At 41.6% G+C, this 144179-nt stretch overlaps 3 protein-coding genes across 3 annotated transcripts in view; all 3 read right to left on the minus strand.

Annotated features, from left to right (window-relative positions):
* The window catches only part of cilp2 (cartilage intermediate layer protein 2), a 34811-nt gene extending 6051 nt beyond the window's left edge, over positions 1-28760 (minus strand). Inside the window, exons 1-8 of the mRNA XM_039766669.1 lie at positions 28577-28760; positions 20132-20218; positions 17738-18007; positions 17363-17548; positions 7018-7176; positions 6619-6933; positions 4878-4986; positions 4321-4478 (exon numbers count right to left, since the gene is read on the minus strand). Of these exons, the coding sequence (XP_039622603.1) occupies positions 4321-4478; positions 4878-4986; positions 6619-6933; positions 7018-7176; positions 17363-17548; positions 17738-18007; positions 20132-20218; positions 28577-28628 (1336 nt within the window). The 5' untranslated portion in view covers positions 28629-28760. The remainder of the gene's footprint in view (positions 1-4320; positions 4479-4877; positions 4987-6618; positions 6934-7017; positions 7177-17362; positions 17549-17737; positions 18008-20131; positions 20219-28576) is intronic.
* A 21193-nt stretch (positions 28761-49953) lies between these two features.
* On the minus strand, positions 49954-110037 carry yjefn3 (YjeF N-terminal domain containing 3). Its single transcript, XM_039766670.1, has 6 exons — positions 109882-110037; positions 65815-65923; positions 65095-65205; positions 51582-51695; positions 51355-51505; positions 49954-51250 (listed from the first exon to the last, which is right to left on the minus strand). Exons 1-6 carry the CDS (start codon positions 109941-109943, stop codon positions 51054-51056), a joined length of 744 nt encoding a protein of 247 aa, XP_039622604.1. The 5' UTR covers positions 109944-110037; the 3' UTR covers positions 49954-51053.
* A 26097-nt stretch (positions 110038-136134) lies between these two features.
* Positions 136135-144179, minus strand: part of ndufa13 (NADH:ubiquinone oxidoreductase subunit A13) — a 13118-nt gene continuing 5073 nt past the window's right edge. Inside the window, exons 2-5 of the mRNA XM_039766671.1 lie at positions 140155-140233; positions 137495-137566; positions 136699-136768; positions 136135-136359 (exon numbers count right to left, since the gene is read on the minus strand). Coding sequence (XP_039622605.1) covers positions 136240-136359; positions 136699-136768; positions 137495-137566; positions 140155-140233 — 341 coding nt within the window. The 3' untranslated portion in view covers positions 136135-136239. The remainder of the gene's footprint in view (positions 136360-136698; positions 136769-137494; positions 137567-140154; positions 140234-144179) is intronic.

Raw genomic sequence — 144179 nt, forward strand, 5'->3', positions numbered from 1 at the left:
TAAGATGAGCTTGTGCAATTTCGTATTCTTCCAGGTGCACTAAAAAAAGAAAATTTGTCTAAGCTACCACATGGTGAGTTTCCAGGAAAATATTTGTCGAACAAGGTCACATGTGAAGACAGAATACTCGTTGTGAAAAATGCTTTGGCAAATTTCACCAATCAGCACTACTGATTGGGTGAATTTGCAACTTCAAACTGACCCTAAATGTGTGCGTCTGCGTGGGTGGGCCCTGCAATAATCTGGTGCCCCAGCCACAACCTTTTCCTGTATTACCAAACCCTCGTCCCACCAACACTTACAGGTTAGGGTCCAGCCAACCACAACCCTAAAAAAATTTTCAAATTCTGCTTCATCATCTATAAATTCTACTAATTGTTCTACTGCATCTTCTCCAACTCTCCCTCATCTTACAATACTTCCTCCTTTCACAGTTTCACCTTGCGGGCTTTTTCAGAGGAAGAGGTTCTGGATGAATTGCTCAGGCTGGACTCCAGTAAATCTGCTGGGTCTGATGAGGTGGATCCTGTCTTTTTTAAATTGGCCGCTTCCATTATCGTTGCTCCCATCACAGATATATTCAACTTATCTATATGTACAGGGCAAATTCCTCGTGCTTGGAAGTCAGCATTAGTGTTCCCTCTCTTTAAGGGTGGTGACCGGTCAGATCCCAACTGTTACAGGCCTATTTCTGTCTTGCCATGTATCTCTAAGGTTTTGGAAAAACTCTTAAATGGTCAACTCACTGATTATTTGGAAGCACACAACATCTTATCACCTGTTCAATCAGGATTTAGAACTGGGTTTGGGTGTATAACAGCTACTCTTAAAGTCTTAAATGATATCTATTCTGCTTTGGATTCTAAATTGTACTGTGCTGCTATTTTCATTGACCTGGCCAAGGCCTTTGACTCTGTCAATCATAAGCGTCTTATTGATAGGCTTCATGACACAGGTATCTCCGACAAATCCTTGTCTTGGTTTTCCAATTATCTTACTGATAGAGTGCAGTCCGTGAAATCTGAACTACTCCTTTCCCAGCCTCTACCAGTCACCAATGGTGTCCCGCAGGGATCAATACTTGGACCTACACTTTTTTCTATTTATATTAATACTGTCGCTAATTCGGTCACAGATTCATCTATCCATCTTTACGCTGATGACACAATTCTTTACTCTATAGGTTCTTCCCCTGCTACAGTCTTGCAACAACTTCAACTTAGTTTTAATAGTTTGCAACTGACTCTTTCTAATTTGCACCTCCAGTTAAATATTTCCAAAACTAAACTTATGTGGTTCGGTAAAAAAGGTCATATTCCATCAAGCTCTCCAGGTATTTGTTCCCTTGACGGGACACCACTGGACCAGATTACTGAATATAAATATCTGGGAATTTGGCTGGATAATACTCTGTCTTTCTCAAAACACTTTGACAATCTGAAGTCTAGGATCAAATTAAAACTTTGGTTCCTTTATAGAATGCGTTCTGCATTTACATCATCTGCTAGGAAAACTTTGGTTCAAATGACAATCCTTCCCATGTTTGGCTATGGTGATGTTATTTACAGATCAGCATCCAAAGGCCTGCTTCAGAAGCTCGACGTTCGTTATCACTCTGCCATCCGGTTTATAACAAATGCTCCTTTCAAAACCCATCATTGTACCCTGTATTCTTCTCTCAACTGGTCTTCATTGTACACCCGCTGTAAAGTCCATTGGCTTATGATTATTTACAAAACTCTCCTTGGTTTTTCCCCTCCTTACTTACAGGAATTGTTACACTTTTCTTCTTCTGTGTATAATACTCGTTCTGCTAATCTGATTCTGCTGACAGTTCCTAAGGCTACTTCTGTACTTGGCCTGTCGTCTTTTCAGAACGCTGCTGCTAGAGACTGGAATGACCTGCAGAAAATGTTAAAACTGAATAATTTCATTCCTAAATCAGTTTTCCAATCACGGATTTCAGCTTATTATAAAGATGTGTGTCGCTGTTACTTAGGCTAGCTGCTCCAATTCACTGCTGCTCTACTCATTGTTGCTTCAATGTTCTTATTGTTTATATAATATTTTTATGACATTTTTGTAATTTCGTTTATATTGTATATATGTATCTTTCTTAATATGTTTCATTTTTTCTTACCCCTCCCCCCGAACCCCCACCACCAATTTCTCTCTTAAGGCTTTGCCCTTTCCAGGCCACAGTTGTAAATAAGAAACATGTGCTTAATCTGATTTGCCTCGTTAAATAAAAGTAAATAAAAATAAAAATAAAAAAAATAAAATTTGGATCGAGCAGGTTTGAGAAAGTTATAGTATGTTTAAAGATAGTGGCATGGTGGCCAAGTGAGTGCCACTGGCTGCATCATGGATGTCTCATCCTGATTTGTATTCATCAACTCTGACTATCTATATGGAGGTTACATATTCTACATGTGTCTGCTTGGGTTTTTCTCAAGTTATTCTCACAAATACCCAAAAATGAGCTATCATGATTAATTGGTAACTCTAAAAAATGTCAGTAGATGTATTGGGAGAGCATAGGGAGTCATGAGGTCACTGGAAAGAGGTTTGTGTGATCCTGATATCTTTGCAAAAGGATGAAAGTCCAAGTCTTTAGAGTCCTGGTGCTTATATGGTTGTGAGACATAGACATTATCCAGCGACCAGAGATGAAGACTGTACTTCTTTGGTAGTGTGTCTCTTCAGAGAATCCTTGGGTACCACTGGTTTGACTTTGTGTCGAATGAAAGGTTGCTCATGGACTCCTGAATGAGGCACATTACCTGCATTGTGCTGGAGCATCAGTTATGGCCATGTGGTGCGATTCCCAGAGGGTGATCCGGCTCACAGGATCCTTATTGTTGAGGACCTGAGCTGCTGGACCAGACTAAGGGGATGCCCAGATAACACCTGGCTGTGGCATTTAGATGGTCATTTTCAAAGGATGGGACTGGAACGCGTGTCCGCCTGGGGGGTTGCCAAGCGGGAGTCTGAACTGTTTCGTTGTGTAGTGGGTGCGTCAACATGCTGTAACAGTGAGTGTTAAATTGCTTTCATTGTGTGAGTGTATGTGCCCTGTGATAACTGTGACTGTTTCCATCGTGTTTTTTTTTATTTTGTACCTGGTACTGCCCCTCATGTGACCAAAAATTGAATTAGGTAGGTTTCAGAATATATGAATGTCTGTTTGACTACACTGGCTACCTGTGTCATTCAGGATTGACTTTAAAATACTGCTTATGGTTTATAAAGCCTTAAATAATCTCACTCCATCTTATATATCAGAATGCCTGACACGTTATATTCCAAATTGTAACCTTAGATCTTCAAATGAGTGTCTCCTTATAATTCCAAAAGCTAAACTTAAAAGAAGTGGTGAGGCGGCCTTCTGCTGTTATGCACCCAAAATCTGGAATAGCCTGCCAATAGGAATTCGCCAGGCAAATACAGTAGAGCACTTTAAAACACTGCTGAAAACACATTACTTTAACATGGCCTTTTTATAACTTCACTTTAACTTAATCCTGATACTCTACATGTTCAATTCATCATAATAACTACTCATGGTGGCTCTAAAATCCGTACTGACCCCTACTCTCTCTTCTGTTTCTTTTTCCGGTTTCTTTGTGGTGGCAGCCTGCACCACCACCACCTACTCAAAGCACCATGATGCACCAACATTGATGGACTGAAAGCCAGAAGTCTACGTGACCATCATCTTCAAGTCCTTCGATGAAAACGCTAAATACAAAGAGGACTGTTTGATTTATGTTAGGTAGATTGCCCAGAGGGGACTGGGCGGTCTCTTGGTCTCGAACCCCTACAGATTTTATTTTTTTCTCCAGCCTTTGGAGTTTTTTTTTGTTTTTTCTGTCCACCCTGGCCAGCGGACCTTACTCTTATTCTATGTTAATTAATGTTGACTTATGTTTATCTTTTATTGTGTCTTCTATTTCTCTATTCATTTTGTAAAGCACTTTGAGCTACATTTTTTTGTATGAATATGTGCTATATAAATAAATGTTGATTGATTGATTGATTGATATGTAGCATTTAAGAAAATGTTACTTTGGGGTTGAGTAATTCAGTTGTCAACTGGGATGACCTTTGTGCTAATGTTAAATCCATTTTTCTTCAACTACTACTTATGATACAGTTCAGTTTATGTGGAGTAATGGGAGTGGATATGCCAACCCAATAAAATTGTATATATTGTATATACTGTATAATTGTATATGTCTTTCCACCATCTCAAAACACACAATAGCATGCTGGACCCCAGCATCTTGCATCAGCAGACACCCCAAGTCAAATGCTCACCTACAACCAAGAGGAGGGCTGGAATGGACTTGATCACACCCATCTCGTTACTGGATTTGCAGTGGTACTGCCCAGCCTGCCAGGGCTTCAGGTCTCTCAGGATTAGGATGTCATCGTATTTGTACACACGTCGGTCTAGCAGGGTCCCATTGTGATACCTGAAGGACAAACACCTCCAAAAGTTCAGCAAAAAAAGGACTGCAAGAAAAATTTTGTTATTTAAATTAAATACGTTTTATTATAATGAAGCATTTGTCTGACACTTTCATCTAAAGTGATTAAGAGATAAGCATAGACAGTTAAGTGGCTCAGGGTCACACAATAAGTGAGGAATCTACCAGAAATCTTGGGATTTAAATTCCAATGGCTGAGCCACTAGGCCACACTTCCTTAGCCCATCCACTACGCAATGGGGAGGATTGCCACTCCATCAAGAAACATGCACTTTCTGGTATGTAATTCAAAATGCTACTAAAACCACATAAAAATATTCCAATGACAATTTTGTCACATACAAAATCCAAAAAGACACTAAAATCAAGCAACTTGTAGCTCACCAGTAATATTTCTCCGGCATGGGTGCTCCATTGGCTTTGCAGCAGAACGCTACTCGCTCACCTTCAAATCGCATTTTGGACTCTGGGTGCTTCACTATGTATGGCTGCTCTGAGGGAAGATTTATTGGTTTAATTGGTTTGCCTTTAGGCAGGGTGTTTTTATACCATTCCTTACATATGCATTGCCAAGGCCCATGTGGAAGAATAGAAATGCAATAACATTTTAATGTTTTCAGCCATTATTTTTTACTGGTGCACGAGAGAGAAAGGACTACCAGAGAATTATGTGAAGATTGTCCAGGATATGTATAAGGCAGTGAGGACTCCACTTAAAAACGCTGTTTGAGTAACAGACAAGATCCCAGTTTGAGTAGGTCCATATCAGGGATCATCTTTAAGTCTTTTTTTCTTTGATCTGGTTATGGATGTGTTGACTTGTGGGATAAATGGCTAATTGAAGTAGTGTATTCTTTTTGTGATGAAATTGTGATGCGTAGCACCAGAAAGAAGGAAGAAGACAAGTTGTTGCAAGAATGGAGAAGGGCTTTAGAAGATAGAGAACTGAGGATAAATAAGAAGAATGCTTTTCTTTAAGGTTTAATTATGATTTGGATTGAGAAGTTAGACGGCAGGGAGAGTTGTTTAAAGGAGTGGAAAAGTTTAAATGTTTGAATCAGTAGTAGCCCAAGAGAGAACTGAATGCAGAGATAACTCATGAGGCACTAACAAGAGAAGATATCAGGAATATTGTGTGATCCTAGAATTAAGACAGATTTGAAAGATAAGGTTATTAAGACAGCATTAAGACCAGCGATGATGTATAAAGTTGAGACATGGGCAGTAAAGGGAGCACAGGAGAAGAAGCTGGATGTGACAGTAATGAGAATGTTGTGATGGATGTGTGGAGTTACTAAAAAGGACAGAATGAGAAATGAGACAATCAGAGGTACAACAGTGACAGAGATAGTTAAGAAAGTACAGGAAAGTGGGTTGAAGTGGTATGGACATGTGATGAGGACAGACAAATAATATATGAGCAGAAGACTGATGGGAATAGAAGTACAGGGGAAGAGAAAGTGAGGAGGCCAAAGTGGAGGTGGATGGAAACAGTAAAAGAAGATCTGAAGGAAAAGGGCTTGACTAGGGTGGAGATCCGAGACAAAGCTATATGATGAGGTTTAATCAAACACGTTGACTCCACATAGAAGAAGAAGATAACACATTTATTGGGTGTCTTTGGAAACAAGAAGTCTCTAAATCCTGGATCTTTCCACCAGATTCATGAGGAGATGATGGTGTTTGGTTTATCAAGACTGTGACTTTGGAAAAATAAAAACTGGAGTAACACTTCATATAAGCTTGGCTACCTTCCTGCTTCATCTGATGTGCTCACCGTACAGTAGTACATTCCCTTCCTCTTTTGCCTACTTCTTATTCCATTCATAGTGTTTCAGGAAGCCAAAGCCAATCACTTCCAAATCATGTCCATGGCAGGAACCTAGACAGGACATTATTCCATCACAGGGCACATTCTAATATGACACCAAACAATTTAAGCAACTTGTTTTTGGATGAACATGGAGGAAATCAGAAAAAACTCCTCACTGATATTGGCAAGCAATGACCATGCTGGGATCTGAACCCTGGATTGAAGGTTTGTGAGGCAGCAAAAGTAACCACAACATCTGTGGGCCACTTTCCAAAATTTATTTGCTTAGATAGATTTTGTTACTACAATTACCTGCTCTTTGGAGTGTAGCCATCACCCATGATGTCCCAGTGGCATTGGTGAAAGTGGGTAAAGTGACTGGAGCAAATTTTTCCTTCTTGATTGTGATGAAGGTCTGGTTGGAGGCACAGACCCCTTGGATTCGGAAGGTGCCCTTCTCATCAGTCCTGACCCGGATGACTCGTGGCCGTTCACGAAGGAAGATCCGCGCACCTGTGATTGGTGCCCCCTGCAAGGTGCGCACCTCCCCAGACAGAAAGTGACCGTGGCAAACACATTCGCTGCAGTCGTTGTTCACTCTGCCCTCAGAACAAATGCGCTGGCATGCTAAAATGGGAGTAACAGTTATGTTTCATAGAGGAAAAAGTGAAAAATATATTAAAGAGGAAGACAATTTTTAAGAAGGATTACCAGGGCAGGGAGATCTGTTGCATTTTCTGGTCTCGGCAGGGCGCCCAAAACAATGCTGATTGCCTGACACATTTATACACGTCCTCTTCCTGCTCTGATGCCCCCCACCACAGGTCACTGTACACAGGGTCCATGAACTCCATGAGCTCCACTTGGAATCTGTTGTGCAAGCAAGATAAGTGCTACTGAAATTATTAAGGCTCTGTTAGATCCACATCGTCGCCTTTACACTTGCTTAGCTTCTCTTCAGTTCTAATTGTTTGTATTCTCGGCTTCACTTTCTGCTAAACACCTTCTACATCTTTGCATTTCAACTACCTACCATACCAACATTTCACTCCTCATCTGCAGCCCATTATCTCAATCCCACTGTCTGCATCCTCCGTGTTTTCTTTTTCTTTTGTTTCCCTCTCATCTGTCATGCAGTGGCCATAGTTCAACGATAATGTTAGAGGACACATCTGCTTTGTCCTCCGGTGTGCTTAAGCAAATCAGTGTCTTTATGTGTATGCATTATGTAATTAGTGATTTGCAGAGTTTGTATTTGCATTTTACCTGTGAACTTGTCACACTGCCCTGTGCTTTCACTCAGTGAAAAGCGCTTTATCAAAATAAACTGAATTGAACTTCCTGTATGTGCTCAATGCCACAGCAACTCGATTTGCTCATTTCCCTTCCCTAGAAAGCTATGAAGTTCATGAATCGAACAAATTAAGCAAATTCTTTCATTCAAAAATATGTAGAAGAACAAAATTGACACCAGCTTGAATTGGGAGCCATGCGATTTAAAAAAATGTAAATAATGAAAAAATTGTGATTTGTAGGATAAAAATAAAGTATGAAATCTAGAAAAATTTACATACATTAAAACGTGAGTGGTAAAATAATGCATATGATTTTTTAAATATTAATATTACAATATACAGATAAATGGACCAAAGTGTGAGCTTTATAATAAAATAGATGAACTATAATTTAAGACATTTACATTTTTAAAGGTAAGTAAAATTGAACAAAGTTTGTGTTGTAAAATAGTATAAAAAATGTTTGAATCGATATTTTAACAGTACTAGGGGGCTTTGCCCCCTGCTTGCTTCGCCCCCAGCTTGCTTCTCTTGCCAACCCCTTGGCCTGCACTATGCCCCAGTCACTTCACATCTCTGTCACTCGCGTATGTGGATTTTACTTTCACCAAACAACAAATCTTTCAATTCTTGCGGATATGCCCCTTCATTGGGAAGAAACACTTTTTTTCCCTGATGGCAACATGAATTAGATAATTTCTACAAGTCTCCGACTTAAAGTTTAAATCTGAACAATATATTCGATCTCTTTTCACTGTTTCGTTATTTCACAGAGTAATAATTTCCGTTTGTTTGCGCTAATGCAATCTTTACTATCAGTTTTTTTAAACTTTTGAATTTTCCCACTTCCATTATCTCTAACCTGCTCTGAATATGTATCGCACAAAAGTTTTTGAATTCTTTACGACGTTCTACTTTATCTTTTTCTGGCCCCAAATTTTTAAGAGATGAGAGCACAGGAAGTGTGTCTGCCAAAAGCATTCCAACAACGGAGAGGTTAGATGACGGGACTTGTTTCCAAAGGTTGTAAGTAAGACATGACTTGACCGTCTCGCAGGGCATGAAAGTGTCTCTCTTCAAAAGATCACATCTCGTCGCAAGAAAAAAACTCTCATCTCATCCCAAGATTTGTTTTTATAATAGAGAGATGTAGCATAACTCAAATGGTGATGCTCAGTTTACTATAAAGGTGGCTAACTAAAATGCAGATGACACAGTGATGCAGAATTCTGAGTTCAAATTCCCCAGGTATTTGTGTCTCTGAGGAGTTTGAATGGAGTGCTTTTGTCCAGGCACACATCTCACAAATGTGTGTTAGTTTGTCTGGCATTTATAAATTGTGTGACTGGCTCTGCAGTTACCCGCTGCTCCCTCCAGGAATGATTCCTGCCTTGCAGCTGATGCCTCCTCTGTGACTCTAAACTGAATTAGTCAGGCTTTTGTTATGTAACGTGCTATCTAATGGGCAGGATGCCTACCCAGGGTGGTCTTGCATCTGATGCTTCAGGGATACGTTTTGTACTCTTAAGCAGTAATCTGGAATAAGCAGATGTGATAATGGATGGATATTTAAAGTGCTGTCTGTAATGTTGTACATTTACCTGATCATATCCTGCACATTAAATTACCAAGTGATCTTTGAGTTATTTAAGATATGACTTTTCCTTGTAGAAAATATTGTTAAAAATAAGCTGTTTTTAAAAGCACAGAACAAATGTCAATGTGTAAAAAAAGGTGAGTCAATAATAATGAAAAGGTTGAATTACTAATAATATTATTCCTATTTTTTAAACTCCAGAGGCCTCATGCACAACGGCGTGCGTAGAATTCACACTATAACATGGCATAAACACAAAAGCGAAAATGTGCTTACGCACAAAAATATCCAGATGCATAAATCTGTGCGAACGCCAACTTCCATGTTCTTCTACTACATAAACCCCAGTCAGCGTGAAAAGTAACGCACGTGCACGCGCCTGCTGCCCTGCCCAAACACCTCCCAGAATTATGACTCTTTCAATGTGAAAATCAATATAAATAGCCCTTAAGCTCAGCATTCTGTGAAAAGGCAATGGCAAAAGCACAAGGGAAAATAGAAGAATTTCAGCGAATACCAAGTGGAGGCAAAGAAAAACGTACTATTTGTTGGTTTAAACAGTGGTTTAAACAACAAAAGGAAGTTGATCGAGTGACATAGCATGTTAGAGAAACTTGAAAGCTCAAGTTCACAAAGTCGCACACTGCCTGAAATAAAAAAGAAGTTGTCAGATATCAAAGTCGCAGTTAAAAGGCGAGTTGCAGCCCATTGTCTGAGTGTCATATGAAAGCTTATTAGGGTACAGAGAAAAAAAATAGACACACAGTGGGAAAAAAGCATGAAATGTCAACTTTAATCTTGAAATTTCCACTTTAGTCACATAGTTTATTTTGTCATTAAAGTAGATTATCATAAACTTCATCTTAAAATCGTTTAATTTACTAGTTTCTCAAATCCCATGGTAAATAAAGTAGCACGTTAAATGCTTTGTTTTGTATTTGATCTTCTATGTACTCTATGTGTGTGAATGACTACGTGCTTCCATTCTTTCTCTTCCTCTGACAGGACACAGAATCCATTACATTCGTAATATTACAGATCTCTGAATAATTTAAATACTGAGATGTATACTTGATGTTATTTTCATGATGACAGGAGTTAAAGCATGTTATTAAACATGGGAAATAATTTATTGCAGCAGTACTGTCTCTTTCAAACGTACTAACCCCCGATTCCTGTCCTTACTTGTCTTTCTCCAAATACCCAATCGCCACACAATCAGCTCTGTAATAGACGTTAAGCCATCTGTAAGCTTACAACGACGATTCTTCAAAACTTTTAAGGAACACTGAAATATCTTCATAGTATGTGTTTAATTATTCTATCCGTCTATCCTTCCAGTGTTGCGCCAGTCCCAGCAAGCATACAGCGCGAGGCAGGAACAATCTGTGAACGGAGCTCCAGATCCTTGCTAGCGCAGTGACACAGTGTCCTCACATGTTTAATTATTTATAATATAGATTATTTAAATTAAGTTAAAGTTTTATCTGTATAATATAATAAACATATGTTGCTGCATTTCATCTTAAAATACACTCACCTAAAGGATTATTAGGAACACCTGTTTAATTTCTCATTAATGCAATTATCTAATCAACCAATCACATGGCAGTTGCTTCAATGCATTTAGGGGTGTGGTCCTGGTCAAGACAATCTCCTGAACTCCAAACTGAATGTCAGAATGGGAAAGAAAGGTGATTTAAGCAATTTTAAGCGTGGCATTGTTGTTGGTGCCAGACGGGCCGGTCTGAGTATTTCACAATCTGCTCAGTTACTGGGATTTTCACGCACAACCATTTCTAGGGTTTACAAAGAATGGTGTGAAAAGGGAAAAACATCCAGTATGCGGCAGTCCTGTGGGCGAAAATGCCTTGTTGATGCTAGAGGTCAGAGTAGAATGGGCCGACTGATTCAAGCTGATAGAAGAGCAACTTTGACTAAAATAACCACTCGTTAAAAAAGAGGTATGCAGCAAAGCATTTGTGAAGCCACAACACGCACAACCTTGAGGTGGATGGGCTACAACAGCAGTAGACCCCACCGGGTACCACTCATCTCCACTACGAATAGGAAAAAAAGGCTACAGTTTGCACGAGCTCGCCAAAATTGGACAGTTGAAGACTGGAAAAATGTTGCCTGGTCTAATGAGTCTCGATTTCTGTTGAGACATTCAAATGGTAGAGTCAGAATTTGGTGTAAACAGAATGAGAACATGGATCCATCATGCCTTGTTACCACTGTGCAGGCTGGTGGTGGTGGTGTAATGGTGTGGGGGATGTTTTCTTGGCACACTTTAGACCCCTTAGTGCCAATTGGGCATCGTTTAAATGCCACAGGCTACCTGAGCATTGTTTCTGACCATGTCCATCCCTTCATGACCACCATTATCCAGCAGGATAATGCACCATGTCACAAAGCTCGAATCATTTCAAATTGGTTTCTTGAACATGACAATGAGTTCACTGTACTAAAATGGCCCCCATAGTCACCAGATCTCAACCCAATAGAGCATCTTTGGGATGTGGTGGAACGGGAGCTTCGTGCCCTGGATGTGCATCCCACAAATCTCCATCAACTGCAAGATGCTATCCTATCAATATGGGCCAACATTTCTAAAGAATGCTTTCAGCACCTTGTTGAATCAATGCCACGCAGAATTAAAGCAGTTCTGAAGGCGAAAGGGGGTCAAACACCGTATTAGTATGGTGTTCCTAATAATCCTTTAGGTGAGTGTAAGTATCTTAAATATGTGCTTTGTAAAGTAGCCCAGGTTGTGCAGTATTATAACTGTAGTGCAAGTTCACAGTGAGGTGATTGTACTAATAAGTACAAACAGTTCTACAAGGAGCACTTGATGGACTGATTAAGTGTGTTTATAGTTCTTGGGATGAAACTGTTTCTGAACCGCAAGGTTTTGAAGCGTTTGCCGTGTGAGAGCAGTTCAATAGACAGCATGGCTGAGGCAGCGTGTGCTTGATTCTATATACCGATAATTCTCTTTCCGATCAGCTGCTCTGAGTGGTGCAGTGAGAGTAATATTGAAAAAGATGATCTGCTGTGGCAACCCCTAACGCAGTGGTTCTCAAACTGTGGGCAGGCCCCCCTAAGCGGGGCGCGAAGATGTGAAAAAAAGAAAACAAGAATCGAAAATATGAAAAATACATCTATTGAAACCAAAACAAATTAACTTAAACTACATTCTGATACTAGAAAAATAATAGAGTTAGATAAATGTAGATAAAAGTTAAGTAGGTATAATAAATGCATCTATGATATATCATTAATTAAAAAAGAACAAATTAGTATTAGTGGGCTCCTTTCAAAAAAACGTTAGGGGGGCACAATTAAAACTGTTATGAAAACTTGGGTCGCAAATACTTAAAGGTTGAGAAACGCTGCCCTAACGGGAGCAGCTGAAAGAAGAAAAAGAAGGTGCAGTGAGGGTAACAACGCTAAAGCAGCTATGGTATTTGGAATAGTTTGGCCATTCTGTGGAACATTATATTGTTACAGGTTAATTACAATCAGATGCATCTATCCATCCATCCATCCATAATCCAACCCGCTATATCCTAACTACAGGGTTTCACAGGGATCTGCTGGAGCCAATCCCAGCCAACACCAGGGTATGAGCTACCGTGGAATTGTGCGTGGCTTTATGGCAAGTTTAGTTTTTATACATCATGATTTGAACGTGGAAAAAGGCTTACGCAACATTTTTGTGTGTATGCACCGTTTATACATGAGGCCTGAGGTGTGTAATCTGTAGATGATGAATGTATGCGGCTAAAGAGCGAGCTCTTTCTTTAGTCAAGAAACATCCTGACTCCATCAGCCAAGAAACAAGTGAGAATCTACGGAGTGTGTGACAACCCCTTACATTATACGTGGCCTACACATGTGCAACAACCACAGCTTGTCAGCGCTGGCCAATCTAAGGCTTTACAACTAAAACAGTGGCTAATATAATCTTCAACTATTTACATCAAGTCGAGATTTGACGCTCCCTAAAGTCCTGATCTCCATCACTCTATTTGGTAATTTATTGCATCTGACTATGGTTCTTTGCATGAAGAAAATCTTTCTAACATCTGTGTGAAATCAGCCCTGAGCAAGTTTCCAACTGTACTGGGGTGAAAAATAGTGCTTTTTTTTACAGTTTGTTAAATAAGACTTGTAATATTTAGTTTGTGTTCATACAGGATTATTTAGATAAGATTCATTTTTTTATGTTAATGGAAAAGAATACAAAAGTAGATGTTATAGGAGAAAACTAACAAAGTCAACATAGCTGGGATGAGTAAATATTATACAGGAAAAAGCAGTTTGAGGGCTGATGGGATATATGCAAAGAGAATGATAATCAGGCTGATGTGATATATGCAATTACCAAAAAGCATCCTCAAGTATCCATGTATAAAGTGCTGTGATTAATAGATTGTTGGAGCTTTAAGCTTAAGATAAAGTAATGTGTATAAGTTTGTAAGAACATATGAGGTAAGTACTTGGAACCTTTAGTTAACATGTTATTGTATTTAGCAAAATGGTAATGGTTAGAGTATCTCCACTGGCAAGTAACAAGTCCATTACCAAATGAGGACTTTTCCACATAGAATTACATCATAAGGGGCACGGCATAAAAGAAAGGCTTGATACGAACGAGGAAGAGCATAGGTGGTACAGTATGTGCAGAGTTAGAAGACATGGGGGAGAGACAGTTTTTAAGATGAAAGGAAACATCATGGAGCCAGGGGACGAAAGTAACAGTATTTGATTAGCTTGAAACCTACAAAATGAAAGTGCATCCCAACAGATAACAACATTAAGTATTAAGTATTGAATGTGCACGGAAATCTTCATTGATTTAAGAAAAGAATGTTCAAAGTGGGCCACCTGATGGAAAGCTTTCTGTATGGCCTTTGACTTAAATTGTTCAGGTTTCGTGCTTTGAAATGTCTGGTTAATCGGAAAATAAACATTTCTAAAAGTTTGTTTTTATACCACTGAAACAACCTTGTTGTTTACTGGCCCCAGCAATCACTGAGTGGTTAGGAGATGTTCCTGTCTAACCCAAGTGCTGCAGGATACCAGAGTGATGTCCATTTTAGTCCTCACAGTGGCGGAGAACTGGAAGCAGACTTCCAGCTGCAGTCCCAGCAACGTGTAGCCTGTCATTATTAAGTTGTCCAGGGTGAGTATTAACAATGTTAATAAGCTCAGGTATAGTATAGGGGCATTTCTTCTTGTTTAACAATAAAAATGCCTTTCATGGATAGTTTTATATATATAGCTAAAACACCAATCATGTCCTTGTGTTCTTAGTGAACACATTTTAAAGTAGCAACTGAGATTCACTGTACAGATTCATTTTATAATTTTAAATACTTTAATCATGGCATCTCTTGATTTCTATTTGCATAACCTGAAAAGGTTCAACTCCTTTAATTTCCTTCACAGTTCAAACCTCTCACTCCTGTATTCAGCTACTACTCTTACATATACTGCTTCTAAAATGGCACTTTATTGGGTTGTGTGATTCCTCTTAGAACCGTTGGTTGATGAAGAACCATTTTATTCTGTGATTTGTTCCTTTCATATAGAGAAAAGCCAAACAAAATTACACCTTTTATTGGCTAACTAAAAAGATTACAATATGCAAGCTTTCAAGGCAATTCAGGCCCCTTCTTCAGGCAAGATGTAATGTTTCATATAAAACTGTTTTTTAGGTCTTGAAAAGGTTACTTGCACATGGCCAAAATAGAAATTTTTAATTATAGTGGATTGTGTAGTGAGCCACCGGCAGATTAAGGAAACCTGAACTTTGCCTGTGTTTATTATATGTAGCATGAGTCCTTTTAGAATCAGAAACTCACTGGTACTTCACAAATTGATCTTCGGCTACCCATGTTTGTTTATGGAGCCTGTCATGGACTTAAATAAATAACTGTTCTTTCTGTTACCTTAGTATAGATGGTTCTTTTGGAACCAAAAATGGTTCCAGCTTGGCATTGCTCTGAAGCACCATTGTGGGACCTTTTATTTATAATAGTATAGAGTCACTCTTCTCTAGACGTTCTACAATGCTGCTATGTCTTTTTTTTATGTACTATGAAAACCAAATCTGCACATGGTACTCCAGCTGAGGCCTCATTAGCGTGCTTTATAACTTAGGCTTAACCTCTCTTGAAATGTTCTCCACATAACATAACATAATTATACATAACCTAACATCTTATAAGCCTTAATCTCTCTGCATGCTGTTTTAATGTAGACAGTGACATGTCCACTGTGACTCTCAGGTCCTTCCCATGAAGGGTCCTTTCAATTTTTAGACCTCCTATTGTATATTCAAATCTAACATTTCTACTTCCTACATGCAATTACTTCCATTAAGTTTCATCTGCCACAAATGTGACCAGGCCTGACTGCTGTCCAAGTTCCTCTGTAGCTCTTCAGCTGATTCCACATTATCTGCCATTCCACCAAGTTTGGTATTACTGTATCTGCAAACCTAACTAGCTTAATGATTATATTTGTGTCCAGATCATTTATACAGGGTGTCCATAAAGTCCATGTGCACTTTAAAATAGTTGTAACTTTGTAAGTATATGTGATAGAAAGAATCTGTAAAAAGGATTAGAAAGAAGAAACACTTACATTTTTTGTTGTTCTTGTTAATTTTCAACATGTCTACCATCATTACTAATTCAAAGGATAATATGATTCTATAGTTCTCAGAAAACATTTTCAAGCTGATTCTCAGTAATGCCAGCAATCACATCAGTTATCCTCGCTTGCAAGTCTTCTAAAGATCGAGGTTTGGTTGAATAAACATTCATTTTCACATATCCTCATAAAAAGAAATCCAATGGAGTCAAATCTGGTGAACATGGAGGCCAAGAAAATGGTTCACCTCTTCCAATCTATCTGTTAGGCAATTTCTCATGTAGAAACTGTCTAACATGCAAAGCAAAGTGACAAGGAGCACCATCCTGTTGAAACACTGCATTCTCTATCAGTCCTAATTGTTCAAGTTGAGGAATAAAGTAATTTTGCAGCATTTCTAAATAGCTATCACCATTAACAGCACGCCCTTCAAAAAAGAATGGCCCTAGGACTTGATTTTTTCCCAAAGCACACCACACATTAACTTTGGGAGAATCTCTTTCATGTTCAACAGACTCATGTGGATTTTCAGTTCCCCAAATATGCCAAAAATAGAACTTCTAAAGAAAACAATAAACTAGATACATCAAGCTTTCTAATCCTTTTTACGGATTCTTTCTATCACATATACTTACAAAGCTACAACTATTTTAAATTGCACATGGACTTTATGGACACCCTGTATATATTAAAAAGAGTGGCAGCCTCAGCACTGATCCCTGGGGTACACCACTTTTAACATCACCTAATTCTGAAAGTTCACCTCAACATAATTCTTTGACTCTTGTGTTTTTGCCAGTTTTGTACCCACCTACAGATTGCGCCGTGAACTCCCACTTCTTTTAGTTTAATCACCAACCTTTCATGTGGTAGCTTATCAGAAGCTTTCTAAAAATCTAGATATAGTAAATAATATCATGTACACCCTTCTTATCATTTACTCCTGACATATCTATGCACTGGTCATGTAAATAAGAGACGAAAGGGCAGTCCAATGCCTTAGCTAGTAGGCTACATCACACATGTCTGCTCAGCTTACTTAAATGGTGATTTTTCATCTCAAAAGGGACTATTTGAAACAGAAGCTGCTTTATGGAACATTGGTATCTGACCCCCCAGCCATGTTCCTTTATATCATCTCAGCAAGCTTTTTTCCTGTTAACAGCGTCTCCAGTGACTGGGGCTTTGATCACCACAGAGTTGGGTTAGTAAATACACTGTAACTTCACATTGCTTGTGGATCTCTTAAAAATGCTATTTGTTTTTTTTCTCTCACTCCTCTCTCTCTTTCTCTCTCTCGAGGCCCTTGCCATCTTCAAATCTTTACTGCAGAACATCATCCTGCTGAGCAGCAATTTTCTCTGTGCCAGTTACAATGTTACATCATCCCAGCAGGGAGCGACACAGCTGAAACATCAGTAATTGGCCACTTGGGTGGCAGATTGTCTGGTATTTTGCAGGAGCTGAAAGACGCAGACTGCTCATTAGGACTGTGTACCTGGGCAGGGCAGGGTGGCGCATTCTCTCCTCTGAATTGGCTGGCCCTCACACACCGGGGTCTGAAGTGAAGCATGTGGCTTGGTGCTGAGGCACTTCCTCCTGCGAGACTGAATACCTGCATCGCTGCAGGCTGAAGCTGAACAGGAGCTCCAAGATGACCAGAACGTCCAGTACGACTGCATAGCTAGATGTTTAAGAAAGGAAAAGAACTCACTATCCCCAAGTTTGTCTGTTTGTTTGTATTTCTGCTGGAGCTAACCCTTAGAAAGTAGGCCATGATCTCTGTAGTCAGACCCTACCTTCTATTTGACTACTGAGGCCCACTCCTAGAGAATAGCTCCATTTTGGAAAGCAAAGCAAATCAGAAAGATACCTGAGGGACACTGGAAGCGTACATGGTAGTTGGAGCAGGATATGCCTCCTGCTTGCTCCTTATTGATGCACCAGAAACCTTTTTCCGGGGTGAAATGCACAACCTCTCCTGTTTCCTCTGCCAGCACCCAGTCTGTGGTCCGAGCCTCTATGGCCAGCGGGCGGGTACATAAACGAGCTGGATAATAAAAGCGGATTGCTTCAAGGAGCTCATAGTCGCCATTTCCTCCAGGATGATCAATATTGAACCAGGATGTCCATTCAGAATTTCCTAGGAGAAGCATGCCATAATCAGTTTTGGTAGCTGAATAAACTTACAAACTCATATCAACATTGACCTGAAGCTAGTACCATCAATTTGGGACATGTCACTCATCTTACTGAAGAAGCCAAAGTTCACAGCAAAAAAACACCCACGCTTCATAAATGCTAAGCCCTTTTATTTATATATAATGACACCATCGATTGTCCAAGGCAGTAAGTCTACCATTAATCTGTAAAGGGAGCACTAGGAGAAACATCAACAGTATCCAAAAGTCCCAGGACACCCATCATAGGATGTACCCCATGATTCACTGTAAGCTCAATATTCTGAAAGCCTGAAACTTAATATAAAATCTTCAGACTTAATGCTTTAAAATTCATGCCCAGAAATAATTTATAGTAGAAGTTATGGCCAATTCTCCTTGAGCCAAATTACCCACTAAGGACAAACAAAGTTCTATCTATCTATCTATCTATCTATCTATCTATCTATCTATCTATCTATCTATCTATCTATCTATCTATCTATAACCCAAAAATCCTTACAGACCTTTTGAATAGGGACCAACAAGTGATGAGCAAAACATGCAAGTTTCAATCTGCATAACAGACACTAAAAATTCATTTGACAGGCAATGTCGTAAATGTGAAATGCCACACTCACTAAATCTTTTTTTGTGGGGGTTTAAAGGTTTTGTTGAATGGAAAACAGGGAATATTGCTCCCTAAAGTTTAATTCACGCTAATGTGTTTAACTGTGGCTGCGTAAATCCAGTAATTCGTATACCACATCAATAAAATCGATTCTATTTATGCTTCTTGCTCACATCTCCACAATGGAGTTCAGTACATTTTTTTTAAAATGTGACGTAGTGAATGTTTTCCATATGAACACACACAAGCACATATTGCCGTGCACATTACTGTGTTCGCTCCACAGGAAACTTCAACACATAAAAAGTCAACCAACGTGAACACCATTTTCTGGTAACAGCCTTATCCTAGTTGAGGATACGCACACTTCAGTGGGTTTTGTTTCACTAGAGAACTTTATTTAAGTACTAAATGACAGGCAGACACCGTCAGAATTAATGGTAGAAATACTTCCAGATGGAAACTAAATGCTCTCTTTCTTGCGTGACGGAATTGAATTTAGCTGGAAGGGAACTGCAATTTATTTCACTTCAAATTCACTTTTGCATGAATCATTTCATTCTTCACTAGCACCAAGTCATAGCATCGGCTTAAGGATCACAATATATTTTGACTATGGTATGTCGCAATACTCTTTGTTTGTCTTGACATAAGAACATGTGATCTGACATAGAGGGACTCAGGAGTAGCCGACAAGCTCATGGTGTTTAATTTATTGTCCTGCTTAACATGGCCACAGCATGACTCAGGACGTTTGATTATGATGACGCGCACACAGTGGCCTTGGACCTGATATGTACTTACCAGCTCATAACCTGACAGCCATTATGCTATCATGAATGGACCTGCTCATGGACTGAATGCTAGTGTCCCTATATCAACTGACCAGGTCATGCTTTGAGACTCAGTTTTCAGGTATCGTATGGCTATCATAAGACCTGACACCCCGTGTCCTTGTATTACCTGAACAATTTATGGTCCGAGAGGTGATGCCCCAATACAAAAATAGGCTTGCAGGGCTAATCTTAACACATTTACAGAGGGCACAAATAACTGTCTTATGACTAGAGCCTTGAGTTCCTTTTTAATATATGGTGTGAGACTCTTTAACCCTGCCGAATGGCTCAACACTCAAGCCAGACTCTCCCATTATAAACATCCCACTTAATAGCCTTAGGCAGTGTTTCATAAAGGCAGATATTGCTTGCCAGAATAAATTGGACATATTTTAGCCCAATTTATGATCCAAGACCCAGTACGGTGGCCATGTTTTTTTCATAAGATAACCAGACTTTCAGAGCTGAAGCCCAGTAATTTATTAAAAACTGAGCTGCTCATGGTTCAGGATCCATGCTCTTTATGTGAAACTGTTGGCTGCAGATCCAGTGTCTCAGTATAAACTGACCTGCAGAAGGTCCGAGCCCAGAGATTTTTATGTTTTCATTCCATTCCAGAAATCCCACCAAGGCCTATTCACCTGATTCCTGAAGTCCACGGTAGTTCACCATCCGGCTTTGATCACTTCTGCCCCAATTCAGAAATGAGGATTCATTCCAGACAGCATCTGAAAGGCAAACACAGAAGAAGAAGAAGAAGAAGAAGAAGAAGGTGGATTTTACTGTGACCTCACGCTGTTTTTATTAAGCGCTTCTGTTGGTTTTGTCACACAGATGTGCACTTCATGCTACAAAAAAGAAAAGAAAGAAAAAAAGATCCTGAGAGGAATGGATTTTCCAAACAATTAATTCCTTCTTCTCATCACATTCTCTGCTTTTCGTGTTACCTGTGTGCTCTACCGGGTGACATTTGCAGACCTGCTGATAATGCCATTTGGAGGTGTCCCCAAGTGATGAGTGCCAGCCCATTAGTTGATTCCTGAAAGTGTTGCTCTGCAGGAGGCTTTTCAAGTATAAAAGTATCTCTTGGTGACATCTTTCCTGCTGACAGCGAGCTGGGCAGTCATCTTCCTGCATTATCACGGCTTGGCAGACCCATCGGAATAAGCTTCTTGGCACTCAGTTTCCCTCCGTTATTCTAAAGATCGATTACCAGAAACCTGAACATGTCGTACGTCATGTTGGGACACTTTGGAATTATCAGTAAATAAGAGTGGACGTTCAGGTGGTATTCACAGTTGAAGTAAGATACAAACACCTTGATATGGCTGTCTAAACTTAGACTGACTCAACCATCTGTTACTGAACCCACTTCATTCACGTCACAACTGTGGGTGACTAAATCCTGTGCCAACAGCAAGCAGGAAGGAGTCCAATCTGTTAGAAAACCACCAATCCACCAACTCGATTAAGAACCATGAATTAGTATACACATCATCGGGACACGGGGAGAAAATCCTAGAACTGGAATTTGAACCCAGAGTACTGGATTATCGAGACGGGTCTGCACAAAATGACAAGCATTGGATTTGTCACTCAAGTTTAAATCAATCCAGTAATGATAGTTTGTTTGCTATTATCGTCACCTTGATAGTCCTAACTGGTGAAAACCTCGAATTTACTTCCCATGGAATTGAAAACCGACACACTCGAGTTTATTTACATATTCACCATGGAGCAAAGCGTTATTATAGACGACTGAATATTTTCACAGTTCAAGGCCTAGTCAGAGGTGGTAGGGCTCAGCTGGCATGTCTCCTATGGAGAGTCTGCATTTTCTCTTTGTTTGTGTGGATTTTCTGCTGGTTTCTTTCCAAGTCCATGCTGTTTGATTTTTTATTTAAATTGGAGGAGTGCGGGCGATGGGGCTTTCGGTTAAACTGGAATCCCCTGCCACCTTTACTGTTGGCCCCAACTCCAGGGGATCACGCCCTCCAGGAGATCACAGCCTCATTTTAGTCCTCTATTTTTAACATCGATTTCCACTAACTTTGCAATCTGACGAATTCATCCAGTCTGTGACCACGTGGGAGTTTGGTTTGGAGGGCTGGTTTGATTCATTTCAGAGCATAGAAAGATCAACTTGAGAAGACATGACACTGGAAAGCGTTTCTTGATGACTTGACTGGTTCAAAATGACTTTGTTCACTACCTCAGTTTGATGTTTATTATGTTTTAAATTAATACCATTTTTGTTTAAAAATTTATAAAGGACTTCTTTCTTTATTTTTATGCCAATTGTTTTGTTTAAACAATTATAATTATCGTTTTGATTTACAGTATGTTCTGTGTATTATACATTAGGGTTAAGCAAAGTGCATTTAGGCCTACAATGGCAGCATCCTCATTTCATGACAGTTACTGTAATGGTGCTGCCTCACAACAAGGAGACAGGGGTTCAGGTCCCATGATGCTCCATGTTTCTCTTACATATGGCTTTCCTCGGAGAGTCCAAAGACATGCATGTTAGGTGGATTGGTGATTCTAACTTGGCCTGTGTGTGTGTGTGTGTGTGTTCACCCTGAGATGTGGCTGCCATTGGCTCCTGCTGCCCAGTGACGCTGCTCTGAATAGGCAGTTTTGGAAGATGGATGCCTTGTAGCTTTTCACTCCAAACCCAGGTGTAGCCTGTTCTAATCTACCCTATAACATTATTTGGTCAACAGGTGGCCTAAATGTGATAATATAACATATGGTTGATTGACTACACTGGTCAAGAAAGATTTTGTTATACATCACAGTTTAAAATAGGTCATTATGCCGATTTCAGAAATGCACTTAGAATTTTTCTGTCACCCATAGTTTTTGAGTTATGTCTTTGTTTAGGCTTCATATTTACCATATGAACCCTTATTAAGATGTATGGCATTTTTAAAGTCAGGTTTTGGGATAAAAATGTTTTATTGCTGTTTGCTACCATTTTATAACTTTCCAGAAGGGAGGCCTGTTGTGCCAGAGTTTGCAGGCTGCTGCACATTTGGACCCGAGGCACCTGCTCCCTGTCTGAGGTGCACAGCTCCACGCCAGCTGGTGATCAGACGTCAAAGTGGCAACATTTTTGTGTCTTTCTCAGATTATCAGCTTGAGTTTTTCTCTGGAAATCTCAGACAGATCAGCGAAGACTGTGGTGAAGGGTTTTATCGGGATGGAAAAACAACATGAAGGAGTCCCAGGGTGCTTGCTGACTACTGCTGGACCCTCAAGACGGACTGCTGAGGTCAGTACAACAGGAAACTGCACACTTCACCGTTTTAGGTGAGATGTTCCCAGCATGTATATAAAGTGTAAATATTGTACCTTTTAATTGTGTGTCACTTCAAATCCTTTCAGTCTGATCGACATTTGAATTCATTACCAAAAATACTGTAAAGAATCCCCATACCGCAGGGCACTAACAGATTAAGAAAATATGGACTGTTACAGTTAAAAATATAGTAGTGGCTCTTCAGAGCGATGCCATAGACAAACCAACAGATCCATCCACATGAAGGCTCCAGAAAGAATTTTCTTTATTTAGCTCCCTAACAGGCTCCATACATTCAATAACCACGACTTGATGGTAACAAATTTGTGAAACCCCACTCGGTTCCATGTTTTTAAAGGACTCTTGCTGCATACAGTACACAGTCAATGTCCAAATTATTTTAATTTGTCAGTGTCTTGCTATAGTTTACCATATATTAAAAATGGTTTTTTTTCTAAATATTAGGATGATTTTTCAATGCACAAAGAACCAACACTTCACATGCAAAGAACCTTCATAGAATGAAATGGTGCCTGGTCAATCCATAGTTCTATAGGAAACCCAGTAAAGAGCCATAAAATACCATTAAAGAACCAAAATGGTTAAGAGTGTATTATGAGCTATTGGTATTTCATCAATCTGTTACCATCTATTCATGGTAATTTACAGTATGGCGCCTGTTACAGATCTAAATGAATAAAGGATCTTCATGAAACCATCAAATGGATGCGTCTTCAAAGAATCAGAAATGGATCCCGTATGGCATGTTCTGAAGAACCATTCCGGCAACCTTATTTTTGGCGGAATTAAAACACTAACAAGACATGTGAATTAATAAGGTCTGTTATGAACAAGAATTGATTTCTAATTAAGTATAAACCCTGCAGCCACCGTGGCCTTCCTGGACTGCTTTAGAGGATAATAAAGCCGCAGCGGTCCGTTTGTTTTTTGTTTATAACGACTTCACATGCCATCAGTTATCCCAGACAATTAGAATTCGTGCACGCTAAAACATTAAAAGAAATGATGGACTAATATTCGTTAAACTGTGATTTCATCGTTCAAATGCAGCATTCAGGATACTGCAAGGGGAGCCGAGATGTGTCCGGGCGCAAGACCGAAGTCGTGTCCGAGACCCGAATCGCAGAATACTCTCACGTACAAAGCGACACACACCGTTACTCAACTTAGATTTCAAGAGAAGCCAAATGAAGTGCACTTGGACTAATTAAAGGAAACCGATAGAAATGGGAGACTGGGGGGTCGGGGCGGCTTTAAAGCGCAGTAAGCCCTGGTGACATCGATCGTTTTATTTTTTATTAATTTTACTTGCTGTTTTCTGATACACAGCAGCACCGTTTGCTCTTCTTAAAGCGAGTGACGTCTTGTGCTAGTTATCGAGAAAGTGTATAGAAATAAACAACTGAAAATCGATGGCTGTTTTAAGAAATGTATACTATATCGCATTTAAATACTTTTTAGGATTCGTTTGCTCAGTCCGAAAATATTCACTGACTCTTAGATGTCAGCCCAGCAATATGTCTGGTAGCCTTTATCTGCACTTCCTCGAACTCCGCGGCATTTCCTGCCTGTGATAAGACGATTGAGCACTGAAAGGCATCTTCATGTGCTTAGGACATCGGGTGGCTCGAACAGAATGTGCACAATGGCAGGCAGGAGGCACATTCCTGACGTGCGCCTTTTCTGTCAAAAACAACTTAACACAGAAAGAAAGAAAGATTTCAATGAGTTCAGTTTGACTTGACGCTTGGCGGAGGCAATAACTGCACCGCAAAATATATTTATTTGTTAAAGTAGTCCGTAAAAGAAAAGGCAATACAGTATATATAAATAGCTTCCATATGTAAACTGCAAGTGTTCATTTAACACTGGCATTTTTGTTATGGGTATACATTGTCCATAATTGAAGAGGAGTGCTTCATAAATGCACTCACACTGTCAGGCAGGTTATAACAGTAAAAGCACAATGGCTGGCGCTGCTGTCTCGAGGCTGCAGTGCTTCGTAATGGGGGTTCCGCGTGTGAAGTCTGCATGTTCTCTCCGTGTTTGATTACTTTTTCTCCAGACACCCCCAAAGCTGGGTCGGAAATTGTAATCTGGACACTTTGTGCATGTGCGCGTGTGTGTGAGTGGGCTAGGCGACGGACTAGCGAGACCCTTAATTGGATTTGATAATGTTACTTACATCCTTATAACCTACTGTGTTTTTTTCCGATTTTTTTCAGTATGTGTTAAATGTTTTTCTGTGTTGATAGCAGTGTTATCGTTGTAGGTTGATTTGTACTTTTTTTGAACACCTCAGTTTGTAAAATATGTTTATTTAGGGGAAAACCCTAAAGGTTTCGTCACGCATGGCGGAATAATTTCTTTCAATTCATCTAACGTCTGCGAGTTGTTTTTGCACATGATTGCCGATTTATTTGCCACGGGAGAGTTTGGGTATGCATTCTTCAATTCCAGCTGGTAAAATAACCAGGTGTCAGGTAACCTGAGATTTCCTTTGATTTTATATGCTGGGGAAATGGGAAGGAAAAGTGTGATAATATAATACAGTCCTGCACTGAAGCAGAAGGCATTTGCTGGGATATGGCGATTAACTGGCGTGGCGTGACGTGTCATTACTTGTGCTAGGAACTAGGAACTTTATTTTGAAAAGTGCTGGAGATATTTACCTGTGTCAAGCAATGATCGACAAGCAATGTGTGTTGTATTTTTGAGAAAGAGAATCAATCAAACACACCCGATGGGATGGAGGTTACCATCTACAATGCTCAGTGTCAGTTACTCCGATATATGTGCTAAAATGGACAGCATTAGAATTACACAAAAATGTGACCTTGGCATTACAGAATCTATTATACAGGGTGGTCCAGATCTAATTATGCAATTATGAAAAGGCGAACACATCGCACCCGCTGTTCGACTGACAATCGTCTCCCCGCCATTTTGGAATGCAAGGCAGGTGCTGCCATCTATCGGCAACAAAAATAATTTGTTGTGAATTCTCTATCTAATATACGTACTGTAATAAGTAATAGCGTGATGAAAATTGCATAATTAGATCTGGACCAGCCTATACTCTAGTAATCGCGACTGAAGCGGAAACCTGTAAGTAACAATAGCATTAGCTCTAACCCCCGCGATCATGAACTGCATTAAGTGAGTCTGGTATGGAATTAATACAAGCAAAATTATGTATGTATGTATATATATATATATATATATATATATATATATATATATATATATATGAGTCACATTTTCACACGATACTGATGCTTTTACGGTGTACCTGCGGCACAGAAAATACAGCTAAAATGTGAACGGGGTAGACACTCGCCCAAAGGGTTTAGTGAATCAGTTTTGATTTTAAAAAGGAAAGCAAATTGAACCAAAATAAATAAGTCAATAAAAGGCTTTAAATGCGCTTTATTAGACTGCGGGTCTTCATAAAATGACGTTGGGTTCTACAAAACCTGTGCAATTTATTTCGTATTTGTTCGATCGGAGAACCCTACAGTACTCTGTACTTTAAGATAGATAGATAGATAGATAGATACCACTTTTGTTGTTCCTAGATGAAGAATTGGGTTTTTACAGAAGACCTATAAATAAACAATTAAATTAATTAACATTATTGTATTATGACAAACGACAAGTTTCTCGTTAAACACACACCAAAAATGACTAGAAAGCAGCAAAAGAAAGCTTCTTACTTGGCTAACGCTAAAAAGCGCCATCACTTTCACAGTTAAGCAATATAAAGGAGTATCGCCGTAGCTATGAAGGAGCCCCAGCTGCGTTTCTTCACACACTTCTGATAAATTGGCCGAAAGAACCCAATTCTTTTCTAGTGTGTCATAGACAGGATATGCAGGGTCGCGGGGAAGCTGAATCTACAGCAATCTCAGCAGTTGCTTTTATAAATCTTAATTTCTGCATTTCTGTATTCATAATTCCTTAATGTCTTGGAACTCTTAGGAGTAGCACATTTTAAATGCCTAGGAAAAATACTAATTATATTCAAACATTTTGTTAATGTCCATACTAAAACGGACAGGCAGCTCGTTCTTGAGTCTCCGCCAGTGCGGGTGGGCTGCAGGTGTCTAACACCTCGTCCGTGCAGGTGTGCGTTATAAACTGTACATCATGAAACGAATAAAATAACAATTTGGTGCTATTCGGCCTGAATAAAGTGTACTAGTAATTATACAAATAATATATTTAAAACACAAGCTTTCATTTTCATCGTTTTCCTTCTTTTAGCACTAAAGATTCTTAATGCATTTGTTCTTTCGTTATTATTTTACACAAAGTGTCGTTATGAGCTTTTTGGATTCGTGATCTTAGTGGCCCTCAGACTCGGCCGAACACGCCTTTTGAATTAAATCAATCCGAGCTTTGCAAGTGTAGAAACAGACCAAAGAGCAAGTGCCTGTTATGGCTCAGTAACTCGACAACAAATAGCGCTCCCGGGGGATAAACGATCGACCTCCTTGAAATAAGAAAGAGCACGCGAGCCCATAATAATGCCGAGCGGGCTGGAGGTGCGTGTCCCGCAGTGCTGAGAGCGGCGCTGCAGTCCGAGAGTTCCGTGCAAGTCTATTTATCCAATTTCCTCACCAACTAGTGAATCTACAAGAACCTTGTGGATCCTTCACCAGCGCACGATGCCCTGCTGTCTGAATTTTCTTTTTGGTTTTTCGCTTTGTTAAAAACATTCCGGCGCTTCTTTTTGAACCACGTGTGACAGCCGCGATTTGCCTCTGCGCGAACTTCATTCATTTGAAACTACGCCTACACAGACTGAGGTAATCTGACACACATTTTATAGTGTATTACACACTGGACCAGTTAGTTTTTATTATTTATTATTCTCATTTAGCTGACGACTTACAGCATTACCGAAACAATTGACTTTTTTTTTTTTCAATTATAAACACAGGCAAGTGAAGTGACGTCCTCGTGGTCACACCATGTCTGTAGCGGGATTTAAATCCAACAACCTCAGCGTTTGAAATCTTAAGCCTCAACCATTACACTGCTCTGTCTGCAAAACCCAGGTGCTCATTAATTTTAGTATCAGGGCCTTGGCATTGTGGGACAAGGAAATCACACCAGACAATTGAACATTGCACGAACAGTTATCGTTAACCCACTTGCCAGGAAGCACCTGCTTAGCATTGGTGTGCCTGCCCGCCATCGTGGAATTACCAGCCCTATTATAGCTGCAAACAAGTGCAAGCCTCACCACACCACCACTCTGCACTTTCAACAGAAAATGAAAGCAGCATAACATTTTCAGACCCATTTAGTGTAAATTAGGGTCTCAGACGGCTGGAGCCTTTTCCAGCAGCATTGACCAGAAGGCAGAAACAAGCTCTGTAAGGGATGCCAGTTTACCACAGGGCAATCTGAATCACCGACTAACCTAACATGCACACCCATCTAGAGGACCTGAAGAAAATCCCACACAGAACATGCAAACTCCACCCAGCTTACTCTGATCTGTGTGCAGACAAGCTAACAACTGTGCCACCCTGCTACACTACGTTCAGCACCAATCAGTAAGCAATGCGCTCTCTACATGACTTGAGATATGGGATCCTCGAACCCTGCATGATTGTTCCACATGCCAATGTGCCCTTGGTCCCACTAATAAATTATACTTTTGAAAGCAGCTGAATCATATGCTCCCTGTTTGGAATCACAGGAGGCTTCATGATGCCCCACACTGTGGCGTCCAGGTGAATTTGCTTACCTTGCGCCAAAGCGCTGATCAGAACATAGAACAGGCAGACAAGTGGTCTCATGTCTCTGTCTCCTTCCTCACTGCCCTCCTCTTCATAGACTCACAAACATGAAGACACACCGCTGCAACATCTAAAGTACAAGAGCTTGGCCAATCCCACTGGTCTGTCATTGGTCTGTTTTCCTCTTTTTTCCTTCCTAATTTTTTTCCTTTTTTTTTTTTTTTTTTTACTTTACTTTTTATTTTGGACAAAGTATGTCTAAACAGAAGCCAACAGGGAGTCTGCTATTTCCATTTGATCCCCGTCTGGCTGGGTTTGACACTGAACCTCTCGGGCACCTGTGGCCGGCTTATTTAACTACTTACAGCATCAGAGAATGCGGCTGTGGTTGGCAAGCGTCACTCTCTTGCTGTCTCTCTCTCTCACTCTCAGGCTGGGAACTGTGCCAGCCATTCGATGAGTTCACTGCGAGGAGTGAAGTGGGAAACGCAGCACCCTGAATGCTTCAGACTATGGTGATCACAGTAGACAGACAGGCCAGGATCATGTTAACATGCTGCTCTTCATCGTACTGCTCATTGAGCACTGATATTCCCGCAGACCATCCCCACAACCACACCCAAGCAGAGAGATGAGCATTGTCTTGCTTTGTGATGGAGTCACATTGAGCCTCTTGATAGGCTACTTGATGTCCATCTTTACGGAGTGTTCTGCTTTGATGTCTCCAAAATTTTGACCAAAACAGTGAATCATTCTGAGCTTCAGACTTGACATGATTACTCAGCAGTAGAAAACCCATGGAAAGGAAAGTCCTCATGCCTAAGATGATACCTTTATGACATGAAAGCTTAGAATGAGATATTTCAGATGTTGGTTGGGGCTTGGGTTTTATCACTTTGACATAAGGTTCTGAAGTGATGAAGAGTTCCTTTAAGTTCCCGTCTTTCACATTTTGAGATAGAAAAAAAAATTTCTCTAGGAGCGCCTGTCCATCATACAAGGACAATAAAGCTATGGAGGCCTGGAAGATGACTAAAGGCCATGGCACATAATGCGACTTTTCCTTCATTTAGGTAATCTTAGCAATTTGGAGGCTCATTTACATAATCTTAGCATGCTCAGTTGTAGCCTTCATTTACATAACCTCAGCAATTAGGAGGCAGTCAGTGGCACAGTCTCATAATGTGACATACCCAAAGACTCATTCTAACGAGTCCACGACTCTCTTCAACGAAAGTGTTAATTGTGTCTTTAGTCATAGGGGTGGGCCGTATGTGTGCATGAGAGCTGACAACCAATGCATCCAGAAGTACAATGCAGATAATGCAGCGACCAGCAATATGGTAGACACATGTTTTGGATCTCACAAACAGAAGACAGAATGTAATACAAACCACAACAGAATGGGAAATAGAAAAATAAAATGCCAAGATTATGTCTGAACTCTCTGTACGTTTTAACTCTTTGTACAGCTTCAGCTCCATCAGGCAGCACATTATTGGCTGTCAGAAAAAGGGGTGGTATGGTCGCACTCACTCATTAGCTTCGACATGTCCAGTGAGTCTCAGTCATGTAAATTAACATCGTCCAGCAACAAGATCATCAACTTTGGTTGATGATCATCAAAACACAGCAACGAGAAGTCACACAATGTGACACTGGCATAAGAGTCCTGACAGAGAGCAGCAAGTGACTGTAGGTTTGGAAAGCGGCGATTGATTTGCCCTTCTAGATGGTGAGACATTGAGAGGATGGCCCTGGACATGTTAAGGAACTGGGGGCTCAGGGGTGACACAAGTAGCCTCCAGAGGGATTTCTAGTCTGGTGTCCCTTCTGCCAAAGTTTGACCCCTGAAGTAGTTTTGGGCTGGGCCATAAGCGACCCCAGGACCATTAGAAGCTGCCCTGATCACACAGGCTAACTCAGAATAGAACCCAGAGGTGAGGCAAGGTTAGACTGGAGTGAGTTTTTGTGATATTTTGATGGGAAGGACCATTTAATACGTGTTTCAATACCTGTTTATGTTGGGTCTAAGAGGCTGCAGGATGTATTAATATCTGCTCTGTTTTTATTTTTTTTATTAACCTATTTCTGTATATTTTGGCCTCATTGACAATAGGCTGAGTAGCGTCACTAGAAGAGCATCCCTATCGTCTACTACAGATAAATGTGTTGGTATCCCTTCATGAAAAAGATGAACCTACAATTTTCTCCAAACTAACTTGGAACTGACAAAAGCAATTGGCGCCCATCATCATTTATTTCATATTTAACAAAAATCAGACTTTGCTTTAGAGTTTGGATTCAACACAATATTTCAAATGATAACTCAATTGAAAATGGCCATGACAAAAATGATGGGACCCTTAGTCTAACATTTTGTCAAATGAAACCAAAGAAGCCATTCCTGGAGCTCTCGGTGAGTCTTCTGCACTTGTCCACAGGTAGTTTGGCCCACTGAACCAGCTGTGTCAGGTTTGAGGGGGTCTTGTCCACACTGCGTGTTTCAGTTCTTTCCATAGAAACTTTCAAATCAGGGCTCATAGAAGCCCACTTCAGAATTCTCCAATGTTCTGTTCTTAGCCATTCTTAGGTGAGTTTTAGTTGTGTGTTTTGGCTCCTTATCCTGTTGGAGGATCCATGACCTGCGGCTCAGACAGAACCTTCTGACACTCGACCGTATGTTTCTCTCCAGAATGTCCTGATAATCTTGAGATGTTATTGTTCCCTGCACAGACTCAAGGCACCACATGCAGCAAAGTGGCCCCAAAACATAACTGAGCCTCCTCCATGTCTCCTTGTAGGTATGGTGTGCTTTTCTCTGAAAGCTTCATAGAACTGATGTGACTTACCAAAGAGCTCCAGCTTTGTCTCATCTGTCCAAAGGACCTTCTCCCAGAAGCCTTGTGGCTTGTCAATATGCATTTTAGCAAATTTCAGTCTGACTTTTTATGCTTTTCTTTCAGTGGAGTCCTCCTGGGTCTTCTTCCATTGAACCCACTGTCACCCGAAAAGTGATGGACGGCACAATCAGACACTGGTGGACCTTGACCATGGAGTTCAGCTTGTATCTCTTTGTAGTTGTTCTTGGCTTTTTCTCTACCATTCTAACTTTGCTTCTGCCTATTCTGGGATTGATTTTCTTCTTGTGGCTGCATCCAGGGATGTTAACTGCAGTCCCATGGACCATCAAATTCTTAATAATATTTGCAACTGTTGTCACAAGAACATCAGTCTACTTGGATGGTGGTCTTCTAGCCTTTGTCTTTACCATGTGTCTTTCTGATCTCCTCAGACAACTCTCTCATTTGCTTTCTCTGCTCCATGTCAGCATGGGACACAAACTATGACACCAAACATCAGAGTGATGATTTCTCTCCATTTAAATTGGCTGAATGAGTGATTGTACAATTGTAGATGTGTGTGATATGAATTCAGGAAAACAGCTAGTTTAAAAAATCATTCAAATCCAGTTATTTATGATCTTTTCTTTGGGTACCGACAGATGTGTCCAGGCCATTTTAGAATATCTTTGTAGAATAAGCAATGCTTGATCTCTTGTCACACTTGCTTTGCTTTACTCGATGACATTTCAAAGGCAGGCAGGTACACAGGTGACAATTGCTTTTCATTTCATCACATTTCAGGAGGCATGCAGCACGTCTTCAGTGAGCTGCTAGGAGACCAACAGATTTGTATAGTACACATATGGCATATAAATGCATAACGTACAGTATGTACAGTACTTTAAGGGCTTATATATCAAAATCTCTTTAGCCCCCAGGATCACAGCACATTTCAGACACATTTCGTGTATTAAATCTTGAAAATTCTGTAAAGGAGGACTACACTGTAATGGACATGGCAAGAATGAGGCATTCCAAGAGACAGAGTACTTTATAAGCAATTGGTTTCTTCTAATAGCACATTCTCTGGATCATGTATCGAAGCACACTTGTCAAATGGTTGTCTCAGTCAGCTCCTTGATGTTAGAAAAATCATTTTATTGTGTCACGCTGATGTGCCTGCTAAGCTGCCACGTTGCAGGATTTGCTGAAAGGGCCTTTTCAGTGCGCCCCACTACAGCGCAGCTCTGCACTTCACACTTTGAACCACATAAAGTGAGCGCCTGACTAAGTTCCAAAGTTTGTGCGCCGTTGCTCGTTTATTACGCTTTTAATGAAAAGTAATCACATTGCGGTCCTAGTTCTAAATCATTTTTCTGTACTTATTGCTCATTACCTGTTTTTTTAATATTACAAGTGATTTTTGCCTGTTTCTTTTTTTTTCTGTCTGGAAGTTCGCTGGCATGTTGGAACAACCTAATTCCCAATTCACAAGCTGGAAAAGTGGTTAAAAAATTATAAAAATTCACAGACCGGGTGTAAAGTATATGTTTTGACTTCCTACCGCGCTCATGCTGTCCATTCTAAGTTGGTCTGAAGCCCTGTTGTGTTTGGATGAGTTCTTCGGCAAGATCTTAATGTCCTGCCTGAGGTTTGGACGCCTCCATCTTCTATAAATCAGCTCTCCTGGACAGTTTTTTTTTGCCACTTGATACGTTTTGAAGCAGCCTCTCTGGCAATGGGGCATTCATCTCAGCAAAGTTCGGAAAAAGGAGGGAAATCTGTGAAAACATATTGCATCAGGCACGTGTGTTCAGTAGGCAGTCCAACTATATCCCCTCATGTCTCTATGCTTATGATTTGGAGACAGTGGCTATACAGCTGGACGGCGGACACTTAAGAAGTGTTTTAGCAATGCACAGCCACGTGGTTTTTTATTTTCAAAGTTGAGTTTCTTGTCTAAGGGAAATAAAAGGGAAGGAGAAATCAGTGGAGAGAGAGAGATCTGAAATGTCAAAGACAGCCAGAGCAAATGGACGAGGGTATTAATTGTCCAAATAATTATGAAGGACATCAAAAATCTCCAGGGGGGAATGGCAACAGTAACGTTAGCAAAGATCAATAGTTGATGAACAATACCAGCAGTAGACTCTAAAAGCTGAAAACAGCAATTGAAATGTAGAATATGGACAATAAGAGCATTGTAACCTAATGTTACCATCGGTTAGATGATAAATATGCGTTTCCAAGCTGGAACTTCCACAGAAACGCCTACGAAGTTGGAGCTGCAAGTCAAACAATTTGGAGAAAAGAATGTTACCTGAATTCCGAATTTACGTAACACTGACCTGTCACCTTAGCACATTTGTAGAAAATGAAAAGGGCAGAAATGCTATTTTTGTGGTCAAATTGCATTCAGAGTGAAGTGATACTCAATTAATATGTTTAGTTTGCTCTTTATTTTCATAAAAAAACTTGGGGGCTTCACCCCCTGCTTGCTTCGCTCGCCAACCCTTTCCCCACCCACCAGCATTATGCAGCGTTGTGAAAAGGGGAACTGAACGCACCCCAAGGAGACGCGTCCACTCCTCCAAAGCCCCTCTTAAATGGTAATACAATGGGAAACAAATAACATCTGCTTTTTTACCTCCTCTTTGCTCAATCAGCTGCTGGATAAAAGGCTTTACTTTAACATGGCCTTTTATAACTTCATTTTAATCTTAATTTAACTTAATCCTGATACTCTATATGTTCAATTTCCTCAAAATAACTTTATGGTGGCTCTAAAATCGCTTCTGACCCCTACTCTCTTTTCTGTTTCTTTTTCCGGTCTCTTTGTGGTGGTGGCCTGCGCCACCTCCACCTACTCAAAGCTTCATGATGCTCCAACAATGATGGACGGATTAAATGGCAGAAGTCTACGTGACCATCATCATCATCAAGCCCTTCCGTGAGAATCCTAAATCCAAAGAGGACTGTTTCATTTATGTTAGGTAGAATGCCCAGAGGGGACTGGGCGGTCTCATGGTCTGGAATCCCTACAGATTTTATTTTTTCTCCAGCCGTCTGCCGTTTTTTTGTTTTTTCTGTCCCCCCTGGCCATTGAACCTTACTCTTATTCGATGTTAATGTTGATTTATTTTGTTTTATAATTGTGTCTTTCATTTTTCTATTCTTTAATATGTAAAGCACTTTGAGCTACTGTTTGTATGAAAATGTGCTATATAAATAAATGTTGTTGTTGTTGCTGCTGCCATGCCACGTGATCTGCATTTTCTGCGGTGCTTTGAACGTTAAAAACCTGTACAGCAGCTGTCCTTTTGTCTCAATGCCTTGTCTCTCTTCTCCCTCAGACATCCTCAAAACTATGCAATGTCTTTTTGCTGTTCCGTTATTTTACTGAGTAATATTTTCCATTTGTTTGCGCTAATGTAATCTTTACTCTCATTTTTTTGAGACTTTTGAATTTTCCTACCATTATCTCTAACCTGCTCTGCATTTGTATCACAGGACTTGCTTCCAAAGATTGTAAGTATGATGTGACTTGACCTTCTCGCGGTACATGAAATTGTCTCTCTGTCTCTCTGTTTCTCTTCAAAAGATCACGTCTCGATACAGGAAAAAAGTCTTGTATCGTCGCAAGCCTTTTTTTTATAATAGAGAGATGGTTGTATCTTCATTTGCCTTTTTTAAAAACCATGTAACAAATCAAGAGAGACTTTGTGCTTCTTCAAATAGTCTGACTGCAATGTCACAACTTGAAGCCCTGAACAGCATATGAACACAGCATATGATCTGCTAAGAATGAGCCTAAAAAGGAAGTGAAAGAAAGATCTTCACTGGATTAATAATAGCAGGAGTGAAGCTAAATATCTCTAGAATATGAACGATAACAGAAATTAAACCAAACTTCTTCAAAAGATGAATGATAACAATGATGGAACTAAGGATCTCTAGAAGTTGGGCAATATAATTAGATATATGGAGAAACAAAGACTTCAAAGAAGATAAAGGACAAAGATAAGGGTAGAAAATATCTCCAATATGTGTATAATAACAACTAAAGATCATACATTAATTACTAGATACATTAATTATTGTGTTTTGTTGTCTCAAACATGGCAATAAGGGTACGAGGCCTCCTAAAATCCCATAAAACAGACCAGAGCTCTTACCAGCCTGTGTAGATATGGTCTCACCCTAGGCTGCCCACCCCCAAGTACAAACTGCAGGCTTTGGCCTATTAATGGAGAGCTTGCTTTGAAAGTTCAAGTTGCAATAAAAGTCCAAAATTGTCTTACAAGAGAGTGAAAAATGTAAAAGTCTGGCTTATAGAGATAATCCAAACAGGAATTTTAATAAACTGAAGATTAATTAGCAAAAAATAAGTAGAATGAGACAAAAGACTCAAAAGGGCAAAAATAAATAGTATTTCAAAAAGCAATCCAAAGGTAAACAAATCCCAAAACACAATCTAATGAGCACAAACTAAGAATACCAGTAAATAATCCAGGAATCAGAAATAACAAATGAATAGCAATAGTTACAAAACTCTCAATGATCTACTGCTGGTGTTCTCACTCCGACCTCAATATAAAAGCAGAGGGAGGAGCCAGCAGCGGTAATGTCAGGGTGGCCCCACCTCCTGGGGAATCCCATCCACAAAACACAAGAAATTGCAGCATGTTTATGAAAGATACAGAACACTAATAAAAAATGGCAAGTAAATACAACAGAAATGATACAAAAATGTGGAATAAAGTAATTGAAAAATAACAAACAATTATAAAACAGAAAATAAATACATTGTGGGAATAAAAAACATACCATCTCTCTATATATAAAATCCAGCGTCTGTCTGTCTGTATGTCTGTTCGCTTTTCACTAGAGATTTACTAAACTGATTTAGATCTGGTTTGTTTCTAAAATTTGCTTGAACATTCCGGTTGATTTTTTGACTTCTCTCATTGCGGTAAGTATCATAGTTCAGCTGCGGCACCAATTTATTTGCACGAATCCAAGAGACGAGCTGCTGGCTGAGGGGAGGGGAGGCGGGACCTCAGGAGTAAGGAGCCAGTTGGGGCCAACCTCAATCACGCACCAGCCTCCATTTGAGTTGCTCTGCCTCTCGCCACATGTCGGAGCATACCTTGGCTCCACTTTGCTAGCGATACCTGTTTGTTCAGCAGACATTATCATCTACAGACTGTTAAAGAGTAACACTTGACGTTTTGAGAGAGATCTCAGCTATGTATTTTAGAGGGTAGCTACTCATTTGCAATGATATCACATGCTCTCCTCCCCAAGCGGGGAACACTCTCCTATCAGAGCGGAACACTATCAGATACAGTGCCAACGTTTGACATTGCAGGTACCTACCTACCTTCCGCTTGACCAAAGATACCTTGCCAACGTTTTACATTTTTGGCAAAGAGATCACAACTACATTTTTGCCCAATAGTAAAACCAAAAATATTGTATATCAAAAGACCCTCTGATATGAAAGCTATCAATATAAATTCTTCCCAATACAAATGTTTACATTTTTTTATTGATTTTTAAAGTTTGTCCAGTTTCACTATTATGCGGGCAGAGCCGTGGGGGAAAGCTAGTTAATAATATACAGTAAATATTGGAAGCTAAGACGTCCAACAAATAAACAATAGCAGAAGCAAGATGAAAGATCTCCGCCATAAAGACAATAGTACCAGCGCCTGAGAGCTCCAACTGATTATCAGTAGGACTGAGGAAACCAACACTTGTGGAAAGGAGCAGTGAGAGAGGCAGACTCAATGGCGTGTGCTCCTCACAGAGGCCTATGGGTCAAGCTGGATTGTGAGATGGCGCATTTGTGTTTTTCAAGGATACTTCTTGGGCTCTCATCACAAGGAGAGCTGTCACAACCTGGCAACATCTTAGAGAATGTTTTTTTAATAGTAGTGTGTGTGTGTATGAAAATTTACAGGGCAGGTGTATTTGGGTTGCTTTAACCCATTCGGCTGACAGATTTCAGGTAAAATGCATTAGTCTCAGACAAAAGAAGTGCAGTTTATTCTGGGAAAGCTGGAATGCAAACTGGACCCTGGAATGTTTTCTGTAGTAAGTTTTGTTTGCAGACCTCAAGTAGCTTTTGATTCTTCAAGGGATCAACCTTGTGTTTTGTGATAATGACTTTCAATCTGTCTGCTCTTCTAGCAGAGAAAAGCTGGCTGTGTGCATTTAATTTGGATGAGAATTGGTGGAGACAGAGGTTACCTTTTATTAGACATTTCACAAAGAATTCTCTTGGGTTTTAATTTAGTTCAATTGCGCTTTGTTTCAAAAATTGAGCATTCAGTTGCGTTTCTGACTTTTGAAAAGAGCTCAGCTTAGCTACAAATGTGGACTTTTAAATGGAACTTGCAATTGTTATATTTCAGTTGGGGTGTTTCTCCTGGCTGGGGTTCAGATCCTTGTACTTTTTGTTAATTTTTGACTCATTTATTTAGTTTAATATTATCTTTGTTAATTATTTGCTTTTTTTCTCAGTGTATGCGTGATCCACAGACCCTTGTAGTTCATTCAAATGCATTTGTGAGTTGGTGAGTGTTGTGATTATGTTCTTGTGCTTTGTGGTTTCTTGGATTTTTGGCCTTTTTGCTCTGTTTTTGGCCTCTCTTTGGATTTCACATTGGGATATTGTTTGCCTTGGTTTGCTTTTGCTGGCAACTCTTTTTCTGCTCCATAGAGCTTTCTATTATTTATTTCTTATAAAGATTCTGTGTTTGCTCTTTATTACTAGCCAGTGTATTATGGTAATATGCCCTTCTACTGGACTTTGTGCTGGTAAACTCTCGAGAATCATAATAGCTAACTGCTTAGCTGCAGGACACTTTCATAGGAGGTCTCTCTCTCCCTCTCTAGTCATTTTCAATTGGGATATTTAACATTTAACTAAGAAGCTTGACCATCTGGGACTGAATGAAGATTACATGAACCCACCAGGTTTTATAATCCTATATATTTAATATTTTGTCTGCCTTAGGTTATTGGTAAATTTTTGAGTGAAAGCTTGATGCCAGTCTCTTTTCAATTATTGCTTTTAGCTGATGATTCCTTGTCAAGTTGCAATCTCTTAAGGGTACAAAGGACAATTTGTAAAATCCTCTGTTGAAGGCAAACTGGGATGAGGTAAAGGAGTGAAAATAAAAGACAGGCCCAGTCAGCAAACAGACTGCCATTAGAGGTCCCAAGTGTTGAATAATGTGGAGTACAATATGGACACTGAGACAGGTAAGAAGTTACAGGTAACATATATATATATATATATATATATATATATATATATATATATATATATATATATATATATATATATATATATATATATATATATATATATATATATATGAATTTCAGCGAATACCAAGTGGAGGCAAAGAAAAACGTACTATATGTTGGTTTAAACAGTTGTATTAACAACAAAAGGAAGTTGATCGAGTGGCATAGCATGTCAGAAAAACTCGAAAGCTCAAGTTCACAAAGTCGCACATGTTGTCAGATTTCAAAGTCGTCATGAAAAGGCGAGTTGTAGCCCACCGTCTGAGTGTCATATGAAAGCTTATTAGGGTACAGAGAAAAAAATATAGGCACACAGTGGAAAAAGCATGAAATGTCAACTTTAATCTTGAAATTTCCACTTTAATCACATAATTTATTTTGTCATGAAAATAGAACATCATAATCTTCATCTTAAAATCGTTTAATCTACTAGTTTCTCAAATCCCATCGTAAATAAAGTAGCACGTTAAATGCTTTGTTTTGTATTTGATCTTCTATGTGCTCTATGTGTGTGAATCACTACGTGCTTCCATTCTTTCTCTTCCTCTGACAGGACCAGAATTCATTACATTCGTGATATTACAGCTCTCTGAATAATTAAAATACTGAGATGTATACTTGATGTCATTTTCATGATGATAGGAGTTAAAGCATGTTATTAAACATGGGAACACGGTGGCACAGTGATTGTGCGCGACCTTCGATGAAATAATTTATTGCAGCAGTCCTGTCTCTTTCAAACGTACTAACCCCCAATTCCTGTCCAAATACCCAATACCCAAGCTCTGTGATAGACGTTAAGCCATCTGTAAGCTTACAACAAAGATTCTTCAAAACTTTTAAGGAACATTGAAATATCTTCATAGTACATGTTTAATTATTCTATCCATCTATCCTTCCAGTGTCGTGTCAGTCCCAGCAAGCATACAGCGCGAGGCAGGAACAATCTGTGAACGGAGCGCCAGATTCTTGCTAGCGCAGTGACACGGTGTCCTCACATGTTTAATTATTTACAATATAGATTATTTAAATTAAGTTAAAGTTTTATCTGTATAATATAATAAACACATTTTTCTGCATTTCATCTTAAAAATGGTATCGTCATCATATGTAAATATGTGCTTAATAAAGTAGCTCAGGTTGTGCGATATTATAAATGTAGTGCAAGTTCACAGTGAGGTGATTGTACTAATAAGTACAAACAGTTCTACAAGGAGCACTTGATGGACTGATTAAGTGTATTTATAGTTCTTGGGATGAAACTGTTTCTGAACCACAAGGTCAGTACAGGAAGAGAGCAGTTCAATAGACAGCATGGCTGAGGCAGCGTGTGCTTGATTCTATATACCGATAGTTCTCTTTCCGATCAGCTGCTCTGAGTGGTGCAGTGAGAGTAATATCGAAAAAGATGATCTGCTGTGGCAACCCCTAACGCAGTGGTTCTCAAACTGTGGGGCAGGCCCCCCTAGGGGGCCACGAAGATGTGAAAAAAAGAAAACAAGAATCGAAAATATGAAAAATACATCTATTGAAACCAAAACAAATTAACTTAAACTACATTCTGATACTAGAAAAATAATAGAGTTAGATAAATGTAGATAAAAGTTAAGTAGGAATAATAAAATATGCATCTATGATATATCATTAATTAAAAAAGAACAAATTAGTATTAGTGGGCTCCTTTCAAAAAAACGTTAGGGGGGCACAATTAAAACTGTTATGAAAACTTGGGTCGCAAATACTTAAAGGTTGAGAAACGCTGCCCTAACGGGAGCAGCTGAAAGAAGAAAAAGAAGGTGCAGTGAGGGTAACAACGCTAAAGCAGCTATGGTATTTGGAATAGTTTGGCCATTCTGTGGAACATTATATTGTTACAGGTTAATTACAATCAGATGCATCCATCCATTATCCAACCCGCTATATCCTAACCACAGGGTCACGGGGATCTGCTGGAGCCAATCCCAGCCAGCCCACCGCAGGGCACACACACACACACACACCAAGCACACACTAGGAACAATGTAGAATCGCCAATGCACCTAACCTGCATGTCTTTGGACTGTGGGAGGAAACCGGAGTACTCAGAGGAAACCCACGCAGACACAGGGAGAACATGCAAACTCCACGCAGGGAGGACCTGGGAAGCAAACCCGGGTCTCCTAACTGCAAGGCAACTGTGCCACCGTGCTGCCCACTATACATCTATACTAATAAAAGGCAAAGCCCTCACTCACTCACTCACTCACTCACTCGCTCACTCACTCACTCACTGACTCACTCACTGACTCATCACTAATTCTCCAACTTCCCGTGTAGGTAGAAGGCTGAAATTTGGCAGGCTCATTCCTTACAGCTTACTTACAAAAGTTGGGCAGGTTTCATTTCGAAATTCTACGCCTAATGGTCATAACTGGAAGGTATTTTTCTCCATTAACTGTAATGGAGTTGAGCTGGAATGACGTGGGGGGTGGAGTTTCGTGTGACATCATCACGCCTCCCACGTAATCACGTGAACTGATTGTCAACGCAGTGCGTAGAAAACCAGGAAGACCTCCAAAAAGCGCTTAAGAAAACATGCATTATATAATTCAGAAGGCAGCAAAAAACAATAAGAAGCGAGCGAGTGACAGATACTACCATATTCATGAGTGTTGCTGCCTCGGAAAGAAAGCAAGGTGTAAACCTAAACTTTAAATTAAGTTCATAGACAGGCTACCGGCGTTTCACATGCCCACAGGTAATGCGGGATACAAGTTTAATGAGAGGACGCAGGATATAAACGAGAGTTTTGATCACTTTGTAACTAAGTTAAAATTGTAGGTGAAGGGGTGTGCTTATGCAAATTCCGAGACTGTGTTTGTGGGGGATTGACAGTTAAGGCGGGTGGGGGAGTCACGTCATCATCTCCCCTCCCATTCATCTCATTTCGGTCTGAGCTGAGCTCTGTGGCTAATGCCGTCTTTCGAAGCAACTTCGTCAGACTGCCACCAAATACTCACAGAAAAATCCAGAAGTTAATACACACGCTGTCTCTAGAGTTTCAACACACTGAATCCTCCAGGCACTACTTACAAAAGGTCACATTGACAATCGTGTTACGTTATTTTTAAAATCTTTCCTTTTCTTAGCACAAGCACAGCTGAGAAGCTTCGATGCATGTGCTCCATAACGTTAAAAAATAATGCATTTAATCACACTTTGCATTACAAGCAAAGGGGAGCTTTTGTCAATGCATGATTTCCTGGTACACCGATTACATTGATCAGTGCATCCCGATTCATTTTACCCTCGCACCACCTTAGTTTGAGAAGAAGTCTGAAAAAATATGAGGTTAACACAGAAAAACATCACCAATTCAAGCTTTATGAATAATCGATTCGCCATCAATAATTGTTTTGGTAAAGCCATCCTCCTTCCATTTTATAATTTTTCCGCCAATAGCCATGATTAAATGAACGGTAAAAAAGTAAGAGCAAAGCGAGGGTGACTTATTTAGGCAGGCATATATATGACAGCAACACTGTCATGCCATGTGTCAACAGTCCATGCTGGTGATGGCAGTGTAATGGTGTGTGGAATGTTTTCTTAGCACACTTTGGGCCCATTGAAATCAATCAGTCATCACTTGAATGCCACGGCTTATTTGAGTACTGCTGATAATTTGCATCTCTTCATTGTGTTCAATTTGATTTATCTTCACATGGTTACTTCCAGCATGAAAATTTAAAGTAAAAGTCATCTTCAATTGGTTTCATGAACATGACAAGGAGTTCAGTGTTCTTTGGTGGAATTCTCAGTCACTGGAACTGAATCCAACAGAATACCTTTGGGATGAGGCAGAATGGAAGATTCACAACACGAATGTACAGCTGCACTTTATTGCCAAAAGTATTGGGACCCCCTCCAAATCATTGAATTCAGGTATTCCAATCACTTCCATGGCCACTGATGTATAAACTCGAGCACCTCATGCCTGTCTTTACACTCACTGAACTTTAATGACATCTCATTCTTAATACATAGGCTTTAATTTGGTGTTAGCCCACTTTTTGCAGCTGTAACTGTGAGCTTCAACTCATCTGGGAAGGCTTTCCACAAGGTGCAGGAGTGTGTTTATGGGAATTTCTGACCATTCTTCCAGGAGAGCATTTATGAAGTCAGGCACTGATGTTGGATGAGAAGGTCTGGCTCGCTCACAGTTCCTGCTCTAATTCATCCCAAAAGTGTTCTATCAGGTTGAGGTCAGGGCTCTGTGCAGGCCAGTCAAGTTCCTCCACACCAAACTCGCTCATCCATTTCTTTATAGACCTTGCTTTGTGCACTGGTTTGTGCACAGTCATGTTGCCATCTCCAAACCATTCCTACAAAGATGGGAGCATGAAATTGTCCATAATGGCTTTGTATTCTGAAGCATTAAGAGTTCCTTTCACTGGAACAAAGGGGCCAAGCCCAACCCAAGAAAAACAACCCCACACCATAATCTCCCCTCCACCAAACTTTACACTTGGCACAATGCAGTCAGGCAAGTACCGCTCTCTTGGCAAATGCCAAACCCAGACTCGTCCATCGCATTGTCAGATTCATCACTCCAGAGGACACATCTGCACTGCTCTAGAGTCCAGTGACGGGCGGTGGGCTTTCTTCCACTACATCCGACACTTTGCATTGCACTTGGTGATGTAAGGCTTGGATGCAGTTGCTCGGCCATGGAGACCCATTCCATGGAGCTCTCACTATGCTGCACTGCTCTTGAGCTTTTGGAGGTCTGTAGCTATTGACTCTGCAGAAAGTTGGCGACTTCCGTACACCTCAGCATGTGCTGTCCCCACTCTGTGATTTTATGTGGCCAACCACTTTGTGGCTGAGTTGCTTCCACTTTGTTATAATACCTCTAACAGCTGACCGTTTAATATTTAGTGGCAAGGAAGTGTCACAAATGGACTTATTGCACAGGTGGCATCCTATCACAGTGCCAAGCTTGAATTCACAGAGCTCCTGAGAGTGACCCATGCTTTCAGTCTGCATGCCCAGGTGCTTGAATTTATACACCTGTGGCCATGGTTTGGAGGGGGGGGTCCCAATACCTTTGACAATATAGTCTATGTGCAGAAACTGCGTGAGACAATCACATCAGCATGGACCAGGATCTTAAAGGAATGTTTCTAACATCTTGTGGAATCAATGCCATGAAGAACGGAAGCTGTTTTGAGAGCTAAAAGAGTCCTAACCCAGTATGAGTGCAGTGTTTGCTCAGTGAGTGCACACATTATATCAAATCACAGACATATCCTCTTGAACAACGTGAAGACATTGATCAAGGCTGAGAATATAAGTAAAAACTGGTGATGCTGGGAAATGAAACAGGCATAAGAGTCTCCACAGGACAACCGCAAACTCACAAAGACAAGTGTGGAGAAAATGCTGTAACTTAACACAAGTAATGTGAGAAATTGAATTTGCAGAGAAACTCAGTGTTTCAATTTGCAAAACAAAGTTTGCAGACTACATTGTGTTTAGTTCCAGAGAAATGCATGCATTGAAACAAGAAAAAAAATCTTTTATTTCCTGTCTGGAAGTGTTTTTATGCACTAATTACACATACGTATGCCTGTTACATAGTGAACTACAAATACTCAGCTGGTATATGGCAGGTGGTACGTAACAGACAGGGAATGGCAGAGGTGGCCTTCAGTGAGTCTTTCTGAGGAGAACACATAAAATGTGCATGATAGTTTGTTTTTGTGTCTTATGGAGCTAAGCATGTTCAGGCCCAGCCAATACTTGGATGGAAGACCACCTTGGAAAAGCTTGGGTTGCCGCTAGAAGAGGTGTTGGTGAGACCAGCAGGGGGCACTGACCCAGTGGTCTGAATCTGAATCCTAATGCCCCAGTGCAGTGACAGGGAGACTGTGCTATAAAAATGGCAACCTTCCTTTAGGAGAGACATAAAACCGAGGTCTTGACTCTCTGTGGTCATAAAAGATCCCTGGGCATCCTCCATAAAGAGCAGGGTGCTTCCCAAAGTCCTGGCTTAAGTGCCCACCACAGCTTAGTCATTTTGGCCAGCTAATCGTCTCCTGTCGCTAACTGTCCATCTCTTTCTCAACACTTCACTAACTGAAAGCTAACGTGTGGTGAGCCCATTGGCGCAAAAAATGGCTGCTGTCACATCATCCAGGAGGTGGCGGTTGAAGTGGCTCCCCACTCACCAAAGTGCTTTGAATAGCAACAAAAGTGCTACATAAATGTAAAGATTATTATTATCTTTCTATTATAAAAAATAAAATCTTGGTGGAAGGGAGATCAGGGAGACAAGACGTGATCTTCTCGGAAGACACTTTAAAGACCCGCGAGATGAAAGAGATTGGCCACGGAGTGTTTTGCGGGGACCTTAAACATGAGACTTGGTGCCAAGAGATTGCAATTTGACGTCCCGTGAGAGACACTTTAACGTCACACGAGACAAGGCACTGAGAAAACATTTAAAGCAAGTTCACTGACATCTAACCTAGCATTTGTTGGAATGCTTTTGGCAGACAGACATCATGTGCTCCCAACTCTTAAAACAACAACAAGCGACAGGCAGAATACACAGCTTGGCAGCAGCAACAGCAGGAAGCCAGCAGATGATCCGACCGCTTCTGTTTAGCGTGTGTTCAGCCCCTCGTCCTTCCCCCTACCTCCTCCACTCACAATGCAAGCGGCAGAGATGCAAAGTGGCAAAATGTCAGCTGCTGTACAGGCTTTGAAATGATCAATCCGTAGCGTGACAAGGAGAAAATGCAGCTCGCCAGCAGATGATCCGACTGCAACTCCTTAGCGTGTGTTCAGCCCCCCTTCACAACGCGAGCAGCGTTGCAGTATATGTCCTGCGAGAAAGAGATTTAACCACGCCTGTGGCCGGAAATAAAGGACAAAAGTTTTAAAGTAAAAGTGAAAGTAATGCATATGTAACAATTCCCATGAAAATAACAATCTCTTTAAATTGTATATCTGGTAAACCAAACCCGGGGGTGGGCGACGAAGCAGGCAGGGGGCGGAGCACCTTAGTTTATTATTATAATTAAGTGTAAAAGCCAATAGATGAAGGGGCGATAGGCACCCTGTGTTTGAGACTGGCATGAAAAGTGAAAAGGCAAATTTCCTGAATAATTCTGTTAAAGGTTATTGGTGATAACTGACTGCAAGGCGTAGATATTTACTTGTCTTGCAAATGACTCACCTGCTTTGAAGATCAAAATGCTTTGACTGGTAACTCATCAACATTCTGTCATGTTTCAGCCAGCACTTCTCCCTGGCTGGGATTCAAATTTGTTGTTCCTTTGTAAAAGTGTCAATGACAATAAAGATCTATCTATCTATCTATCTATCTATCTATCTATCTATCTATCTATCTATCTATCTATCTATCTATCTATCTATCTATCTATCTCTATATATGATTTTTATATTAATGTTTCTTTTGTTTATTATGTACATTATTCTTTGTGTATATTTGATTATATCCAATGTGTTTTGTGGGTTGTCTTTAAGGGGTGTGGTCACCTGCCAATCACCACCAGGAACCGCCCACCACCCTTTATATTGGGAGGCAATTCTGTAGTTCCTGACGGTTCATTTTGAACGCACTAGAGAGTGGAGGGTTATTTGTGTTTTACTGGATCTTATTGCTTTTCATCATTTTCTGGATTTTCTAACCTGTGCTCTGTTTTTGACTTCACCTTTGGATTCTGTATTTGGACTTTGGTTGCTGTGGATTGTCTTGCCTTCTCAGGCAATTCCTTTGTGCATTAAGGAGGTTCTCGGCATAAAGAGTGTCTTTGTTTATAAATATATAAAGATTATTCAAGGTCCTTTGTGATTCTAGTCAGTGTTTTGATGGTATTCTCCTCCTAGAGGGCAACTTTTGAAAGTATTTTTGGGATTTCTTTCCTTGTGGGACACCCAAGTCACAACACATAGAGCACTGAGATAATGAAAATGTCCGTTTCATTAGAAAATGTTTGTATTTGCTTGGTTTGAAGATAACATGCTCTGGGGCCATTGGTCTCTTATCAGCATACAGTGGTATAGTATACAGTACATACTTCTTGATATTTAGCAACAATACTATTGTTTAACCAATGAAAATGTGTCTACGTTATTGTTGAGCAAATTTAATTGTCATGTAGCATTGTGTAACTGATCGTCATGTTGATGTAGGCAGAGACTGAAGCAGTTACACACCTCTGGCCAAATTAGAATAAAATGAAGTAAGGTCAGGACTGCTGCTTGCTCCTTTAGTGCTCTTGGCCGGCACCTTACCGCTGTGGCTGCACCCTGTAACAACAGCGAGGCCGGTCACACATGCTTGACACAGCTGCAGAAAAAACACGAAGTGTGTACAAGGCCTTAGGAAGCAATATTTCCTTGTTTTCCACCACCTAACATCCCTTTAAAGCTCCCAACTACTCTTTCTCAGTAAGTTTCAAATTTTGCAATAGCAAACCTGTCTACAAAATTAAACTTTATGTCAATGGAAACTTACCCGTTCCACTCATCATTACATAGCAAAGTAGCTGTGTCTCACGGAGACTGGACACGGACACCGGCAGTAGTGCAGATTCAATTACAAAATATTCAGAGTTGTAGAATGACTGAATGTATCAAATATTTGTTATGTTCCTCTTTAATTTATTTGTAGCATTTGGGGAGGGAGGGGACATTCCCAGTAACATTTTAGGCTTTCCTTTGTGCTTCTTCCTTCAAGAATTCGAGTTTCAAATCACACTCTGAAGCCAAGTTGTTAGGAGAATTGACATCTCTGAGTTAGGATAAGAGTTAATTTGCATGTAGGCCAACATGTCCTCCAGTCAGGGCCAGTGCCACCATTAAGGTGAATTACGCAGATCATAAAGGGAGGGGGAAGGCAGTCGCATGGGTTAGCTACCAAACAGTTGGTTGGCGCACTAATAAGCTTGGCCTAGGGTGCAAAAATATCCAAGCACTGGCACTGCCCCAAATAGACTACTCGTGTATCCAGTGCTGACTGCTTCATTACTGCTGTTCCTGCGACCGTACAGTAAAAGTGGAAAAAGTAAGAATGGAAAATGGTTCTCTTGTTTTGGAAAATAGTATTTTTCTTCTGCTCATGCTCTTTTTTGGTCTGTAAAATGCTTGAAATACCTACTGTATTAGATGACGCAAAACAGGATGATTGTAAATCATGGCCTGAAAAATGATCAAAATCTCATTCTTGCAAATAATATAAATGAATCACACCTTCCATTGCGTGACACTTTTTACCATTCTATTATAACGCTGAGATTTTGATACTTGGCAGCTACTCGCTATAACCTAATAAGAAGAGAGTGCCAGAGAGAAATGTTCATTACAAGGTCTTTTGTTAAGGAATGATTGCTGGAAATGAATTGTATTTATTATTTGTATCAATCTTTGCCCATCTCATTCCCTTCCGTCATATCCATCGCACTACATACACGCTCGCCATCGCAGCTAATTAAGGTAAACAAACTTAAAGTCTTCAGATCTCCAGGCCTTCAGTATTGTGGCTTTACAGGGCACACAAAATGACTCATTGCATTTTTATCCTACTGAGAGAACCTTGTGGTGTGTCAGGGTTGAAACATTTCATAATTAAATTTTAATGCCACCATAAAAAGCACGTCCAGTAGACTTTGTTGGTTGTGACGTCTTTATAGAGATTCGGCGGTTAGGTGAGCGGTCTGCTAGATGGGCAAAGTTTAATAAGCTTTCCTTAAAATAGCAGCTTCCATCTCCTTTTATACTTCTTGTGGTCTCGAGAAGGAATTGTATCAGCCGCTATGCTATTTACAGACGCTTTCCTTTGGGTTTTGGAAAGGTGACGCAAGTCATAGACCTGCTCAAACAGCATAAAGTCAAGGTCGGGAATAAGTAATATATTTATAAGACATCTGTTCGTCGTCATCCCATGTGCCTTGTTACTTTCACTCGATCCCTTTGTCTTTGCTATGCTCTCTTCTGTTTTCTTGGCTCCTCAGCTTTCGTTCCTTTGCATTTTCTCCAGTGCTGCTTCTTCATTTTGTTTGAATTTACTTCTTGCTCTCCCCAGTATCTCATGTATTTTAATCTTCTATCTTAAGAATTTATTTAAATTCATTCTGGGTTCTTAACCTTTTTTCTTTTTGCAAGATTCTCTCTTACATGGTGCATTTAGTGATTTAGTGGGATGCTCTTCGGTGCAACACTGTTCAGAGCGCTGGGCATTAATGCTGATAGTTAATACAAAGTTACTCAGAATATGCGTGATAAGTGGTCCATGCTGCTGTGCGGATTTTAAACAAATAATCTCGCTCAGAATGGGAGCAGGTCTGTGCAAGATTGCGCCACTCCAGGACTGATTACAGTAGCTTGGCCAATCGTGTGTGCAAAAGCGATCAGATCAGTCAGGTGCCACATTCACACCACGGTGTGGGCGAAGGTTCGCATCTGTACCCAATCAAATAAGGTAAAAGGATCGTGCATGGGACAAGAAGGGAGAGACAAAGACAGGAAAGAGAGAGAAACAGATTGGAGGTTAAAGTAAGAAGGGCAGGAGCGAGAGAGCGAGACGGTGTAACTGGGCAGAAGTAGGCAGACAGGAATGTGAGCCCAGGGGATGGAGTGTGTGGCCGGCTCTCAAGACGGGGCCGAGAGCAGCTCCTCCTGAACAGCCAGGGAGCAGGAGCGGCCAAATATATTCCAGGAGGACTCCCACTCAGGGCCAGGGATGGCAGCAGGAGTCGGAGGGAATTGGGCTCAGAGGCGCCCAGCGGAATGTCAGGGGACTGGCGACAGGGGGCACAGACCAGGATCAAAGGGCTGAGTAGGCCAGGCAGATGTCGTGATGCACCAGGACTCATAAGATTTTAGATGATTGTTTCCTGCTGGATTTTAACCTGCTTTTAATGGAATATTTTTGTACTGGATATATTTCACCTCCCACAGTTCACCGATTTTATGGATTATTTATGTATGGAAGATTCATTTCATGTACTGCACTTTTTGAACACTATTTGATTTTTTTTTCATTGCTTTGGCTGGATGTTTGTGTTCTCATTTGCCCGGCTCATCTTGATCTATAACTATCAAGGTGTTCACGTCGAAAACCTCCCTGATGGAGCCAACCCGCACCATCACAATAGGATAAAAAAAGCAAAGTAGTTATAAAAAGATGTGAATAAAGAAAGCAAAACAGATAAACATAAAGAAATGTCTATTTTTCACAAAGCCCAAACACTGTAATTGGAAAACACATTCATTACAAAGAGAATAAAATTAACAAGTAAAGAGAATGTATCTGCATGCTGCTGCTGAGCTGCACCCCAGCAAGTGTCACCATGGTTAAATTATAGCTAAATGAGGGGATATGCCTAACATGCTTGAGAACTTGACAAGAATAATATTTTTTTTCTGTCCCAAATGAAGGTTTCTCTTCACACCTACAATGGCCGCTAGGGCACATATCTTTCTCCACCCTGGGATACCTGTATGTGTTTATGACCCAAAAAAAGGATTATACGCATGTTGGAAGTGACTCTGACAAAGCTTTCTCTGAAATTAGGAACTTAGCTCCTAAGTCAAATCCTGTAATGTTCTCCACAGATACAGGAACATCATGACCTTCTGAACATCTGCACTTGATGGTGAATGATGGGTGATAGTTTCATGTGTGTGTGTGCCGGGGTTCTACTGACTTTTTTGAAGCTTCTCACGGATGTGTATGGTAGCATCAAACTCAACGCTCCAACACGAACTCGAGTGGAAGCTTAGAATGCATTTCTCTCACACGTTTGGTAGAACGAAGTACCTGAGGAAAACAAGCTATAGCTTTATGAGCTCTTCCCCACCCCACTCCCTCCCTCCTTTCTCGCTGAATGTAACTATCTGTTTTAATTTTATGCTCACATCTGATCAGCAGAAAATAATCTTTTCTACCCTCTCAATATCCCTCCTTATTTTTAAAATACCCATTTAACTTGTTAAAGGGAATGCCATTCGAAACTTCAGGCCAAATGCCAAGCTGGCAGAAATTAAAAGGAGAAATGCTTCAGCGGGCCTATTTTGCCCTGCATTGGCCCCAAACTGCCAAAGGAAGATTTTCCTCCCCACTTTATCTGCTGCTGTTCAGCCGCACCTTGCAGACCAGGAAGAAGCTAGGAATCCAACTCACTTGGGCAAACTTCACTCAAAGCCTAAAATGCTACAGCTGCTACAAAATGTAAACAACACAAGAGCCTGGCTCTCGTCTAAAGGTAATCTTAACCAGAGGTCCATCTGTGCGCATCTGTTGCCTTCCTCAGAGCTGCAGTAGGTGCTCTGTTCCCGGGAAATCGGGCAAGTTGAGCTCAAACTTTTTTTGGATGTCATATGGTAGAAATCTACCAGCCAGGTAGTGTTTTCCAGCAAAGTTTGCGGCGCATTTTTTGGGTGCCATTAAAGAGATTAACACATCTGGACTTATCCCATCCTGGTTGCCGCTTTCAGGATCCCAACCTGCACATGAATGATAAAAAGATGAGAAGAAAAGCAGTTACTGGGGGAGCTCCCTGCTACTTTGACATGCCAGAGTCATTTGTAGATTTGCTCATACTGTCTACCTGATGGTACATCAATGCTGGCAATGGGGATTTTGACCTGCTTCAGTGTGGCCAGTATGCTCGCATAAGGTTCTTTACCATCCCCTTGGACTCCATCCATACCCAAGACAGCATCGATAACTGCGTTGTAGGCATCGTTAATGAGCTGCACCTATGAGAGCACACAGAAAGGGTTACGACAATAAAGTTGCCATTCAGTGCAGCAGATGCGACAAGGTGACACTCACCTCAGTGGGCAGGTAGGACAAAAAGGGAATGTCCATCTTCTCACACTGCGTTGTGAAGTCTTGATAAAGCATGTTCTGGCTGCGCTTGGGGTAGAATATAGTGGGCTCATACTCCTATTGGAGACAAAATGTACACGATGACTTAAAGATCCATAACTATCAGTTTGCATAAGACCTTTTGAACATTCAGCCACTTCTTGGTCCAAAACATGCTGAGTTTGATGACATTTTGCAGACTTTGATTTTTGCAAATAGTATGGCTTTCCAATTAACATAAAAGTGTACACCATTTTTAGAACATTACCAATCCAGCTGTCAGCCATACGCGTTATCACTTTTGGGGTGGCGTTAATCACTTACTTTACTGTTCATTGCTCACTCCATTTCTGTGTCATTTTCACCCATCCTTTGCTCACATTAAAGTGTTGCCAGGCATGTAACATTCTCCATTTCCTGGCAGTAAGTGATTGCCACAGGGATTAAGATGCTGGATAAATTAAAAGTTACAACAGAGAAACAGCAACATAAGGAATATAAGATTCATAACTCCATCGCTAACTGTATGAGAGTGATGGTTAAAAAGCATATTAGAAAAACTAAAAGGCAGATCGAGAGAAATATTGTGGAAAAAAATGAAAGATGACCCAAAGAGATTCTTTCAATATTTTAGTAGTAAAAAACAGTTTAAGGAGGAGACGAAGAGTATTAGGAACAGTAAAGGTGAGTAGGACAGACAGTGAAATCACAAATGCTCTGATCTGACACCTTATTGAAGTTTATATATTTTTAAACACGTGCGCGTGGGAAGCCATCAATGGGATACGGAAGGAAATCCTGCCTGACTTCACACCCTGCTCCAGTTTTTGACCTCACTCCTGACTCCACCCCTCAAAACACGCCTCCTGACTACCGTATATAAAGCCACCACATTTTGCATTTCACAAGTTCAGTTGTGGACTCAGTCTGCTAAGATTACTCTGTTGCTCAAAAATGAGAACCTTTTTATTCAAGTATATGAGGTGGCTACCCCAACCATTTTCCTTGGTCTTTGTCTCTCGTTTACAATATGTAATGTCGATAACCTCCTAAAAGTAACGAGGATTACTAAGGGGGTATTCAGGGATTTGGAATTTGTAGGGAGCAAAGTGCTTCTTGGATTAAATAGGCTGAGATATAACAGATTACCAAGACCAGATAACATTTATCCTTGAGTGATTAAAGATGAGCATAAATATAAATCTTTGTCATGTATTTTTAAAAGGTTACTTCAAATAAAACCAAATATTATACCGTTAGAAAAAAAGTTATCGGGCTGATCCAAGTAACTATAGGCCAGTAAGCTTAATGCGCATCACAGGCAAATTAATGGAAGGAATTATTAAGGTAAAGATCAGCAGTCTTGAACAGGACTGTTAGTGAGCAACCAACACGGGTTCAGACGAGGAAGGCGGTGATTTACCTTAACTTAGATTTATATGAGAAAGCAACAAAATCATATCAATGTTCTTTAATTTTTACTGGAATTATACTGCTGGGTAAAATTATACATATATACACACACACACACACACACATATATATATATATATATATACTATATATATATATATATATATATATATATATATATATATATATATATATATATATATATATATATATATATATATATATATATATACACAAAGACTAAATAACCTGAGTTAGTGCAACAACCTGCTGAATGCCATCTCGATCTTCTCCACCTACTTTGTCTGGCTTGTCTGACTCCTTTTCTACAATCTGGTGCTGCTTCTACAATTAATTAATGGACAGATATTGTTGTTTTTGTCATTTATATTAATTGGCTCCTGCTTTGTTTTTGACGTATTTAAACAAGTCAGTATCCTCATATGTGATACTTCTGTACTTAGTGATTGGTATCGTCTATTCTTGCATTTTGCCTTGCAGTTTCTACTGTTGTGTTGTATTCCTGAGTTGGATTCCGATTTGTTCAGAGTCCTGCAGACCTCGGCCAACAAGCTGCCTCCCCCCTTCTGGCCATTTCACAACTGAGTTGGTGCTGGGCCGTCCAGTCTTATGAAAGGACCCGTCTACCCGATGATTCCAGCACTCCTCCATCAGAGATGACTTTTCCTTAGGCAGACAAACAACTTGGCAATAGGGCAGTGGCAGCAAGTGCCACATTTGAGTACCGCGAAGAGAAACAGAATAGGTGAGGGTTAATAACAAATTATTATTATCATTTTAATTATGTGTTAGTGTTAATGACTAACAACAGAGATTCTGTATGTACAGCTAATCGGCAGCTCTAGTCAGGGTATGCTAAACTGAAGTTGTGAGTTTACAAGCTGAGACTGAAAGGGCATCTCTTATAGTAACAGGAATGTCATTCTACAGCTTTGGGGCCCTCCCACTGTTATTTTGTTAATTCTTGGAATTATAAGCAGACTTGCATCTTGAGATTTTAATGCACGCTGTGATTTATAAGAAATGATAAGTTCAGATAAGTAAGCCAGACCTTGGCCATTTAAGTCTTTATATGTTAAAAGGAGGATTTTGAAATCAGCCCTAAATCTAATCGGGAGCCAGTGTAAGGATTTAAGAACTGGAGTTATGTTTCATATTTTCTTGTTCTTGTATTAATTCTTGCAGCAGCATTTTGGATTATGTGAAAAATGTATTCAGAACTTTATGAACATCCAGTGAACACCACATTGCAGTAGTCAATCCTACTAGAAACAAATACATAAATTAATTTCTCAGTATCCCACATATTTAGAAAAAGAAATATATTCTGGACAATGTTGTAATGTACGCTTTAAATGATATGATAACTCCTAGATTGTGGGCTGATTTAGCAAAACTAATGCTGATTCCAGCTGAGTTAAATGATGACAAAATATTGCTGCAATCAACGTCATTCCCTCCATTAATAAGCATCTCTGTTTTAATCGGTGGTTAAAGACAAGTAGTTCTCATCCGTCTACTCCGTTAATTCACTAACATGTCTAATTAAGTAAAACATCGGAGAAATGTCAATTGGTCTAAAAGAAAGGTATAACTGGGTGTCATCTGCATAGGAGTGAACATTAACATGATGTTTTCTAATGGTAGATCCCAGCGGAAGCATGTAAAGTGAAAACAGTAAAGGTCCCAGCACTGAGCCTTGTGGGACACCATATCTCTCTTCTGTGTATAATGATGGAGTACTGTCAGAACATTTCTGTATGTACTGGAATTGATAAATAAGAATTAAACCAGGCAAGAACATTACCTATGAGCCCAATGGTATTTTCCAGTTTGTGTAGTAAAATAGAATAGTCAAGGGTGTCAAATGATGCGCTTAAGTCTAACAACATAATTACAGTGGAATTTCCTTCATCAGAGGATACTAGAATGATGTTTACAACAAGCGCTAGTGCCATTTCTATTCAATGACCAGAAATTTCTCAAATAAATTGTGACATGTAAGGTGTGTCTGAAGCTGATTGGCGACTACTTTTTCAAGTTTTTTCAAGCTGCCAGGCAAGAGGAAAAGAGGAAGGCCTAAGAGGAATGTTTTATCTTGGTAGAGTAATATATATTGCTCTACTTTCCCCTATTGTATTATTAATATGTAGCCTTAGAATGCCTAATCTCACAGACTTACCACTGTATATAACTTATCCCCACCTTCCCTTCTATATCTATAACCTCAGGCAATTAGATGTAGTAAAAAGACAAGCAGGAGTTAAGTTACACATAAAATAATGTATTACTGATAATATTCATAAATAATAACAAAATGCAAAGTACATTTGAATATTGGCAACCATACAACCTGATCAAATGGTGATGTGTAATTCAGGTGGCACACAGACTTGCAGTTACTTAAAATGTCTCTAGTTAAGGCATCGTTGGTGCTCAGCTTTCAGCCACATGTCTGTTCAATATGGCTGCTGAGCTGTGCTCTTCATTGTGTTGTCTTCATCATCACAGGTTAGCAAGAGAGATGCTTCTATCATCATATGTTGGTTAGAGAGAGAGATGCTTCTTCATCATATGTGGGTCAGTCAGAGAGAATGTGGTTGAGCAAGCAAATTTATAAGTTCTCTCCAATTCCTAGAACCAATAGGACATCATGGTACTTGAAGGCCTCTGAGACAAGCCAATTCCAAACTGCCATACCTTAGACCAATGGGTGAAATAGAACATCTTATTTCCTGCCCCCCCAAGACCATATATTACACTAATCTGGCTTTGTGTGGGGGATGGGGGAAAAGACTTTAGCAAAGAAATGCTCATCAAACTGGTTTAAGACACATCCCCCAAATCCTGTCATAAAATTACAAAGAAAAGTCGTAAACATGGGGGGGATAAACAAGAATGCCTCTCACCAAGGTACCACTAAATTACATTGGTTTGCCTAAATTATAAATAAAGACATACAAAACATTTATCAAGTTATATGCAAAATCTCACATCACAACAAGGAGGTTAATGGATGTACTGAGAGAGGAAATGCAGGCGATGGGTATAACAGAGCAAGATGCAGAAGACAATTCAATATGGAAGAAGATGATTCGCTGTGGCGACCCCTAACGGGAGCAGCTGAAAGAAGAAGAAGAAGAAGAAGAGTACATTTTATATGGGTCTATAATTATTAAGTATGCGTGGGTCTAGGTCTGACTTTTTAAGTAAAGATTTGATGACTGACTTTTAGTGCATCAGGTACTGCGCTCTGCAGAAATGAGTTGTTGATAATGCTAACAATAGGTGTTACAAGAACATCCATTGCACTTTTTTACTAGTTTTGTTGGCACCAGATCTAGGGAAAAAGTAGCAGGTTTCATTTTAGTTAGATATGGTCATTTTTACATTACAGAAAGATTACACACAGTATCGTGAACTCAGTATTCATGCCCAAAATGCCAGTGTGCATGTGGCTTTTTGCACGAGTACCCTGTAATATTGGGCTACTGCCATGCCCCCTTTGTTTCTGGGGTCAAATTGGACTCCTTATCTTTCAGATTTGGATGAGAAGAGTAGAAACTAAATGAACAGATAATGGAAAGTCATTCACAGAGTGTTGAATTGCTCTGCAGTCAATAAATCAAAGCATTATAAAGAGTAGCCTCCACCTTTTATTACATTAACCATTGCAGATAGGAAGCTTTTAGCACTTTATGTAATGCAGAAAACAGCTTCAAAACCTGCGAGCACATCCTTTAATGACTAGACATCCATCATTCTCATTATCTGATACTTTTCTGTGATAGTTGTGTCCATTTCCCTGACTGTAATTCTGTATTAAATACATTCTGCACATTAAACAAGTGGGATTATAGCTAATTTTTTTTCAGAAATGAATAATTCAGTACTTTAATGAGGGTTGTTGAAATTCACTGTTCCCCATGTGATGCTTGCATAGAGCAAAGTTTAATTATCTGTAATAAGTGACGACTGCGTGACAAAGCAGATTTAGCTTATCCTTTGAAAACAAGCTGAGGTAAACTGAGGGGTACATGCTGGAAACATCCATCCATCCTTTTTCTAAACACACATATCCTGATCATAACTCAGGGGATGCTGAAGCCTATCCCAGAAAGGACTGGGCACAGTGATGTACTTTATCCATCCATCCATCCATTATCCATCCCGCTATATCCTAACTACAGGGTCATGGGGTGATGTACTTTATATTCATATTAATAAAATACACAGGCGGAGTGGTGGCTCTGAGGCTAGGGATCTGCACTGGCAATCGGCAGGTTGCTCGTTCGAATCCCGTAAATGCTAAAAAGGACTCTGCTCTGTTGGGCCCTTGAGTAAGGCCCTTAACCTGCAATTGCTAAGTGCTTTAAGTAATGAGAAAAGTGCTATATAAATGCAAAGAATTATTATTATTAGAAAAGGCCATGCCAATGAGTGCTTTGGAGACAACCTGGTAGCCCTGCCATAGAGAAACTAAGGTAGAGAACAAAAATATGTTGCCAGACCAAAAAGCTGCAGAACAGCTGGGATGAAGCATAGACAAAGCCCCTTTGCTTTTTAAAATCCAGACTTCTGAAGATGGGAAGCAGGGATCAGAAGATGGACCAAAACCTTAAAATGTAACCCAAGTCAAAACCAGGGGCCTCATGTATAAACGGTGCGTACGCACAGAAATGTTGCGTAAGAACTTTTCCACGTTCAAATCGCGATGTATAAAACTTACACTTGGCGTAAAGCCACGCACTTTTCCACGGTACCTCATGCCTTGTCGTACGCAAGTTCTCCGCTCGGTTTTGCAGACTGGCGGCACCCAGCGTCAAAGCAGTGCTACTGTTCCTGTGTGGTTACACCTTATCTTCCTGACGCGGCTTTATAAATACACCGAAACTAACTGCATATTGTTTATTAGTGTAATGCATCTGATTGTAATTAACTTGTCACAATATAATAGTCCAGGGAACAGCCATAGTATTCCAAATACCATAACTGCTTTAGCGTTGTTACTCTCACTTCTTTTTCTTCTTCTTCTTCTTCTTCTTTCAGCTCCTCCCGTTAGGAGTTGCCACAGCGGATCATCTTTTTCCATATCACTCTCACTGCACCACTCAGAGTATTTATATCACTGTATCTGAGTGTGAATCACAGCAGCAGCTGATCGGAAAGAGAATTATCGGTATACAGCTTCAAGGACACGCTGTCTCAGCCACGGCAAAACGTTTTAAAGCCTTTCCTGTACGGACCTCGCGGTTCAGAAACAGAAACGATATCATTTATAAGGTGAAATTCAGTAAAATATGTTTATTAAATTATACAGATAAAATTTTAACTTCATTTAAATAATCTATATTCTTCACTGGGAGTGTCGTTAAGGATAGAATAATTAAACATGTACTACGAAGATATTTCAATGTTCTTTAAACGTTTTGAAGAATCGGCGCTAAGCTTACAGATGGCTTAACTTCTATTACAGAGCTGATTGTGTGGCGATCGGTTACTTGGGGAAAGAAAAGCACTGACTGCAGTGACGGCTACGCCAATATATATTGAATATAAAACAGAAAGAGAAAATAACAACACAGCTAAAAACGCAGCGACAAATTTCGGCAAAAGTTAAATGCTTGTGTCATTAGCACGAGGCGGCTATGCAGCCATCCACCGTGCATAAGCTGCCTTACTGACGGGCGGGTGAAGGAGCCACCGATTCTTCCTCTGCCCAGTGCCACCACAAGCCTAGAGCCGCCCCCGAGTACTGCTGCAATCAATTATTTCATCGAAGTGAAACACATGTTTAGTAATGTACTTTAACTCCTATCATCATGAAAAATACATCTCAGTATTTTAGTTATTCAGAGAGCTGTAATATCACAAATGTAATGGACTCTGTGTCCAGTTGGAGGAAGAGAGCCGGTTTAAGAAGCAAGTAGTGATTCACACACATAGATCACATACGAGTAGAAGATCAAATACAAAACAAAGCATTTAACGTGCTACTTTAATTACGATGTGATTTGAGAAACTGGTTAATTAAACGATTTTAAGATGACGTTTATGATGTTCTACTTTAATGACAAAATAAACTACGTGATTAAAGTGGAAAATTCGAGATTAAAGTTGACATTTCGTGCTTTTTCCCACTGTGTGCCTATTTTTTTTTTCTCTGTACCCTAATAAGCTTTCATATGACACTCAGACAGTGGGCTTACAACTCTTCTTTTCACGGCAACTTTGATATGTGACTTCTTTTTATTTCCGGCACTGTGCGATTTTGTGAATGTGAGCTTTCAAGTTTCTCCAACACGCTATGTCACTCGATCAACTTCATTTTGTTGATTATACCACGGTTTATTTGAACAAATAGTATGTTTTTCCTTTGCCTCCACTTGGTATTCGCTGAAATTCTTATATTTTCCCCGTGCTTTTCCCATTGTCTTTTCACAGAAGGCTGCGCTTAAGGGCGATTTATATTGATTTGCATATTCAAATAGGCGTAATTCGGGGAGGAGTTGGGCGTTACATAATGCGCGTGCACGAGCGTTAGTTTTAACGCTGATCGGGATTTATGTAGCGGAAGAACGTGGAAGTTGGCACAGATTCCTGCATCTGGATTTTTCTGTGCGTAAGCACATTTCGGCTTTTGTGCTTACGCCATGTTATAGTGCGAGTTCTACGCACGGCGTTATACATGAGGCCCCAGGAGATCAGGAAAATCAGACACAGAGACCAAAATGCTAGGCCAAGATGAAGTCAAAGTGTAGGAGTTTGGAGCACATAGCAGACAGAAATGACATTTGTACTAACAATAAGCTGCTGTTTGTACCCAAGAGTGACGGAGTTCCCTTTATCTTGCGAGAACTTTTTTACTTCAGGAAAAAAGATGGACTTTTCTTCCCAAGATCGCAGCTGTTGAAAGTCTTCCAGCAGTCGCCCAGATGAACATTCAACCAATTTTATATCTTAATAGTTTACTGGAATAAATGTAAGAATTTGGTGGCATGTGTGATACCTTCATAGGCATGTTTGGTCTTACATGAATGCTAATTTTGTGGTGAATCTGCTGGTGTTATTTTCAGAAGGATGTGTTTCTGTTGTTATTTCTTTGTAAAATCTTTCCATAATTATACATGTTAATGAAGCAGACCCCAAGTATTCTTTCTTGGGGTAAAGCTGTAGGTTTAATCACATGCAAAGTGTTGGTTGGTTACCTCACCTCTTTGTATTTCTCAAGGAGCAAACGGAAGTGGTGTTAACTTTTTGGAAGATTTGATACACAAGTGATGTTCCATTTCAATGAGCCTTCATTCTGACTTGTTTTAGGTACTCAGAATATAAAAGGATAGGTTTGGATGTTGTGACGTATGTTTAATATGTCACTGTCTTCTGTACAAAAATATTTGATAAATCTACTTTTCTTTCTACTCACATGCTCTGAGAACACAGGTTTAGCACAGGGGCTCATCATTTAGAACTGCTAGGCAAGCATTTTAAGACAAGTAAGGGACAACTGCGAAATGGGGACTCAGACTGAGGACCATTGTATACTATTTCTGTGTGTCAAACTCAGCATGAAACTGTATCCTCTTTGCCTTGTTTGGAATGACATGATTCACCTAAGTGGGGGCCTGCATGTGAAGAAAGAGGATAAAGCCTTAGAACATTGCCCGACACACACAGTCTTCTTGAATGCATTTCTGCAGTACTATTCTTCATTTTACAAGTTTTTTAAATTTATTTGATTGTGTTATTGAAAACAAATTTTGAGTTTGCTTTAAATTATCAATTACTGTACTAATTATTTGCCTGCTATCTGGTATCCTCAATGGCTGCCAGTGTTTATTTCCATTGTTAGGTCAGCTTCCAGTGTTGCTGGGGGTGTGGCCTCTGAGGTCGGGACCTATGCATGATCGAGTCGACGGGATAAAGGGATGGCTGTGATTGCAACTCCTTATCCAATCTGCGGACACCAAATCTCTGAAGAGTTCAGAGTTTATCATTGTAGTCGTTTCTCGTGTGAACTTATTGCTCAAAGGTATATCTGCCACTTCATCAACAGAACATTATCATTGCAATTAATGCTGCAACAGTATAACCCGTCTTCTCTGTGTACACTTGCTGGAGCTCAGCCGCTGAGGTTCACAGTCTGAGTATTCATAATTGGTGAGTATTCTTTAATAGTTAGGCTTTGAATTATATATAACACACATTAAGTTGGGCTGCCTAGCCTTTGCAGATTTGTTCTTAAACATATGCTAAGGAATGGTGCTTAGCCTTTCACGTTGCATATGAAATATTATTTATGTAACACACATTAAGAAAGCTCCTTAGCCCCTGAATTATAATTAATTTAATGCACATGACAGATAAACAGCACTTAACCTGTGAGGTTAAGTATGAAAAGCACCTATTACTCATCGTTGTATTGCTTTCTAGGGCTATTTACAATTACCTAAAACTTTTTGAAAAATAGTAAATCAAGCTAACTCAGATTTCACAATAGCTTATAGGTAATTCATCCCATAAAGACAAAATTGGTCTTTTAGACTAAAAGTAATATTTTGGAGTCCGATTAATGCTCCACTCTCCTATTCCACCATTGATTAGGAGATGAGAAGCTGGGTGAGTTAAGCTGAGCATCTGTTCTAAACTGAAGACCAGGTAAAAGTGGCTACACTTGCAATTATTGCAAATGATAAATCACTAAGAAAAGTCCAACATCCTGAATGATAACGCACAGCAAAGGAGCCACACTGGTGAGTATGAGGGTCTGCGGTTCTTCCCAACTCTATTAATAAGCAAACTTAGCTCTCTTGCCCATTAAGGTGCTAATATGGATGCCCAGGTTGCTTCTGGCAACAAAAGAACGTTGGCAAGGCTATAAAACTTGGGTTCCTCACCCACTACATTGTCATCACAATTCAGTAGTGAAGTAGAAGCTATGGTCACCAGAAGCACTGCAGGCTTTGACCGTATGGAAAAGCGTCTGACTCTGAAATGCCTCCAAGACTGTTTTTGAAGTACACCCCAGACTGGTCTCAGGTCTGTTAGATAGCAGAGAGTACAAATGGCTGAACACTCCAGGTTGGCAGAACAGAGAGCTTGGCTAGCTGCCCTTTTGTATGGGTTCAGCATCAGCCAACACCTGTAGGAAATGGGTCCTTATGTGCACTGGTGGCATTCACTGTGGGTTTACTTTTGTGTTATAGGAGTGAGAGCAGGCTGGACCAAGCTGGCTGTGGGACAAAAGAGCTGTCCACCAGTATGATTAATGACTTCAGTTGCCCACTAATCCCAGTGCTCAAAACTATTAACAGCTGTTGGCTGAGAATGTAAATCTTGGGGCCTGACCAACTCACAGCAGGCCGAATCATGGCAGAAGAACGGCCAAGGAGATCGCTCAGTGAAGAAGGGGCAAACACGCTAACTCAAAACACTTGCTGGAGGAGACCACTACACCCCAGCAAACCCCCCCCAAAAAATCCCTTCTTATGTCATTAACTTCCAGGCTAGCTTGCATGATGGCTCCTCACAACTAAACGATTTGGGCTCCACACTAAAATCTGCTTCCTTCCTTTCTGTGCTCACCTGCCATTTCAAGGCATCATATTTTGTATTAATTTGTATTTATAAGTTTATTCCCAATTGAGGCCTTTCTTAGATTGTCCTCCAAATAAATGATCTTACAGAGCAATCAGAGATCTCTCCTCCTCAAGCACCTGAAAAGAAGACGATGGCCTAAAACTAAATACGTAACTATGAAATGAACACCGTCCCGTGGCTGAGCTGCATTTTCTGTGCTATGCCTCAGTAGCACCAAGGGATGAAATCTGAGAGAAATTTTCACCCCTCCATAGCCCCCCAATTCCATTTCTCTGGACAAAAGTCCTAACTATTTCATCAGGATTGATTTCTATTCAACACCTCACTGCTGAGACCACCCACTTCTGGAAGCTGACTTGTGAAGAGTTTGGTAAATGTTGGTGAAAAACTAAGAAGAGAAACGGGCTGTGGAGTAAGCTGGCACATTGTGCCTAAGAAAAGCATTCACCTCCCTGGATGTGTCCACATTTTATTGTTATGAGAAGTCAAGCAAATTGACACATTTTATTGGCTTACTGAACAGATTACAACATGCCAGCTTTCGAGGCAACTCAGTAGTCAAAAGAATGGAAGGCCTGAGTTGCCTCAAAAACTTGCATATTGTAATCTGTTCAGTTAGCCAATAAAAGGTGCTGAGCATTGTCGTGCACCAGGAGGAACCCAGGACCCACTGCACCAGCATAGGGTCTGACAATGGGTCCAAGGATTTAATCCCAATACCTAATGGCAGTCAAGGTGCCATTGTGTAGCCTGTAGAGGTCTGTGCGTCCCTCCATGGATATGCCTCTCCAGACCATCACTGACCCACCACCAAACTGGTCATGCTGAACGATGTTACAAGCAGCATAATGTTCTCCACGGCTTCTCCAGACCCTTTCGCCATGTGCTCAGGGTGAAAAGCACAGGGTGCCAGTGGTGGTCCTGGTAATTCTGGTTTTCTATGGCAAAAGCCAATCGATCTCCAGGGTGCCGGGCAGTGAGCACAGGGCCCACTACAGGATGTCAGGCTGTCAGGCCACCCTCATGAAGTCTGTTTCTGATTGTGTGGTCAGAGACATTCACACCAGTGACCAGTATATAATACACCAGTTAGGCCACATCTGGTGTACTGTGTACAGTTCCGGTCAACACGCTACAAGAAAGACATAGCAGCACTTGAAGCTGAGCAGAGGAGAGTAGTCATGTGTATGTCCCCGGACTTAAGGATGTGTCCTACTGTGACAAACTCAGAGAATTAAACCTGGTTAGTCCCTAGCAGAGGACACTGTGTCTTCAAAATTCTCAGAGGCATTGATAAAAACGATCCAGCAGAATTCTTTAACATACTCAAGGACACCAGCGGGCATTAAGGGAAAGACCATTTAGGACTGCAGCTAGGAAATACTTCTTTAGACAAGAAGTTGTGGGACTCTGGAACTAACTACTGAGACATGAAGTTGAAGCTGAAGCGTTAACAACCTTTAAGAAGTGTCTGAATGAGATATTTGGAAAACTTAACTATTATCTAAATGAACGTGCTTGAATGGTCTCCTGTCGTTTGTCAGATTTCGTATGTTCTTAATATAATTTGGAAACTTCCAAGGGGGTGAACACTTTTTATAGTCTCTGTAAACGCATCCAGAGATTATAGAACATGGGTGGGCTTTGACTGAGTGGCCACAATGTTTTTGAGTTTATTACTGGGGTTAAACAGGATACCTTAGCTTGTTTATTATGGTGTTTAACTGGGAGGTCACTGCACCTGGTGGGTTAAACCTGTGGTTGGCTTTGTGAAAGCAGTAATATAATGATTAATCCTGGAGTTTGTTTAGAAGGTTGAAGCATTTTAAGGGTTAATTTAGAGTTATTGCTAAGATGGGGGGTTAAATGGGGAGTTAAATCTTAAAATTAGGGTACAGATAGTGTAGGAAGCGTCTTTCACTGGTCATCCACTGGTAAGCTCCAGCATGTTTACAATGGGCAGATGGACTTTCACTAGGAGGCCACAGCTCATCTGGAGTTAAAAGTCATCTGTCAATAGAAGGCCACGGCTCACTTAGGGCTAACATCAGACTTGTAGTCACAGACCATGGCATGTTTTGAGTTAAAAGCTGACTTTCACTGGGGGGGCTGCAGCATATTTTTAGGTTGATGCTGGAGTTAAACTGGGTGTCCTGAGACTTCGGCTTGCATTTGCTCTCTCCAGATTTGTCCAGACTGCTGCCTTCTGAATTACGGGAAACTGCACCCGTGGGAGACAGCATGTGCGCGAGATGCTCATCCCCAGTAACCAAACAGAACGGAATGTGAAAAAGAGAGCATCTGCCTGGCTGATAGTCACAATGATGGACATCTCCCTGTTCGGCCTTCTCCATTGTGTAAGGCAGCTCCGCCAATGTTTTGGCATTCGCTAGTCGCTCTCACTGGCAGCAGACCAAATCAGCGAGGTTCAAGCAATACTCACAAACAAGCGAAGATGCCTGGCACAGACGAGTCCCACTGAGCCATTCTGCTCTGGTCCACAGATCACCAGCACCGTCGGCTGTTTCTTGGTGAAAGAACTGAGAGGGAAGGCCTGCAGAGAAGTGCAAGAAGCAGGAGCAAATGAAAGAGCAGACACACACTAGAGTCATCAATACTTCTCGGTCCACCTGACTCCAAGTCACTGCAGCTTTTTACTTTTGAACTGCATGGCCACCCTAGCCCCCCTCTTCCTCCTATACAGTCAGACAGGAGACACTGGCTGGAGTTGTACTGCTGTGCTTGGTGACTGCCTGTAGGAGACGTCAGAATGGCATTGATGGTGACAGGGCTATTAACTAAAAATACGAATACGGACCTGAAGTAAAGCCGCAGAGCTCCAGCTGGGCAGCAATAAGCGCCAGTTCAGCTTGACCCCTTCGTGGCTCTTAATGCTGGTGTAGGGGCTTGCAAGGAGAGGACACATGGCACCCTCTAGTGGATTGTGCTGGATGAGCAGCAGCCCTTCTTAGGTAAAATGAATTTGCTCGCCCAAACATGGCCTGATGTGAGGTAAGTCTGTGGACTGGGGTGGCACCTGAAACCCTGCGCAGGGCACAGAGGGAGTGAAACTTGCAGCAAATGAAGTAGGGAGCTTTGTCTGGAGTTATCACCTGGTGTGCCACAGGTGGAGGAGTGAAGCTGCTCTCGCTAGTGCACTTACCCGGGTGACTGCCACCGCACAGGCGTGACCCCACATCTCAATCAGCTGCTGCTGCCCAAAGCGGTAATCCTCAAGAAGTTCCTTCTCAATAGCCATGGCTTCAGCCTTGCTGCAAAGAGAGAAATAAATATAAGCTACTCCAACTCTGGAAGGCCCATATTCCAGCAGGGCTTCACGCCTCCTATTGATTTAAAAAGTAAGCTTGGCCAACTGTGGCAAAAAACATCTGGGGGAGAAAACTAAGTCAGCAAGCTTTGTATCCTGATGGAGCAAATTATTAGGGACAGCTGTACACCTGCTTCTCCATCCACTTCTCTAAGCAGCCAACCATGTGGTAGCAGTGTAGTGCCCACCATCATGCAGGATACAGGTCAGGAGCTCCAGCTAATGTTCACATCAAACACCAAAATAGGGAAAAGATCGTGGTAGGACTGATGGTACCAGACAGGCAGGTTGGCCTATTTCTATAACAACTGATCTGCTGGGATTCTCAGGCACCTCAGTGTTTACTTAGAATGGTGCATGTCCATTGAGCGGCAGATTGAAACAGCTTGTCGATGAGAGGTCACACGAGAATGGCAGAGAGGGTCAAATTGACAGAACGGCTACAGTAACTCAGATGAACGCTCTGTACAAGTGAGATGAGCAGAAAAACAACTCAGAATGTACAACACTTGAACCTCAAGGCAGATGGGCTGCAACAGCAGAAGACCACATCGGCTTCCACTCTTGTCAACAAAGAACAACAAATTTGCAGAAATTGTATGATGCAATCATGTCAATATAAATTAGAATCTCATAAGAATGTTTCCACCATCCTGTGGAATCCATGAGCTCAGGCTGTTTTGAGAAGAGGCCTGCCCAGTATTAGTACCATGATCTTAATAATCTGCTCAGTGACTATATAAATCAGCGGCCCCCAACTCCAGTCCTGGAGGACCACAGTGGCTACAGGTTTTCATTGTAACCCTCTTCTAATTAATGACCATTTTTGCTCCTAATTAACTTCTTTTGAATTAATTTTATTTGACTTGCTCTTGAAGACTCAGAGCCCTTATTTCTTTTTCCTTAATTAGCAGACAAACAATAATGAGATACAAAATGAGCCAAAAAATGACCAACAAGGTCTCAGAAAGGCTGATCTGGTCAGGTCCCCAAAACATTTTAACAGTGTGGTTTTAGAAAAGAGAAAATTTTGGAAATGTATGCACAATGAGAGCAGCAACAAGACATGGAATTAAAGAACGGGTTTAATTAATGACAAGACTCAAAGCCTAGTTAAGCAACTGGTTGGAGTGAAATTGGTTGGAGTTTGAAGCCCTGACTTAGTTGGTCTTCTGTTGGTTCACTCGCTTCACATCTCATTTCTGTTTGGGTGCCATTTAAGGAAAGAAGTAAAGCAATTCAGAGGAACAATGAAGAAATTCAGTGAAACAAATCTTAAAAAACAAGTCTATTAAAATGAAAAAGAAAAGGAGTTCATTAGCAGTAAAAACAGGCCACTAATTAAGAAAAGGGTTAAAATGAAAACCTGCAGCCACTGGGGCCCTCCAGGACCAGAGCTGGGGACCCCTGATATAAATTAAATAAAAGACAAGACCAGAGTCTTGCAGTGATACCAACTCTGTCGCCATCTTGTGGTCACAATCATCTGGTGCAGCTGAACTCTGACATTTTGTGAAGAAACTGTGATAGTGCTGGGCATTTCTGCTTATTCTTTCTTCAAACAAAAGTCTATCAGTTAATCCTCTCTGCTCACTGATCACACACACCCCTTACTGAATGTAACACAGGTTCAGACCCCACTTACCATTAAGGCTTTGCTGATCATACAGGAGGGTGAAAAACAAATCACCATAAATCACCTTCAACAACCACATTAAAAACCCGGCATTCAATGGGGGTGTGGGGGGGCATTTCTACAGAACAGACTGCTTGATCACAGTCAGTCAGGATTCAAGAAGGGACACTCCACGGAGACAACTTTTGCCCACCATTATCAAAACCCTACAGTAGGCAAGAGCTACCAACATCATCATCGTCATCTGTGCTCACCCTGCTAGATCTCTCCACTGTCTCTGACATGATCGGCCACCAGATCCTCCTTACCAGCTTCTCTGACCTTGGCATCACTGCAACTGCCTTCAGGTGGTTTAAATCTGACCTCTTGGACAGATCCCACCATATTTCCTGGTGTGGAAAGATGTCAAGAGTGCACCAAGAGAGTAGAGGGGTTCCTCAAGGACCAGTGTTGGGCCCTCTCCTCTTCTCCCTATACACCTCTTCGCTGATAATACGCTGCTGTACCTGTCATTTCCTCTAGAGGGACCACACAATATCAGCTAGAATCTCTGCATGTCTCACTGATATTGCAACCTGGATGAAGGAACACCATCTCCAGCTCAACCTCACAAAAAGGAACCTTCTTGTTTTCCCAGCTCATTTGTCTGTTTAGGACCCCATCTTCTTTCTCACATTGTCACTAACATCTGCCAAGTCGGTATGCAACCTTGAGGTGGTGAGTGATGACCAGCTCTCCTTCAAGGACCATATTGCTATGGTGTCTCAGTCTTGCAGATTCACTCTATACAATATCTACAAAATCAGAGCATATCTGATAGAATATGTAACAAACCTCCTGGTCCGGGCTCTGGTTTTGTCATAGCTGGACTAGTGCAACTCTCTGATGGCAGGAGTATCGTCATGTGTCACCAAACCACTACAGCTGATTCAAAACGCAACATCACATCTGGTGTTCAACCAGCTGAGGCTGGCGCATGTCACACCTGTCTTCAGATCACTACTCTGCCTTCCTGTAGCAGCACATAAGTTCAAATGCTTGATGCTTGCCTACAGAAGGGTCAGTGGAATCACAGCTATACATATGGAGACATTTGTGAGGTCCTGTGCTCCTTCTCGACCACTCAGATCTGCTGACGAATGGTGTCTGGTGATGCAACTTCTGCAAGGCATGAAATCTCAATCCAGACTCTTCTCATGTGTAGCTCTTCGCTGGTGGAACAGGCCACCCAACTCCATTCGAAACTCTGATTCTCTCAATGTGCTCAAGAAGCATTTGAAGCCCCCCTTGTTTGGTGAATTTCTGTCTAACAGATATTAGCTGTTAGGTTTATAACCTAGGAATTGCTCTTCACTTGGGATGATGAATTTTGCACCCTTTTCCTATTACAGTTGTTCCCAAACAGATCCCCTCTATTGCAAGTCGCTTTGGATAAAAGTGTCTGCTAAGCAAAAGTTTTGTGGAGTTCACTGGCAGCTATTTGCATCTTTAACCTAAAAGGGGCATTTCCATATGCAAATAATGGATCTTAATGCAAATATAGAATTCTGTGCCACGAAGAATACACCAAAAAATGTAGAAATATCTTTGAAAAGCACATAATGCTGTAAATGGTGTGGAAGAAAAACTAGACTTAGGGGTCACATAGTCATTTAGGGGTAATATAGTGCTTTCACATTATAATATAGCATCTATCTTAGACGTAGAACAGAAGGATTAATAAATGTCACAAACTTGTTCAAGCATATCAGGAAACCAGATGAAGATGAAGTGAACAACAAAGAACAGGAAGGTCCCAGGTGATGGTTCAAGAAGTTGGCTGACTATCACGTACCCAGTAAGACTTGCAGCACACAGGAACTCAAGAAGTTTTGGAAAGCATTGTAAGGACCACCAATATAATTAAATGAGACTTTCGTGTTGGGATATGTATAAGCTGGCCATGCTCCCTGCTGTGTGAAACATTTCATGTCTTTTAACCAATCAGAGTAAATGTCAGGATTAAATCAGCATTGTTACGTAATTTTGATTGTCAATAAGAATGACTCTCTGTCTGTGTTCTGTGGCTATTTGCTGACAACCTCTGCCCAGGGCAATGTCCCTTAGCTGGTTGCTCTAATAGGAGGCTCCATCTTCTGCATTTGCTTAAGAGAAAATCCAAGACACAATGGACAAGTTTCCTCCTGCCTGATTCTTGACTCAAAGAGGTCCTAACTGAAGACAAGATTTCTTTGTTTTTTTTATATTTCCAATTCATTACCAATGAATTATTTCCTCAGGGGCATATCTCCCAGAAATAATCAATCGACTTAATATTGGGACAATAATCAAACTAAATTCAGAGGGAAAACAAACATCAAGACATGTTGTCTTGAGGACAAGTAAGTGCACCGAGTGAGTGACGCCGTTTATTCCAAACTAGTTTATCATCAGCAAAATGTTAGACCTCCTTGGATCCATTGCATTTTTTTCCCCAAATGTACAATAAAGATTCTTACATCAAAGTTATTTCCTAAAATGCATTGCATTTAATAGTTAAATATTGTAAACTAATAAAAACTGTAAAAAATATTTGTATAATTACAGAAACGTTTTACAGTGCACTTGATATCAGATACTTTGAAACTTTTACAGCAGTCGTTTTCTCCTGGACTAATTAATGGCACTTTACAGAACTGCATCTCTGCTTTTACTCAAGTATGCCAGCTGGCCACTTTATACAACACTGGTATGAGCCCAGGTGGCACTGGCACCCTATCTAGGGTTGGTTCTTGCTGGGAAGAGCTTAGGCTCTTCAAACCATGAAGTGAATAAAGTGGGCATAAAAATGAACAGACGAGTAGATGAATTCAGAGCCCTTGAGGTAATAGAAGCTCTTGTCATCTTCATGTTTTATTTTGTAACGTATTAAGTGTCTGAGTGGAGACGGGTGCTTTCCAGTGTGCCAACGTCCCCTCTGTGTGTTGCTAGTCCTGATCAATCATTAAGTCAGTCAGTCAATCATACCTTGTTGGTTTTGGTGCCCTTCATTGTGACACTGAGCATGAAATAAATAAAGCAGCGCAGCCTCTTTGAAGTTACTGCCGGCAGCAGAGTCTTGATGGCAGCTCAGATACGGGATCTTCATTTCTTTTGAAGATATCTACAAATGATTTTGAGAAGGATTTAAAGGCATTTCTAGACGACAGTTTGGCTTGCCCTGCTGTAGGGCTTTGGGGTCTCACGTGCGCAGGCTGTTTGTGCTCCACTTCACACTCCCATTAAGAGTTCTGAACGAAGGCTCAGAAGGTCTGACTACTGGCAGAATTTCTTAGAGGTCATTCAATCAGCCTTTATAGCACCTTTCACTGTGAAGCCTACTGCAAGGTACTCAAATAATCATTAAAAAGAAAGATCAAAGCCCTTGCCTTTTATCTGAGGCTGACAGAATCAATCTATCAATCAGTCAAACCTCATTTCATGTCAGGCCCTCTGACAAGGCATCACAAGCTTAAAGAGTATCCATCCACCAGTTTCTAAGCTGACGTAAGCCCCATAAATAAAACCGAAATGATGTCTGCCTGTCTCCATATATGTCACCGCATCATGCCAAGACAGTCGGATTTATTTTTATAAAATCTGGGGGACATTTTTAAGATTCACTTCCTCAGGAGGTAAAATTAAATTAGGTGTACAAATTCAGATGGATTGGCTTACTGAGAAAGGCTGATGGGCACATCATCTATGGATCCAGTTTTTTTTTAATTAAAAAAATAAAATCTCCTGTTGTCACCTTAACAAGGACTTGTGCATTCAGTAAATTGGCAATTCTTAAGTGACAGTGAGTGGGAGCAGGCACTGTGATGGACTGTCACCTTGTTCAGGGTTGCCTCCTGCATGCGCGTCATTATTCCCATGTAGGTCCACCATTTGTTAGAGGTGGCACTCGCTACAGTCTTGACAAACTGCCTTAAGAAGGTGTTGCTGGAACACATTCAGCAGAATATTTCAGGTAGTCGGGATAATCTCCAGTTTGACATATCACCACATCCTGGCACATCTGGGATGATACAAACTGCTAGGCCAGAGTCCTTCTCACAGACAATGTTGTACCATCAAAACCAACCACTAGATTCCTCAATTTAGGCCATAATGCCATCTTCTGCAGCTACATCTTGGAATTCCTATCCATCAGACCTCAGCATTTGTGGACTGGCAGCATCACATCTTCCACCCACATCCTCAACACAGGCACTCCACAGGTTAGTGGGCTGAGCCATCTTCTGTACTCTTTTTTTCACCTCTGAATGTGTGACCAGGCACAGCTCCAACTCCATTATGAAACTGTGCTGATACCAGCACCATCATGGGTCTGATCACCAGCAATGATGTGCCAGCTTACACAAAAGAGATCTGCCTTCTGACTCAATGGTGTCAGAACAACAGTCTCACCCTTAAAGTCAGGAAAACCAAGGAGATGGTCACAGACTTCATAAAGCAGAAGGCAGACCACCCTGACATTGACACTACATTGAAGAGGATGCAGTTAAAAGAGTGAGCAGCTTTACATTTCTTGGAGTGACTATCGCTGATGAAATGAAGTGGACACACATTTCATCTCTTCTCAAAAAGGCTCGCCAGCTTCTCTACTTCTTCAGATGTCTGAAGGCAGATCTCACTTCTTCATTTGTCTCCTGAACTTCTACAGGTGGAGACTGCAGTCCAACATTAATGGCTACATCACATCCTGTTATGGCACCTGCTTGGCACAGGGTCATGAAGCATTGTAGAGGGTGGTGAAGGTGGCCCAGAACTTTACCGGCACCAATGACAACACCAGCCTGCCTTAGAAAGGCAAAGAAGACACCTGAAGAGCTCAGCCATCCTGCTTAGTCACTTTTCTCACTCCACCCCAACCCCTGGAAAAATGGCACCCCACCAGAGGATTCTGGGGTAACGTTTCCAAATGGCAGACATAAGAATTCAATTATTTTAACATAACTAACAGAGTGTATACATGTTTAATACTTGCTAATATATATTGTAAATATTGTATATGATTGTCATTGGTGTAGCACAAAATTCATGCACCAAATAGCCTGCCCCTCCGCTGAAGTTAGAAACTATTCACGTAAACAGTTTTAAGAGACACAATGAGCCGGAGCAATTTGTTGCAAATCAGAAGCAAACTACTGTAGTGTTAACATAATAATCATGAAACATTTTGAGATTCCAGTGATGTATTTGCTTATTTTTGTTCAACTGCTGCATATCATTATTTCTACCTGGGTCTGACGCTATAAGCTCATGGTCAGTATGCAAAATAATCAGGGGAGACCTGTTGGCTGAACTTTGAACTCCTACTATAAAATTACAGTATCATCTTAATAAAAACGACAAGCCTCTGTGGCACTGTGTATCAGTATGCCTGTCCAGTAGATATGTCTCTGTCATTCCAATAGATGGTGCATCACAAATATTTGTAGACATTATATACATCGCATTTGTCATTCTAAACATTAACACAGTTTTTACGAGACCTATACCAAATGGCATATATGCATTGCATTTGTCATTCCAACACATGGCACATCTGAAAAAATATGTTATAATGCATTTTAGATCTCCACATGTTTGTGATGCACTATCTGTTACAATGACAAATGCAACGCATTTTATTACTTCATGCATTAATAATAATAATAATAATAATAATAATAATAATAATAATAATAATAATAACTAGCTGACGCCCAACGTAGCATACAGCGGTGTAAGAATAGGAACAGAAAACGGTGAGAAAGGAATTCAGAAATCAAGAAGAAAGACGCAGTTGTGAATAGGTGTTTTGCTGGAGACGACAGATAATGAGTCAAAAGATCTAACCATAAAAAAAGCCATGTACAACAATAGTTTTGTTGCATGTATCATGGACTTCCTGGAAATGTGGACGGTAATATGATCATTTTGCCTACACGTACGTTGTTATTTTCAGCCTTTGCTTGCAGTGGGTCTGACAGTCCTTTGTACTGTTCCACGCGCAGATCTTGCTGATGTAATCTGAGATAGTTGAGATGAGCGCCCTCTGTTTTAACACACGCATCTACGACGTACTGTTGGAATAGTTTGCCGCTGGAGTGCAAAATACTAAATGTATTCCTCATTGATAATCTGTATGCGGAAAATTGGCATTGAGTAGGCCTGATTCGGTTGGCGGTTCTTTTATCAGGAATATGCTGTAAATCTTTGTGCCAGCCACTGTCTCCATAAGGGAATAAAAGTGGGTAAACCATAGGATTGCAATTCATATTGAGCGTGGAAATCTGTTTACAGGAGATGCCTCTGGGATAGATGCAAATGTCCTTTTCGGCAGGGGGTTCACCATCTTCTCCGACGAAAATCGCTGTAACATTGATGTGACATAGCGGGGCATTGTATCGTCGTAAATCCTGCCGAGGGTTTTCCTTGAAAACCATTCGTACAGATGCTGTTGGATTGGACTGAGCGATTTCATGCATGTTTTTGTATGATTTAGCGAAGGGGTTGATGGTTCTGAGTATGGAATCTAGCTGGAGAAGTAAATTTTCACTGCATGCAGAGTTTGCTTTATTTTGTAAGCATACTTCAGTTGCTTGTGCTGTGTCAAAAACATACAACTGTCCACATCCCGGAGAGGTAGAAGTATTAGTGTATAGTGGAGAGATTTGGTGATAAATGTGCCCGTGTATTTTAAAACAGTATGGTCCATGGCCAGGAGGTTGAGTTATCTTTGGAAGAGGTTGAATAGGAATCGAGAAATGCTGTGTCGGCTGCGTGTGGGCGAGACCGGTTTTGAAGTGGAAGCAGGATGAACCAGAAGAGAAATATATATAAGAGATAACCCAGCACGCAGGATATATGGTCAGTTGTTCTATTGACCATATTGTGGCAGGATGCCTTGAACATGTCATACTGTATCTTAAGAAAGGCACTATCCATTAAATGGACTTCTACATAAGTAGAATTCACCCAGTTATTACGTTACTAGACATTAAGCCCGTTACAATAACGGCCGCTAGAACAGTAGTGCATAAACATTAGTAGGAACAGTCTATATTAAATGGCAAGGGTCTTTGTATGTGGCTGTAATATGCGTCACTGTATTGTGTGCCTTTAATTTTCCCTCTCAGTAATACTGGTTTGTATTTCCGTAAAATGCCTGTAATTTTGTCTGACAGTAATACAGTGGAACCTCGGTTCACGACCATAAATCATTCCAAAACTCTGGTTGTAACCCGATTTGGTCGTGAACCAAAGTAATTTCCCCCATAGGATTGTATGTAGATACAATTAATCCGTTCCAGACCGTATGAACTGTATGCAAATATATATTTTTTTAAGTTTTTAAGCACAAATATAGTTAATTATACCATTGAGTGCACAGCATAATAGTAAACTAAATGTAAAAACATTAAATAACACTAAGAAAACCTTGAACAACAGAGAAAACTAACACTGCAAGAGTTCGCTATAGCCTTACGACCCGCCGCTAAAAACACTTTTTTTAATGAGTTTTAAGCACAGAGAAAAAAATGAACATTTGAAAAATCCGTAATTTAATAAACAACTAAGAAAAGTAACATTGCAACAATGCACGTGCGTGCCTGTGTGTGTGTGTCTGTCTCTCGCGCGGGCCTGCGTGTGTGTGTGTGTGTACGTGCGTGCGTGTCTGTCTCTCCTGCGTGCGTGCGTGCGTGCGTGCGTGTGTGTCTGTCTCTCGCGCGGGCCTGCGCCTGTGTGTGTGTGTGTGTGTCTGTCTCTCGCGCGGGCCTGTGTGTCTGTCTGTCTGTCTCTCACGCGCACGCACCTGTGTGTGTCTCTCTCTCTCTGCACACACAGGGAATGCACAGGAAGAGACTGAACACGTGCCATAATGTGCACTTCACCAGAAGACACACGGACACTTGGATGCACACAGGGGTTTTATTAAAGAGGATATTATGCCATGAACTCAAATGGATTAATAATAATAATAATAATAATAATTCTTTACATTGATATAGCTCACAACTCACAGCATTTTACATAGTGAGTAGGGTGTCACTTCAACCACCACTTGGATGATGCAACGTCAGCCATTTTGCACCTGTATGCTCATCACACGTTAGGTGGTGAAAAAGTTATAGAAATAGATAGCCAGCTAGAGATGGAGGATGAAAAGAGGCCTTAAAGACTAGGCCATGGTGGGCAGTTTAGCCAGGACAGTGGGATACAACCCATTCCTTTACGAAGAATGCCCAGGGATCTTTTATGACCACAGAGAGTCAGGACCTCAGTTTTATTTTTATAGCTCAGTGTCCCCATCACTGCACTGTGGCATTGGGGATCATCATGTTCAGACAACAGAGTAAATGCCCCCCTGCTGGCCTCACCAACACCTCTTCCAGCAGCAACACAAACTTTTTCCTTAATGGTCTCCCATTCAAGTACTGGCCAGGCCCAAACATGCTTAGCTTGATGACCTGCTCTGAAGTACATGTGGTATGACTGTACAGTATACCAATAAATGGTGCACTACAAACATTAACACAAAGGTCGACATTGATTACATAGATTTCAACCCATTTTAGACAGGTAGCACAGCTAGTGTAAGATACATTTGTAAGCAGCGTTACTTAAACAGACTACAGATCCCAGCAGCCTTGGCAGTAATTTGCCATTGGGCAGCTTCAGGTGCTGCCGCAGGGGTTGCTGGGGGAAATAAGGTATAGTGTAGACTTTAAAGTTGAGCCACAGGACTCTGTCAGAAGCTAAAATTGTGTGTCTTTAGTGTGTCAACGCTTCATCCCAATATCAGATTACAAATACAGTTCCCTGAGTGTTACAGTTTTCTGAATTTGTGATTGTGTTCTGAGCCTGATGGGCATGTGCTCTGGTCTGAGCTGGTAAATGTCTTTGTCTACAGTGCGCTCCCAATGTCTGCAGTTCTTCACCTACACCCCATTAGGGTGAATAAAACATTACATATTATACAGAAAGCTGTTCACTTGGGACTTCAGTTCATTTATCACCTTCCATCAGCATCTGCATCCTCATCTGGAGCTGAACTGTGTTTGTCATTTTTATTTTGTACTCAGTGTTTTGTCAGAGTTTGTTCTGTGTTAGAAGCACTGCCCAGCATATTTTTCCCTGATACAGAAGTTCCAAACTTTTAATTTTCATTTGATGTAAATGTTTAAAAGACCTTTTAATGCCCCAAGGTGACTGTAAGACAGGTAAGACCCCATGTACACACTAGGCAAAATGTCAGGCACTGCTCATAATACTCAATCCTTTATTTCTGTATAGCGTTCTTCACCGAGAACGACCTCAGAGCATTAACACATTTACAGCTATAATGCAAATGATTCCACTTACTTACATAAAGTAACAATTAGGTAAACACTCAATAAAACAAAGCAAATTCAATTAGGGTAACACAACAATCATGACAATATGACCTCATTAACATAATCATGGAATGGCCAGCTGACAAAGAAAGAGATGAAAAATATAATGACATTTTTTTAATTGGATTTGTAAAGAGCAGCACTATTGCAAGTAGGTCCTCCAACTTGCAGGGGAAACTTGGGGGTTGGTGGCAGGATTGGCACTCCAGCCACTGTAATAAAACTCACAATGCTCCACTCCATTCGAACTAATGTGGTGTGGAGGTGTCACCTGCTGCGCTCGGGTCCTAATTTGGGATCTTGCGGCGATTCATCATGCGGTGGGTGCAGCAATGCACTGTTTCAGTGCAGGCTCCCTACCTCTCTCTCTCATTTCATGTATTAAATTTCCTTCTATCAGTCCATTGACAAACCAAATCCAATTTAGGGGGTCTATTCCAGCTGTGCTAGTGCAAATAGGGAACAAACCAAGGAGGGGGTGCCAGTACATCATAGGGCACACTCATTTTAAAATGTACTCAACAGATGGGAATGTAGTGAAGCCCACTGTGAAGAAGAGATCCCCTCATAGTCAGGAGTCCAGTTACTCACTTGATCTCTTTGAGTTCTGTTTTACTGCTCTCTGGCCTCTACGTAGGGTGTGAAACCTGACTTCATGTAATGGGGGCCCAATGGGGGTGTGCTCCACCTGAGTGAAGGTAACCGAGTCACTCAAACTGTCTATCAGCCTGTTGGAAGGAGCTATGCAAAACATAATGGGAGAAGAATGGGCAGTACAATTGGATGAGTTAGTCTGGAAATTCCAGTAGATGCAGTCATTAGTATCATTCAAATTTATGGGGTCTTTATTACAGAGTTGAGTTTCCGTGGACTCATACCACAAATCACCTGGTGATGTCAGCTGATCTCTCTCTCCGTGTCAGCCTCATCTTTTCTGTGCAGGGTCACCACTACACTCCACCCTTCCACAGTGCAAATCCCATAGTCGTTTCCAAGAGAACTGCCAGCACAAAGCATCATAATTTGAAGATTTGCACTGTGGTAACTGCCAGTCACCAGTCGTGAACCTACAACATCTGGCTCAGAAGTAGTAATCCTTGCCACGTGAGCCAACAGGAGAGCTCCTTTAGTCAGCCCAGAAGAGACTTCTTCTGAACACTGTGAGCAGAACGCTTCCTGGTGATATCAGCTGATTTCTCCCTATGTCAGCCCCACTGTTTTTGCTCAGCGTCACCACTACACTCCACTCTTCCACAGTGCAAATCCTGTCTTCGTCACCAAAAGAACTGCCATGGACTCACACCATGAAGCATCACAATTTGAAGATTTGCGCTGTGGTAACTGTCGGTTGGCAGCTGTGAACCTAAAACATATAAATGAGAAGCAGTCTCCTTGCAACAGGAGCTAATAGCAGAGCTCCTTTAGTGTGCTGTACAGATACTGCTTCTGTAAGAGCCATTTTCCTAGTTCTATAAAATGTATGAATATTTACTAGATGATAATGCATAAAATATGGGAGGTTCCTATAACCTCCGTGAATAGAATTGAGTTGGTATTTTCCTGTCATTTTCTAACAGTTTTGAGTAAAGAATGTTCTCCAGTTAGTGTCTAGCCTTGCCTTGTGTAAGGTACAGAGGCATACGGTTTTTAACCGTGTTCTTGTTTGTGCTCGCATTCGTGCTTGCGCATGTCTATGTGCCAACTGCCTACGGGCCTTTTGAGTGTAAAGTAACTCGTAAAATAAAAGATTTAAGTGTTGAACCGTATGTTTACGGCATACAGAAGAAGAAATTAAGAACCTTTAAGTATAGAAATAACCAAAGCTTCTAAAGAAAAGCTAAGTTTATAGAAGATACATTTTTTCCTTTTTTTTTTCCTTTATTCCATGTGTGTAACTATGTTTCTTTTTATTCTTATGTGGATTATTTGCCTTTAACTTTCACTAAATATTTTAAAACGAACTTTTGGACTGTGAGATTTCTTTGACACGCGTCTTACCCGTGCCTGACTTCGCCTTATACATCGGCGGCTACAGCTTCTGAACACTGCAAGTGGAGCTCTTACTGGGGACGTAAGCCGCACTCTTTCTCTGTTAGCACCCCCTTTTCTGCACAGCATCGCCATTACATTCCACCCCGTACCCAGTGCAAATCCATTCCACGTTGCCGAGAGAACTGCCATGGACTCACAACATGAAGCATCTCAATTTGAAGATCTGCACTGTGGTAACTGTGAGTCACCAGCCGCAAACCTGCAACATTTTACTCAGAAGCGGTCTCCCTGCAATGTGAGCTAATAGGAGAGCTCCTTAAGTCGGCCATGCAGAGACCGTTTCTAAAAACTGCAAGTGGAGCATTTCCTGGGGATGTTGATTCAATGTTTCAATGGTGTATAACAATAAAAAGTAAAAACTTCCAATGGGGTATTGCAGGCCCTGTTCTTTCATGTACCCTTTGAGCTTGTTATTATTGTGTTTTATTATTTTTATTTCCTTTTTATGGTACATTTTTATTTTCATTTAATTATTACACTGGAGGGGTGCCACTGTGGCCTTACAACAAGGGGGTCAGGATTCAAGTCCCAAGTCCTCTCCATGTCCATGTGGGTCTCTCCTGGGTGCTCCAGTTTCCTGTTACATCCAAAGATGTGAAGGTTAGAAGGATTGGTGATACTAAACTGGCACTTGTGAGTGAGTGTGTGTGAGTGTGTGTTCACCCTGTGATGGACTCGGCACTGTCTAGAGATTGCTCCTGCCTTGTGCTTGATGCTTGCCTGGACTGACTCCAGCTTCGCCAAGACCATGCTCATGATAACCAGGTTAGGAAGATGAAAGGATGGATTATTACACTGTGAGAAAGTATTATTATTATTATTATTATTAGTAGTAGTAGTAGTAGTAGTAGTAGTAGTAGTAGTAGTAGTAGTTTTATATTCTGCAGAAAAATATTTCTTGAGCTCTGCTCATAGAGATGCTGCTAAGGCCCTTTCTAGAATCAGGGACACTGGTTTGTGGTGATAAAACAATATTATCTTAAAGTAACAAAAGGTGTTTCCACACACTAACATTCTGAGACCCCTTTCTGCACAGCATCACCACTACATTCCACCTATCCCAATGCAAATCCCATCCTTGTCACCAAAAGAACAGCCACGGACTCATATCATGAAGCATCTCAATTTGAAGATTTGCACCGTGGTATCGGCCGGTCAGCAGCCGCAAACCCACAACATATTACTCAGAAGCGGTCTCCTTGCAACATGAGCTAACAGGAGAGTTCCTTTCGTCAGCCCAGAAGAGACTGAACACTGTGAGCAGAATAGTTCTAGGTGATATCAGCTGATTTCTCACTACGTCAGCCCCAGCCTTTCTGCTCAGCGTCACCACTACACTCCACCTTTCCACAGTGCAAATCCCATCCTTGTCACCAAAAGAACAGCCACGGACTCATATCATGAAGCATCTCAATTTGAAGATTTGCACTGTCGTATCGGCCGGTCAGCAGCCGCAAACCCACAACATATTACTCAGAAGCGGTCTCCTTGCAACATGAGCTAACAGGAGAGTTCCTTTCGTCAGCCCAGAAGAGACTGAACACTGTGAGCAGAATAGTTCTAGGTGATATCAGCTGATTTCTCACTACGTCAGCCCCAGCCTTTCTGCTCAGCGTCACCACTACACTCCACCCTTCCACAGTGCAAATCCCATCCTTGTCACCAAAAGAACAGCCACGGACTCATATCATGAAGCATCTCAAATTGAAGATTTGCACTGTGGTAACAGCCGGTCAGCAGCCATGAACCTACCACATATTACTCAGAAGTGGTCTCCTTGCAATGTGAGCTAATAAGAGAGCTCCCTAAGTCGCCTACGCAGACACCATTTCTGAATACTGCAAGTGGAGCATTTCCTGGGGATGTCAGCTGCTCTCCGTCTCTGGCAGCCCCCTACCTTTTTAGCGCAGCATTGCCACTACAGAGTACAGTGAAATTCTTACTTGCAAGCACTAATCAACATGTAACACTGCTTACTTTATCAGGAGGAAGCAACAACAGGACCTGAAAATTTGTTGCATGAGAGGAGGCCACATCCATCCGTCTACCTATCCACTACCTCCTGCAGCCTGGACCAACTGACATGTGGGCATTTGGCATGTCAGCCTGCAAGCTTGAAGCTCCCAGAGGTGGAAGGAGAGGCTCTGGGGACAGCATTTCATCTTGACATGTGCTTGCTTTCAGTTACCATAGCAACCCCAACAAGATGCAAATAGGATGGCAGAGTGCGATAAAAAAAGAAAAAAATGACTCTCTTCATCAGCAGTCTACCTGTCTGTGCAAACTGGCAGCTCCTGTTTCTACCTGCACGCCTGTTGGTCTGTCTGACTGTTCATATAGAAAATTGTATTCTTAAAATTGGTAATCTCTGTGTATTAGAAAAGTATTATAAGCACATGAGAAAAGTAGACACTATATTTTATTAACCATTAAGATGTAAGAGTTAGAATTAAAAAGAATTATGCCTGTATATTTTTTATTATTCTGTATGAGCTAGAAATCACCAATAGTTTATTAAGCCAAAAGTTAGACGTGCAGGAAAGCTGGAAAAAGATGGGCCCCTTGCTTAGGGAGAGAATGTGAACTCTTTGGCTATAAATTATAGTACAAGTAAGAATGGTCCTTATCAAACAGAGAAGACAGACAGAGCGGGTTTGACACCCCCTAACTAAGAATTATTGGTGGAATCAATTAGAGGCAGGACTAGAGCAATGGAATACTAGGAGTCAGATGAGGGTGAATAATGACTTGCGTGATAAGAAGTGTAATAAACATGAGCTGCTTTTAGCTGTTTGCTCATTGTTCCATCTTAAATGAGTCAATATGCACGCCATACAATAAAGCTTAATTCTGCTGTCTGTTCTGAAGTCTCTGAGTTGCCTTCATTGGGGCTGAGGATGCCCGTGCTTCTAATCTGCTTCAGCATTCACTCATCTGCTTCACAGCTTCATGACCACAGAACACTGGACACGTCAAACTTGCAGAAAGTATTCAAGGGCCTGCATTTGGGAGCATTTCAGAGCAGCTTCGGGGTGTAACCACATCTGGGAGGTACCCTTGTGAAGAAGAAGATGAAGAACTCCATTGACTCATTCCATGGTGGTGGGATGGGATGACACAAACTGGTGGATATGGACAGGAGGAACAGAATAGTCAGACTGTAGTTGTCATGTCTTAAGCAATGGGACTGAAGCACACAGGTAGAGCGACACTCTGAGGGTCTTGGCAAGGCTGGGCCTGGTGTGGTCCATGGCCTCAGCCATCAGTGGTGGAATTGTAGGGGTCCAACCTTTTATGTCACAGCATTTAGGAAAACAAACAATAAAGATGAGAAATTCAAGCATGGCTGCCTTGAAGACATGTAAAAGAAGAAAGAACCTGATGACGAGCAGGAGGACTGGGAGGCTTCAGTGACATCAAACAGGTCAGTGAGGGAGCCTACAAGAACCTTGTGAATCATAAAAGTCTGAGTCACCGTGACATGCAGGAGATGTATAAGCCAGCCAGCCAGAGCAGAGAGAGACAGAAAGCAAGAGAGAAAGAAAATGCAAATAAATGATGAGGATAATTAGAGCAAATGGGTGCCACCACCTAATGGATTGTGTCTTAGTGCAGCCATAGGATGCAAACAGAAATGTAATTTGCTGCATTTTTGCTCTAATTGTAGCACAGTGTGACTATGCTTCTCAGCATGGATGAAAATAGAAGGAGGAGGAGAAATAAGAGGAGGAGAGGGAGGGGGCAAAAGACACAGAAAATGGATCACAGGGAAAATGGTGAGGCAGGAAAAGGTCGTGTGACACAGAGAAACGGAAAAAGGTATCCCTTAGGGGCATCACAATGAAGGCAACCTGAGGAAAAATGAGAAAGAAAAGGAAAGAAAAGTGAAGAACTTAAGAATTAGTGCAAGAGGAGAAGGAGAAGAGGCATAATGAGAAGACACCAGGAGCGGAAGAGAGAGGACATGAAGGATTTAAAGAGAGTTGAAACATTACAAATTGACAAAGAAGGAGGAGAACTAAAGGAGACAACCTGAGGAGAACAGACATGTGGGAGAATTCTAAAGAGAAGAGAAAGTGCAAAGGAAAAGAGAAAGAGATGGAAGAGGAGGAGAAAGGATAGGAGTGTCAAAGAGGAAGAAAATGAAAAGGGAAAGAGGAGGAGACGAGAAGAGAACAAGCAGAAAAGGCAGAACCATCCTTGAATTAAAGATGAGAAGGGAGCGATAACAGGAGGGCAGCAAGAGATTAAATGGAATAAAATGAGAGATGAAGGAGGGAAGAAGAACAAGGGCCTTACGACAAAGAACAGAAGAGCACATGTAGCACGTCAATGTGTAAGTTAACATGAAAGATGGAGGGAAAACTGAGGCAAAAGTCAAGAAGGAGGGAGAGGAATAAGGGGGAGACTGAAAGAAAGAGAAAGAGGAGAAGCAGAAAAGGGAAGGAAGAGAAGTAATGGAGAAGGAGAGCACCAAGTTAGTGTGAGAACGACAGAAGAGTAAAAAAAGAGAAAGCAGTGGACCAAAACATTAGAGATGGTGAAGGAAGGGGACAACCTATCCATGTGTTGCTAAACTCACTTCACCTGACCAAGCATCACCGGAGCAGGAGTGCAGGCCGCCATGAGACCCTGTTAATACTCTGGAGGGTGTGTATTCAGGAGGCGCTGCACTCACACACATTGACTATAAAAAGTATTCATCCCCTAGGAAATGTGCACATTTTATTGTTGTACGCCATTGTGGTTTTCATTTGGCTTTTTTGACATTCATCAACAGAAAAAGACTTCTCAATGTCAAAGTGAAAACAGATCTCTGCAAAGTATTCTCAATTCATTCACCAAATAATTGATCCCATAAGTATTCACCCCTTTCGATATAACAAACTTAACTGGGGTAGAAATTTGGTTTAAGACATCACAGAATCAGCTGAATGGAGGCCACCTGTCTGGGGTTTCAGTTGACTGAGGTATTAATGCACCTGAATGTGGAAGGTCCAGCTTGTGGTGAATTGGTATGGTAGAAAACCAAACAACACTCAAAACAACTCCATGAAAAAACGAATGAAAAGCACAGGTCAGGGGATGGAGACAAGAAAATATCCAAGTCACTGAGTATCATCGGAGTCCAGTTAAATCAGCCATTAAGAAATGGAAAGTGTGGGACATCTGGAAATCTCTTAGAACCGGCTGTCCACAAAAAGTAAGTGATTATACAAGAAGAAGGCAATGAAGGAGGTCACCAAAAGACCTTTGAGAACACTAAGGGATTTACAAGCTACAGTGGGTGAGCTGATAGAGACTGTGTAGAGAGAGGCAAAGAGAAAGTAACTGTTCAAAAAAATCACACACGTGATATCTTGGATGAAGACACACAGGAAAGTCTGATGTCATCTGGAAGAAGGTTCTGTAGTCTGATGAGACCAAAATTGAGCTTTGTGGCCATCAGACTAAACACCATGCTTGGCATTAGCCAAACGCTGCAATTATCCAAAAGTCACCATCCTCACCATGAAGGATGATAGTCACAGCATAAGGCTGTCAGAATGCTTCTCTGCAGTAGGCCCTGAAAGAATTTTGAAGGTAAAATAAATCCAACTAATCCAGCCTGCAAGAAGCCTGTGCTTTGTGAGAAGGTTTTTTTTTCTAGCAAGACAACAAGCCAAAGCATAAAGTCAAAGCTACCCAGGAATGGCTTTAAACAACAATGTGAATGTCCAAGAGTGGCCGAGTCAGAGTCCAGATCTCTTCCCAACTGTGAAATTATGGCTGCAATTGTAAAAGGCTGTTCACTCACAATCACCATGCAGCCTGATGGATCTCGAACAGCTTTACAAAGGGCAAGAGAGAGCTGTGCACCCCAACTACAGGCTATCGTCTAGTCAGCCCAGACTTGGGGGTTGGGGGTGTTGGTGAATACTTACAGTATGTAACCAGTTATTGTGTGGTTAATATTTATAATTAATTCAGACCAACTTGGAGAGATCAGTTTTCACGTTAACATTCTGTTTGTGATTCAATAGTGTAAAACAATAAAAAGTGAAAACCTCCAATGGGGTATTGCAGACTCCTTATAAAATATTACTCTTTCATGTACCCTTTCCACTTGTTATTATTGTGTTTTATTATTTTTATTTCCTTTTTATTGTACATTCTTGATTTTGGTTTCATTATTACACTGGAGGGGTGCCACGGTGGCCTTACAACAAGGGGGACAGGATTCAAGTCCCAGGTCCTCTCCATGTCCATGTGGATCTTCCCTGAATGCTCCAGTTTCCTGTTATTTTCCAAAGATGTGGAGGTTAGGTGGATTGGTGATACTAAACTGGCACTAACGAGTGAGTGTGTGTGTGTGTGTGTGTTCACCCGGTGATGGACTCGGCACTGTCTAGAGATTGCTCCTGCCTTGAGCTTGATGCTTGCTGGGATTGGCTCCAGCATCCCCAAGACCATGCTCAGGATAAGCAAGTTTGGAAGATGGAAGGATGAATAGTACTACATTCTGCAGAAAAATATTTCTTGAGCTCTGCTCATAGAGGTGCTGCTAAGGCCCATTCTAGCATCAGGGACACTGATTGGTTGATGGTGATAAAAACAATATTATCTTAAATTAACAAAAGGTGTTTCTACACACTGACATTTTGAGACCCCTTCCCAACCGCTGGACCCTGGACACACTGTAGCACCACAACCACCGATCTACTCAACCCTGGGACTACTGAATTGCAGCCCACCATAACCTTCTGCCCTCCTAATGTCTGCGTGCCCCAACAGCACCTCAGCCAACTGCTGCCTTCATTGTGGATTTGTTTGCTAAAGGATTCTTTAATACAAGCTAAGTATACAATAATCATTTGTGACAGAACTGAGTGGTGGTGGTCTTGTGACTATTTTGTGGTTGGGAGGTGGTCCTGTCAGCGGAATGGCTTTCTGCAGTGCATTTCTCAGCATTGGACCTGGTCCAGCTGTGGAGCTAACGATGAAGAATATTCCTGTGGCATCATACCCAGCCACAGGGGATGCACAAACCAGTGTGTTTCTTCATGCCGGTCCCAAGCCCGGATAAATGGGGAGGGTTACATCAGGAAGGGCATCCGGTGTAAAATTTTGCCAACTCAATATACAGACGACAATACAAATTTCCATACCAGATCGGTCGAGCCCCGGGTTAACAACAATCGCCATTAGTACTGTTAGCCAACAGGGTGCAGGCGGAAATTGGGCTACTGTTGGCCGAAGAAGGCGAAGAAGAGGGGGGAGACGTGTCCAGAGGCAGGAGGAAAGTAAAAAGAGTGGAACTGAGGGTAGGAACTTTGAATGTTGGCAGTATGACTGGTAAGGGGAGAGAGTTAGCAGATATGATGGAGAGAAGGAAGGTTGATATATCGTGCGTGCAAGAGACTAAATGGAAGGGGAGTAAGGCCAGGTGGATCGGAGGTGGATTCAAATTGTTCTATCATGGTGTGGATAGGAGGTGAAATGGAGTAGGGGTTATTCTGAAGCAACAGTACGTTAAAAGTGTTTTGTAGGTGAAAAGAGTGTCAGGCAGAGTAATGATTATGAAGCTGGAAATTGGAGGTGTGATGATGAATGTTATTAGTGCATATGCCCCACAAGTTGGGTGTGCGATGGATGAGAAAGAAGATTTTTGGAGTGAGTTGGATGAAGTGATGAACAGTGTACCCAAGGGAGAGAAAATGGTGATTGGAGCGGATTTCAATGGGCATGCTGGTGAAGGGAACAGTGGAGACGAGGAGGTGATGGGTAGGTATGGTGTCAAGGAGAGGAATTAAGAGGGTCAGGGGATAGTGGATTTTGCCAAAAGGATGGACATGGCTGTGGTGAACACGTATTTTAAGAAAAGGGAGGAACATAGGGTGACGTACAAGAGTGGAGGAAGATGCACACAAGTAGATTACATCCTGTGCAGAAGAGTTGATCTGAAGAAGATTGAAGACTGCAAAGTGGTGGCAGGGGAAAGTGTAGTTAAGCAGCATAGGATGGTAGTATGTAGGATGACATTGGAGATCAAGAAGAGGAAGAGAGTGAGGGCAGAGCCAAGGATCAAATGGCAGAAGTTGAAAAAGGAAGACTGCAAGGTTGAGTTTAGGGAGAAGGTGAGACAAGCACTGGGTGGCAGTGAAAAGTTACAGACAGCTGGGAAACTACAGCAGATGTAGTAAGGGTGACAGCAAGAAGGGTGCTTGGCGTGACATCTGGAAAGAGGAAGGAGGAAAAGGAAACCTGGTGGTGGAATGGGGAAGGATAGGATAGTATACGGAGGAAGATGAAGGCAAAGAAGAAGTGGTATAGTCAGAGAGATGCAGAAAGTAGACAAGAATACAAGGTGATACGGCGCAAGGTGAATAGAGAGGTGGCGAAGGCTAAAGAAAAGGCGTATGATGATTTGTATGAGGAGAAAAGGACCTGGACTGATTGTCTAGACAGAGGAACCGAGCTGGGAAAGATGTGCAGCAGGTTAGGGTGATAAAGGATAAAGATGGAAAAGTACTCACAAGCGAGGAGAGTGTGTTGAGCAGATGGAAAGAGTATTTTGAGAGGCTTATGAATGAAGAGAACGACAGAGAGAAGAAGTTGGATGATGTGGAGATAGTGAATCAGGAAGTGCAACTGATTAGCAAGGAGGAAATAAGGACAGCTATGAAGAGGATGAAATATGGAAAAGCCGTTGATCAAGATGACATACCTGTGGAAGCATAAAGGTGTTTAGGAGAGATGACAGTGGAGTTTTTAACCAGACTGTTTAATGAAATCTTGGAAAGTGAGAGGATGCTTGAGGAGTGGAGAAGAAGTGAACGGGTGCCGATATTTAAGAATAAGGGGGGTGTGCAGGACTGCAGTAACAACAGGGGGATAAAATTGATGAGCCACAGCATGAAGTTATGGGAAAGAGTATTGGAAGCTAGGTTAAGAAGTGAGGTGATGATTGGTGAGCAGCAGTATGGTTTCATGGTTTGCTCTGAGGGTATTGATTGAGAAGTATAGAGAAGGCCAGAAGGAGTTGCATTGCATCTTTGTGGACCTGGAGAAAGCATATGACAGGGTGCCACGAGAGGAGCTGTGGTATTGTATGAGGAAGTTGGGAGTGGCAGAGGAGTATGTAAGAGCTGTATAGGATATGTACGAGGAAAGTGTGACAGTGGTGAGGTCTGCGGTAGGAGTGACGGATGCATTCAAGATGGAGGTGCGATTACATCAGGGATCAGCTCTGAGCCCTTTCTTATTTTCAATGGTGATGAACAGGTTGACAGACGAGATTAGACAGGAGTCCCCGTGGACTGATGTTTGCTGATGACATTGTGATCTATAGTGATAGTAGGGAGCAGGTTGAGGAGACCCTGGAGAGGTGAAAATATGCACTAGAGAGGAGAGAAATGAAGGTCAGTAGGAACAAGACAGAATACATGTGTGTGAATGAGAGGGAGGTCAGTGGAATGGTGAGGATGCAAGGAGTAGAGTTGGCGAAGGTGGATGAGTTTAAATACTTGGGATCAACAGTACAGAGTAATGGGGATTGTGGAAGAGAAGTGAAAAAGAGAGTGCAGGCAGGGTGGAATGGGTGGAGAAGAGTGTCAGGAGTGATTTGTGACAGACGACTATCAGTAAGAGTGAAAGGGAAGGTCTATAGGACAGTAGTGAGACCAGCTATGTTATATGAGTTGGAGACGGTGACACTGACCAGAAAGCAGGAGACAGAGCTGGAAGTGACAGAGTTAAAGATGCCAAGATTTGCATTGGGTGTGACGAGGATGGACAGGATTAGAAATGAGGACATTAGAGGGTCAGCTCAAATTGGACGGTTGGGAGAAAAAGAGAGGCGAGATTACGTTGGTTTGGACATGTGCAGAGGGGAGATGCTGGGTATATTAGAAGAAGGATGCTAAGGATAGAGTTACCAGGCAAGAGAAAAACAGGAAGGCCTAAGAGAAGGTTTATGGATGTACTGCGGGAGGACATGCAGGTGATGGGTATAACAAAACAAGATGCAGAAGACAGAAAGATATCGAAGAAGATGATCCACTGTGGTAACCCCTAACAGGAGCAGCCGAAAGAAGAAGAATCGGGCAATGGCAACAATCAACCCCTGGATGGGCTGCCAGTCTATCACTGGACACACCAAATTAGAAGGGGATGATTTAGGGTTGCCAAATCATGTGTAGGACCCCGAAAAAGTCCACTCAGACACAACAAGAACATGCAAACTCCACACAGATGAAGACCAGACTGGGATTTTTGCCAGCGTTCCTGGAGCTGGGAGGTGGCAGCACTGACCAACACTTCATCCAGGACAATCAGAAGAAAAGGAACTAGAAAGGGAATCCAGGGACAGTAAGACAAAGGAATGATTGGGAACAATTAGAAACAAAAGACACATAAAGAAGGTAATTTGTGACAAGAGAGGAGTCTGAATTGGATGAGGTCTAACAAGTAAAAGATGGAGCAGTTAGAGGTGAACAAAAACAAGAAAAGCAGAAAGCACATGTAAGAATGGTACTGAACAAGACAAGCAATAAGCAAAGTCAGCAGCAACAGGACAGAAATTCCAAGGACTGTAAAAGTGGAAAGAAATGGCAGAACCTTCAAAACAAAGAATGGGAGGAAGAGGAAGAAGAGAAGTGGGGTGAGAAATGCAAGTGGTGGAAACAAGAAGAGAACTGAGGAAAAGGAAAAATGGCTGAAAGTAGAAGGGAGACGTGAGAGGAGATAAAAAAGCAGCAAAGCAGGACAGAGAAGAGCGGCAAGAAGAAGACAAATGAGAGTGAAATCTCGTGACATAATAAAGGAGGCCAGGAGGACGAGGAGGAAGAGGGAACAAGCAGCAAATGCAATGCAGACAGGATGAGAGCCGCATCAGCTGCCTGGCCTCGGGCTAATTTATGGCCTGCAGTGGACTGACGCCTAATTTGGTTGTCATTAGCAACTCCACTGGTATGCCAGACGGCCCGATCGGGGCCAGACCTGCACGTCGCGGATGTGCCGCTTGTGTTTCACAGCGGGCAGCTGCCTGCCCAACGAAGCTGTTGCCTAGTAAACCGAGTGAAACAACATGAGCCTGGCCATCTGAAGCAGGGCCTCACTGTGACCTCCTCCATTTCTGAGAAAGGAAAAACCCTATGGAAATAACGTCTCTATTCCCTCCTGCACAGCCATGTGTCCCCCTGGGTGGCCCCCCACGCTGCACTTGCCAGTCACCCTCAGAGGCCTGTCTTGATGGAGTGCTGCACTGCCTCACCAGGTTGTGAGCTGTCGCATGTAAAGCCAATTATCCGACCTTGAGCTCTCTGACCACCTCCTGCTTTGGTTGTTACTGTCCCATGTATAAGAGCTCCCTGCCACACTGGCACTGGACTTGGGAACAGTGGAAAGATGGCTCAAAGTCTGACCGGAGTAAGAGGCACTAAGAGAGATGAAGCAATGTCCCCGGATGCCTGCTCAGCATCTGGCCTCACTTCTGCTTCTGATCACTCGCAGCCGCCTGCCCATAAAAGGAGACACTGAAGTGGCTGGGATTAGTGAGCCGACCGGCAAGACTTCAAGTACTGTCAGCTCCATTCCCACAATCCTGTTGATGCCATCCATGAAGGCCAACACAGCGTTCAGCCAGCATGACAATCAATGAAGATGACAAACACAAAAATCTAGGTGTCAAAACTTTTACAGAAACTGGAAGACCAAGAGTGGGGATTCATAGAATGGGTGACTTGGCAGCAATGCCCTGTCTTACTAGTGCACAGCAACTCTTGGCCTGCTGCATTGGTACATTGGCAGTAGAAGTGACTAATACTTGGCATTTTCTGTTGAAATTGGCATTTGGTGCAGCATGTGGCCCACATAAGGAGTAGACGTGCCACTCCTCTTATGAACAGATTGTTTTGAAAAACCACTGGATGGCATAAAATCAAGGCACAAATTGGGCAGCAAATGCCATACAGTGAATTGACTCCTCATCCCAGAGATGTCTTCCACAAGTAGGTGACTGCTCACCTCATTAAAATCTGATCTGCCAGTCTAAGTGTCTGCTGTAGGAGGCTGAGCTGGGGAAAAAAATGTGCCCATGGGAAATTGGTATTTCTATCAGCATAAGATAACGTTGGTTGAGTAAAGCCTCAGCTGTCTTCTTTATATCTGATCATTATTATTTCTAGTAGCCCAAGCAGGATCAACCAGTGGTCCCCAGTGGGTGATGTTCACATTGTGTGTCTAGTGGTTAAGACTTTAGACTTCAGACCCTTTCTTACCGGCACTGTGAGACCACAAGAAAGTCACTTCACCTGTCTGTGATACATTTGCAAAAACGAAAGAAATGTTACCAGTGTTGCATGTTGCCTTGGATAAAGATGTCAACCAAATAATAATAATAACCCAGACTACAATTGGCAGAAAGAGAGTATGTGCCATGTCTACAAACTGCTTCTGCCACTTGATTATATTTCATGGACAGAATATCTAAATATTAGACCTAGCACTCTGGACATCGTCTGTTGAAGTGATTTAGATAACGCTATTATAAATCTGACAGGCCAAAGCTACTGTGATAACTTGGACTGCCCTGACGCCTTACCCGCTCCAGATAGCTGGCACTACCAAATTAAACATCCCAACTTGAGCAGCCTTCTCAGATGACCATCAGACTGCACTCTTTTATGCTGGCATCACCATGATCCCAGATGAATTCTGCCAATTCTGGAAAGTTTCATCCCGAGATGCCTGCGTTTCCCACTCCCACAATCACAGAGATGAAGCCTGTTGCCGGCTAGACGTATGCGCCCCCTGGTGGTCGTTCTTCTACAACGGACTCAACTGCCTGTAATAAAATATGTTAAACCAACCAAGTGACCCTGTGTGTTATGTGGGTCTTGTCTCTTTAAACGAGTTGAAAATCAAAGAAACATTATGTTCAGGTTACCGTGGAAACGCGGAAAGGAAGTGAAGAAGGGCGGAGCCGTGCTGGAAAGAAAAGGCGCTCTCCGGCTTTCAAAAGTTCAGAAATTTGGGCGAGTCGATGCCGCAGTTCCTCGCACAGTCCGCTTCTCCGTCTACTGCAAGTTTTCCTTAAAATCTCTGTTAAAAAAAACACTAGAATGGCGTATTTGTTCGCTTTAAGACCGCAGTCGTTACCTTTACGCTGGACCCGCCATTTAAGTTTTCATTCCTGACAAGAACGTCCTCTGCCCTACACTCACGAGACTCCGTCCTGCCTGGCTCACCATCTGTCGGGCACAATAAGGTGCAAGGAGATCAGATGGCACTCTGCCAACAGGCTGATAAAAAAGTGGGGGCAGCGATTTAGGGAGGTAGCCGACAAAACTGGCACCTAATTGACAGCAGGCAATGATTGGGAGCGTGTGGGCAGGGGAATGTGTGCGCGCGTGTGAGTGTGAGTGTGTATGTGCACATACGTGGGTGTCGACATATCACCGTTTTGTTTGCCGGCCCATGTGCGTGTCACTAAGAGTGAGATGCCCCTGACCCTGTGGGGCACTGGTATTAGTGTGGCGTAGAGATTAAAGCTTTGGACTGCAAACAATGAAATGCCCTGGGTCCAAATCTCGCTACTGAAAGTGTGTGATCATGAGCAAGTTACATCACCTACATGTTATAAGTTGCCTTGGATAAAGGCGTCAGACAAATAATAATGGTTGGTAATTTGTACTGCCTCTGCTCGGCTTGTACGGATCGGTAACCTCCTCGACGCGTTTCTCTGTCATCGTGTTGACTTTAGGAGACAATTCAGGCAGCCTCCATCTCCAAAAGCTGGAGCGATGCCCGTCAGAGCTGACTTCTAATCACAGGGAAGACTCCGCTGCCCTCTTCTGTCGCTCCCGACTCGATAATGAATGGCGGTTTCAGCTTAGTCGGTGAATGAGCTGTCACTCGGCTCGAAGACGGCATGTCATATTGCTTCAGACTTTTTAATCACCTCTCTGCGCCCCCATCCCCCACCCACCGACCGCTTTCCAAGCAAATGTAATTTCCTCCCTCCGATTCCCAGACAAAGCCGTGCCTTCTGAATAAGGACTGACACAGCGGTAGTGTGCTGCTATGGCTGCGTGTGGCTCCCAAATATGGATAAGTGGCGCTTCGTCTGTTCATAACATAGATAGAATTGAAAGGCGCTATATGATAGATAGATAGATAGATAGATAGATAGATAGATAGAACTGAAAGGCACTAGATAACAAATAGATAGATAGAACTGAAAGGCACTAGATAACAAATAGATAGATAGATAGATAGATAGATAGATAGATAGAACTGAAAGGCACTGTATAGTAGATAGATACGCATTGGTGGTATAGTGCTCAACACAGTGCCTTCCACAGGTTCGGTTCCTAAACAACACAGCGAGTCTGCCCAATGTGAAAGGGTGTGCAAATTTGAAACCTTTACTTTCACAGACATACATGATGGCATAGTGGTTATGAGTTTGGCCCTCAAACTCTGAGGTTTTGGGTTCAAGTCCTGCTACTGGCACTTGGTGACCATGAGCGTGTCACTTCGCCTGTATATTCTCCAACTGGGGAAAACAAGAAAATGTTACCAGTCATATCTCAAAGGTTGTAAGTTCCCTTGGATGGTGTTTGCCAAATAAATAATAGTTGGATGCATTGTAAGGTAATATATATTTCCTTTGTTTTAAGTGGAATCACTACTTCCAGACCAGTACATAGAAATGCGGGACACAATAGAGATGGGGCCGTCTTAACATAATGACACAATGGGCACTGGCCGAGGGCCCCAGCAGCATGGGGGCCACAATGTTTCTTATGCCTATGTATGTTTCAGTTTTTCTATCATAACAGGGGCCCAAGTGTATTACTTTGCCCAGGGGGCTATGATGCTAGCAAGACAGCCCTGAAGAGAGGAGAATGAAATATGGAGGGTTTGGATACAGTACAGTCAATTTACAATATGAGAATGTCAAGGAGGGCAATGTCTGCTTACAAAAGTGGCTCAGAAAAATATATACTTGACAGGTGTCATTTCCAAACACACTTAGAATCTGGGCTGTATTAGCAAGTTTTATTTCTTTTTTTTTTTTTTTTTTGCATTCCAATGTTTTCAAAGAAAAAAGATTGTCTCATATTATTGAACTATTTAAATAATAAACATCTTCTGTTCCTGTCTACTGAAATGATCAGCTTACCAGGTGACTTAAAATGATGGTGGACCATGTTAAAGTCTTACCCAGGTAGCTCCAGTAACATATTCATTTTGTTTAGGTTACTGAACTAAATCAACAAGCATATTTTAAAGATAGAATTCAGTGATATTGAAGAGTAACGCTTATCCTTAAACATTTTCCCAAGATTCCTGTTTATTCCTCCCTCGCTAACATACGACGTATGCCTAATGATCTGATCAATGTCTGACCTCAGAGGGCTTTCTCACTGCGTGATGGACTGGGGAGGACGTTTTTAGCTTGTCGAGAGCGAATGTTATAGATGGTGAGCAATAGAGAACAATATTTGCCAAGTTTTAATGCAAGTCTGAATGTGTGCCCATTTGGGAGATGACTATACACGACTTTGAATGTAATCAGCCTGTGGCAATGCATTCAAGGGCTGCAGTTCTGGTGCTGTTTTAATTTTTTATTTTATTTTATATTATCTATGTGTGCCTATGCTCTGTCAGATTGAGAATAATTGATTTTATCTGTGTTGTAGACTGCTGCAGATGTTTTATAAGATCTTTTAGATTAGTTTTTTTTCTATGGTACTTATTCATTAATATTCTTATTTAATCTTATTTTTTTCCTTTTGTTGTAACTTTTTCTTTGTCGTCTTGTGAAGAACTTTGAGCTACATTCGTTGTATAAAAACATGCTGTAGAAATAAATGTTGTTGTTGTTGCTCTAGACTATGTTTTTTAGCCCATGCCATCCACCCCGATGGGATTCAGAAGACCACCTGTAATATTGATGACTCCTGTAGGTCATCAGATGTTAACACTAGACATAATAATATTAAACAATATAATTGGGTTAATGGGACTCAGACTGTCGCCTGTTTGCAATTCAGAGTCTGTGTAATTTTAAAAAATGCCCCCCAACCAATTTTGCCCTGGAAAACCGCCTGCTTTACCCGATAGCCGTTGTCAAGCCTTTGTGCTCATGATGACTCCATGATCTTTTTTGAGCTCCGCTATCCTATCAGCACACCTACACTAACATGGCACAAGCACATACATTCACATCTATAAATATAACAGCAGGTCGTGTCACTCGCAGAAATGCTCAGATGATTCTGCACTAATGGGATGGACTGACAAGACGTACAGTGTGAGAATGGTCCTCAAATTAACATCAGCAAAACCAAGAACTGGTTATTCACTTTTACCACACCAAAGAGCCCCCATATCTGGTCACATTTAAGGGAGTGGATGAGGAGGTGGTCCGCTTCTACAAGTCGTGGGGGGGTCCACATAAATGACAGTCTGGACTGGTCTAATACCACAGAGGAACTATAGAAGAAATGGCAGAGCAGGCTCTTTTTTCTTAAGAAACATGCATGTCTTTAAAGTGGATAATGACATTCTTCACAAGTTCTACAATTCTGTCATGGTCAGTGCAATTTTCTGTGCTGTGGTGTGCTGGGCTGGTAACATTACTTCAAAAGAGGCCGACCAAATCAACATACTGATTAAGAAGGCCGACTTACTGTACTTATGGGAAGAACTCTTGAAGCACTGGAGATTGTAGCAAAGGACAGAATGAAGAGAAAACTGAGTGTCATTATGAACAATGCTGCACATCCTCTCTGTGACACACTGACACTGAGGACTGTCAGGTAAAGGACTCACACCAGTATAGTGTCTCACTGTGACTGGGACTGCTCTCTTGTGTTTAGCCAAGTCCATTTTTTTTTCTTTTACTTTCTTGTTATTCTTGTGTGGGCTTGAGGGAGTTGTTATACTGTATATAAAATATGTATTATATAGGAAGTTATATTTCTATATTTCTTGAACCTTAGCAAAAAGCTAAATGTATCCCTTGAGTCAAAAAAAGTTCTCTATCTATCTATCTATCTATCTATCTATCATCTATTTATCTATCTATCTATCTATCTATCTACCTTCAGAATGTATTCAGACTCATTTTGCTAAAATTATTTAAATTCATATTTTCTTCTTCAAGCAACACTTAGTACCCCAGAATGAAAAAGTAAAAACAGGATTTTAAGTAAAAACTGAAATCTCCCACCAACCCAAGCATTCAGACCCTTTGCTATGACCTTTGGAATTTGTTTTCAGGTGCATCCCTTTCCATTGACGCGTTTCCTCCTTGTTTGGAGTCACCTGTGGCAAATTCATTTGATTGGACCTGACTAGGAAAGGCACACACCTGTCTATAGAAGGCCTCAGCCAAGGCACGAGGTCAAAGGAATTGCCTGCAGAGCTTAGAAACAGGATTGAGTTGAGAAGCCCAGAACTGGAGAAAGCTGTAAAAAATTCCTTCAGTATTGAAGGTCCCCAAGAGCACAATGGCATACATAATTCTTAAATGGAAAAACTTTGGAATTATTATGACTCTTCCCAGAGCTGGCCTGGCCAAAGTGAGAAACCAAGGGAGAAGGCCTTGGTAAGAGAGGTGACCGAGAACCTGATGGTCACTCTAGCTGATCTCCAAAGAAATTGTGGAGACTGGAGAGACTTTCAGAAGGACAACCACCCCTGCAAAACTTCACTGAGATGGGCTTTATGGCAAAGTGGCTAGAGGACACATGAAAGTACACTTAGAATTAGAAAGTAGGCACTAAATAGAATCTTAGATTGTGAGAAACAAGATTGTCTGGTCTAATGAAGCCAAGATTGAACTGTGTGGCCTCAATTCTAAGTATCATGTCTGGAGGAAACCAGGCACCACTCATCATCTACCCAATACTATTGCAATGCTAAAGCATGGTGGTAGGGAATGATGGGCTACAAAAGGTTGAGGGAAAAACCTAATGGAGAGAGATCCATAATGAATACCTACTCCAAAGTGCCTAGAGCCTCAGAATGGGCTGAAGGTTCACCTTCCAACAGAACAATGACCAGAAGAACAACACAGGATTGGATTAGGGGCAATTCTGGGAATATTCTTAAGTGTCCCAGCCAGGACCTGGACTTGACCCCATTTGGACATCTCTGGAGACACCTGAAAATAGCTCTCCACCAACGCTCTCCACCCAACTTGACAGAGCTTAAGAGTATCCGCAAGGAAGAGCGGCAGAAAATCCCCAAATCCAGGTGTGTAAAGCTTGTCTATCAGATCCAAGACTCTGGGCCTCAAAGGGGATTCTATAAAGTACCCACTAAAGGGTCTCAATGTTTGTGCCAATGTGTTATCTATATCATTTTTAATACATTTGCAAAACTTCCTAAAATCCTTTTTTCGCTTTTTCATTCTGGGGCTACTGAGTGTAGTTTTGCTGAAGGAAAAGATGAATTTTAGGCTGCGACATAGTATAATGTGAAACAAGCGAAGGAGTCAGAATACTTTCTGAAGGCTATCTGTCTGAAACGTATGGAGAGCAGTGGCCTTGTGGGGGCGCTCTAACCGAATTTCTGTACGTCTTAAACATTGTCGGGCAACCGGTGCGCGTGCGCCGCGGAATTTTCTAGGGGCGCCGCGAAAATTTTTGTAAAATATTTAAAATTGCTAGTGTTTTTGAACTTTTGGTTGATTAAAAAGATAATGTTTTAAAAAAATATTTTATGTTGGAAAAACAGAAAACTTACGGAAATGAAGTCTAAGAAACGCGAGAGGCTTCAAATGATCCACAAGGAAATGCTCGTCTGTCTTTCGAAAATTGATCCTCGCATCAATCTCATATGTGCTGAAAAACAATCTCAACGTCCACATTAATTAAATTTAAGATTTATCCTTTGATTCCTTTATTAATAAAATGTATTTCAAACTTGTAAAATTAACTGGTTTTATTGGCGATGGTCCATAGATTGTGTCGTCACGACTTTATTAATGGGCAGTCCCTCAGGTGCGCCGCGAAAGAAAATTTTTGGACTTAGTGCGCCGCAACTCGAAAAAGGTTGCCTTTCACTGGTCTAGTAGCTGATCAACCTGTAAAAGATCGATTGACTGTCATTTCACCTCACCACCACATAAGCGGCTCACATTAATAGAATTCTGAAATCTTGTAAAAGGCGCCGAACTCTTTTAAACCCTGGGGAGATGACGTTTAAATGCCTCTGCCCCTCGGGGACCGGCTTCCCGGCCGGACATGCCACATCGTTGCAGTTGACGCGAAGCTAATCCACTGCATTTCGCCTGTCGCGCGCACCTGCCGGCAAAGCCCAATTTTAGCAGGAAGCCATGGGCTGCGCAAAGCCCTCTCAGCCTGGTCAAATTAAATATGAATGGCGTGTTCACGCCACCTGGCAGCCTGCCACGCTGCATGGTATGAGAAGGGATGGCCTGGGGAGATGTGACCTCAGGTGATGTCTTCACCCTCCAGGATCCATCCGGCTGACGTGAATCTTTTGGCTGGGAGTTTGGAAATGGAGGAGGAGGAGGTGAAGCGACGAAGAAGCCAGCAGATCAATTCGCAAAGGAAAGCTCGATACTTTCTTCGCGCTTCTCCAATAAGAATGTTTCTCAAATTTAATTAAACGTTGCAGCCAGCGAGAGTTTCCCAGCAACTCGGCAGTGTAGCTCTCTCTCTCTCTCTCTCTCTCTCTCATACACACACGCGCGCTCGCTCATTTCAACACACACTGCCTCCCGATTCTCCAATTTATTAAGAATGTCCACAGAAAAATTTTAATCATCTCGAATTTAGGTGAATATATCCGTGAAGGACATGAAGAGGGGAAGCTAATCCGTAATCTAATTGCAGTTCTCTAATCCGCAAACGAAAAGAAAATCCAAGTAGGCGCAGAGAAGCTCTGATTACAGCGGATTTGAAGAAAAGTACCGGCTGTCCAGCGCTTCCGGGTGAATCACCAATCACAGACACCCCTAACCTCCCCCCGCCGCCGCCTGTTCAGCTCAGGAGGGCACAGTAGTGTCATGGGGGCATCACTGAGAGTGTGCAACAAGACGGGCGCCGACGACCTAACTCCTCCAAAGCACTCAAGATGAAGGCTCAGCAAATGCGCGCTCACGCCGGTCTCATGACTTCATATAGAAGGGCCACCCCAGTTAGGGCCGGAGACTAGTGGAGAGTAGCGAGGCGCCTGGGTGGACACGCAAGAGGAGAGACATACAGACAGAGAGCATTGAGAGAAAGGGGGGCACAGTGGGATACTCGAGGGGGTACGGCCACGGCATGTGAGCTTTAAGATGAGAAGGGGCGGAGCTCGGCTGGGGGCTCGGGGCATTTGTCAAACTTTGATTCATTTAATAAAAACTCTGAATTAGAGTAAGCCGCTCTGATTGGGGGTGTTCATAAGAAATGTGTTGATTTACTTCATGAGGTTGAAGTACGTAATAAAAACGAAATAGCTGCGTCATATATTTCAAATATTAAATTGCGTGTTCCAGTTTAAATGTTCAAAATCTAAATATTCCCGATTTTAATAGAAATTTTTACTTTTACCTTGTGATATAGGTCCATAGAGGACTAGACCCCTAGTAAATGTTCAAAAATCAAAAAACAACATCATATTCATCATTGCTGACCTTAAAATACTCTAAAACGGCACCCCCAACCCCCCCCCATGCCTAGGTTTGAAATTAGCCGCTTTCAACCTTCTGGGAGTGGCTCTTAGATGGCTAGGACCACCAGCAAATAATTACATTTCAAAAATATCATCATATTCGTGATCAGCAACCTCCGATCCCCGTTTTTTCCACGTTTTGTTAAACTTTGACTCTTCGTGTCCCATTGAAGACTGAACCCCGAGTGTCGGTTGATGTGGCAGGTACAATCTTCTTCTGATCGTGACCCCAACTGATTTACTCTTTATCATAACGGCGTTGGTGTTTTTTTTTGTTTTGTTTTGTTTTGTTTTGTTTTTGCATAAAACATGACCAAAATGGTCTAAAAGTGAGTGTTTTTGGGGTATAGATTACCAAACTAAGAGCGGGAGACCCCCAAAAGCTCGACGTCTTGTATAACCAGATATCAAGACGAACGGTATGTTACATCCGGGGGTTTTCTCAAGGAAGGCGGTGAACACTTAACGTTCCTAAGTAATTGTTATGGACCCAATTATCTGATCTGTGGTGACGTTTTCTGGGAGAGGCGCTATACAAACTCTGATCGATAAAGTGACAGTAGCGCGGATATGTGACGCAGTGATTAGCGCCTCCCATTTTGTTTCAGGACTCGAACACGGCGTGAGGTTTGCACAGACACCCTCTTATTGCAGTGAATCTGTAGCAAGTGAACCCCCCGACCCCTTAAATTTTGAAAGACGAGAATATTTGGTGAGCCCGCTCAATGTGTAGACATGTGTACCGTCTCCTTCAGGGCTGACTACTTCAGCTCCGTGTGACCGTGACATTGAAACAGCACATTATGCGGAAAGCTTTGTTTTGATTTGGGTTGTGTTGCATCGCGTTATGTGGTATGTTAAGAGCTTTCCGATTATACTCTCCGCAAAAGGCGCTATATAAAGTAAAGATCTGCGGCTTCACCGAAACAGAAAAACACAATGTTAAGGAATGGAAGCTGAAAATGCTGTGGTACAACAAATGTGCGTTTGGGGTGCGATGTTGTGTATTGCAAGACGCTTTATGAAATAAGGATCATCTGATTGTGAAAGGCACACATTTTTGTGAATCACATACCTCGTTGTCTAAGGTGGTTGGGCATTTTTGTGAGGTCTCTTAAACTCCTTGTGATTATACTCTTTGCAAAAGGTGCTTAATATAAAGTAAAGAAGGACTGACTAGGACAGACAGCAGTGGGATGCAGTGAAGGACTGGGAGCTCAGGAACTGCTAAACGAGAAATGTGTAGTGTGGCTGGAATGACCTTTTTATTGGATCTGCAATATGCCATAGGTTAGGTTGGCAAAGACAGATGGTGTGGTGTAAGACTGAGGCTGTGGGTTCAGATCCCACTACTGACATCACTCTTCACCTGCCTGTGCTCCAATTGGGAAAGCTAAAGTAACCATTGGATAAAGGTGTCAGCCAAATAATATATAAGATGTGAAATGAAAAGTCTGACTGTGAGCAGTGCCAACGCAGCTTTTCTGTAAGGTACATAATGACAGCAAAACATTTTGAGATGCATTATGGGGAAGTTTGCAAAGCATCTAGGAAAAGTGTGATCAATGCCAGCATTTTAGACCGAAAACAAAGGTAAGCAGTCGCTTTGGTCATTTTGATCCCAATGTCTATCGGATGGCACTGTAAAGGGCACTACACACAACAAGTATTAAATGGTTGAGGGAGTTAGAACCTGTCATGCATTTGGACTCTCACAAGAATTGGGATATGGAGTGTTTTTTGTCGCACTGCCCTCAACATTTATTGAAGTCTTGCATGCTTTAAAAATGCCCCATGAAATCCAAGTTGATTGTCTAAGGTGTGCAGTCGATTCTGTGTTGATTAACTCCTCACCCTGTGCAACTTTCTGTTTTCTTCAGGCGGCTTTTCATGTGACTCGTGATTGTACACTCCACACTAGGCCTGTTCTATCACAGGGTGCCTGGAGCCAAGCCGGGCAGCATGAGATGGAGGGTAGGAACTGACAGCCCTGGACTGGGCGTTACTTTGTTCAGCTATTGGCCTAGTGGTCAAGGCTTTAGACTTCAAACCCTGAGGCTGTGGGTTCAAATCCCACCACTGATAATGTGTGACCACGAGCAAGTCACTTGACTTCCCTGTGAACCAAACGAGAAAACAAATGTAACCGATTTTTATCATAAATGCTATAAGTCACTTTGGATAAAGGCATCAGCCAAATAAGTAAATATATCATTTTCCTTTGGGGACAAATAAAGTATAATCTAGCATGTGGTGGGTGCGTCAATGTGCTGTATCAGTGCACACTCTCAACCGCTCCTCCTCCTATCTACCTATCTAAAAAAACTGCATGCTGCTCAGCGTCAGCTGTCCTAACATATTAGAGAAGAACTTGTGGTAAGAAAGACTGAACGCTCCTCTGCCTTTGCCATGGTCAACCACCAGATCTTAATTGCCACAATCTCTGGCCTCGGCATCACTGGGCCTGCCCTCAGGTGGTTTGAGTCCTACCTTTTGGGGAGATCCTACTGTGTGTCCTGGCATGAAGAGATGTCAAGGGTGCATCAGGCAAGCATGGAGGTGCCCTAAGGACTGGTGCTGGGCCCTCTCCTGCTCTCACTATACACCTGCTCAATATCATCATGTCCCACGGTTTAGCATATACGTGCTATCATAAGAATGTAAGAAGTCTGGCAAATGAGCGGAGACCATTCAGTCCATCCAGCCCATTTGTTTAGCTAATAGCTAAGTTGTCCTAATAACTCCTCCAGATTTTTTTAAAGTTTGTCAAGTTTTCTGCTTCATCTCCACATCTTGGTAGTTTGTTCCAGAGTCCCGCAACTCTTTGCATTTGTACGTGATTCACCCTTCACCCAAAACAATGTTGCAGGATCTGCTTTTTCAATGCCTTTGAGAATTTTGAAGACCTGGATTAGGCCTTCACGCAGTGACCTCTGCTAGAGACTGACCAGGTTTAAGTCTGTCACAGTAGGACATGTCCTTGAGTCCTGGGATATGCACTTGGTTGCTCCCATTTTGCACAGTTTCCAGTGCTGCTATCCTGATGATATGCAGCTGTACTTGTCATTCCCTTTGGAGGACCACATGGTATCTGCTAGAATCTCTGCATGTCTCACTGATATTGCAACTTGGGTGGAGGAGCACCATCTGAAGCTCAACCTGCCAAAGAGAAACCTTCCTGTTATCTCAGCTTGTCTGTCTTTTCAGAACCACATCTCTGTTCAGCTTGGTTTAATGCGACTAACACCGGCCAAGTCTTCACGCAAATTTGGGTGTGGTGCTTGATGACCAGCTTTCCTTTACTGACCATATCACAACCGTCTTTTGGTTGTGCAAATTCACTCCACACAACATCCGCAGGATCGGATCGTATCTGAGAGAGTATGAAGAACAATTCCTAGTTCACACTTTGGTCTTGTCACATCTGGACTGCTGGCATTCTCTGTTGGCGGGAGCTCTGGCATGTGCCACCAGGCCACTGGTGATGATACAAAATACAGCAGCGTGTCTGGTGTTCAACCAGCCAAGGTGGGCACATGTCATTCCTCTTTTCAGATCACTATATGTTTGCTCCCTGCCGAAGCATGAATTAAGTTCAAATCTGTGATGCTTGCCTTCAGAGTAGTCAATGGGTCAGCACCAATGTGTATGGAGACACTTGTGAGGTCCTCCGCTCCTTCTTGCCCACTCATGTTTGCTCTGCGTGACATTAAACCCACTTATCATGTGTTCGCTGCTAGCTGGTGAAATGGACTGCCCATCTCCATCTGAAATTCTGACTAAAAGACCCTCTTTATTGGTGGATTTCTGTTTAACTGGCTTTGCTAAGTTTTTGTCATGAAGGAATTGTAACTCGTTGGTATTTCTGAGCTCTTCCCTTGTGATTGTCAATGTTGTACCCTTGTCCTCTAACTCTTGTTCTCAAACCTGATGTTTACTTGATTGTTTGGATCTATTTTGTAAATGTTTTGGATAAAAGCATCTGCTAAGCAAAAAAAAAAATGTAAATGTGGGAAAAGAAGACTGGCACAGGCCAGGTCTGCAGAAGCTCATCTTGGAAGCACTAAATGATAGACAGAATGATTTGTGCTTGTCACTCACCCAGGTTCAAGCCCCCACAGCCAGGAGAGGTGCCCACTGGGCATTACTCTGTGAGCTCTTCATACTGAAAGAGGCTGTGAAGAGGGAGAGCTGCCGGCGACCACGTAATTGGATCATCTGGTCAATCTGCTCTCAGCTCAGGCTCGGGCTATCTTGGGTTCACATTCTGCCGCAGTGGTTTAAAACACAGCGATTTTGCTCAGGCCTTATGGCTCTGCTCAGATGAGGCTGCTTGGTGTGCAGAGGATGCCAACGAATTCGGGACCCCAGCGCTCCCGGCAGGGGCTGGATTAACTCGTGCGGAAATAATCACTTGGGTCGCTCGAAGCTTGACGTACAAAATGTCTTTAGTAAGCTGCGGCTGCTGGCCACGGGGCGCAGCTCCCCGCGAGGTGAAGTCTCAGGCCAGCTGCCTCCCGACATTTCCGCACGCCGCGGTGATGCAAGTGGATGCCCGATGTGCGATACAAACCCCCGAACGCTGACAGCTCGGAATAGGGACGAAGATTGTCTCTAGGACCGATCGATGCAAACCATCTAGAAGGATTCCGGCACACTAAAGTAGGCGATTTTTTAAAAGTATTATTGTTTCTTTCCCCTTGCAGGGTATGGTTTGTACACCCTGAACTGGCCTAAGCCTGTTTTAATAATTGATGACGTTTTTGATTTTGAGCCCTGCCAAGCCTGCAATAACTTGGCTATGATTTGGGGCCGTGGAGAATTATAAACCTTCTGCTACTACTTCGGCACTTCTCAATCCGCTCTCTTAGCTGTCTTTAAAAATGGTACTCACTCCCCCGCACAGCCGTTTGCCATGTCCTTGTCAGGTCTGACGAACTCTTCACAAAGGCGGCACAGTAAAGCGCCTACGAGGCTACCACTCCACGGCACTCAAATTTGGAGCCTAGCAATCAGCGTGGCGTGCGCTATTTGAAATGAGTCTGCCCGATGTGGCGCCCGAAGTCTATATGGAGCCTACCTAGTGACGTGTCTCCATTGGTTGTCCGGAGCGCCTGTCCCTTAAGTTACCAGTTAGCCGGGCCCCTCGGTGTCTATTGCGGGTATCACAGACATCTGGAAAAGGCCGAAGCGCATGAGTTATAAACGGAGCCCCTTCGCTGACCATAGCGAGCATTCAGTACTGCTGGAGTTTTGATATGGAGGGAGGGTAACATGGACCCCCCTCAGATGAGTTGCATAAACGGCGCCCCTTGGTGTCCAAAGCTGCATTGAGTACTATTAAACTTTGAATAACAAGATTTTGGGGGTGATAAGAATGGGGTGATGTGGGAAGCTATGGATACTCTTTGGATGAGCTACATAAAAGCCACACCTTGGTGTTTAGTACTATTAGACTTTGTGGACAGGGCACGATGGGAGCATAGGACCCCACGATGTTTCTGATGCTTCCAGTATGTATGCTTCTGTTTTGCTATCAAAACAGGGGCCGGCCCACACAGGGCCAATGATGCTGTTAAGACGGCCCTGTTTGTAGAGCAGTGGGGATGGGGTGGGGGTCCCCTTTGGGTGAGATACAACACTGGCACCCCTTGAGTGATAGCACCCTAAGCGGCCGCCTCCACTGCCTAATGGATTGAATGACTCGGCTGCCACCACCAAAGGAGCTAAAGCAGAAAACAGCATCTGTCTGGATCAGTGCTGTGGTCTTAGCCTGCTTAGGGGGTCTAGCAGTGCACACATACACTTAAAGGAAAATGCTGGGTCTTTAATGGCACGTTGTGTGGTTCACTGTAGAGACATTGCTTGACAAAGAACCATTTCATTCCAGGAAGAGCTCTTTGCATACAAAATTGGTTCTTTGGGCTTTGAAAAGGTTCCTAATCTGTGGATGAAACAGCAATCTTTAATGTATGGGAGGTGATCTAGCAGGAGACAAACAGAACGAGGTAACCTGAAGGTACCTTGTGTTATTCTATGCACTGAGAGACCTGCCCGGCATTTCACACATCTGTTAGTGTCTATTTATTATGATTTATAGAGCCGTCAGATCCCAATAAATAAAGCATTCTTCTAAAACCTTCATTTGCATAGTTCTTTCGGGAACCAGAAGTGGTTCGCCTATGGCATCACTCTGAAGAACCGCTTTGGCACAGTTCATTTTAAGAGTGCATCTGATCTCTGACACACGTAACATTCACGATGAGGTGTGTTACATCACTAAAAACCCCTTCCTTCCAGACTTGTAATGATCTCAGGCATCTTCATCAAAATAATCCACTTGCTTCCCTTTCAGATATTTACATTACATAACATTCTTAAACCCGATAGTCCTTTTTAAATTGTGACCACCTGCTATTTCATAAATCTGACATGATCCAATCAGTCCATCCATTTTCTTAATCTGATCGCTCAGGGCAGCATCACAGGGAAGATGGAGACTATCCCAGCAAGCATCAGGTGCAAAGGCAGGAATAACAAATGGACGGGGGCACCAGTCTCATTTATGGAACCTGTTACAGATCTAAATAGATTGAAAGCTTTTTCTGGAACCTTCATGTGGATCATTTTTTGAGGACACGATCCCAACAGCCCAGGACGGCGGTGACCGCTCATCCACACATCAACATAGGGGCCAATTTGGAATGACAAACTAACGTAACACATCTTCAGGGACATGAGAGGAAATCTACCTCAGACGTGAAGAACATGGAAAGGCCACAGAGACAACGACAAGGGAGGGAAGGAAGACACTACATCTGTGAACCGGGGGCCCTAAGCACTGCACTGTCATGCCACCCCCTTCTGCTTGCTCTAATGAAATATATTTAAATTCTGCTGTCTACACCCTTAATAATGAGAAAAGTTGCCAAAGTGGTTCCTCAGGGAAATGCCATAGCGGAGCCATTTTTGGTTCCCTAAAGAATCGTCCACATGAAGAAAACTTCCATGAATAACCTTTAATATGGACTGGTGCCACATCCAGAGATTTTTCCTGTATTGAACCCAATGCTTGCTGGGATGGTCTCCAGCTTCCCCTACAACTCAGTCATGGAAGAGCAGGTCAAGAAAATAGATAGATAGATAGATAGATAGATACTTTATTAATCCCAAGGGGAAATTCACATAATCCAGCAGCAGTATACTGATACAAAGAAAACAATATTAAATTAAATAGTAATAAAAATGAAAAAAAAAAAAATAGAAGAAAAAAATAAATAAAAAAATAGAAAAGCAGACAATAACTTTGAGTAATGGATGGCTGGATGTCTGGGTGTCTAGATGGTAGTAAATTTGTGAAATATCCAGGTTCTTAATTTTAAAAGGACTCTCGTTGCATACAATCACACAGGCTAAGTTCAGGTGTTCTTGATCGGTTGCCTCCTGCTCGGTAGCGTTGAAGGTTTCTTTTTTGTTCACATAGATGTCTTTGCAAATCCTAAAGAACCGAGAACCCATCGCAGAATGAAATGGCGCTTTGTCGAGCAATGGAGCTACGAGTGACGTGCTATTGAAGAACTGTTAGTTTTAGGAGTGTGTGGTGGTGTAAGTGAAGGGCACCTGTGTGTGTGTGTGTGTGTGTTCCTAAGTTTTTTTTTAAGTTCATATATGAGAATTTTTATTAATTTCGCATAGGGAACCTAAATGAACACCTGATGGCCATGCGTGTACAAATCAGACAAGATGTCTCACACTCCTGGCCCTGAGCTATAATCAGCTATAACATAGAACTCTTTTTTAGACTTCATTAGTACTGCTGCCTGCAAAATAGGGGCCTGTCCTGTCTGACAACGGCTGACATGAAGCCTCTCCGCTATGAGATGTGCGGGGGAATCGCAGACATAATGAGGGGGTCACTGGGACAGGAGCTGACAAGCAAAGTGCTACCCGTCCCTGTGAATGAGTGCTATCCTCCCATTAGGTACTTTCAAGCACTGTCATTTAGCTTCTTAGCGCTCAGTGGCGCATTGTTGAAAATGCCAGCGGGCAGTGAGCTGGCACGTGCCTCCTGCTGCCCAGCTGCCAACACACACTTCCCATGCCTCTCATCTGCATTGTGTAATAATGTCAGTGGATTATGTCGGGCTGAGAAAGGCAAGTCTTCCTGATACCGAGGCGAGTCTCTGATGGTCTGTGTCTGTGTGAGTCCAGATGTGGATGTCTGTTAGGTCTATGTGTGTGTCGGCCATTGTTAGACCAGGATAGGGGGCACCGCTAGTTCTGTGGGGGGAGAAGGAGGAATCTCTGAAGTTCTTCACGTTTGGAAATGCAGAGTGGGGACAAGTCCTTGAGGATGTGAGTGTGTAGCATGCCTGAGTCAGAATATGAGGGATGAATCTGTGAAGGCCTTTTCTCTTCACACAGTACCAGGATGATTCCAGTCATCTCTGTGTTTCTCCTAATGTGAACAGAATAACTGCTAAGGCCTGTCTGATTCATGTTCTGCGTTTGCTGGGTGCGTGGAAGCCCCTGTGTCTTTCTCATGTTCAGTGTCAAGTACGTCTGTGAAGCTCCATTTTGTCTCTCTAATATCAAGAGTGCTAACTGGGATGAAGGTGTCAGTTTTAGTTTCATCAGTATATCTAGAAAACATGTAGAAGGTGTATGCCTGCCAGTCTTCCTGTATGCTTAATGTGCCGGTGATACCTTAAAGGTTTGGCTGTTTACTGCCTGACCGGAGACTGATGAAATGGTAGGTTTGATTGCGTGATTTAATTTCAGAAGCCATGGACTCCCTGAAGTCTGATTTACCTGTCGTATGTCAGGATGTCTCATGAATGGGGTGGTTGTGATTGAAGGTCCATCCACCTGTCTGCCTACCTTCATGTTCAAAGTCAGGTAACTGTATGAACGATTGTCCTACAAATCGTGGTGAGAGAATTAACTTATTACTTTACTTAATGCTGGGGCCCAGTCAGTTTGCCCATTTTAATCCCAAAAATGCATCATGACCCATAATTTATGAGAATGGGAAGGTCCAGTTGACTGAGAGTGCCTGTGTGTTATTTTCTGAGGAAATCAAAGATTAAAGCAAGCGGGTGTCTGCCAGCTACAGCATATCTCTCTGCGCAGACAACACATTGTGTGAGTTGGCACGGAAAATAAACTGCAGAAATAAACTGCCCACCTCACCATACAAACTGCATTATGTGCACTACTGAGCCCACCCTATTTGTGTCCACTGGGCACACAGCCTCAGCCATGTTATCAATCTGTGGAGGGTGGTGCTCCTTTGTTAGCTAACAATTGTGAGACACTCTGGTAATGCACTGCTTAGCTTCTGCTTATATGAAGAAAGCTGTGCCAGACAAGCTGGGGCTCACGTCTGTAGCTTTAGGGCACCAGTCCCTGGCATAAAACCTCACCCTGCACGGTTCAGATTACCTACAGCAGCAAACAACACAATCCATGTGACACAGCAAATGTGTGAGTGCCACACTAAGGAAACAAGAAGACGAAAAGGTGAAGCTGTCTGGCTGGACAGATAAGGACTGCACAAACACGGAGATGAATTGTGGCTATCAAAGGTGCCTTCAGCATCTTCATTGCAGACACCCATTGGAGCTCCCTGCAGACATGTGCTCCAGTGGGCATGCATAACTCTGGAATGTACAGACAAGACAATCGCGCACATCTCATGACATGCCGACACAGTCGCGCGTCTCATCTTCCAGATTTTATTGCGAACATCTCCCTTTATATCGATGTTCTGGAAAACGGAGCTTCCATCGTCTCTAAGCACCCTGGAACAATGACAAGGTGCAACAAGCTTTTAGCATGTGTGGCACCACATCTCAATCTTCCCTTTCTCTGTGGTTTGTCAGTGGACACCCCCGTGTACCTGTGTGGTAAATATCAACACCCCCACGCCCCCATTTCACACACACACACACTGCCCCGCCCCTCTTCACACTGCGTTTGCCTCCACCTCGTCGTTCATCTCGTGTCACACTTGAGACGGCAGTAACTGACAGAGGGAGACAAAAGTTAGTGAAGATGCCAAGAAAGACACCAGCGCTGAGTTGACTCTCAGACTGTGATAAGCCCGACGGTCTCGAGACCCACCTGAGGTAGCGCAAGGGCTCCACTTGCTCGGGTTCCGGCTCCGGCACAGAGCTTGGATTCATTGCGACCTCCAGACGAGATGCTCGAGAAGAGCAGAAGCTGCAAATGCCTCGCCGGCTCTCCGCCTCCCGCTCTGAGCTCCCCCGCCGCTCCCGCTCTATCTCTCCCTCTCTCTCCACTCCGCCACACTCCCTCGCGCTCTCTCTCTCTCTCTCTCTCTCTCTCTCTCTCCTGGACGATTCAGCTGAGCGGAGGGGCAAACTCAGGGCTGCCAACTCAAAAGAACGTAACGTAAAAAAAACAAAAATGGAGAGCGAAGTGAGAATTTAAACAATGGCAAGCATTCCTCTCTCTTGCTATAGAAGATGAGTGAAATTCGCAGGTATAGCGCCTTTAAAAAATATTCACCTCTTACAAAATTTCACATTATATTGTAACACAACATTGAATCACAGTGGAATTAATTTGGCTTTTATGACAATGATCATCCGAAAAACCTGAAGTGAAATCAGATCTCTGCAAAGTGGTCTAAATCCATTATAAACATAAAACACACAATAATTGATCACGTTAGTATTCACCCCCATCAAGTCAGTATTGAGTCTGTGTGCCCAGAGCCCTCATTTATAAAGCTTGCGTACGCACATAAAGATGCTCGAAATATGTGCACACAACTTCCAGCACAAACGTCGAGATTTGTCGGGGGAATGGCAACTATGACCCATGCGTACGCAACATTTGGGGGGAACCGGGAAATTACGACTCCCTCCAACCCTGATCAAGCAGGGGAATAAAGGCCAACTAGGTGTGGTGATGTGACAAACATAATAAATATATAACAAAAATCTTGAATGCAGGTGGAGGGGAGGGTCTTCGTGTGTCAGGTGGAAGGCTTCTCTACCAGCCAATAAGGTTCTGAGCATCATGAGGGTGATTAGCATGCTCCTTATATGGATGTCTCAGGATGGCGCTTGAGGCACATTTACAAGGTGATTGTGACTTATAAAGGGTGCATTGTGTAGAAATGTGCATACGCCTGGCTTTATAAATCAAATTTTTTGGCATATGCATTTTCCTTTTTTGGGATAATGGATGGATGGATTGCCTCCATGTTACCCTAACAAGCCGTCCAGGGCCGCATGATCCTGCCACCATCTCACTTCTCAATGGGGATCTTCAGTGACTTCACATTTTCTGGTCTCCATCCTCTGACTTGAGCTTTTCAATCCCCTCATCATAGAGCTGCCTGGTGTGCTCTTTTGTTTTCACTGTGTCAGTTAGACCACCATACTGACCACCACAAGTTGAACTTTCCACATACAGATGCATTTGTACTAAAATCAATTGAAACTCCAATCCTCCATTGAACTAATTCTGGGACTTCTAAAACCAACTGGCTGCCCCTGTGATGATTTAAGGTAGAAATATTACGTGACCAGTGTTTCTGTGTTTTATATTTAGAATTAATTTAGTCCACTTTGCAGAGATCTGTTTTCACATTGACATTAAAGAGTCTTTTTCTGCTGATCAATGCCAAAAAAGCCAAATTAAATTCACCGTGATTTAACGTTGTAGAATAATAAAATGTGAAAGTGTCAAAGGGGGCGAACTTATGTCACGTGACATCACGGGTGTGACCTTATAGGCTGACGCAGCGAGCAACTCCTTGGCCAGGTTAGTGGCTACTCACTGAAAGTCTTGAGTTTAGTGTAGTGTAGGATTTCTGAAAATCAAACTAGTGGTAGTGTTTCTGACTACAACTTTGATTTATGTTCTCGTATCGAAGTCCTTTTTAATGATTTTGACAAGGCATATTTCATACTTAAATTTCATTATCTGACTTATCATTCTCTGCCCCAGTGGACCTGCCACTTTTCAACCTCTTAGTAAAACAAAGGATGTGGAAGCTGAAGAATAAAACCAAAGAAACATCTCTGTGGGACAGTGAGAGAAGAAGAGAGGGAGTTTGTCCTTCACGCACCTTGTCTGGACTCAGAAGTCAGCTTGATGCATGGACAGCACCTCTGATGTTCAGGTGGATGGTTGTCTCTCTCTCTCTCTCTCTCTCTCTCGCTCTCCCTCAAATGCATCATGGGGGATTCCGGGCCTTGTGATGTTACACACAGAATTGGATAACTGCTTTGATAATGGACAGCCTGTCCCGGAAACTTTCATCATAAAAATATGTGTGATCACCTTATCTTGTCTGGATTGTGTATCTGTGCTGTGTCCCGCTCCTTTGGGACAGACACATCCCACCTGCTGTTTGAGTCATACATTAACTTGTCATTCTGATCTAACAATATATTGTAATGAGAGTTATACATTGAGATACATTAAAAGAAATTCTGTACAGACCTAGACCAGGGGTCCTCAATCACAGTCCTGGAGGGCCGCAGTGGCTGCAGGTTTTTGCTTCAACCCAATGGCTTAATAAGAAGCTCTTATTGCTCAAGTAACACTTCTGCTTAACTTCACTTGTCTTGCTCGTTATTTTGAACCCTTATTGCTCATTTTAGTCTTAAACAGCTGTATTCTTGGTTTTTAATTGCTCCTAATTAGCAATAACATGCAAATGACAAAAGAGAGCACCATTTCTTCATTCAGCTTGTTACCATTTACACCTCTGTGTGTATTTATCACGCACTATTGTGTTTAATGAAATGCTTGAAAGGAAAGTGATGAGAAAAAAGTGAAGGACTGAGAATTACTTGTCCATTTTAGCCTTAGAATCATTTGGATGAAAATCCAGGATATGAGAATGACCTGACATAGCAGAGTTAAAGCACTAACAAGCCGCAAAATTAAATTATTGGCAAGAATTGCTTTCTAATTAAGCAACCAGGTTAGAAGAAAAACCTGCGGCCACTGCGGCCCTCCAGGACTGTGATTGAGGACCCCTGATCTGGACAAATATGAGGCAGCACGGTGGCACAGTGGTGGTGCTGCTGCCTCACAGTAAGCAGACCAGCTTTTGTGTCCCCCGGTCCTCCCTGCATGGAGTTGGCATGTTCTCTCTTTGTCATGCGTGGGCTTCCTCTGCGTTATCCGGTTTTCTCCCATTGTCCAAAGACATGCAGGTTAGTTGACTTGGCAGCACTACCTTGGCTCTTGTGTGTGTTTGCTGTGCGTTGGGCTGGCACCCTGTCCAGGGTTTGTCCCTCTTCAGCCTCTGTTAGCTGGGATTGGCTCCAGACAGCACCTCAGATGTGACCCTGTTCAGCAATAAGCGGGTTAGACAATGACTTGACTTGGACAAATATGTAGATGCATGAAAAAGGTTAAAGGTTATTTCCACAATGTAATGAAAAGAAGAATAAGGGCTCGATGGTGAGGTTGTGTAGCCTTCATCAGGTGTGCAAATGAAAAGACAAGAACAGGTAACATAAATATGAGAGGGAACAAAGTCAGGGCGGATGAAAGGATAAAAAGTGAGAAAAGGCTGCCATTAGAGAAGATGAAGGGAAGGATTAATAAGTTAGTTGATCTTTAAGACCTGGTGGTCTCAGACTGAGAAGGAGCTGAGCTTCTTCAGTTTTCTCTTTAAAAAGTGTCTTTACAGCCCTGTGAAAGAACACAGACAGAGACACCAGTGCGGCTATGATCAAGGGATGTGAAGTCTTCTACAAAGGCTTTGTCAGGTCTTTGTTATGGCTTGGAAGTGCCCCCTGAAACAGTCTGCTAGCCTCTCTAGATGGCTGGACATTTTCTACAAGAGATGCAGTTAATGAGTTTTTAATATTCCCAAGATGTCCGTTGTTTAATATTGAACAGTGTGACAGATAGGGGGCGCTATGGCTCCCTTGAACCCTTGTCCAAGACGCCAGACACCAGATAAATAGATTTTATTCATAAACAACAGTGCACAAAGCACCCCCCTATCCACAATACTCATTAAATTCACCAATACAATAACAAGAAACCAGTAATCAATCCTCCACACTCCCAGACGCATTGCCACCCTTTCACAGTCCTTTTATATTCCCTGACCCGGAAGTGTTCCAATCCCCAGACCATGTGATCTCCTATCACTTCCAGGTCAGATCAAAAGTCCTTTTCTTCACCCCAGAAGCACGTCATTCCCCTTGTCCATATGACCTGGACATACTTCCGGGGAGTATGGCAAATAAACATCGTTCCTCCCTGCAGCGTCTCCTAGTGGCCCCCATGGTATCCAGCAGGGCTTTGCATAAAGACTCCAATGTCCATGATACCCTGCTGGTCTTCGGGGCACCTCCGTAATGCAGGGAGGGCTCCACCTGGTGGCTTGGGGGTATTGGCCGGGATGAACGGCCGGCCATATACCACAACAGACACAAGGGTATTGTTGGTGACGTGTTTACAAGTGACACAGTGGGTCCTGTTACGGCTCAAAGTGCCTGGTAGGGAATGAGGCTCTCCTCTGTGAAGTGGGCTGTGGACGAGAGGTTTGTGTCACTTAGGTGGCCGACGGAAGGAGATCAAGAGAGGATCAGAAGAAAAAAGTCACTTGTGAAAGGATGAGGACATTTGGTTTCATCTTGGGAAAGAGAGAGTGTTAGGATGGAATGTGAGGACCAGTGGGACGTGGATTTCTTTATTGGGGTCCCTCTTAGAGTTTATCTAATGAAGTCAACTCCTGGTTTGATGGATGCCCTGTCCATAACGTGAGAAGGACATCTTCTATCGATGAAGAAACTCCTCTTTATAAAGAGTGTATTGAGTGTATAATGATGGGCAGAAATGGCAGACTGTGGCCTGCAGGGGGCTCACCAGCTCCCCGACCTGACATCGATGGACGGACACAGGCACAGGTCCTTGCATCACACAAGGCTTTTATTTGGCTGTGGGAAACGCTTCCCTTGTTTCCCACCTACACAGCACAGCACAATAAAGTACCAAGCACAGTTTTTAAAGCAAGCACTGTTAAACGGCACTCTTCTTTGTTTCTTTGTCTTTCTCTTCTCTGTCTCCATTCTCCTCCAGCTCCCATTAACGAAAGCAGTGGGCTTCTTTTACGAGGAGTGTTTCAAGTGACCCGTTAGTGTGGTCCAGAAGCACTTCCAGGTGAGGTGAAAGTCCGACAAATTAGGGCTCTGAAATCCCTGCAACACCCCCTGGTGGCACCCATGGAACCCAACAGGACTGTGTTGAACCCCAACTCCTATGGAGCCCTGAGGGAATCCGAGGCACTGCTGCAACCCAGGGGGGCTGCCATCAAGCACTCCAGGGGAGATAATGCCCTGTGCATGCTCTCTCGGCTCTCCGGTCCATCCTTTAAGAAGGTGTCCCAGCCAGGTAAGGGCCCTGGCCGCCCGCCTCACGGATGTATCCCTTTAAAAAGAATTGTGCAGAAAGTGAAGGGGTCTGAATGCTTTCTGAATCCAGTGAATAATGATTATTATTATGAAAGTGTTAATTCCTGGAAAGTTCTGAAGGTGTCAGTCGACATAAATGTCTTTTAATCGTCTCTTAACTTTGCAGCACTCATGTTTAGCTAAGAAGGGCAGAACAGTTTGAAGGCACTGAGAAGACAAGCATGCGGGATGAGTGACACAGACGCGTTTTATTTTTCATTCAATTTCGAAATTGCAAAACTAAATAAAATATTGGGGGCGGGGGGTAGTGAGGTGAGGAATGCATCCATTTTTATTGTCTTTTATTGTCTGTTTTGTTGTTTTCAAGCTACTCTTTTCATTATTTTCAGACATAATATCTATTATTTATTTGTTATTTTGTCCGTTGTTATGAGGATGCAAAGCATTGTGGGAGTATTATATTGTGAAGCCTGTATCGTGGATTAACAGTATCATCTCGTGCCTAGTAAGGCTCCTCTGGATATGACGTTACCTGGGGGGTCACTGGGTGTTTCAACATCATGCACCCTTGCCCAGTCAAACCCGGGCAGGGTTGACAGACCCCAATCTGCATCACAGCCACAACAGCCCACGGATCTGTCCACTTAATCTAAAGCCACCTAGTGGATGTGATTTCATTGCCAGTCCACTTTGCTGCCCCCGTAATATCCAGCAGGTCCAATGCTCTGCAGAGTGAGTGTCACGTGCAGCCTCAACAGCCACCTCTATTGATTCACAGCGAGTCCGCCAGCCTTGAGTCCGACACAGCTCTACAATGCATTACATTTTATACTTATTTTTTTGTATAATGTTTTACACTGAGTGCAGATGTGGAAAGCATGTGAACAATTCTCAGGTAAAATAAGTGTCCAGATTAGACTAATTACTAAATACAGAACAGGTACACATGGAAACCAACAATATCTGTCCATTAATGTATTGATGAACTATGGCCAGCTGACAATGGAGGAGATTAAAATTGTAAAAAAGGAAGTCAGTCAGAGTTGTGGAGACCCCAGTCAGCTATCCCCCCTACCCACTCCTGGGTTTTCTACACTGGAGTCTGTGCTGGCCATTTATTCTGACGAGAGAATCTTGCCATCCAGTGATTCCAAAGCTCCTTCATCTGAGATGACTTTAGGAGAGGAGCCTGGCAGTACAGCAGTGGCACCAAGTGCCACATCCAGATACCAAGAAGAAAAACAGAATTCTTCAAGTTCCATTGTTTCATTTGCTTTCTCAATGCGCTCTTCTCAGCATATTATGAACTCCATCATGATCATTGTTTGGTGGTTTCTGATAAGATGACCATGTCTGGATGTAAAGTTCTTACAACTCTTTGCTCTGGAAATCTCTGATTCCCTTAGAGCTGCTGGTAAGAAGCCGTAGATAGCAGACCAGTGCCTGTTACTGGCTGTGAGTGTGACGTTTCTCCAGCCTCGACATAAGCAATAGACTTCTTTGGAGTAAGTTGATGGTCACTCGTACTAATGGCTGTGGTTACAATGTCAGCAACTGCCTTGAGTGTCTGGTCATGGCACCAGCGATGTCAGCCTTCCCCCAAGGGTTTTCAGGCAGCTGTTTAGAAGGTGTTTCCAAGATCCTCTCCCAGAATACAGAGGACAGGAAGGTGTCACATTATTTCTCCAGCTGAGCTTCGTAGGGTGTCATAAATGGCTAGGATATAGAAAGTGGACACAAAGGAGGTCAGTCTGCCATCCAGGTGTAAGACCAGGTAATTCTGCATTGTAGTGCCCCTTCCACCTAAGCCCTACCATGCTGTTTGCTCTTTCTTCATCCACACCTGCTTGTACTTCTTCCTGAATGCACCAGTGTTGCTCTTTGCCCTCAGTCTTGTTAACCTCGAATTTAGGGATGTAGCCAAAGCCCACTTAACCTGTTGCCCCAGTTCCCACCAGAGCCTTTTGCCTCCTCCAATGCTTTCTCAGTCCCTCATTTCCAGCCTGTTTACACCTAAATACCAGCCGATTCTACTCTTGGGTCCCTTTAGTTTGTGTACTGAGAAGCTTCTTTCATTTTCAGGACCTTAAACTGTAAAGGGGGTCTGCAGGGAGTTACTGCTTCCATAGAGTGCTGCACTACTAAGGCTGTGGGAAGGTCTTAGTCACCTGCAGAGAAACTTGCCAATTTTTCTCATTAAGGATTCAGCTGCTGTAATGGGGACCAAAAAACACCAACAGAGTCCATGCAATTCAGGGCAGAATGGCATGTTGATGCAGCCAGGTTTTAAACCTACCAGGAAGAGCAGATTTATCCACATTGGCAAGCCAGACCTCAAGCTCTTTGTTGGTCTTCTCAATGGTGGACAAATCCTTCAGGCTGGAGCTTAAGTGAGGGGGGTTTTGGCGAATAAGTAGCTGGCCTCTGGTGGCATTATTTAAGGTGCCAGGCATGGTCTGCAGTCACAAAAAGGCAATTTTATCTCTCCAGGAGCGAGTTTTCTTTATTTTTATCAGAATTCCAGTTTTATAGACTAGTAAATACAATAAATGGACATATCTTTCTATAAATTGGTTTGTTTTATTTTAAAAAATGGGTTACACTCAACACTTGAAGATTTAAGCAGTGCGGCAGGTACGACTAAATCCTTTCAAATGGAGTGATGCTCTGCTGGATTAAGCACCCACATGCAAGATGGTGTTTGGATTGAGTAAAAGAAACAAAGAGAGAAAGAAAAGAGGAGAACAGTAAAGGAGGACAAGCAAAAGATACGAGATGTTAAAGGTGCACAGACACACACGCACACATGGACACTGACTGCCCGATCTCACTTGATGTACAGCTGGGGTCTTCTGAGCGGTCACCTGACACCTCATGACAAGGAACGTGTCACTTATAAGGCAAAGTTTGGGAGGAAAATGCTGCAACACACAGCTAGTGGTGAAATAGGAAATTACAATAACTGTTTCACAATATCTGTGTGGGCTTCCTCCACTTCCTCCAGTTCCCTCCCACAGTCCAAAGACACGTAGGTTAGGTGCACTGGTGATGCTAAATTGGCTTGTGTGTGTGTGATTGGCATCACCCTAGGATGGGCTGGTGCCCAGTTCAGGGGCTGTTCCTGCCTTGCGTCCATTGCTTGATTAGATAGGCTCCAGTTTCCCCACAGCCCTGCTCTGGATATGCTGGTTTGGAAGGTGGATTGATGGATGGACAGATGAATGGATGGGACTAATTAAAGATGGGCTAATCATACACAACTGACAGATGTATGTTTCAAAGTTCTCCAAACTCTCACTACTCACCATTCTTATGGTTTGAGAACTTTATTTGTTCACTCAGGGAGATATGGCTTTTTAAAGTAGCTCATTAAATTGATAGATAGTGTGGTTCCCCAGGGGGCGCTGCAGCTCCCCAAACTCTGAATTAAAGGCTCAGACACAAGTTTGCTATGAACACAAAAGGATTTATTGTGGGAAACTCTTACATGGAAGCATTTGGCACAGCACAGCCACTACTTTAAATCTTCCCCTATACACAACTCTGTCACGATCATTAATTCTGCAGTCACTCCTCTACTCTTCTAGCAAGCTTCATCTTCTGTCTCCTGACTCTGGCCCCCTGAGCTAAGGCATTTAACTTCTTTTATGTAAAACCCGGAAGTACTTCAGGTGTCCCGACACCATGGCTCAGGAGTACTTCAAGGTGATGCTGAAACTCCATAAAGTGGGGCACTTCAATCCCTTCAGCAGCCCCAGGTGACCCCTGTGGAACCCAGCAGGACTGGTCCAAAGAATTACATGTCCTAGCATGTCCTGTAGGCATGTGCAAAGGTACCGCCACTCTGGGACACTGCCACCAGGCATGCTGGGGGAGACAATGCCCTTACCAAATTACTTCCCTTGTCCTTTAATGCTACTGGTGTCCTGGCTAAGTGAGGATCCCAGTACAGCTCCATCTGGGATGCCTGTCCCTGTGTGGCGTCACCCACAATAGATAGATAGATAGATAGATGTGAAAGGCACTATATGATAGATAGATAGATAGATAGATAGATAGATAGATAGATAGATAGATAGATAGATAGATAGATAGATAGATAGATAGATAAGAAGGGCCTTATATAATAGATAGATAGTGTCATAAATACGAGACAGAGTCATATAAAGGTTTGGGGCAGCCACCCGTATAATCTGGTATCCTGGCTGCAAAAGTAATGATCAGCAAATACAGCACTGATGTGCTGTGAGTCCAAAACAGAACTGAGGAACTAGGGAGAAGGTGCAGGTTTTTAAAAGGGAAGACACGAAGTGAGATCATATAGATCGGGCTCATGGTCTTCAGCCATTGGTTTAAGTCCGGACATGACATCACAGGGGCCGGGGCCGGCAAGGTCTTCTTCCCTAGGCTTGGTCCCGGAAGTGACGTCAAAAGAGCTAGGTGTGATCTCCCGTGAATGGTCTACAGGAAAGGAAGAAAAAGAGTCAGTGCACTCTGCCACATCCCAGCATGCTTCGGAACTGCCCTTACTCAAGCCCTTTAGCTGCCTCCCATGTGCATGTGTGTGACACATGCTCCCACAGTCCTTTATACTCCCTGACCCGGAGGTGTTCCTGCCCAACACTCCACAAGTCCTTATTCCTTCCGGGTCAGGGTAAATAGTCCTTATCTTTACCCCGGAAGCATGTTGTTTCTCCCTGTCACAGGATTATGACGCACTTCCGGGCTATACGGCATATATGAGTCCACGGGCCTCCCGACAGCGACTCCCAGTGGTCCCCAAGGTATCCAGCAGGGCTGTGCATAAAAACTACATAGTCCATGAGGCCCTGCTGGAATTCGGGGCCCATCCATGCTGTCGGGAGAGCTCCTCCTGGCGGCCTGGGGGTGAGGGCCGGAATATGAAGTCGGCCATCCACCACAATAGATAGATAGATAGATAGATAGATAGATAGATAGATAGATAGATAGATAGATAGATAGATAGATAGATAGACAGAATACACACACACATACTCTGGTCTGAGCCATAAGAATTCTGAAGGAGTTACAATGTAAAAATTGGGATGATCATCTATGGCACATGGCCTGTCAAAGAGAATATTTTTTAAAAATGCATGGCACACAGGTTTACCCTAATCTGTGAGCATGTTTCACAAAATAAAGACATACATTCAATAACAGCAGACAGACACATTACATAGCATTCACATTTTTGTTTTTGTGCAAAATTGAAAGCGACAGGCATACTGTATGTTAAAATCAGGAAGATTAATGCTGGCTCTTTTCAGCTGTACCATAATGCTTGAACACTTTGTGTCCATTGACCCATAATCCAGTTCAGGGTCACAGGAACCTGGAAAGGCAGGAGCCGATAGAGGAGGGGACACCAGTCCATGACAGGCCACACTCGTCTACATCCCTACAGTGACTGAGAAGAGCTGTCAATAATCCTAGCAGGCTCATCACAGGGAGGTGGTATACAGGTAAATGTTTCAAATTCCACACAGGCTGTGACCAGGCCTAGGATCTGAACACACAATTTTCAAAGTGGGAGGCAACACACTTCTAATAAAAACATGTAATATTTTAGATTGGGTCTTTTAGAGGGGGCTACTGTGCATCTGTTAAAGGGTGTTTAATCATGAAGAAGGGTTCACAAAAAACACTTTACATTCTAAGGGTCTTTTACTTTGGTGGACAAGTTAATACTGGAAATGCCTAAATGATTAGCCTTGATTTACATGTACGCCCCACAATACTTACCCATGTTACATTCACTCATCAGTCAGTCTCATCACAGACGCTGCCACAGTGCACTTGATAAACTCAAACACAAAGCAAGAATACCCAAACAATGGCTGAGCCTGAGCAAAGAGGGGGCACTCTTAGTAACACAATCTCATCTTTCCATCCACAGTTCAGGAGAACCCTAAACAGAAGGCGAGTGATGTCACTTCCGGGACCACGTCACCAAGACACGCCCCTTCCAGGAATCAGTGCTTCAAAACCAACCAGGATCAAAAAGAGGGCGTTATTTCATTAACTAACCTCGACTGAGAAGCATCTACCCAGGGGCACTTCATTCTTTTCTTGTTTTAGCCCCCTTGTGTGCTGTTTATTTTCACCACTTTTTCCCCTCATATCCCTGGATTAAATGGGGGCCTGCTGGTTCCCCAACACTTCTTTGTGGTTCAGGTCTACTATTTATCACACTCCCCTTGGGAGGGCTGCACAAAAGATGCAACAGAGGCCAGGAGAACCTCCTGCCAGGTTACCTTTAACCTTCAGCTCCTGGAATGCCAGCATTGAAACGGGCACAGCCTGAACCCAAAGGCATATGACTCACGTGAAGATGAACAGTGGGTTGGTTATTTGTGAAGAAGGCCTTTTTCAATGAGATGATATTGTAGCTTAATCATCATTTAAATTTATTTGTAGAGAAACTGGCCATCAAATACTAGAAGTCACAGGAGTAGGGGAGTACATGTGAACCAAGGCTAAGCATTTCGACATTTCCAGTATTAACTTGTCCAGCAATACAAAAAGAACCTTAGTGGTTCAAGTGCCTTTTGTGAACACAAGAAGACATGAGGATGGACAAAATAACAGAAACACCTGATATCCTCTGAAGATAAACCAATGTAATTTAGTCTGCTGCAATTGGGTGGGATTGGAGGTGGGCTTGACAATAGACAAGAGCGGTGTTTGGGGGTGGCAAGTGGGGCGACCGCACCAAGCCCCGCACCTAAGGGAGTTCCACGTGTCCCGTTCGAACAGATTTGCCAAGTTATATTCTCCAGTAATATATTTTGATAAAGTCCAGGGGCCTCATGTATAACGCCGTGCATAGAATTCGCACTATAACATGGCGTAAGCACAAAAGCCGAAATGTGCTTACGCACAGAAAAATCCAGATGCAGGAATCTGTGCGTACTCCAACTTCCACGTTCTTCCGTTACATAAATCCCGATCAGCGTGAAAACTAACGCTCGTGCACACGCATTTTGTAACGCCCCAAATCCTCCCAGAATTACGCCTATTTGAATATGCAAATCAATATAAATTGCCCTTAAGCGCAGCCTTCTGTGAAAAGACAATGGGAAAAGCAGGTGGAAAATATAAGAATTTCAGCAAATACCAAGTGGAGGCAAAGGAAAAACATACTATTTGTTCAAATAAGCCGTGGTATAATCAACAAAAGGAAGTTGATCGAGTGACATAGCGTGTTGGAGAAACTTGAATGCTCACATTCACAAAATCGCACAGTCCCGGAAATAAAAAATAAGTTGCATATCAAAGTCGCCGTGAAAAGGCGAGTTGTAGCCCACTGTCTGAGTGTCATATGAAAGCTCATTAGTGTACAGAGAAAAAAAGGCACACAGTGGGGAAAAAGCACGAAATGTCAACTTCAATCTCGAATTTTCCACTTTAATCACATAGTTTATTTTGTCATTAAAATAGAACATCATAAACTTCATTTTAAAATTGTTTAATTAACCAGTTTCTCAAATCACATCGTAATTAAAGTAGCACGTTAAATGCTTTGTTTTGTATTTGATCTTCTATGTGCTCTATGTGTGTGAATCACTACTTGCTTCTTAAACCGACTCTCTTCCTCCAACTGGACACAGAGTCCATTACATTCGTGATATTACAGCTCTCTGAATAACTAAAATACTGAGATGTATACGTGATATTATTTTCATGATGATAGTTAAAGCATGTTATTAAACATGGGTCTCACGGCGCAGTGATTGTGTGCGACCTTCGATGAAATTATTTATTGCAGCAGTACTCATGGGCGGATCTAAGTCCAATAGAGAAAGTCCAATGTCAATATGGTAGCTTATGCGCGGTGGATGGCCAGATCCGTTGCGGACACTGCATAGCCACCTCGTGCTCATGACACAAGCGTTTAACTTTTGTCGAAATTTGCCTCTGCGTTTTTAGCTGTGTCGTTATTTTCTGTTTCTGTTTTATATTCAACTAGCAAAATACCCGTGTTTTGCAGCGGAGAAGTAGTGTGTTAAAGAAGTAATGAAAAAGAAAAGGAAACATTTTGAAAATAACATAACATGATTGTCAATGTAATTGTTTTGTCACTGTTGTGAGTGATGAGTGTTGCTGTCATATATATATATATATATATACACACACACACACATATAAACATATATATATACATATCCATACATATATACATAGACACATATACACACATATATATACACACACATATATATACATACATATATACACATACATCCACATATATATACATACATATCCACATATATATACATACATATATACACATACATCCACATATATATACATACATATCCACATATATATATATATTTATCCATTCCTAAATAATTAAATGGGCAGGCTATTTCGTATCAGTGCAATACGCTACTTGTTAAAACGGATGACTCCCGCTCTTATGTGCAAGTCTGTGTGGATATTATTAACTATCGTTTCTGTTCAAGTTCTATTTAAATTTTAAATAGAAGGAATTTTTATTTAGTCGACAGAATATTATTCCGGAATAAATCAACTCAAACCTTAAATAATTTATAATATTTTGCTCTCCATAAAAATATATCCTGTCTAAATTATACAAGTTAGAAATAAAGTAAACGTTAAAAGAACAAACATTCAAATTTCTTTACTCTTATGTAATTTTATATAAAAATAAACTTAAATTTTAAATATCCCAAAAGATTTTGCTCTCCATAAAAATATATCCTGTCAAAATTATACAAATTCAAATATGAACATGGTGCATAACAAAACCTGGAAATATAAATAAAATGTGTTCTTTTCAGCAATAAAAAATCAAATCATTCAGTTGTCTTTGCTCTTATGTCATTTTATCAGAGCTGGACGCGTGGCATCTTTTTTTGGCAACAAGTTCGTTTATGTTTGGTGTGAGGTTCTGTGTTGTGGAGATTCTCAGGATGGACTGCAGGTGCTCATCAGTGAGGCGACTCCTGTGTGCTGTTTTGTTAGTCTTTATCACTGAGAAGAGCTTCTCACACAGATATGTGCTACCAAACATGCACAAGGTTCGAGCCGCGTGTACACGGAGCTGGAGCATTTGTGCGGGAATGGAGTGAATAAACTGTGCGGGCCGTGCAGTATCATACTTTGCCTTCAGTGTGCCATTACACTGCAGCTCAATCACCTCCATCTGAATCTGCACAGGTGCAGTTTCCACATTGACGGCAAATGGGTTGCGAAACAACTGAAAATTCTTTTTTTGTTCTTCAAAGTCACCAAAGCGCCGTGTGAACTCAGTGCGCAGTGCGCTTAGTTTATCAGCAAAGTGCGTATTTGGGAACACCGTTGTGCCGACTTGGCTCAACATTACTTGGCAACAGGGAAAGTGGGGCAAGTTGCACTGGTGCATTCGTGTCTCCCATAAAAGTAGCTTCACTTGAAATCACTTTGTGATTTTGCACGGTAAAAACGTCTGCTGAAGTGTCAGATTCTTCTTTAACTCTTCTGCTTTCTGTATCTTGTGCATTGCATTCAGGTCTTTCAGGTTATCTTGATGTTTTGTCTCATAGTGCCGTCTTAGATTAAATTCTGTAATTACAGCCACATTAGCTCCACAAATGAGACACACGGGTTTACCGGCAATGTCAGTAAACATATACTCGGCCTCTCATCGGTTTTTAAAGGCTCTATGTTTAGAATCACCTTTTCTCTTTGGCATCGTGTGGAGTAGCTTTGCAATAACTTGCAGCATCATAAGCTAGACTTGATTAACGTGGTAAGTGTTCGGCAAGGCAGCTGAAGCGCTGCATTATGGGATCTGTAGTTTATTGTGTTACCAGCGCTTCATATCCCCGGGCCATTAATAACAATAATATATAAAATGATCTCGGGCGGATATAATTACGCCGGGCGGATGTGGCCCGTGGGCCTTGAGTTTGACACATATGGACTAAATAGAACTTGAAAAGAAATATTTTTTCGAATGTGATTGCGCAATTCAGATCGAGTTGACGCGCACTACAGTACATCGAGCCCGCGTGCTATTGTGGTTTTGCCTGAGTGCCTCAATAAGTTACTCTCCCCTCGCTCTTACTTTTTTACCGTTCATCTAATGAATACACTGAGTATGGCTTTAGCAAAACAATCATTGATCGCGAATAAAGTATCCATTATTCATAAAGCTTCAATTGGTGATCTGTCTTTCTGCGTTAACCGCATATTTTTTCATACGTCTCAAACCAAGGGGATGCGAGGCTAAAATGAATGAATACTCAGTGCATCCCCTCTCGGGAATTGAACCTCGGACGAAGCCTCTACTATTGCGCCACAGCGTGCCTATTCGAGCGTAGCAGTGTAATTCGGTTTCTGTTCAGCACTCTTTGGAACTGTTGCTTTTTGTCTGCACACTGCGTCAGTTCACGTGAGCCCCTCTATATGGTTTTATATGTCACGTGCTCGCTTATAATTGTTTCACTGCCTTCTTAATTATATAATGCATGTTTTCTTCAGCGCTTTTTGTAGCTCTTCCTGGTTTTCTACGTAATGCGTGATTACGGGAGAGGCGTGATGATGTCACATGAAACTCCGCCCCCCACGGCTTTCGAGCTCAACTCCATTACAGTAAATGGAGAAAAATAGCTTTTAGTTATGACCATTATGTGTAGAATGTCGAAATGAAACCTGCCCAACTTTTGTAAGGAAGCTGTAAGGAATGAGCCTGCCAAATTTCTGCCTTCTACCTACACGGGAAGTTGGAGAATTAGTGATGAGTCAGTCAGTCGTCAGTCAGTCAGTGAGTCAGTGAGGGCTTTGCCTTTTATTAGTATAGATATATATTGGCATGGCCGCCCTTGCAGTCCTTGCTTTTCTTTCTCCAAGTAACCGCTCACCACACAATCAGCTCTGTAATAGACGTTAAGCCATCTGTAAGCTTAGCGCGCCGATTCTTCAAAACGTTTAAGGAACATTAAAATATCTTCGTAGTACATGTTTAATTATTCTATCCTTCACACCAGCCCCAGTGAAGAATATAGATTATTTAAATGAAGTTAAAGTTTTATCTGTATAATATAATAAACATATTTTGCTGCATTTCATCTTAAAAATGATATCGTCATCATATGTAAATACACGCTTTATAAAGTGGCTCAGGTTGTGTAATATTATAACTATAGTGCAAGTTTACAGTGGGGTGATTGTACTTATAAGTACAAACAGTTCTACAAGGAGCACTTGATTGAGTGCATTTAAAGTTCTTGGGATGTAACTGTTTCTGAACTGCGAAGTCTGTACAGAAAAGGCTTTGAAACATTTTGCTGTGGCTTTGGCAGCGTGTGCCTGAAGCTGTATACCGATAATTCTCTTTCCGATTAGCTGCTGCTGTGATTCACACTCAGATACAGTGATATAAATACTCCGAGTCGTGCAGTGAGAGTAATATGGATAAAGATGATCCGCTGTGGCAACTCCTAACGGGAGCAGCTGAAAGAAGAAGAAGAAGAAGAAGGTGCAGTGAGAGTAACAACGCTAAAGCAGTTATGGTATTTGGAATACTATGGCTATTCCCTGGTACATTATATTGTGACAAGTTAATTACAATCAGATGCATTACACTAATAAACAATATGCGGTTAGTTTCAGTGTATTTATAAAGCCGCGTCAGGAAAATAAGGTGTAACCACACAGGAACAGTAGCATTGCTTTGACGCTGGGTGCTGCCAGTCTGCAAAACCGAGCGGAGAACTTGCGTACGACAAGGTATGAGGTACCGTGGAAAAGTCCGTGGCTTTATACATTGCGATTTGAACATGGAAAAGTTCTTACGCAACATTTCTGTGCGTACTCACCGTTTATACATGAGGCCCCAGGTGTTATCTTGCAAAAATTTAGCTGAATACTGTAATGAGAAAATCTGGTGTATGTTAACATTATTTTTTATTAAATTCACGCTCAAGTTGGTACAGTCCACACATATCGGTAACAGCATTTGATGTAACCGGCCCCTCGTGGGGTTGGTCAGCCCTAGGTCCTGCACACCCCTAAGGCCGCCTCTGATGAGTGAAGCTCTTCATGGACCACCAAACAGCGCACCCATGTACCTCATAATATACAGTGCATACATTAATATCGAGGGCCTAATAAGGAGAAAGACCACCTTTTTCCTTCTGAGTAGCCGCATCCCTTCTTATAATCATGACCTACAAAGTCCCGATCTGTGTAGTGCGCTATCACTTCATTTTTAAAGAAGAAAAGCATTTGAGATCTGAAAGAGGTGGACATCAGCATTCACAGACTGCGTCTCCATAACTTTCCATAAAGGTTCAGAGATATTTGGATTTGGAGGTTAGGAAGGGCATGGGTGGCATTTGAGTTCAACATGGCATTTATGAAACAACGTCTGAAATAGTCTGGCAGTGTGTCTGGAGGTGTTACCATCGTGGAGTAGGGGAACACTAAGAGGGGGATGATCTTTGCACCACTGGGGCTCCTGGTTCATCACGGATCTATCACGGGACTTAATGACTCTCACAAGACAGCTGCCTTGTGGCTTTCTCCAAAAGAAGGCCGGTCTAAGATGTAAGAAATGAGGTGAACGATGACTCCTTAGGCCATGCAATGTTTTTGCATTGCTCAGGGGCCAAGGTTTTGTATTCCTTACACCAGACCATTCGTCTTTGTGCGCTGACCTTGGATAAAAGCAGTTTCCGAATATCAGTACTGCCATAAATTCCAGCTCCGTGAAGGTCAGGATGTACAGTTTTTGTTTAGACTGGGAACAAGAGGGGCTGATTCAGTTCTGTAGTCTTTGTGGAGGCTGCAGTTTTGTGGCATTTGCCATATCGTGCTGTCTCGGTCACCAGTAAGTTCTGACTTACTATTGTTTCACATTGAGTCATTTGACCATTTTTAGCAAATGCTGATATTATTTTTTGAGTCAGTTCCTTTGAAACAGAAAATATATTTGCAGTCATTGTGAGCTAAGCGCCTGGAATTCAGGCCTCTTTGGAACTCGGCTGCCTGTCGGACCTCTTTTCTAGCTGAAGCACCCTGCAGCCAAACAAGACTCGCCTCTGGAGTTGTGATTTAATGACTTCAACGTTAACCTCCTGCTTCATGTGGCATCTCCGTTATTTTGTCCACAACCTCCCTGTTTGTTGATACATAACACAAAGCACTTGTCATGGTCTTGACGCTTGGCAGTAGGTGACTAGTAGATGGTAGCCGCTGATTTGGTCATTAGTGCCATCTAAGCCATTTGTTAAACTTCTGACTGACTAGTAGGTGAGCCCAGGTGGGCCACCTTCTAATGCTTTACCATTGAGGGGCTTTAAAGGTTTGCTGTTGCACAACAGTTATTCACTTTTTGATATGTAATGCAGTCAGACCATATTTATTTCACGTGCACATTACTGTTTAGTGTCTGGGCTGTTGTTGTGCCCAGTATGCATAGTTCTGTAACAACTCAATTCATATGATTAGCTGTACTGACTTATTGTAAACTTGACACACTTTTAAATAATGGCTGCTAATGACTCCCACTGCACCTCCTGCAGTCAAGATTTAGGCTTCATTCTGCTTGCAAGGCAAGCCACTGAAAACTGCAAAAACAAGCTCCTTACGCAACCCACATGGGCGACCCGCAGAGTTGGTTGGTAAAGCTGGTAAAGCCAAAGCCTTGATGGTAAAGTCATGATACTTCCAAATGCAGACAGCAAATATGATCTTCAAATAATCTCCCCAGTATTCATACATCATTGAAAAACGGCAAAAGGAACAGTAATGAAATGATCAAGTGTCACTTGCGCTTTCTTTAATTGGTGTGTTTGTGTGTCAGAGGTACCCAGAGGGTTTCACCTCTTTCATGCCTCTGGCACCTCAGAGGCTACAAACAAAATCCCCTATTACATGGTGTGAAGGACGGCCAGCGTCCTTCCCCAGCCAGGACACCTTCAGGGTGGAAGGTCAGGGGTAGACAAATTATACCGAGCCTTATTCCCCCCAGGTCACATGATGACAGCAAGCCGTGGCTCAGATTTCCACATGGGTTCCTGCAGGAGATGCCGGGTATTGTAGTCCCAGTGGACGGTTTTGTTGTGTCCTGTGGGGGGCTGCCAGGGGGGAGCTGCAGGACTGGGGAATCCCTACATTGTGGGATTTCCGCCTCGCCCAGAAGTGCTTGCAGACCACATGGGCAGATGATCAGAAGCACTTAAGTGGCGGCTTAAATAAAAGGAGCTGCCTGCCTCACATCAGGGAGCCAAAGTCGGGAGGAGGAGGCAATCATGAGAAGACAAAGTATTGCCTAATTGTGCTTGTACATACTTGTGGCTGTGGTGGGAAACTCTTTGGGGAAGAGGTTCACATAATTAAGACGCTTTGGCTTTTACCTTGGGTCTTGAGCCTATTTGTGTTGGGTGATTGGGGAGTTGGAGCACCCCCTTCTGTCCACAATGGCGATGCACAATCACTGTTCTTATAACCGCAACAATAACAACAAAGAAACACTAAACATTTTCCACTTATTATGTGAGTATTGTGTTGTAGCAGCCAAAGCATTGGACACCAAATCATAAAACTGCTGCTGAGTAGATGCTTATCACTCATTTTGTCTCTCCCCAAGTAAGCAACCTAACCTTGCTGAACTCCATTTCTAAAATTATATATATATACATTGTGGAAAACGTACCCCCAGACACAAACAGACCGACACCAGGATGTCCAAAACACTCTTCTTTATTTATTTTTTCCACTGCAACCACAATGCCTTCTCTCAGCAACTCTCTTTCCTTTCTTCTTCTTCTTCTTTCTTTCTTTCTTTCTCTTTCTCTCTCTCTCTCGACCTCCTTCCTCCTCCTCACAAGCTACTTGCTACTCGACCGTTCAGCCCATTTTTATTCAAGTACCTCCTTATTATGAATCTTGAAACGGCAACACAAATTGTTTACAGAGAAGCCTGTATCTCAGCTGAAGTGGCTCGTGGGTGTTTCTTGGCACCTCAACAAATGATCCTGGAAGTTATGGCTGAAATCTCAGTTGGTCTACCTGATTGTGGCCTGGTAGCAAGAGGAACCCTAAGTTACTCTTTTAATCAGAGTTTGAACACTACTGACAGGCATTTTCAGATCTCTGGATATCTTTTTATATCCTTGTCCTGATTTATACAATTTAACATCCTTTTCTCACAGGTCTTTTGGGAGAGTTCTCTTGCTTTCCTTGTGATTTGGTATCCAGCAAAGTCAGTGGAGCGCTGCCTGAATTTAAACTGACTGTTTATACACAGACACTGATTAAAATCCAAAAAGTTACAGATGTGGACACTCTCCCTTAATTTGAATCTGTGTGTTAACTTGTGTGTATATTATCAGCCCCAAACATTCAAGGGTGCATAAACATTTGATCAGGCCCATTTGGGTGATTTCAGTTATTATGATGATTTAAAAAGGACACACACAATTTTGTGATTAATAAATTGCTTCACCTGAGCACACCCCATAATTAAAAGGAAAGCGCCCTGCATGATTAAATATATTTTGCAAACAATGGCCAATATTTCACAAATTCTGCTAGGGTATGTAAACTTATGAGAAAAACTTTATATATACACGCACACATATACACACACACAGGCACATACAGTACCTATAGAATTAAAACCATAAGCTGTTTGTTATTCGTCAATCATTCAAAAAGAGCAAAACCGATTTTCACAAAATTTTGCATGTGTGTTACAGGAGGAAGTAAGAACAGCTATGAAGAGGATGAAAAATGGAAAGGCCGTTGGTCCAGATGACATACCTATGGAAGCATGGAGGTGTTTTGGAGAGATGGCAGTGGAGTTTTTAACCAGATTGTTTAATGAACTTGGAAAGTGAGAGGATGCCTGCGGAGTGGAGAAGAAGTGTACTGGTGCCGATATTTAAGAATAAAGGGGATGTGCAGAATTGTAGTAACTACATAGGGATACAATTGATGAGCCACAGCATGAAGTTATGGGAAAGAGTAATAGATATGATGTTTGCTCTGAGGATGTTGATGGAGAAGTATAGAGAAGGCCAGGAGGAGTTGCATTGCGTCTTTGTGGACCTGGAGAAAGCATATGACAGGGTGACACGAGAGGAGTTGTGGTATTGTATGAGGAAGTCAGGAGTGGCAGAGAAGTATTTAAGAGTTTTACAGGATATGTACGAAAAAAGTGGTGAGGTCTCCGGTAGGAGTGATGGATGCATTTAACGTGGAGTTGGGATTACATCAGGGATCAGCTCTGAGCCCTTCCTTACTTGCAATGCTGATGAACCGGTTGACAGATGAGACTATGATGTTTGCTGATGACATTGTGATCTGTAGTGATAGTAGGGAGTAGTAGAGGTGGATATCTGCTCTAGAGAGGAGAGGAATGAAGAACAGTAGGAACAAGACAGAAAACGTGTGTAAATGAGAGGGAGGTCAGAGGAATGGTGAGGATGCAGGGAGTAGAGCCGATGAAGATGGATGAGTTTAAATACTTGGGATCAACAGTGCAGTGTTACGGGGAGTGTGGAAGAGAGGTGAAAAAGAGAGTGCAGGTAGGGTGGAATGGGTGGAGAAGAGTGTCAGGAGTGATTTGTGATAGGTGGATACCAGCAAGTGTGAAAGGGAAGGTCTTCAGGACGGTAGTGAGACCAGCTATGTTATATGGGTTGGAGACGGTGAAACTGACCAGAAAGCAGGAGACAGAGCTGGAGGTGGCAGAGTTAAAGATGCTAAGATTTGCTTTGGGTGTGATGAGGATGGGCAGGATTAGAAATGAGTACAGAGGTTCAGCTCAAGTTGGACCGTTGGGAGACAAAGTCAGAGAGGAAAGATTGCGTTGGTTTGGACATGTGCAGAGCAGAGATGCTGGGTATACTGGGAAAAGGATGTTAACGATAGAGCTGCCAGGCAGGAGGAAAAGAGGAAGGCCTAAGCAAAGGTTTATGGATGTGGTGAGAGAAGACATGCAGGTGATGGGTGAAACAAAACAAGATGCAGAAGACAGGACGATATGGAAGAAGATGAACCACTAACGGGAATAGCCAAAAGAAGAAGAAGTTGTCATTGGCCTTAAAGTATAGCATATATGGAATATCGGGTAACAGTTATAATTTTAGGGGAGTGGTCACCCATAAACAAGTGTTAATGTGTGAGCTATTATTCTAATCAGGCTCCAGTGCCCTGGAGCTGATGGGAGGACATGATCTTCAGCACGCACGTTTCGTAACGGTCAAAGTGGGATCTCACCTAAGACAGCAGTTACGTTTTCTTCTCAAATACAGTACACAATATGGCCACATTTTTGCACACATCTGACCATCACACCCATATGCTGTATGCTTGATGAACATCCCATTCCAAAATCATGGGCATTAATATGGAGACCCCCTTTTTTGACTGTAACAGCCTCCATTCTTCTGGAAAGGCTTTCCACAAGACTTTGTAGTGTGTTTGTGGGAATTTCTGCCTGTTCATCCAACAGCATTAGTGAGGTCTGGTGCTGATATTGGACAAGAAGACCAGGCTTCCAGTCGTCATTCCAATTCATCCCAAAGGTGTAGACAGAGTGATGAATTTTAGTCCCCAGTTAACAATTGGTGTGGCTGTGACACCTGAACTCAACAATCTATGGTGAAATGGAAGTGCCTAGGCGCAACAACACCAAAGTCACGAAGCAGTAGGCCATGCAAGCTCACAGAGTGGGGCCACCAAGTGCTGAAGTACATAGAACATAAAAATCACCCATTCTATGTTGTATCATTTACATTGGGTTCCTAACTGCCTCTGGAATCAAAATAGATGTAAACAGATTTCCATGGCCGAGCAGCTGCATACAAGCCTAAAATGACTATGTGCAATGCCAAGCACCAGCTGGAGCGATGTAAAGCAGGCTTATGTTAAACTCTGGGCCAGGGGAAATGTGTTCACTGGAGTGATGAATCATCCTTCACTATCTGGCAGTATGGTAGAGAAACCTGGATTTGGCAGAAGCTAGGAGAAAGTGCCCTTCTATACTGCATAGTGCATACAGTAAAGTTTGTTAGAGGAGTAGTAATGGTCTTGGGCTTTCATTTAGGGTTTGGGAAGGTTCCTCAGTTCCAGTAAAGTGTACTGTTAATGCTACAGCATACAAAGACATTTTAGACAATTGTGCACTTTCAGCTTTGTGGCAACAGTTTGAGGAAGGCCCTTTTCTGTTCAAGCACGGCTGTGGCCCTATGCACAAAGCCAGGTCCATAAAGACATGGTCTGACGAGACTGAAGTACACCGTGGCCTGCACACAGCCCTGACCTCAACCGTACTGAACACCTTTGGGATGAATTGGAATGCCGATTGTGAGTTAGGTCTCATCGTCGAAGATCAGTACCTAACCTTGTTGCTGAATAAGCACAAGTCACCACAGACACACTCCAAAATCACATGAAAAGCGCCCCAAAAGGAAGGTTCAACTCCATATTATAGGGGAGTCATATAGGTATATAGATCAGGCGCCTGCAAATTTTAGACCACATAGTGTAATATGAAATTTGGACCTGAGTAAGTATATTAGATACTGCTAACAGCAGCCAACAAATCCTCATCCACAAAGATTTTGAATGTCTTTTCACTGTAGGCTTCTACATCACCTCAAACTGTATAACAGAATACATCATCAGAAGCAAAGCTGACACTGCGTACAGGAATGAATTGACAGATCTGATAAAGTGACAAACTAACAACGAGAGGGCTCCAAGCCTCAACAACGCAAGGGTGTTTTTGCAGAAATCACAAGGTGTCAAGACAGCCACATGCACGGCAAACGTCACTAGAACAACAATACAAACAGTCGATTCCAATTTCTTAAGTTAAGAATCACCCAACTTCGTCTCCTAACTCTAAAACTCTATTGGCAAAGGTACAAGCGTGCATTCATATCTGATATGCCCAAAGGAAAGCTGGATGAGTTGGAACTAAAGGACTGAATCAAAGAAAATGTCCTGACAGGAAGAATCAATCTATGGCCCAGTGATAAAATCTGCTCAAAACATCACACAGTGTGACTTACCATCATTTTTGGAGATTAAAACCAAACAATTCTCTAATGTGTGTGCCTTAAAAAAAAAATTACTTCGGCCAAATGGGAAAACAAAAAACTGCTTCACTTTCACAGTCTGTCGGCATTTTCACAGCAACAAAGCCCCGATTTGTAGGTTTTAATCTCCAAGCAGCACATGTCCACTGAACATGTTGCTTCTGCGTTTTACTGTTACGTTTTATACTATTTTTTTCAATAGGACATAGCACTGTTGTGTTTCATGCATTGTGATGTTTGTGGAATAATCTTAACAATGCTCATCAGTTATTATATTTCTTAATATTTAAGCAACACCACTAGAATCCTTCTCTGTCCTCACAATGCCCTTTGTCAACAGTTCCTGAAAGACAAGACTACCAACTCTGGATACAAGTCTTGGTGCAAGACAGACAACGACTGAAAGTACAATCCCAATTGATATTCAAAAAACAAAAATCCTGTATAGCCTTCAATATTATCATTCTGCTACCAGCAGCCCCATATTCTGTTCATTTTGATTTATGAACCAAATGTAATTAACTCAATAGGTTTGTTCATACTGCTTCTGCTAACACCAGGAGCTACAATCTATAATCTGTCTGCATCCATTTGATTTTTTATTTCAAGCTTGAAGTGTAAATTATTACCTGTTCAGCCACCATATTAAGTGTGTACTTAGCCATATTTTAGAAATGGTGGACATCGTTGTGGTGCTTTTTGTGGCTTTGTTGTACTTTTGAGTGTTTTTTTTTCCCTCATTTCTAATACCATGATATTCTCCCATAAGTTGTTGCAAATAAAAAATGGCTATAATTTGAGGTCCAGTGAATGTGTTACTTCATTTTGCATAAAAAGAGAGCTTTCTGCATCACACATTTAAACAAAGTAACTGGTAAAAAAAAAAGGCACACATAAACCTAAGTACTGGGGTTTCTTTCGCTTTTCAGTGACTACAGCACCACAAGCACTTCACTGTAGCATTAACAGGTTGGTCTATGTCTCTTACACAGCATGTTATTTGGCAGCTGGATTGTTTCACTTTCACATGCATAATGATAATAATTATAACGGAAATAAAAAAGACCCAGTGGAAAAGTGGTACTAGATATAAGAAGAGCAGATACTTGAGCGGCTTTCTTTTACACTGAGCGTTTCAGCTTAAATCACAAGTTTGCACTGTCTAGCTGGTTAAATGGAGCATATCTACAGTAAGAGCCTACTGCTATAGACGGAGTGCTTTCTGTCACCTTTTAGGTGAGCTGCAGTAAATCAGCTTCATACTAAAGGAAGTAACAAGCCTGTCTGCTCTTGGACTTAAGACAAGAATCCTTCTGTGTAACAAACTTCAACATTCATCTTAGACAACCTTAAAATTGAGAAACTTAAAAAGTATTTTAGGATAGTGGCAGCAGTCTTATGACAACAACACTATACAGGGAATTTTATCAATGTTAATTTGTTTATGTTAGGTGATATGAATGCTGACAAGGACACCCTGCCCAGCTGTCTCAGCCAGCACACAGTTGATTCGATGGCAGAAACAGCAGACAGACCACCATCTTCATTCAATAACAGTGGAAAAGCTTAAATTGCACTTTTGACTTTCAGTCAGTTTCACCCTACAATGTACCTACAGTCCTCAAAGAGACACATCCTTTGCTGCCCTGAACAAGCTCATATATCTCACACAGGTTCATGTGCCCATACTCCGTAACATGTATAAGTGGTAGATACAATAGCCAACTGGAGTCAGACTGAAAAAAACTAAATGTACAAACATTTTATATTATTATGGAGAAGCCCATTTTAAAAAGCACAGTACACCATGGAAGGGAAAAGTATCTAAATTACTGTTTAGCTTTCAAAAAATTTATACCAGTAGGTTATGTGGGAACAGCTTTAATAGAACATTTAATGAATCGTCAAACAGAGAAGGATGGAGGAAAACACTGGGCAAGGAGGATTTCTGGTAGTGGCAGCACATTGCTCTACACATACCACTGAAAGCCATATTTTTTGTGCAGCAGCTCTTCCTTCGGTCGCAGGTTGAACAGCTCATCATTAAGGGGAGTGACCCAGCGACCTGTGTGAAAGACATTCTCACCAACCTACAGAGAACAGCAAAGCAGATTTTAATTAAAATATATACACACACACACGCATATATTTTCAATCATAGGTATTTATCTACAGTGCAGGGCATTGTCTCACTAATCTTGCCTGATACATATAGTATGGGTTTGCTGCTGTTTATTCTAAATAATATCTTGTAGAGGGTTATCTGTGCCTTTAAGGTAATTTGTTTACTCATTCCTTTCTTCCAACTCTCTCTCTAACACTGATATATTCAGAATTTCTCATTTCACTTCATTAAATCTTAGCATGGTTTCGTGCCTGCTTAACTATTTCACACCTTGCCAGCTAAAATTTTATCCTGTGTCACCCACCTTCCAGTTAGGAACATCCTTCATAATATTTGCCTCTTCCTCAAGGTTTTCTCGCAGCATTCTAAGTGTTCTGCAAAGTAGATTGGCAATGGTTAGAGAAACTGAAAGAGACACAGAGGGAGGAAAAATATATACTGTTATAGGTCTTGCAATGTAGCAGGCAGAAAAGAAAACCTTGCTATATAATTACTTCTGAGATTTTTCAAGTAAGGAAGATATGAGTTTCAAAGTTAGGCAGATATGCTCACTAATGATGGTGCTGGAGAGTGGCAATGCATTGCACATTGATAGTACATACAAGAAATAATTTAAATGTACGAACAATAAGGACCCTATAAGTCACAAATAACATTATGACGGATTGACCTAAAAGGGGCTTTATTAAGTATTTGATTGTCTCTGTGATTTAAACAAGTCTTACCATAATAAAACACAAAAAAAGACCAATTATTAAGCTGCAACTTTCCCCACAAACCAAATAAATCATAGGCACTAGCAGATGGACAACAGTACTGTTGTCTAGATAGATAGATAGATACTTTATTAATCCCAAGGGGAAATTCACATAATCCAGCAGCAGTATAAGATATTTCTAAGATATGTCCAGAAAATTAAACCATATTCTGAGAAAGACATCTGCCCTATCAGACCTTAACCCTATCATCCCAACAAAAACCAAAATAAAACAAAAATGAATCGCATAGAGATCTTTGAAAATTCCAATTCTAAGCAGTGTCTATATGTTTCAAGTGATGGTTTGGCACCATCTAGTGGATGAAAAATTTTCTGAACTTACCTGCGATCAGATTCTGCTTGCAACAGAGGAAGCAATGCTATGCGGGCCTCAAGTTCTTCCATTTGAAGTCGCCTTTAAAAAAAACACAAGTTTAAATAAGGTAAAGAAATTACATGTTTGAGTATTAAGCTGACAGACATAAAGTAGAAACACCATTTAAATATGTCAATGAAAGGGAAACAAATTAAAAAAAAAAACTTAAAAACGTAAATCAAGTAAAATGATGCTTTCAAAATGGAAATAAGAATGTTGTGCTTCACACAAAGGACTGTGGGTGCCCAGGGCAGTCATGTGGTTTAAACAAACATAATGAAATAAATAAGAGAGACACTGCTCCTGTTAAGAACCAGCTATGACACCTGAGGGAACAATTTGGTACTAGCTTCCCAAGCAATCTTGGATTGAATGGTTTCCTCTCACTGTGAAGTGCCTTAAGATGTTTTAAAAGACAGCACCAATGACCACTAATGCATTAATTATTAAGGTAAACTCAGTTTAACCCCATCAGTGTCCCACTTATTTCAAGGTGGCAGTTAAAAATTCTACTGATTAAGGTACAGACAACTGTGACTGAGTAAATGACTCCAGCTGTAATTACATTTTTTTTCATCCTGTTGCAGTCATAAGACACCCTATGGACAGAATTAACTATTCAGTTTAACAAGTTTGTTTTCAAGCTAATTGATCAAAATGTCAAAGTATTTCTTAGCTGATAGCAGGATATAACAGTCAAGTTTCAGATCACTTTTATACAGTGAACTTCATAGGAACTTGGCAGTACTATTTTTAAATTAGTTTAGGGTTGAAATTTCTATATAGCTCTGGTTAATAATGGAGATGTAAAACATTACAGTATTTGAGCACATTACATGGACTAGTTATGGGTCAGATGAGCTACAGAACATGAAATATCTCTGTGCATTTGGGTGCTCAGAATTTAATGAAATAAAGAATCACTGCATTCCAAAGAGAATTGCAAGCTACTGAAATTTGGGCTGAAAGAAATTTAAGAAGTATTTCATAACTGCAGGTGAAACTTGGATACATCACTATAGACCAGGCACAAACAACAATTGAAACAATGGAAGCATGGTGATTCACATTGGCACCTGCATGATAAAATACACACTTTTAATGTTGTTGAAAATATAGTTCAGACTGATTATATGCCTTAAAAGGCCCACATACCTGGTTAATATATTATGCTTATTAACTAGGCATCCCCTTCTTCTTCATGACAATGCAACTACTCACACTGCACAGGTTACAAAGGCTGCTTTTTGGACCAATGTATTTGAAGACATACCACACTTACTCTCTGGTCTCTAGGTTGACATTATGTAACAACTTGTTGATCCTATATGAAGGAGTACCTTTGCTGGATACTTAAAGTATGCTACAGGACAATGATTTTATTTGAATGGCACAGAAAAACATCCTGAACATGAAAGAAAACGTATTATTCACAAGGATTGGGTTGTAAAGTAAAATGTGCTTAATTTTACTTGTGTTTCTCTTAATTAGTCAGGGTCAAAACTTTTTGAAGGTTGCTCATGTTAGGCAAAATTCACACACTTCATTGTTTTTAGGCCTGCCTTTTTAGTCTTAGACTGAAATAGTCACGATATGAACCAACTGTGTGTAACCTACACATTTTTCCAGTGCTTACATAAGATTTTGTATTATTATTTTAATTTTTCTTTCACATCCCATAGATGAACAGTTTAGGCTAATTCATAATTAAACTGTTCTCCAGCTAGTACGTGCAGGATGAGTGTACACTGTACCACTGTTCGTCTATTCACTACTTATCAAGCTTTGTTTTGAATGAGCTCTAAAAGTCAAAGACCATGTTGGGTTCTGATATTATCAGCAAACAAACAAGGAAGTGGACCTTCAGTGGGTAAATAAACATCAAAACTGGACTTTTGAAGAGGGTAAAAAATGCTTAGTTGGATAAATGCAGATAACTTTTTCATTGTGCTGAAGGAGAGATTTGGACAAGAAACATGAGTCTATGAAGTCATTCTGTTTGTTGTCAACACTACAGACCAGTGACAGTATAGAGAATTTTCACCTGGTACACATCAGAGCCCATGATACTTGCTTAAGTATGAATGAATAGCAAGATGTATCTGAACATCATTGCTGACCTAGCATGGCTACTACAGTTTATTCACACCCAGATGAACACTTCCAGCAAGATGTCACACCACATTACATAGCACATTTATCACTGAATTGTCCCTGGAACATGACAATGAATTTTCATTGCTTCAGTGACCTATATAATCCCCAAATCTCAACCCTACCCACTGCATTGTGAGCACGAGGTTGAAATAACTGTTTGCAGCAACACTGTGTAGTCATCTGATCTGCAGAAAATGCATAATGTAATCATTTCAGTATACCACTTTAAAATATTCCTGAACAACACATCCGGAATCTTCTAGAATCCATGGCGATTAATTTAGGCTGTTCTGATGGTCAAAAGAGCTACCATACAGTACTAAATAAGTGCACCTAATAAACTAGAACTTGTGATTGCTGTGCCATGTACTACACTGTCATTGCCTGTTTATGTTTCTACTCCACCAGGCCAAGCAAAAAATACTTTAGATTGTATTAAAAGGTGTAAGGATACTGAACTGAATACTTGCCTTCTCTCTCTATTCCATTTAAACATTCTCCAGTAGCCAAAGAGAAGGAAACCAATGCCAATTCCAAACATGCTGTAACCTGAAATAAATTAAAATGTTGATTAAAACTTAAACTTAAAATGCTGAAAAGCATCCACACTACAAACCACTTATGCAATACTTATTAAGGAGTATTTCACAGAAATGAGATGAAGCAACAAATGCAACAATGAACTCAGTACTGTTTTATGGCAAAAGAATCTTACACTTAATCTTGACTGGTTGCAATCACAGCAATATCTAAAGTTCTTTGGAGAGAAAGATACCAAAGGAATTAACTCCACTCCATCAGGCAGAATCCCAAATCACCACCTCCCCAAAATGAACAACTTTATTTCGGAATAGCATATTAATATTACCAAAAAAAAGATTAATTATTAATTGTAAGCTGATATTGTCTTCATGCTCTACTATAAAATGCCACGCATACATCCTGAACATGCCTTGAAGGCCGATATGTAAGAAAATTATGCATTTTAACTTAAAAAGACTGATGGGGAAAAAAAGAAACAGACACAAAACGGTACATAATAAATATATTAATTAGCATTTGCAATTGACTTCATACATGTAGATCTTTTTTACTTGATGGGAAAAGTGGATGCAAGTATAAAACCTGCAGTTGGTATCTAATACAGAACTGTCAAGCCCTTTATTTCCTTATATTTTGACACTGAATTAATAATGTTAACCAAGTTTGAAAAAATTACCATTTAACTGTAAAATCATGTGGAACACCCTTTCATTTAATGAATCTACTTGATTCACATTTAGGAAAGCCATTATCCATGCAATGGAAATAGAAAAGGGCAAAAATGAAAACTATACTTACAAAAAATACACATTACGTTCAATCAGAACACAAAAACGAATATTAAAAGCATTCCAAACAGCTTGGTTGTTTTAAATGTAACAAATCATTCTTAAACCCACCAATTATTTTTGTTTGAAAAAATGAATGTATATTTTTGTGAGTTAACTGACATTACCTGATAAAAGTATTTACACACACACAACAGTTTTCTTTACACATCTAAAATGTAATCATGGAGCCATATGTAAAGACACCATGAGGTAAACACTGCAGGTTTCATTTGATGATGCAGTCTTAAAATTACAATACGAGGTGAAAACAGCACCCATGAAAGCACCGTTACAAGACACATTCATGTTACCTTTCTAAAATATTAAGCTTCTGTTGGCTTTATGAATTTTATGGACTGACACAATTATAAGGTAGAGAATAGCTGTTGTCATCATTTAAAAAAAAAAAAAAACTAAATATTTTTTCTTTTGCTATAAACAAACTGCGTACTTGTATCCATTATCAATGTTGCACCTGCTTTTGTTTTTACAATTCATGTTTAAATGCTTTTAAAAATCATAGGTGCCTTCTTTGCTCTCAGCAAAGGATGTCTGGGCTATTGTTACAGCTCAAATCTATTAATACTGTCACTTATTTTCAAGGAAAAAGTTAAATAAATTCAGAATAGCTCAATAAAGCCCACAGAATGATTTTCAGCTGTTGTCCCAGTGTTCCTTAAATTCCTGACTGTGCCTCTTGTTAATATTTCAGATCAACTGTGATTTTAACACTGTAAAGTGCAAAACCATTGGTTCCTATTTCTGAAAGTTGAAAGACAGAAATGTCCACCTAAGTGTTTATTTTGAAAGCTTTCAGTTCCCTAACCAACTGTCATCTAATTAATGCAAAACCTTCATCAATTTGCTGAACAGAGCATTTTGTGATGCTTCTTAAATCTATCAGATGAGAAGTATCATACAAATCATAAATTATGGTAAAGCTGCTGCAAAGCTGGAATTATGATTTTTATTTTTTGCTCACTTCTTTTGTGCATTTTCCAATCTAACAGAATGAGAATTGATTAGACAGGTTCTGTCCAGCTGTCTCATGACCCCAGAATCTGAATCCATTTGCTGACCTGAGCATTGCCTGTGAGGAGTTTACAAATTTTCCTGTTGTATGCGTGGGTTTTCTCTCACATTTCAGAAATACCTGTGTCTGATTAATTAGTGACTCTAAACTTACTGAGTATAAATAAGTCCAGGCAACCATTTATTTATGGACTGGCACTCTCTGTTCAGTGCTGCTTCCTGCATTACACACAATTAGACAATGAACTGCATCTTTTCCAAACCATTTGATAATCTCTACATTTGTTTTTCTGTTTCTGTACCTACTGTACAAACCTGTTTCCAATAATCGGGAGTGGTCTCCCCTAGACTGTCTCGTATTCTCAAATACGGGGAAGGATATTTGAAAAGGAAACAAGACAATGCAAAACAAAAAAACAATGATTATATGTTTATATTATGTACATTAAAGAACCATCAACAACAAATTAAATCAAATTAATAATATACTGTACAATTATTATAAAAGTAAAGTTGAAAAAAATCGGACTGTGCAGCTACAGGAATAAAAAAATACCAGTTAGAGGAAATAGCCCAAAAGTTGATAGAAATATATGTTTTGTACGTAATACTTATATACAAACATTTCTTGACTTAAGTGAAAGTGTACTGAAGTTATTGTGTTTACATACATACGCACACAGACATAATTCCAAAAATGGAGGACTCAGGGAGGTCTAAAATGTCGAGATTCATCAAAATCTTGAGGACGAATTTTTGGACAATTACAAAACATTCCCTATACTTCATATACAATAAAGTAAAAAAATTGTGACATAGTGTGAAATGTATATACAAACATAATGTGATGATTTGCAAATCATTTAAACCTTTATTTAAACCCTATATTTTAATTGAACACAGTTTAAATACCACATAGCAAATATATGATCATTCTGAATTTATGCCAGCAACACATTTAAAAAAAGTCTGGACAAGGACATGTTTACAACTGTGTTGCATCACCTCTTCATTTAACAACACTCTGTAAATGTTTGGGAACTGAGGAGACCAATTTTTGCAGTTTTGAACACCTTCCCAGAAAAAGATGTATTCTGGATGGCAGCATATATTGCTCCAAAACCTGTATATATCATTAAGTATTAATGGAGCCTTTCCAAATGTGCAATCTACCCATGCCATGCACACATATGCAACTCCAAACCATCATGGATGCTGGCATTTGAACTATGCACTATTAAGAAGTCACATGGCCCCTTCTCCTTTTTATCCTAGTTGACGTGGCATCCACGATTTCCAAAAAAGAATTTCAAAAATTGATTCGTCAGACCACAGGGCAGTTTTCCACTTTGCCACAGTCCATCTTAAATGAGTTTGTACCAGAGAAGGCAACGGTGTTTCAGGACCATTTTTATATATAGTTTTTTCTTTGCATGGTGAAGGTTTAACTTGCATTTGTGGAGGCAGCGAGAAATTGTGTTCACAGATAATAGTTTTCAGAAGTGTCCTGAACCCAGGCAGTGATTTCCACTACAGAATTGTGTCTGTTTTTAATGCAGTGCCACCTAAATGGCACAAAGATTATGGCCATCCAACATTGGTTTTCGGCTTTGTCCATAGCGAATAGAGTTTTTCCAGGTTCTAGAATCTTTTAATGTTATTATGTACCGTAGATGATGAAATCCCCAAATTCTTTGCAGTTTTACAATGAGGAGAGTTATTATTAAATTCACAACTGTTTGTAGAAATTCTCCAAGCAAAGGAATTATAATGATATTGTGTTAATGGTCTCATGGGTATCTTTGGATTTTTTTTTGTTTGTATATTTTGTGTTACAGTATTTGTATCTTTCTTATTATAATGGATGAAATTTAAATTAATTTTCCTGGTGTTTATGTATAAAATCAAGGAGTTTCTTGTAGAGGGGTGGAAAGGATGAAGTATGGTGAGAATATTAGTTGTTTTGATCCTTTGGCCTCAGCTTTTACAGGTAAATAAGTGTAGTGGGTCACCCTTTGCAGGCAGCGTCTGTTACACATCATCACATTAAAAACTTGTGTGCTTTGCAAAGTTCACAGTACATAGAAGTA

Source organism: Polypterus senegalus, chromosome 10, assembly GCF_016835505.1.
Source record: "Polypterus senegalus isolate Bchr_013 chromosome 10, ASM1683550v1, whole genome shotgun sequence".
Classification (NCBI taxonomy): Eukaryota; Metazoa; Chordata; class Cladistia; order Polypteriformes; family Polypteridae; genus Polypterus; species Polypterus senegalus.

What these genes read in the sequence shown, in the direction of transcription:
- yjefn3 (XM_039766670.1), bottom strand. Translation starts at nt 109,943, where the DNA reads ATGAATCCAAGCTCTGTGCCGGAGCCGGAACCCGAGCAAGTGGAGCCC. An exon ending in TGTCCTACCTGCCCACTGAG is followed by an intron (nt 51,506 to 51,581) that starts GTGAGTGTCACC and finishes GTGCTCTCATAG; the next exon opens with GTGCAGCTCATTAACGATGC. An exon ending in CAGCATTGATGTACCATCAG is followed by an intron (nt 51,251 to 51,354) that starts GTAGACAGTATG and finishes ATTCATGTGCAG; the next exon opens with GTTGGGATCCTGAAAGCGGC.